The 140,965-nt window shown below is 47.6% G+C and overlaps 5 protein-coding genes and 1 long non-coding RNA gene across 7 annotated transcripts; 3 read left to right on the plus strand and 3 right to left on the minus strand.

Annotated features, from left to right (window-relative positions):
• Positions 1 to 14,650: 14,650 nt before the first annotated feature.
• On the minus strand, positions 14,651 to 22,202 carry LOC127019777 (V-set and immunoglobulin domain-containing protein 4-like). The gene is made up of 8 exons (XM_050902005.1): positions 22,154 to 22,202; positions 19,152 to 19,508; positions 18,194 to 18,475; positions 17,768 to 17,863; positions 16,786 to 16,851; positions 16,196 to 16,309; positions 15,708 to 15,729; positions 14,651 to 14,858 (listed from the first exon to the last, which is right to left on the minus strand). Exons 1-8 carry the CDS (start codon positions 22,173 to 22,175, stop codon positions 14,651 to 14,653), a joined length of 1,167 nt encoding a protein of 388 aa, XP_050757962.1. The 5' UTR covers positions 22,176 to 22,202.
• Positions 22,203 to 28,078: 5,876 nt separating this feature from the next.
• LOC127019724 (V-set and immunoglobulin domain-containing protein 4-like) lies at positions 28,079 to 39,382 on the minus strand. Of its 2 annotated transcripts, XM_050901904.1 has the most exons (10): positions 39,282 to 39,382; positions 38,677 to 38,933; positions 37,296 to 37,652; positions 36,429 to 36,710; positions 35,464 to 35,538; positions 34,707 to 34,784; positions 34,333 to 34,401; positions 33,474 to 33,587; positions 31,445 to 31,466; positions 28,079 to 30,286 (listed from the first exon to the last, which is right to left on the minus strand). In XM_050901904.1, the coding sequence occupies exons 2-10, from the start codon at positions 38,729 to 38,731 to the stop codon at positions 30,088 to 30,090; spliced, it is 1,251 nt and encodes a 416-aa protein (XP_050757861.1). In that variant the 5' UTR covers positions 38,732 to 38,933; positions 39,282 to 39,382; the 3' UTR covers positions 28,079 to 30,087. The 2 variants fall into 2 exon arrangements, with proteins under 2 accessions (XP_050757861.1, XP_050757862.1); XM_050901905.1 differs by lacking the exons at positions 34,333 to 34,401; positions 34,707 to 34,784; positions 35,464 to 35,538.
• Positions 30,386 to 40,238, plus strand: LOC127019727 (uncharacterized). The gene is made up of 3 exons (XR_007766962.1): positions 30,386 to 30,525; positions 32,181 to 32,219; positions 39,863 to 40,238. It is a non-coding gene; the product is annotated as an uncharacterized LOC127019727 (long non-coding RNA).
• A 5,635-nt stretch (positions 40,239 to 45,873) lies between these two features.
• On the minus strand, positions 45,874 to 61,416 carry LOC127019721 (heat shock factor protein 3). Its single transcript, XM_050901900.1, has 13 exons — positions 61,294 to 61,416; positions 59,657 to 59,765; positions 57,835 to 57,962; positions 54,909 to 55,033; positions 53,946 to 54,021; positions 53,150 to 53,211; positions 52,606 to 52,687; positions 52,188 to 52,321; positions 51,096 to 51,341; positions 49,068 to 49,173; positions 48,433 to 48,498; positions 47,198 to 47,264; positions 45,874 to 46,629 (listed from the first exon to the last, which is right to left on the minus strand). Exons 1-13 carry the CDS (start codon positions 61,414 to 61,416, stop codon positions 46,298 to 46,300), a joined length of 1,656 nt encoding a protein of 551 aa, XP_050757857.1. The 3' UTR covers positions 45,874 to 46,297.
• Positions 61,417 to 61,748: 332 nt separating this feature from the next.
• HEPH (hephaestin) lies at positions 61,749 to 89,121 on the plus strand. Its single transcript, XM_050901891.1, is given in 23 exon segments — positions 61,749 to 61,773; positions 62,362 to 62,438; positions 65,608 to 65,804; positions 68,097 to 68,341; positions 69,076 to 69,093; positions 69,096 to 69,287; positions 69,871 to 70,050; positions 70,388 to 70,642; positions 71,237 to 71,405; positions 72,657 to 72,796; positions 75,223 to 75,354; positions 75,938 to 76,149; positions 77,808 to 77,958; positions 78,274 to 78,486; positions 79,294 to 79,504; positions 79,771 to 79,910; positions 80,836 to 80,967; positions 81,952 to 82,058; positions 82,821 to 83,046; positions 84,546 to 84,685; positions 85,070 to 85,232; positions 86,388 to 86,420; positions 88,020 to 89,121. Coding segments are annotated over 21 exon segments (3,468 nt in total). The 5' UTR covers positions 61,749 to 61,773; positions 62,362 to 62,438; positions 65,608 to 65,640; the 3' UTR covers positions 88,265 to 89,121.
• A 25,981-nt stretch (positions 89,122 to 115,102) lies between these two features.
• LOC127019723 (G-protein coupled receptor 83-like) lies at positions 115,103 to 122,560 on the plus strand. Its single transcript, XM_050901902.1, has 4 exons — positions 115,103 to 115,480; positions 117,654 to 117,779; positions 119,934 to 120,067; positions 120,597 to 122,560. The coding sequence occupies exons 1-4, from the start codon at positions 115,103 to 115,105 to the stop codon at positions 121,219 to 121,221; spliced, it is 1,263 nt and encodes a 420-aa protein (XP_050757859.1). The 3' UTR covers positions 121,222 to 122,560.
• The last annotated feature ends 18,405 nt before the right edge of the window (positions 122,561 to 140,965 follow it).

Raw genomic sequence — 140,965 nt, forward strand, 5'->3', positions numbered from 1 at the left:
GCATAAGTAAGTGTTTTCCAGATCAGGGGTTTGGACAGAGCTGCAGGAACATAATAAAATATGCGGCTGCAGCCCAAGCATGCTGATAACGTAACTGAAAACTGCTGGATTAACGCAGGCCCCGGCAGCAAGCACTAGAGGATCTCCATGCGGTTTGGCTGCGGAGCCAGACAGCAGTGGGGAGACTAGGAAAGGAAAACCTGAGAGGCAAAAACTGGAAAGGAAGGGCAGCAGGCAAGTGCTGGGAGTGAGAAAACCAATCCCACGAGAAGGATCCCAAAGCCTCCATTGCACTGGTGTGGCTAGCTGATGGCAAACATGCTTGGGATAATGCAGACAGAGTGACATGTTTTTAATGGGTCCTGACCTTACAAACTAGTTGTGCTAGTTAGCTTGAGCACAGAGAGCTCGTTGGCCTCTGTTTCCAGAGCTGCGTTGACGGGTCTTGCTTGCAGCCAGGTTAGATGAAAATAGCGCTAAGAGATGATGGGGTGCATGCCTTAGAGCACCTCGTATTGCAGGCAGTCCAGGAGAGGACAGGAGGTGAGAAACAGTGGAACTTGGTTTGGTTATAACTCAAAACACTGGTGTTTGCTTTTCTGTGTGGGCACTGTGGATGTGGAGCTGCTCCAGAGACAGGGACCTCGGCTGACGGCGGTGGGTGTGCGGAGGGACTGGCAGCGGCAGGAGCGGAGGACCAGCACCGGCTCTTCCGTCGGGCGCTGCGACTGGGAAAGTGAAGCCTGTCTGCCCACGCGAGTGCTGGGGAACAGAGGCGTTGCAGCCCGCATCCGTGCGTTCGAAAGGGAGATGAGCCCTGCGGGAACCTTTTGGAGCAAAACCGCCTGCAACGGCTGGAGAGTCAGCTCTCCCCTGCGAGCAGAGCCCTGCTTCCCTGCTCACACAGCCGGAGGGGTAAGAGATCCCTCTGGGCAGAGCATGGCCATGAGCCTGTCTCCCGAGCCAAAGCCTTTCTGGCGGTCTCTGCCTCTACAGCCCTCCGCCGCGGCCCTCCCATGCCCTCCCTGTGGGTCCTCCGCAGCCGGGGGCGCAGGGCCTGACTGCTGCGGGCCGGGTGGCCATGAGGTGGCCGGACTTGGGGCAGCCGGCATGGCTGCTCGCACAGCTTCCCCGGCGACCTGCCCGGTGCCGCCTTCAGCTGGGGCGTGAGGAGGGCGGCCGCCAGCTCCGTGCGGCCCAGGCCCACTGAGGTGACATGGTCGCGCGGGGTGAAGGCGCGAGGTGCTTGCCCTCCCCCAGCCGCCTCTCGCCCCGCTCTCAAGCTTTGCGCCCCGGCGGCAGGATGGGGAGAGCTGCTTTCACAACCTGGACGTGTTGTCACTCACATCCAGACATTTCCTGTTATCTAACCTCAGCCTTATCTTCCCCATTCGCAGCTTCCTCTCGAAGGAGGAGCGGCCCCTTCAAAAACGAGCTGTGTGCCTGGGCTGTGCCCCCACCGTGGTCCTCCTGCGCGGCCCCCGGTGCCGCCACACGCCGCCGGCCCTGCTCGCCTCGGGCCAGGCTGGCTCAGCACGGTAGGTGCCCGCTCCCTGTCCTGCCTGGTGGAAGGGGTGGCAGGGGACGGGGGAGGATCGGCCCTTCGGGGATGACCTCCCGCTTCTCCTCCAGGAGGTCCCGAAGGACCACAGGGGTTGGGACACCGGAACCTGGGACACCAGGTTGGTGTCCACGTTCCTGGCAACGCAGAAAGCTGTCCTCCCACCCCACGTTACACCTCGAGCTTTGGGGGTACTGGAGGTTTGGACTGCTTTCCCTCGGCGCTGGGAGTGCGACTGCCTGAGCCGGAAAAGCTTTTTGGTATCTCCCTGCAGGGGAAAAGCAGTGGTGTTGGGCCAGGCGTACTTAGGTAAGGGTAGGCTAGGGGATGCAAACGCTGCCGGTCCCAGCCAGGGAGCGCTGCCCTCCGGACCGTGATTCATTGATGAGGACAAATTACAATTAATAGCGATGTGTACGTAGCCCTGCTTGGTACCAGGATGCACGTGTGCGTGCTCCCCCCAAGCTTGCACGCACGCACATGCTGCATATGAGTTGCTGGCAGTAGGGAGATTTTGATCTAAATTAGTCATAGATGAGACAGCGCACAAAGAGCAGGGGAAGTTGTGGGATGGAGGAGGGTTTTAGCAGGGAGAGACACTGTCCCAGCTGGGCGCAAGCGTGCTCTTCAGCTCCTTTTCTCGCTGTCCCGATGGCTTCAGGACAGCGGACGAAGGTTTACTGCGCACCCCTCTTCCCTCCCCTGGGGCGTCGGGGGCACGAGCAGCCCTGGGGGCAGAGCCCGGCGCGCTGGGGCAGGGGCCGCAGCGCTCAGGTGAGTGCGGGGGCTGCGGGAGGGCGCGCAGCCGGCAGCCTCCCGGTAACGGGGGGTTTATCAGGCCCTTCCCGAGTGCTTTTGGGCAAGCCACGAGGCGCCGGTTGCAGCGTTTCTGATTCCCGGCCTCGCGAGAGCCGTTCCCACCGCCGTCGCCGAAACCCACAACCTTCTCGCTGAAGCGTTTGCCGGCCGTTGGAACGGCACCTTGCGTGCGCAACGGGCTCTGTGCCCCCGGCCGCGGGGCAGCCGGGACCATGGCCGGCGCCTTGCCTTTCCGTCCCGTACAGCCAGCCCAGGCCCGGAGTCTGGATCTGGCTTTTGAAGGTCCCCAGCCTCAGCGGCGTGTCTGCCGCCAGAGTTGGGTCTACCTGCTCCCGGGGGCTCGCCCAGCGGGGCTGGCCCGTCCTAGGGCCCTCCGGTGGGGCAGGTTTTTGCCGCAAGTGGCTGCCAGCCCGGAGGGGACGGTTTGCTGAGGGAGAGTGCTGAATTGCGTTTTTCACTTTTTGGAGCAGACTCGAAGGGGAAGGTGGGACTCGTAGGAGAAGATGGAGTAGAAGTTTATGGTGAAGCAGGGCCAGGCAGAGGGGACATCCAGCTTGGGCTGAGCAAGGAGGGGTTGCTTTTAGTCTTATGACAAAAGCAAGGAAAAAAATGGGCATACACAGGGCTGCAGGGTTGTTGGGGTGACAGGGCAGCACGGATGGCGGTGGTGGGAAGACGTGGCTGGTTTTATGCTTCCCGCAGTTGCTTGGGGACAGTCCTCACTGGAGAACCTCAGGGTCTCTGACACCTAGATCCTCTCCAAAGCTGGGACAACTGCTGTACTCGCCAGATCACGGTTTCCAGGAGCTTTCCTTAGGACGGGGCAGCTACTCACCACACTGCCTGGTAAACTGTAGCCCAAAGACAGCTGGAAGCTGGGGATGAGGTGGTAAGGGACCTCCCAGTTGCTCCAGAGCCAGAGGGAGAGGGCATCACCTCCTGCCTGACACCTCCTGGTTTTAATGAGGGCAGGGACAAGGGTGTCACAAAAGCTGTTGCCCTGCACTGCTGTTGCACAGCTCGTGCTGGGGAACAAGTGATTTGTATGCCACTGAGAAGGCTCCCTCTTTGCCCACATGAGCCCTCTTGGAAAGCGGAGCGTGGCCTCATTGGCAGCAGTAGCATCCTTAGCCTGGAGCTGCTCCCTGCAGCAGAGCAGGCAGCCACGGAGCTGCTTTGGCACCTGCCAGCTAAGGAGCAGGAGTTATTAATTAACTGGCTGCACCATTTGGCCTCTTGCTCTGTTTTTGTATTGTTAGCTGTCTCATCCAAGTCAGCAGATGTGCTAGAGAACTATGCTTGGGTATACGGCCCAGCTTGCCTGCAATGAAGCAAGCCCTTTGAGCTGCAGCTCCAGGCTTTGCTGGAGCCTGCCTGATAGATGAGATCGACCTTGCTGAGCCAAATATTCCAATGTTTGTCAGGCAAAGCTTCCAGCAGTGTCAGCTGCAGGGCTGGGAGCACAGGAAGATTCTATATGGAGCAGGACGGCATCCAGGGGAAGTCTGCCATGAGCAAAGCCTCATTTGAGTTTAACCTTGTTATAACGAAGGCTTCCAGCTCGTGGGAGAAGCACACCCCAAGGTTACCGATGGCCAGGGGTTCAGCAGACTCTGTTGCCCACAGATCTGTGGGGATTCTTGCTTTGAATCCAGGCTGCGATTTGGGTTTCACTAATTGGAAAACAGAGATGACCCTGATTCCAGTTCAGATCCTGCATAAGTGCAAGTCTTGAAATGGCTGCAGCCTGCATCTTGAGGCACTGCTACTCAGCATGTGAAAACCATGCAGCCACACTTTTATGCATGCTGTTATTAGGTTTAGAGTCAAGTCTGTCCAATAACTTTACTTTTCATTTATTTCATCACATTTCATTTATTCTCATCACAAGTTGCAGAGCAGTCTGACAGCCCTGTAAAAATACCTGAGAGATGACATGCAGCTTGGAGGGGGACTTTTTGTGACTTCGATAAGGGACTGACTGAAGAATGCAGGAAGAAGAACTCTTTCTGTTTTCCCCTCAGAGTATGCAGTTGATTGCTTAGTCTGTTTTATAACACTGAGCTTTTACTTGGAAATACCCACTTCAGCTTGAAACTAGAAGCTCCGACAATGACAAATCCATTCAGATCAGATACTATCATTACAGGGTGGGGTAGCAAGCTCCATTCCCATCTGCTGATAGAATTATCTCTACTGTGTACCCTCCTCTTATCTGTTGCTCACAACAACGTTTCAAGTGGGTGTTTTTCCCCTCAGAAAGCCACAATGGGGGATTATTTTAAGCTGCAATTGCAGAAGCAGTGCTGTCTTTTTTTTTTTTTCTTTTTTTTTTCCCTCCCTCTCAAGGCCAGATCTTCCACTGTTAGAAATCAGCAATGAAGTTGAGGGAAGTCTGGTCACTGATACCTGCTGAAGAGCCCACTCAATCTTTCTTCGTGTGGCCTCCCCATCACAGTGATATGGCTGAGAGCCCTTTTGGGGACGACAGGTTCATTTTTCTTTTACCCCTGTGCTTTCATTAGTGTGCGGTGTGTAACTCTCACTGAAAAGTCATTTTCAGGCAGAGAGGCTGCATCCCTGCTTTATTAACATAAGCAACAACTATGTAAACCATTCAGAGCTTGTTAAAAAAACTTTTATTTTTCATGGTACAGCAGAGTTTGATGTGGAAGGAGAGTAATTTGACCAACCGCACTGACAGACAGACTTGCGACAAGGACCCAGGCGTCTTCATGACTGGTCAGTTGCTAAAACCCACAGATCAGAGTATTTTGGGTTAAGAAATGTTAACCCAGAGCCTTGGCTACATTAAAACTTTTGCACAAGGGTGACAAAACGCCGGGAAGGCCCAGGTCCCTGAGGACAGCTTGGCACCCCTCTCCCACGGCTGGTGCCTGGCTGCTTCGTACTGCAGAGAGTATCACTGCAGTGGTGCAAGAGCTTGAGAGGGATAACAGAAATCAGTTTTAATTGTGCTTAAACCAGTGGGTCTTTTGCTAGGCTGATCTTAAATCAGCATATTAACACTGTTTTCTAACGCTCATGAAATACACATGCTTCTTTTATCCATTGCAATATACTTCTTTTATCTACCATGGTTGAAATTCATTCTGAATTAGGAGCCAGAACAAAGAACTGTTCACTATCTATATCTCACCAAAGGCCTAATGTGGAGGGCAGGGGGAATGTAAGAATTGCAAAGCCTTTGTAGTAACCCAGTCTAGAAACTGATTTTATCTTTAAAGCTGTAGCTGTTCCCTTGCTGTTAAATCTTATTTCACTCTCTGCTGGTTTCAGAGCACATATAAAGAATACGTATTTGACATTATCATTTTTTATTTTGTGCTTTCACATGAAAAAAACTTGCCCTTTCTGGGTATGTTTCTATGTGTGTAATATTAGATTGGATCCTATGATCATCTGTATAAAATAGAGTCCCAAAAGTTAGAGATAGAAAAGGGTTAATAAATTGCCCACTGTAAGATGCTATTAATATACTTCAGCTGAATTCTACTTTTGTGTCTTTAATGGTCTACGTTCTAAAATGTAATTAAAGTATACATTTTAGTTTTTCATTTTGATACTAAAAATAGCGCAGCTGCATTCTCACAAACTGGTGCTGCTGGTCTTGTGAAATTAGAACCAGGGGACTGGGAAGGAAGCTAAAAGCACCATGCTTAAAACTCAGCTAAGTCTGGGCCTGGCCGCAGAGAGTATGAATGACATTAAAATAGTGTTATGCAGAATGGCTGTGGTTTAGGAGCCATGATGAATTTTTCTGGAAGAGTTGCATGGTATCAGAATTTCAAATCTGTTTTCAGACTGAAATTCTGAACGGTCGACATCCGAGAGGGACACAGAGCACAGTAATACTTAGCAATATCTTCTCTTGTGTATGTTTTGTTGTTTAATTTTCTTTAAGTGCATTTCTGCATTTAATGCACACTCTTGTTGAAAGAATGGGGGGACCAACGGCATCTTTTGCTCTTTGTGCAAAAGAACAGCGTGTGTGTGTGTGTGGGGATAAGATCACCCTTAAAGGCTGGATTATGTCAGCGTATGGGGGTGGAAAGCTCCATGTATTGCGGGAGAGGCTTTTTCTGTCTGCTGGAAATGAAGCAGAAGGGGGTTAGTTTGACAACGGAAGAGAAAGTTTCACTTCATTCCCAACGAAGTTCATTGTTTCCCTCTGTGGAATTTGGTTTTCATTTAGCATCATGATCTTTACGGTGATTCTGCCTAACAGGGGAGCTTCCTGCCGGCAGGCAGAGATGGGGACTGAAATTTGTGGGGACAAGAGGCTGCTATGGCTGCCTTTTTTTTTTTTTTTTTTTTTTTTTTTTTGCTAAAGCGAATGCATATGGCACTGGACTTTGAGCCAGTGCTGGCGGCTGACCTTGCCTCCAACAGAGTCAATGATGAACGCCTACGTGTATGCCCAGGGGCAGAGTTGTACCTCTTTTTTCAGACAGGCTTGAAGAGGTGCCTCTTCAGATCTTAGGTCTAGGTAAAAAAAATCAATTTTAGCCATCAGTGGTGCAGTAAGAGGTAAAACCCAGAGCCTATTCCTGCCAATAGAAATTCCATCTCTGGCGTGCATGGAGCCCCCAACCTGTGTTAAATACAGAGGCCCCATCCCATGTTCTTTGGGATCTGTCAGACTGGTTACAACTGAAATATTCACATATCTAGAATTAGGCATTTAGCTGAAGTACCTTATGATTACAAGGACACTTGGGCATATGTGACCGCTTAAATGCAAAATTACTACAGGGACCCAAATAGAAGGAATTAAATGCGAGAAGCCTGAACAACTTGTTTAAATTTAGGAGGTTAAAAATGAAAGCTGTGAAAAGTCTGTTAAATTATCATGCCCTTATCTCTGTCCAATGCAAAATTGCTCCCCTGCAATATGTTCTCTGGGTCTTTGTCTAGACTTTGTGTGTCTAGAGAGACATTGGTCTTCATGATGTTGTACCCAAACGGCATGGCTGAGTGTTTGCATGCACATTTTGTCAATATTTCAAGCTACCGATGTAGCTGTATAGCTAAGGCAGAAGGTTAGTCTGGAGGTCTCGGCGTCATTTTCAGCTCCACAGAGCTTCAGCCTTTGAATTAATATAGCGGACATTTTCCTCAGCAGAAGGCAGCGTCTGCTTGTGTGGTTCTCTCTCACTCAAAGAAAAGCATTGGAGGGGGAAATACGGGAGGGATAATGATGTTTTTTGCTAACTGGAAAAAGCCTCTGAAGTTAACAGCAGCTTCAGCCCTTCTTTTCCCTCTCCATTTGCCCAGGACGGCACCCCAGCGAAGACCTCTGCGACACCCACCGAGAGCTGCAGTGCAGCACTGCGTGTATTTGACAAGCTGAGTTCGACACTCAGTGTGCAGAGTGTCAGTTTGTCAAATACCCCAAGTGAGGCATTTGCTGAGCAACGCGGCGGCACGCCGAGGGGACCGGCTCCTTCCTCCCACTCGGGCAGAAGCCTTCCTGTCTGTATTCTGCTCCTCTCCAAAAACCCAGCGAGGTATTGAACGACCCGTCCCATCGTTACTGAACGCTTGACTGATTCTGTGCTGTCAGGTTTCCCTTCCACCCCAATTTCGGAAGCGCCTATCGGGTGGTACTCCTAACAGCAAATCTGTACAGAAGTGATGCTGGTACAGTTCCTCTGCAGTGCGAAGGCAGAGAATTGGGCCCTGGCTCCTTATTCTTTGCAGCCTCCACAGCATTAATTAGCCAGCTGTTATTTAATAATCCTGCTCAGTTGACAAGGATTCTGGCAACTATAATCACAACATCATGGGTAAGGGCAGCATTATCTATAATACAGAATCTTTTCTTTGAACACGTAGGAATCTTTTTTTTTTTTTTTTTATTTGAAGTTGGAGTACAAACTAATGAGGCTGCTGATTAACTTCCCTCTGTCCCATTAGCCAGTGAAAAATGCATGTTTGCTCAATCTGTTTTTAAATTAGGCCGTGGAGTCCATTGCTTCTCCTTGAAGCCTTGTTGTTTGGACAAGGCTCCTTGTTTTCGGACGGTTGTTCCTAGTCAACACTTGCAGCAAGGTTGCATATTGCTTTTCTTGCATTTCTGCTATTTAGTTAAAGTAATTCCCTCCAAATCATCCCACTTGAAGATCTAAAGATTGGTAAGCATTTTTAATAACTGACTTGTAGCATGTCAGATCTGCAGCTTGAGATATCTCGGGGTGGGGGGAATGAGAGAGGGGGAGTGCCCAGCCCAGTTTGGCAGATCAAACTCTCTGAAAGCATTTAACATTGAAACTCAGAAACTAAGAAAAAATCCCAAGAGCCTACTGACTTGTTTTAGGACAGTACCACCAGCAAATTTTGCAATATTTGAGAATATTGATAAACTTTAATACTAAGCTTTTGGGCTTTTTGTTGCAACTATTTCTTGCTAAATATTTTGAAGAAGTTGGAGTTTGTACAAAGCTGGGACCAATGAATGTATATCATTGCCTAAGCAAATTGTGTTCTGCTTTTTGAATAGGTCCTATCAGTAGGGCTTATTGTGCACTTCTGGACAAACATGGTCCTGCTCGTTATGACTCACACTCCCGTGGCCTCTTTCAAGCACCTACTCATGATTCACAGACATCACCCTGATCTTTATCACTGAGGTCAGCTTCAAAAGAGAACGAGGTCTGTTATTTCAGGGTTTGTTTTGTCCCCGGTGGATCCTTAATGTAGCAGGCAGCTGTGTCAACCCCAGCCCTTTCTGCCATCGCAGACCTCAAGGCTTCAACAGGCCTCAGCTCTTCTGCACCACAGCTAGCCAAGTGTTCATTTGTGCTCTTCATCACTGTTTCCTCATGCAGTTCCAGTTTTTGCTTTCAGTAGAGTTTGCCCCTCTGCTTTTTAGATAACTGTCTTCCCCTTCCCCCAGCCATCTAGAAGGAACTGGGGGCTGGGGCGGGAGGAGTTAACCCCTTCCTCTCTTACAAGAACAAATATCAAATTACGGTGGGACAAATTTCACTGAGACCAGCCTTCTCCCTGCTGAGAACGGCAGGTTCAGAAGGGCTCTGGAGGCCAGGGCAAACTAGGCAAGTGTAAAAGCCAATGGGTCCCCTCCGTTGTACGCGCACTTCAGTTGCTCTGAAGCAAGGGGAGCTGCAAGTCTCATGACGCTGGGCACTAGAAATAGTGCGGTTTTTGGAGGCAGTGTAGTTTCAAAGCGGAAGCTGAGGTTTCCCTTCTGTGCTGGAGCAGAGCTGGCGCTCAGCAGATGAGTCATGTCACTGGGTGAGTGACCAGCACAAGGAAAGGAGAAGTTCTCTTGTTTGACGGTGATACAACACAGCAAAGCCCTCAGTGACCATCAGAAGAAAAATGTTCTGTTTCCAACAGGTTTTACTACCAAACATGCCAAAAATATAAATAAAAAAATAATCGCACATTTGCTGCTTAGGGAGAAGCAACAACCTCGGCACTGGAGAGAGGCTGTTTGTGTTTCCACTGTTCTGCTGCTTACGACCAAAGCCGTTTTGCTGCCCAAACTAGAGGCAGTGCCAACATGAGGTACATAGCGTCTGCTCCAGCTGGGGCATCTGCTACCCCATCTTAACTCCTGCTGCCTTCTTCCTCTGCAGCTTCTCCCAGGCTTCAGGTCTTCTGAGGAAGCTGCCCAGACCTCCTCAGAGCAGATCAGCGCTGGGAGGAATCAAAAGTTGGAAAAATCATGGAGTTACACAGTCAATGAGGGAACTTGGAGCTGGGAGCTTATAATGGCAGCAAATCTTGCATAAAACACTAGGCTAATTGAAAATGAATGAGGATGGCACTTGGGGGGAAAAAAGAGCGCGCCATGTCCTGTGTTTTGGGCCTTGATCCGCTGAGGTGAGGATGGGGAAGCTGAGAAGTTTTCAGTTCCCTTCCCACACAGCATCAGCCTCGCACCACACGCTTCTGCCCTGCGTGAGCACGGCCGCAGCTCCCCATTCCCCTCATTTCTTTTGTTCTGCACCACCTCTGAGACCGCTCGCACGAGCTGCTGCCGCTCCAGCCCGGTGCCTCCCAGCTTCTGGGAGCATATGTGCTAACTACAGCAAACATGCTGCTGCGTGGGGTGAATTACCTCACGCCAGGGGCAAAGCACGAGGGACCCTCGCACACATTTCTAATGGTCCCCGCACTTCTTGCTCTTGGTCGGGGCACGGGTCCTCTCCTCTCCAGCTGGGATGGGGGAGCTGGCCAGGTCTGAGAGCTGAGAGACCAGTGCTTGGAGTGGGGCCTGGCACTGCCATAGCCCCTGCAAGGACAGGCAAGCCCTGCCGGCTGCTGCCTGCCTCCCCTGGGAAGCGCAGCAGCCTGACGCTGCAGCACAACCGTCTCTGCACGTCCCTTGCTGTGTTTATGAAACCTTCATAATACAGGCAGGAGACTTTTCTCTCTGATCTTGCCTGATAATCACCTAATGTCCTGAAGAAGTGTCACTGTAATTCAGGTCGCTAAAGGTAAAAGTGAGGCTCTTCTTCCCAGCACTCAGGCCATAAAAAGCTAGCTGAACCTGCTATTAGGCTGCTGACCTGGGAGGGGGAGATCCATGGCAGCAGAGACCAAAGTCATGCGGGTCCAAGTCCGTGCCAAGAAGGAGGGCTTGAGTGACCCAGAGCTCATCTGCTTCCCCGTGCTCCCCCAGCTACACTGACTGATTTAATAAAAGCCAATAACTCTTCCTACAAATTTGCTTTGCTAAAGCCGGGTGGCATCCCCCTCCCTGCCCCTGGTCTTCCTGCCGAGCCTGTACGACAGAGGGACGCTGCCTGGAGGTCTCGGACAGACAGGGAGGGCAGAGCACCGCAGCAGCACCCCAGCACCCCAGTACATGTAAGATGCAAATGATTAATAATGAGGAAGCAAACCAGGCTGTTGAGTAACAGAGCGCATTGCAGGAAACACACTTCAGCTGAAGGCAGGAACAGCTAAGCACGCAGCCTTGCTGCTTTTGTAAAAAGGAACTTTTCTTCTGTTTTATTTTTGCCAGAGCTCCAGGAATGCCCTGGCGTGGGTTTAAGCAGCGGTGACAGACTGCACACCCCACAGCAAAGCCTGCACCCCATTAGCACGGGGCTCACAGTCCTCGTCAGGACTGCACAAAATCCAGGGTTAATGAAAGTCACGGGTTTTGCATTACAGACAGTACAGTTCAGCCCTCCTGCTTGAGATGAAGGCCTTGGAAATGCAAACTATGGCCTCGTAGCTCAGCAACCACCTGGCAAAAAAGGAGAAGCTAAAATGCACATTCCAAGAGGAGTCTTAAACCTAATGTAGGACATGTGAGCGTCTTATTTTTAAGCTGATCTCATGATTTTAGAGCAGTCAGCAGCAGAAGTACAGCTGATCTAGAAGAGACACTGGCCAAACAGCTCCAAAGCCTGCAAGCACCAGAAGAGGAGGAAGATAATGTCTCCCCTCCCCAATGTCTAGAGCACGCATCTGGAGTGCTTCCTCGCTTCTCCTGCCTTACAGAGGGCTCCCTCAGCTTCAGGCACCCTCCTTGAGAGCCAGTGTCTCGCTCTGAGCCCTGATGTGCTTCAGCTGAGCAGAAGTATTTCTTCCTCGCAGGAGCTCCAGTGCCACTAATGGAGCTGGACCCCATCTCTCGCCCCTCTGCCTGCAAAGCAGCCCCATTGCTCCTGGAAGATTAGCCTCCTCCTCTCCCCCCTCTGTAAGGCCACTGGGGTCCCAGCTGTTGCCTCCTGCGGCAGCTTGTAGCCCCCTCTCCTGCCCTCCTGGCCTAAGGCAGGAGCTGCGGTCCTTCAGACGATGTCCAGCAGCAGCAGTACAGTGAACGCGCGTCCAGAGCAGCGTCACAACAGCTCTGCGTCTCCCGCAGAGCAGCCTGGCTGCCTACCCCTTTCGCCCTCCAGAAATGCCAGAGCTTACGTGTGGACTCCGCACAGTCTTCTGCCGGCCCGGAGCTGGGCCGGGTCAGCTGTGCCCCTTCCCCAAGGGCCTCCGGGGTGGTGGTGTGGGGCTGCTCTGCCCTCCTCCCAGCAGTGCTTGTGCATTCGCTGCCATGGCGCTTCCAAAGCCACAGTCACGGTGCTTTGCAGCAACTTCTGCTGGCCTAGCCCTGGCACGGAATACGTGTGTAGGAAACGGTCTCTCAGGAGCGAGTGAATTCCTGTGTCTCACTGTCGATGTCTTCTGCCTTGCTCTGTGTCTTATCCTCCTAGCGTCTCTGTCCTCAAAAAGTGGATAGGAAAAGGTTTTTCAGCACGCAAGAGCTCTCTTTCCTCACCACAGCTCCCAGGGATCAGATTCAGTGGTCGGGGTGTTAATTCACTGGGGTAGCAGCGCACTCGTAAGGCTTCGTGTGCCTCCATCAGCCCTGCGGAGCCCAGACAGCCGTCAGCTTCCCGCGAGGCTGCGACCGCGGCGCGCTCAGCCGTCACCCACGCTGGCCACGGAGCTATTTTCCACTTGGAAGAGAATATTTGATTTGAGACTCCGAGAGCCAATATATAGGGAGCTGCAGAACATTTTTTTTAAATAACTGCTTTTTAGAGCAAACCAATGTGTCGAGCAATGGCATGAAATTAAAGTCAAGGATTTTAACTCCTGAGCTAAATCACAGGCAAGTTTGTAACATCATTTAGAGGACCTCTTTTCTCAGGCTCTTGAGCATACTTTAGCCTTCCACTGGCACTGAAGGAAGACTCAGTATTAAGCATCCCCAGAGTCCTTCTAACCTCTGACAGTGATTTAGCAGCATAACACTTTACACCCTGCTGTGAGTGATAAATTCCTAAAAAAACTAGAACTAGCTGAAGCATCTGGAAGAAAGGTCCTAATGGCAGACCTTCAGCCCTAAATGTGCCCAGCTCAAGCACTGATGCTTCTAACCAACTCACTGAAATGAGAGTTTTTCCATTGACTCCAGGCCTCAGCCTGATGTTGCCATGGTTTGGAGCACTGTGTCTTACTGGGCTCTCACTGCAGTAGTAGGCGGCTGCAGGTTTGTGACTGCACGTGGAGGCAGCACCGTGGCCCTGGCCACTAGCTTTGGGGGCTGTGGCGAGGTGTAGTCATGCGAGGAGTCTGGTGTGGGCTGACTCGATGCCCGCCTCCTGTCCTCTCCTCTTTAAAAGGGAAACCCAAGTCAAACTTCCAAGTCAAACCATGGCCATGACTGTACCCCTGCCTGTTCTGCAGAATGAAATCAGAAGACCGAGAAAAAGCATAAATTTGCAAGCAACAGAAAAATGACAGCACTGGATGGTGAAATACCAAGGAAGTCAGAATTCATACGCTACAAAATCCTTTGAAGCCTTTTGTATTTGCCCTGGGAAAGAAAATACGTTGTGCTAATCAAGCACTTTTCAAGACATTTTACAAACCGGAGCACTCACAGCATCCCGGTAACATAGGTCAGCATTAATATCTCTGTTGTAATCAGACAGATTGAATCGCGTCCCACAAAGTGAATCAGTGTGAGTCTGTTGTGTCCAGGGAGGTCCCTTGCTCAATCATTAATCCAAATGCCTCAAATTTCTCTCTATTTTATTATGCCTCTGGTCCCCACACTGTAAAAATAAAATGCTAGCATTTCCTTCAACACCAGTTCTGCTTTTCCAGGAGAAAACCAGAGGGTGGCAGTTAGGAGGCTCATCACCTACACGGCCATTCCCTCTTCCTCTAAGCAATGAGCTCCAGTCTGACAGCAAAAATGACATTCCTGGGACATCAACCCCCCCTCTGTGGTCCCTTTACCATGCTCTAACAAAAAAGACTCAAGGACAAGCAGGATGTACAACCAGTATTTGTTGAGCTGTAAAAGCCAGAGGACGTCCGTTTCCAGCACAATCCCTGGCTCCTCGCAGTCTGGGATGTCCTAACAGGGGAACAGGCACTTGAGAGTACACCTTGCCAGTGTCACTGGCTAGCAGCACTGCGCCCAGCTACACCTTGATTTGCAGGCTAAAGACATTTGTGTTTCCACTCCTTCCGATCCTCTCTTCCTCACCTTGCTCCTTCAGGCTGCTCAGAAATTATTCGCTCTATGAAAGTAGGTAGATAACCACTTGGCTGAAGGTTTCTGCACTAACGGGCAGGGCCTCATTTGCCAAAGCCCAAGAAGGTTGTGCAGTTCCCCTGGGTTAAAGAAAGCAGTGAGACCGGTATATTTATCAGAGCAGAAGGCAGACAGGAAGAAGAGTTTCCTTTGGTAAAGTCTACCATTCAATATCTGCAGCCCTGCATGGCTGCTTGTGTGGAAAAGCTGGTACTCTACTAAATTCTTTCTATTTCATATTCTGATTCCATTGCATTCACAAGGTTCTCATAGTCCGGATTTTTCCTGATGCATGTGCTGTCACGGCTGTTGTTCATGGTGAAGGTGTCACTGGGTGTTTCAGTCTTAGAATTTGTCTCCTTGTGTAGGCACTTAGCAGGGTCTTCCACATCAGTCTCCAATCTCATGATATCTGCAGTGCTATGGCTGAAACAACAGAGAGACGTGATTGAGAAGGACAACTAAATCGGAAGTCATTTGGTTTACATCTTAGTCAAAGACAAGATCTACCACATAATCTGTGGAACAGCAAAATTCATTTTAATCTAGTGAGGGCCTGGGAGGGTCTGAAGGACACTAGAAAGTAACATTAAAAGAATTACACACACAAAAAGAAGCAATAAAGAGTTCACACTGCTACCATAAACTCTCATGGCATTATCATGTTATACTCAAAAGAGTTACCAGCAGATAGTCTAGCCTTTAGAAAGTAACTACCAGCAATAATTGGGAAAAATGGCAATATGTGAGGCTACAGCTGGCTAAGGTATGTTTCTGAATAGGAAAGTAGTATGAAGGGATTAAAGGTTGAGATTAGGACAGGGCAGAAGATATGTTTGTATAATTGTAAGCAAATAAATAGGAATTGCACAAAATAATACTTGGATAAGCACTGGGATGTGTTTCTTAAAGAGAAAGGCATGTGTAGAAGGAACTTATCTCGAGGGAAGAGCTGAGAATTCCTGTCCTTTGCTTTGTGAAATAGTGGTGGGAATTTACTACAGAGAACAGTTTTCCCATGGCATCTACAAGGCAGAGCGAAGGACCCAGAATATCTTTCTCTCATTCTAACATATTAAAGAACAGACTCTTGCTACCTCCTGCACTAAAATGTTAATGTCGTCATGCTGCTAACTGCCAAGGTATTCAGACCCTCCCCCCCTGCAAGTCAAGGAAACCTTTGGCTTTTCACTGAGCAAAGAGCCTTTTTCGAACAGACATCAATATGATGCCCTCAAAGTCTTCTTAACGTCCCGGGTGAAAACTTGTACTCACAAAGCAACTTCATAGATAGGTTCTGCGAACAAAAGAAGAATCGAAGATGTGCATCAGCGAGTTTTATGTGTCACAGAAAAAAACCCCCAGCTGCTTCCAGGTGTTCCCACCTTCAGGAATAACCCTCCCACCCTGCCTCTCCCTAGAAGGGACCACCTGGGGCTGGGGCCAGGGCTGGGGCCGGCAGCTGGGGATGATGGGGATGATGGGGGTGGGGATGATGGGGATGATGGCGATGGGGATGATGAGGATGGGGATGATGGGGATGGGGATGATGGGGAGGATGGGGATGGGGATGATGAGGATGGGGATGACGCGAATGGGGATGTCGGGGACGGGGATGGAGTCCCGGCGAGCGCCGCGCCGCCCGCCCCGTCCCCTCGGACCAGGGCTGCCCTCTACCGCCCGTCCCGCCCGCGGGCCGCGTTCCTCGCCGCTCCCGGCCCCGCCCCGCCCCGGGCCCCGCCCGGCCCCGCCCCGCCGCTCACCCGCCTTGTTCCGCCGCCGGCGCAGCAGCGCGGCCAGGAGCGCGCCGAGCGCGGCGCAGCCCAGCGCGGCCGGCAGCGCGTAGAGGTGGGGGGGCGGCGCGGCCGGGGGGGGACCTGCGGGGGGAGGCGAGAGCGCTGGGATCAGCGGCGGGGGGGACCGGGGGGGACCCGAGCCGCCGCGCCCGGCCGCCGTTAGCAGAGCCGCGGGGCTGGGGAGCCGCGCAGCGCCGTCAGACCCGCTCCTACAGGGCTTGGACACCGGCGAAGCCTGCGAGTGCAGCCGAGGCCCAGGCCAGCCGCCAAGGCCGGGGCTGAGGGCAGCGTCAGCGTTTTCAGCCCCTTCCAGGCACAAACGCAAAGCAAACTTCAGGCCATGAATGCGCTCCGGCAGGCCTGTGGATGGGTGGCCGGGAGGGCAGCTCCTGCCTGGGGGAAACCCGATGCTTGACAGGCCAGGGATTTATTCCCTGCGGATATTGATCTGCAGCGAAATGCAGCAGCCAGGGTTGGTGTTTGGTCTGCAGACGGCATTCGTCAGCCTGCCCTTGCCAGTGCGAATCCCGTGTTTTCCGGCACGAGACTCCACTCACCTGTGGCAATGGGAGGCCCTTCCGAAACGGCATCCCTCCCGGAGGCCAGCGTTGCTGCGGGCAGATCTGCCAAAGCGTAAGGGTGAATGCATTGTAACGCTCCCCGGAGCTGCCCTGCGGCGTCGGGAGAGCTGGGTTTGCTCTGCAGAGCAGCAGCGGGGTGGGCAGTGATCCCCGCTCGCCGGTGAGCCCGTCTGGCTGCCCAGCGCTGGGCGCTCACCAGCACAGCTCTCCTGGGCTGGACGTAACTGCTGCCCTGAAGCTGCCTGCCCTGTTTTGATGAACACACCGCTTTGGTTCTCTCAGGCTAACACGTCTGAGGTGGACGGAAAGAAAACACCCATTGGACCGGCTCTCGGAGTGACAAGACAGATTTTTCTCTCTGACATGTCATCCTGTGTGTGTTCTGCCAGCAGGCTTGCAGGCAGCGTGTGGTACTCGCATCCCCCCCTCCCCAGCCGTCGCCCCAGGGGTCCCTGGCAGCCCTGGCTGACATGGTACGTCTCTATGCACCAGCACTTGTGGCTGGCTGCACCACAGCCAGGGAATGCTTCGGCTTTGTCCTGATGGGACTCATCCAGGTTTTCACAGGGCTTTCTCACTTCACCTCCCCTACAGTGACTCCCTGGCTGGTCTGGGGTGGTTTGCCATCGGCAGCTGCACCTTAAGGCTCCCTGACGCACTGGAGCCCCAAGCCAGGTTTCTTGCCCCAGGTGACCTCCCGTTGAAGCTGTGCAGCCCCCCGGTTTCCCAGGCCGTGGTCCCTCTCGCACTGGCTCTGCTGCTGTCCCAGGGGGCTCCGACCCAGCTCCCCACAGCTGAGCACCCGCACCCGGGGGACGGGGTGGACCGTTTCTACCCACCTGCAAAGAGGATCTGCAGCGCAAAAGGAGCGTCAAGTGGATTTGTCTCACTCGCCTTCTCCGTCACTCACAGAGCACCAGGGTTTCGCAGCCCTTCCCCTGCGGCCCAGGCCACTTACCTGTGGGCACTCGCTGGGGCGCGTCACCTCGGGGGATGAGCGGGGGTCTGGTGTGCCTGCCGGTCCCAGGGCTGGGCTGCTGTGTGACTGGGGACCCTGCGGGAGAGACTGGTCGTCAGGCCGTTTCCCCCGCTCCCTGTCTGCAGTACAAGCCAGGTAAGAGCAAGATGTGCCAAGGGCAGGACCCAGGCTCCCATCCTGCTCAGTCCTGGTCCCAGAGGGACACAGGGGACATTTTCCTGACCCTTGCCGTGATCAGGCACACTCTGAAGCAGGGAGGATGCCAGCCCTTGTGGTTTCCTCTCTGGGTGGCAATCAAGACACAATTCATATTCAGCGTTACGCATCTGATCCTGCTATGAAAGAGGAAACTCCCTGCCTCAGTCTTGTGCAGCGGAGATGAGGAGCTCTAGGCTGGGCACTCACCTCTCACCGTCAGCTCAACGGCGTCGCTCTGCTGCACAGCCCCGGCCCCAACCCTGTTTTCGGCCTCACAGTAGTACTTCCCGGTGTCGGAGGGCCGCAGGCTGTCCCACGCCAGCTCGGCCTGGCTGCTCAGGAGCAGGGCTTTCCCTCCCGGGGTGCCCCTGAACCAGCGGTAGCTGATGGGGGGGGACCCGCTGGCCACACAGGTCAGGCTGGTCCGGGCTCCTGCCGGGAAAGTCAGCCCCGGCTCGCTGGCCCTGATGACGGGCTTGGTCGCTGCAACTGGAAGAGAAAGCGGATGGGGCCCGGGTCACGCTGGCCCCGGTTGCGGTGGGGAAGGGTCCTCCCCCCCTCACGGCAGCTCTTGCTCCGGCTTGCAGTGCTTTCCCAGGAGGAAGAGGGGCACCGCTCTCACGTCACCTCTCTGCACAGGTTAAGCTCAGTTCACCTGTGCCTGAAGCCAGGTTTATACCAGCTATGCCACCATTGCTACTGCCGTACCACACAGGTCCTGCTCTGTTGAGTGGGTGCCCCCCTTGCAGAAAGACAGTTCTTTCTAGCACACACTGAGGATGCTTGGGAAGGGGAGGAGGCAGATCTGGCTACTACAACACCCGCTTGCTGTCCCACTTGCTAAGGAACCACAGAGATGCTGGCTACCTGCACAAAACCGAAACCAGATCTGGATGTTATCTCAAGCACCACGGGTTCAGGTGGCCCATCGGTAGATCCAGGTTGGGGTGTACACTAACTGGTCCCCCTTCCCCAGCCCATCCCTACAGCTCCACGAGTGGAGAAGAAGGGCTAACACAGCAAGGGAGGAGGATGCCTCAACACCCAGCCTGGACGTGGGTAGACAGTATGGTGTGAAAGACTATTCCCGCCAGCTGCTGCTTCTCCTACATGCTCTGTGCATTAGACTGGCTACACAAGAGCAGGGCTTTTTTGCTGGATTTACCTTTGACAACTTTAACTGTAGTGGTCACCTCCTTTGTTATCAAGCTGTTATTTTTATACCTCCAGATGACTTGACAGGTGTAGAGTCCGTTGTCGGGGATTTCAAGGTTCTCGATTAGGAGTGAGGCATTCCCTGGGCTGTCCTTTGGGACGCTGACCCGGTCTCGGAACTGAGACAACAAGATGTGGTCACCAGAATCGTCCCTCCGAAAGATGGTAGAGGTGCTATAGTCTCGCTCCACGCGCCAGATGAGCGTTTGCTGTGTGAAACCTTCTGAGGGCGTGTAGGTACACGGTAAAGTAGTGGATCTCATCCATGTGCCCTTGACCTGGTGGACGCCAGACAGATCCAGGAGGGCTGCAGGGAGCAACAGTTGAAGGGAAGAAATAAGAATGCAGCAGAAGAGTAGAACATCCTTAGGACAGACAGGAATCACTAGGAGGTGGAAGCCAGCATGCGGCCACGTCTTAGATGTGCTGTAGACCACAGCCAGCTAAACCAGAGCCTGTCCCCACCACACTGAGCACAGGGAAGTGAACAGTTGCTTTGACCTCATGGCTATTTTTATTGTTTCTCTCTGGACACTTGCCAGTTCTCAATTCCTTCTCGGTACAGAGAGGCACAAATCCTGCTCCTGGTGGCAGCATCACAGCTACAGTCTTCACAAAAGACCTTAAGGAGCATCTCTTACTCCTGCTCTCTAGCCCCAGCCTTTACACCCTACTTCTGCTGCTTGGCTTTCTGCTTACACTTGCACATGATGAGTCAAACAGCAACGGCCTCGCCTCACTGACACGGGATGCTCTGACAACACCACTTGCAGTGTTGACTTCTACCTTCTATATGGGAGGAAGGAAGAACAAAGCAAGTTTACTGTTTCACTGCAGTTAGCAATGAACGCAACAAGTCTGCATTCATTAACATCACTATTTTTTGTATGCAACTTCCCTGGTGCTCACAGGACCCCGCAGTACAGCTGCGTGGGGAGAAGCACTTCTCTGTGCAACAGCCTGTCCCAGAGCTAGCAGGAGGTGCCAGTGGGGGGAAGGCAAGCATCTGTGGATGGGTGTGCACGGGGACAGCCGCGGGGACTGCTGGGGCTTAGTGTAGTGGAAGCTTGTTTCTGACATGGAGCTTTGGTTTTCCTTTACCAGAGGACTTTGAGAGGGCAGGCACAGCTCCATTCTTCAAATCGCACATCCCAGTCAAACATAACTCCTTGATGTATCAGTTTTTAAAGGTTTCCATTTCTCTTCCTTTTTTCACAGACTTCCACCAAGAGAAACTAAGAAGGGTAGAAGCTATTTAGGAAACTCCTCAGAGATACCCTCAAGGTATTTGGTGCGCTCAAGTTCAAGTATGTGTGCTATCCTGTGTATTCATCTGGACACAATTTTGTTTAAGAATCTCTCCCACATTGTTTTGCATTGCTGTGTGCCATGAAATAGCTGCCAGCATCCACTGATTCCCTGCGGAGCAGCTGCACTCTGTATATGACCAATTTCAACATTAGCAGGGATGACTCCAAAGGAGGTCTGATTGGAAGGAATGGGAGAAACTCAGCAAAATAAAAATCCCTGAGATAGCATTTTTAAAAGAAGTGTTTCCTCCCAGTGACACTTCTTAAACTGGGATGTAGTCTTCCAGACAAACAATGTGAATTCTCCCACTGGAGGGAAATAGAGCTGGACCAGGCAAAAACCTGGCGGGCTATGTTAGAGATTAGAAGACTGATCAGAGGGATTTGTATTATCTATAATGCATGATAACAGAAAAAAAATTGAACTCTCGTATTCTGGCCCATTTTCTAAAACGATTGAGCATCTTCCTTCCTAGCCTGCCAGCACCAGCTGCCCTGGTGGCATGGAAGCGCCATGCAGGCAGGAGCCTTTAGGGATCTGTTCTGAAGCACTGGACCTGGAACAGGAACGGTGAACCGAACACAATCTTTTTGCTTTAGCCTTAGAGAAGTTCAGATCTGACCTAGATTTCTTGGATCATACCTGCTTCAACCAGATAAGCGCCCTGCCAAGCTCTCGGGTGGGCACAGGAGAAGAGGGGGCGGATTTTGTGGTACCCAGCTCGTTCTCCCAATCTCTCCAGCTGTCTGCCCACTGAGACCACAGCTCCTCTGGGAAGTGCCTCTCATAAGTAGCAAATTACCTGAATTTAGCTGGACTTGGCTCTACCCATACCCCCCTAACCCGCTCCCCCTTTCCCCTCCTCCCCAGAAAGGCACGGGTTATGTTCGGCTGCATTAACTCACAATAAGTCGCTTGAGAGGCAGATCCCAGAAAGCTGCAAAGCTGTTTTTTTATGATGAAGTGGGGAACATACTTACTTCAACCCATTTTTCTAAATGTCAGGAGCAATTCTGTGCTTCTGTATACAACTCATTAAAGCACCTTTCTCCTGTTTCCCAAAACCTTCCTCTGCCGGTGTCAGTGTCATAGGTGCCCTGGGAGTGGCACATATGCCTCATGGGCCTATAAATTGATGCAAAGATTCCAGTATCACCTCTCCTAATGCACCTAGAGAGTCAGCAGATCAGGAGAGACCACGGGGAATCATGTCTGTGCCTGCACCTAGTCTCACAATTACAGCTCTTCTTCCCAGGACCATGCTAGCAGAACAACAGTGAGGCATTATTAAATTCTAGAAGAATGCATATTCCAGCTTCACAAAGACTCTTTTGGAAGCTAACACACCAGAGCAGATCCTCTCCACGGATCCTGAACAATCCTGTTTTGTTCTTGCTTTGGGGCACGGGAGCTGACCTTTTGCCCAAAACTGCCCCGTTGGCTCCACTCTTAAAAGCACCTTTGCTGCATCTGATACCAAAGGAGACTCTTGTGAATTCTCAGGCTCTGTTTTTCATACAAGAAACTAAAGACTTTCCACACTTGACAATTTTTAAAAATTAAGACACTATAATTCAAAAGATTTTCCCTACCCTCTTAGTACTCTGATTTTTGTTCTTATACATTGAAGCATTTACTCACCGTTGCAGCTGATGAAAGCCATCACAAACACCACTATCCGCACAACTTCTCCCATTCTCCCAGAACTGCAGGTCCGTCCTCCTTTCCCTGCACTTTGTGAGAGACCCCCACACTCCTGGGACCAGAATGCAAGTGAAGAACACTTCCCTTTCTTCTGTCCTTTGTCATCTAGGATCCTCTTTCTGAAATATCACGAGTCCATTTCACTGCTGACTTAGGTGAAGGGTAAAGGATGAACAAAGACTACAAGGATCTTTCCAGTTCCATTTCATAGTCCCCTGTCCCCACCCACTTCTCTTACCATTCTCTTGAGTTTTCTTACTAATGCTCTTTTTTATTAATCTTCATAATTGTGTGTTTCCTTTTTTCTTTCTTTTATCCTTTTTTTTCTTTCCTTCCACATTTGCATTCACTTCACAGTGAAAGAGCTTTATGATGACTACACAGTCAAGCACTCGGTAGCAAGGGAAAGCAAACTTGAGGATGCTTGTGAAGCATGAATTCAGTTCCCTCCGACTTGTGTGTGATGATACTGCGCAGCAGAGTGCTCAGCATCTCTCTCCATTGTACCATGAGGGCTCACAACTGGGCGTCCAGAAATGGGAAAGCACAGGTCTGAGTGCACTGACTCACCTAACACCATGCAGGAGCATGAGGCAGAGACCAACTTGTTGATGCTCAATTCCATTTCCTTAGTGTCTTCTCCTGCTGACGGTACTCAGCTCTTCCACCACTTGCATGTACCAACTTCTGCAGCAACAGACTCTCTGAGGGCAACCCCGTTCACCTTCTGAGTGCGTCGGTCTGTGACCTGAGTGAGGGAGACAACCAGCCCTAGTTTCTTTGCCAAACAGTCTGAGCCTTTTAGACCAGAAAACTTAGGATGCCACTTTTACTGTTTTTTTCTAACAGAAAATGTGCAGAGGAGAAGTATTAAAAAAACCAACATCCTGCTCTCTACTACGATAGGAATTTCCCTGCAAAAGCTCCATTTTCTACCACCTGCCCAGAGACGGTGCCCTTTGCAGTGCAGCTACAGATGCAGTTACACCGACCAGGGCCGTGGAGAAGGTGCATGGGGAAAGGAAAGGTTAACAAGCTAGAGTCATCCTCATTTAATGTCACACAAGCTTTTACCATCTACTGGTGATCAGACGGTCGCTGCCTGGTGCTCTCATTTTCACAGCATCACAGACTACCTTGGTGCACATTTCTGCTGCGATAGTCCAGTTCATGGGCAAGAGTCACGTTTCATGCTCTGCAAGCACACGCAGTGTTTTCTAAGGAGGTGACTTATGACTGGCAGCAGAGGGACTTTAATCCAGGAGATGTTCTGGGTATGCTCTGTAGGGCTACCTTTAAAAGTACATCCAAAAGTTATCAATAGGTGTTATGCACAGGATTAATATATGCCTGCTAATTATTACCAAAAGGAGAAGGAATTACAGAAGGTAAGAAACATGTATAAAAGCAAACCTACTGACCTAGCGAATTCTGTTATGGGCTTCTAATCATTCACTAAAGCAACTTTTTGGCATTTATTCAATAGACATGCCTTAGCATATAGTTTTAACAACTGCACCAGGAGAATAGTATCTTTGAGCAGGAGGCAGACGTGTCTGAAATACAGGGAGCCATTTTCTGTTGGAGCTGGGAGGGAAAGGTGATTGGTGTAGTTTTGCCACAGCTACGTCCCATCACGACAGATACCTGTTCGCTTTAGCTGAAGTGTTTACATTGCAGCTGAGCTCAGCCCGTTCTCTGGAAGCGCTGCCGTTTGTCAGTGACGGCTTGTTCCCTCTCTGCACAGGGCAATGAAAACTGGAGACTATCTTCATTTTCCCAAAGTGAGTAAACTGATGAGAACTGTGCAGGTCTCATTTCAGTCTTCGGGCAGAGGCATGTCCACACTCGGATGGCTTGCTGAATGCGATTTCAGCTGAGCTCTGCTTATTGTGGCAGTGAGACTTACCTGTGGCAAGCTTGGGCAGCCTGGAGCAAAAAGCTGAATGTGGTGTGGCAAGACCTGGTGCAACAAATTCATATGAGGTTCCAGGCTAAGAGCTACCATCAGCTGCCATCCTGCCGGGGAAGACAACGGAGGCAGCAGCACCACCCGTTCTTGCAGAGCATAGCCTTGCTGGTGGGTGGAAACTCGATTTTTGCTGCCTTTTCTTCTTGACTTCTTTGCTGAAGCTACCAGTGTGGTACCAGTTCATACTGCCTGTACGTCATCTACCCACCCTGCCACCAAGAAGCCATTAGCTATGTTTGAGTCCTGCCTAAAAGCAAGCAAGCAAACAAACAAAAAAGCACTTGTTAAAATTCATGCAATGTCACTGAAAGAGTGACTATGAGTCCATTTTCAGAGAGACGATTTAAAACTAACCTTTTGCACACCCTGGCCCATGACTAGTGACAGGAGCTTGTCCCAACAAACTATCTCCTATGCAAAAGACTTTAAAAGAAGCTGGATTTTGGGGAACATGCCCTGGAACAAGCTGAAAACCCAAGCTAGAACTGCTGATATGACTACTTTCTGAACCGGACATGCAAGACTTCCTGCAGCTGTAATTATAGAGGATAAAAAATGACTATTTAGCTAAAACAAACACGAAGAACTGTAGTTCCTCAAACATGATGTACATGACATCTTTCTCTCCCTGGGACAGAGATATAGCTGCTAGTTGTCTCCTCCCTGAGTCACGTAGTCAGCCCATTTCTTACCAGAGGGACTCCTCATCATTTTGCATCTGAACACATGAAGAAAAAGCCTGTAATGTCTCAGACATTATGGCTAGTCACCTGGTTTATTATAATGAAGTATATTTATTTCAGTGTCTCTGCTTTGGGTTGAATCCATTGCTTTCTCCCCTGCCGTGCCAGGCGGGTAAGGCACCTGCAGCCTTTCCCCCGGCAGGCACCCGCCTTCCTTCCACACACCGGACACGACACACTTTCAAGCATCATTTCTTCAAGTATCACAGCTCAGGCAAAGTGACCAGTATGACTCTTTGTTCTGCAATTTCTGCTGCTACATCTCAGGCTAATTAGAGGTGGCACAGTGAAGTCCCCGTTTCCCTGGAAATGAGTGCAGATGGGACCTCAGACCCTGCTCATAGGGACCAGCTCTGCAGAGCCTGCATCTTCCTTACACTCATGTTTTGACATAGTCTGCCAGAGGCTAGAGAAGTTTGCTATGATTTTCCTGGTGATGAAATAAGATTTTTAGCCTGCAAGGGGGTGAAATTCATTACCAAGCTTTGAGCAAACCACCAAAAAGCAGGTAACTGAAGAAGAAAGGTCTCAAAGTGCTCTTTTTGAACCATCTTCACTCAGGAAAAAAGGCAATTTTTACTGCGAGACTTGAGACATTCTTATTTGGTCCAGCCATGGCCAGCTCACAGATCTGACTAAACCGACTGTGGTTTACTAAGTACTTTTTGGATGTCCCAGAGAAGCTAATTGTATGAGCCTCTACAGTCATGTAAACTACAATTCTCTCACATATACCAGACAATCATACAGACAGTCATGAAAACATGACCTTGGTTCCACCTAAAGAAACAGAAACTTAGTGTAAATGAGCATCTCCTTCAAGGCCTGTGTGACAGAAACGTGATACAAGTGCTCCTTCTGAAAATTAACTTCCCTTCCCAGGAATTCCCAGGTCAATGACATCAGTTCTGGGTTACCCATTATCTCGGCCAAATACTTGTAAATACTTCCTAGCACTAAGAAAGGGACCCATATATATGATGTCATCTGAGTATTCATTTCCTACTTGGTGCCACAGATGGGCTTCACAGATTCAGCTATTAGAGCAATACAGATTTTACCTTTATCTGCAGTTATCACACGCACTAGCTACTGATGGTTTTGGTAGCCTCACTGCTATCACAATCCTTGCTCTTTGCAAGCTTCCCAGTTCCTCCTTTAGTGGCTCCATGAAGGCTGGTTGAGCTCTGGTTTTGGTAAACACAAGTGCTGGTCCAGGAAGATCTGCCTTAACCTCAGCTTGTCTTCCTGGCATGCCATTGTATGCCATCGATGTGCTGCACAAGATGCACAGCAACTGCCCTTTTTCCCAGAGATATCCCACGCTGAATTAGGATCCAATGCCTGTCTTGCATCGTCCAGCTGTCCAACAGCGCATGCAGACACAAAACACACAGAGAACCTAGTTCATGGATTTCTTTTCAGTTTTGTGAGCTTGCCTTAAAACGGTTTTATTTAACATCACCAGCTCCTGGTCACAGTTGTCCAGCCAGTATAAAACTGCTATTTGTCCGTGTTTGCATGGCTACCTTGCCTGTGGCTTTGCAATGCAACCGGAATGGAATTGGTTTTTGAGTTTGTGGCACAGCTGTGGGATACCTGACAGCCGTCATCCATAGCGTGTCACCAGTGAGAGTGCCTGATATGCTCAGGCCGCACTGGGACCAGCCTGCCCTTCCTTGGAAAGCCCTTCGCCTCCATACCTCTATCTTGTCTTCGTGCTCTCTTCTTCTCGGGCTGGAGCCCTGGCCACATCACACCACCTCAGATGGACAGCACTGCAAGTCACCTCGGGCAGCCAGAGCCAAGGCCCCGTTTGGGTAGCCGTGGCAGTCATGTTGAGGTACTCGGAGTGTATCGAGCATTACCACACTCCCGCCTGAGAAAACACACCTTGCAAACCCTGTGTGCTTACTGACATGCTCGGTGTCTCTGTCCGACAGACGACACTTCGACTTCCCCAGAACCTTTAGGGGCGTTTCATCATCTAGTGCAAAATCCACAATTTCTCTCTGAAAACAAGGATGAAAGGAGAAGGGAAAGCAAGCTAACTCCCGAGAGAGTGGATAGCAGGGCTGACATTGCTTAAAGTAACTGCCTCAGCCTAGCATGGCACAGAGGGTCTTTCCCAGCTAGGTCAAGACCAGCAGTGATGGCAATACAGGCAGGGAGCGAAGAGCTCATGGTGTCGGCCGCGTTGCCATTCTTTTGCTCATACAGAGCTCAGCTCTCTCCCGAAGAGCCAAGTCTACCGGTCTGCATGGCTGTACCCATCACACTTACAGAAAGGACAAGCTCTTTTCTCCTCATTCTCCACGCAGGACATGTCACGTCCACCTCTTTGCTCAGATGTTCACCCTGTTGCTTGACTTCGGAGTACCTCTGCTTTCCAGTTGCTCCATACAGCACTGAAGCCCCGTATTCCCATTGCAGTAAGTTTGTTTCTGGGATGGGGCTCAGACGGGCGGGCTGCTTTCCAGTACCAGTGGCATTCCCTTCCCACCCCCTCCCTACCAAACACATGTACACACACACACTTTTTTTAAAACCCCTTTTTAAAGAACGAGAGCATTACTGCAGGGCTCTAAAAACTGCAACCTCATCTAGAATTGAATGATTAAGAAAACATGACAGTTTCCCAGCAAATTTCAACACTGTTGATTTGTCATCACATTGAGACACTATCCAGTCCTGATTTTTCTGTCGTTCTCTGGAAAACCCTTTTAGTGATAACAGTGTGCCTTGCAATACTATTGCAACAGTTCTCCTCCCCTACTCACCTTCCTGCTTAGGAAGAAAGACTGTCAGACTTCACTGGCTTTTTACACTCTTCATAACAGAACTCATTTTCTTTCACATCCTAAACGTCTCATTTCATTAGCTCTGAACCTCAGATCGGACAGGCAGCAACTCTTGCATCTTCTGTTCCCTAAACTGTGGCTGACTACAGCCTGCAAACATCGCCTGACACAACATCCAGAACATATCCCAAACTCCAGCAGATTCACAATAATTCCTCTGCTTTCAAGTAGAGGGACCTAATATCCTCCTAGGAGCGTAATTCCTGGGCACACACAGACATACACGCACACCTACTTTTATAGGCAAAATAAAGAGAAGTATAACAAAATCTACTGACTTTGCAGTCCTGATGTTTAATGATTTTCATTTGCTTCTCCACATTTGCAATAAGCTGCATGTACATGTTGACAATTTTTTCCAAGAGGTCATCACCAACAAAAGCTGCTGTTTGTTCCCTTTCCATTTTGAAATCAAGGTTTCCCAGCCCTTAATTTTAAGTGCATTCTTAACAAAGAGAAATAAAAGTTGTGGTACAGGAGATTCAGGGAGAAAGTGTAAGGTCACTGATAAGTACCTGTAAAGTGTGCCTGGTGGTTTGTGAATTTTGATGAACTTTTAGATCATTCATTCCTCTAATTTCTCATTGGACCTCTGTGTACTTTGGGTTGTCATAGCACTGGATGAGTAGCATTGCATTCCAAACTTATTTCTGTATTGCATAAAAGAAGTACTTATCCTCTCCCTTTAAATGTCTGCTTCCTTTTCTCTTTGGAGAAACTGTAAACAAATAGCCCCTATTCATCTTCTCCACACTGGTCATGACGAGTACACTTTGCTCATTTTGCCTCCTTCTTCTCTTTTTTCCAAGCTGAGAAGGTATAATGCATTTGCACAGAAGTGGTTTCATGCCACTAATCATCCTTCATTATCATTCTCAGTAACTTTTCTAGCTCTGTTAAACCCTGTCAGGATGAGAGACCTACATGCATACATAAGGTGGAAGTACTCCATGGGTTTTTACAGTATCACAATCCTGTTTTCTATTGCATGGTAATGCCTTCCCTAAAAGCACCTAATACTGTCTTTGAACACCAGTGAATTTTGAGCTGATGCTTGCAGAGAAGTGCAGATGCAGATCTTTCCCGAGTGTGAGCAACAAATCTGGGGGCCCACTAATCCTGTATCTGTGTCACCGATATCCCCCCGGCCCCTCAGATCGCTCGTTTTGTTTTACATCTGTCCGCATGGCTTTTAATCGGACATGGGATTGCCCTGTCATTCATTATAAGAAGATTCTTCCATAACTCTGTGATATCCATGTTATAGATTTACTCAGGGTGGTAGAAATTATGAGTAACAAAGCTTTTCAGCTCCCTACTTACCCTTCAGGCCTTCTAAGCCGGGAGGAAAGTACTTCATGAGTACCTACTGAGGAGCTGTAATTGTGAGTGCTTGCTGGCATTTTAAAGATGAGCCGGTTGTGCAAAAATATTCATAGCAAAATAATTTAGGCATGTGTAAACAATCCTATCCACAACCTTATGGAAAAGTATCTAATTTCTTTCAAATATTAAGCATGCATTAAAAGAGAGAATAGAGAAGGTGAACTCAGAAAGAAAGTGCCTTGTTGCAGTATCGGAATCGCCCGAGCTGTCCAGCGCCACAACTATAGCAAGTGTGTCTGCGCCTTATTGCGAGTGCTGCAGAAAGGCATATTGAGCGCAGCACGACGGGTGCACGGGACATTTCTTCTTTTTGTACTGCTGCTCCTAGTGTGGTAAGGTTCTTGGTTTTATCCTGGCTTTAATCTGTCTTTCAGTGTTTCTTTAAGGGCTGTCTCACATTTAAAAGGACATTCTACCACCTATGCAGCACTTCAGATGGATGGGAGGAGAAACGCGGATTCCCAGGCCTGCCTTGTTCTGGGGATGTTGATGCCAGATGATGCCATCCCCCCAGATGATGGGGATGTTGAGCCGCCCTTGGTGCTGGTTCTGCTCCCACCACAGGAAGGCTGTGAACGCAGATCCTTTTGGTCTTATAAAGCAGTAAGTTTAGTGCAGTGCTGTTGGCCTGGGGTCTGCATACCCTAGCTTTCCAAGGGCTGTCTTCTACAGAGGTGGGGAAAGGGAACCAAGAAAAGCAACATCAGAAGATCTATACAGCAGTCTATGAATTAAGTTCCTAACGAGGTTTGCATTTTCACTGCAGAGATTGTTGCGGCTCCACAAATAGTGGAGGAGCAAAAACTGCTTGTCCAACCTGTTTTTCAGAGGCAAAGGTGAACAGGAAGATAAATTTTGCCTGGATGAAGGTACTCTTCAGGAACGCTACCTGTAGAGCACTGTTGGTTCTCATACAGCGTCCCCTACTTCATATTCAGACTCTTGGGTGTTTCCAATACAGTTATATTCATTCTCTTTCATATTTATTTCTTCAGATCTTTTCTTTTTCACGGGCTCCATCACATAGTTGTTTTCAGTGGCAGAGATGGGTTCCTCATAATAACCTGTACTTTCACACCTTGAAGAAGCTGCTGCTCTCGAGTTATGGCTGAAATCAAAATAAAATATGAAAGAAGGGTTGCAACCAGAGTAGTCAAAGCATCTCCCAACCATCAAGATTTTGAGCAAGATTGTGGTCTGATTCAAACCCATGTAAACCTGGGCCATTGGATTATGACAGTATTCTGAAGGAGAGAATCTTGTCCTTTGCTTCCAGGTGGCAGGAGAACCTTGGACATTACAGCAGCATTGCCTCCAATCCAGGGAGAGGTTCAGAGGCAGCAAAAGGTATGTAAGCAACACAAGGATTACCACCGTTTCTTGGCATGGTACAACCAGACAACTGCTCTTTGCAAGATAAATATATATATATATATATATTAAAAAAAGCAGTGGAGGAATGGTAAATGGTGAACTGAATGCAGCCCACATCCACAATGTGGCCTATGATATCTAATATCTTTAAAATGAAGGTAAATCCTCTGAGGAGAAATGCCATCACACCATTTGTTCAGTTGCTCAGGGTTCAACTGTTACTTAAAATGCTGCTTTATAAACTGCTTGGGAAGCACAGCACGTGGGCAAACACCATTGGCATGTTCTACCATGGCACTCAAGTCATCAGCACTTCAATTTATATCTAGATAAGTGGTTCTCCTTGTATGTTTTGACTGGATTATTAGGCTTTTCAGTACAGCTTCCATAAGTTACAAGTAGATCAGGATGCTGAAACCTGACTTTAGATATAGCTGTAACCTCCTGCCACAGCTATGATTAAAAGAGGCAAGTTCACCCAAGGATATTTCAGGGATAAATCAGAGGATATTCTGTGCATCAGGAGCCTTAGCTCTCTAGAAGGGGAATTCCTGTTCTTTGCATCTGGAAAAAAAAAAACCCTCTGGGAATTTATCCTTGGCAATGATCTTCAATAGGCCTCATTGAGCTGAGGAGTTTATAAACAGCTCTTGCTCGTTTTTATGATTCTAATACTGCAAAGGAAAAGATCTTTCTTCCTACATTGTGTGTTGATGTGGGAAGCCCACAGATCATCAGTCCAATGTACTACTGCGCTAACTTTGAACCTCTTCATTTGTATTGCTTCAGAGGCTTTTCATCCTGACAGCTAAGTAGCACCGTGGGTTTTTTTTCCTGCTCTGATACAGTCCCCAAAGACTCATCAATATGTTAGATAAAGGGTTATACTCACAATTTTACTTCATAGACTTGAGCTGGAAAAGAATAATCAGAAATGTGTGTCAATAATTTGCATTCATAGTCTTAAAAAAGAATTTCTAGATATAAAAAAGTGACCTTTGTCCTTTCTAGATATAAGAAAGTGACCTCTGAAGACAGAATAAAAATAGGAACCTTAGAGATCATGTTAGGTGGGTGACGACTCCCATTCCCAGGATTCAGTCCAAGAAAATGAAAACAACCCATATCCCAGCTGTACCACAACTGGGTCAAAATGACTGGCCCGAGGTCAAAGGTAAAGTTGGGTTTAGAAACTAGAAGCTCCCAGTTCCCCCAGTTTTCCTATTCATTAGAAGTTCAATAAAGAGCATTTTAGAAAAAAGTTATTCTGGATTCCTTTAAAAAGAAAAAAAAGAAAAAGAAAAAATGCAAAAGGAGTATTTGATGATAATTGTTATTAATTGGTGGCATGGAGTTGTAGAAAGCTAATTAAAGAAACAAAGGGACAAGGAGAAAACTACAGCCATCAGTATTCAAAAACCCCAAATCGAAACCCTGATGTGTTTCCTGTACACTGCTGAGTGCTATTAGTGAGAAAGGGGGCTCTGAGAAAGCATTTGGTCGGGAGTTTTCCAGTATTAGTGCAGAAAAACAGAAGCATTCGGTAAATGTATCCTACATCTGAAGACTAGAAAAGAAATGAATCTGTACTGAATAGGGAGAATTAATGATGACCTCTTTTCCTCCAGGTACTAAGGGAAATACAAAGCAGCAGCTGGTGCAAACAGGTATTTTAAAGATTATATATGTTTGATAAATAGCAGGGCAGGATGAACTTGCTACCAGATACCTTAAAAGATCTGATCAACAGGCTCGGTCGAGCAGGGAAGTTTGAGAGCCACGGGGCGTCCGGCAGGACCGGAGGGACATCACCGGCCCCAAGCGACCGGGGCAGAGCGGCGGGCGCGGCGGGATGGCCGGGGGGGCCGACACCGAGACCCCCCGGAACCAGCGTGGGGATCAGCGCTGCAGGGGCCGCTCCGTCCCCGTCCCGGCCCTTCCCGCGGCGGAGCAGCGGGGCTGGGGCCGCCGGCGCGGGCAGGGCGGGCAGCGCGGGCAGGGCGGGCAGCGCCTGCCCCCTGGCCCTTGCTGCCGGCAGCCCGCCGGGCGTCCTCGCCGGCCGGCGCCTGGCAGAGCCTCCCCGACTGCTGCGAGCGGTTTTCCCTGAGGAAAAGGGGCTTCTCTGCCTCTTCAGACCTTCCACCGCCTGTTTTGATCCGTGCACGTTTTGAGCGACTGCCTGTATGATGCAGGTGTATGCTGGTTTGGGCTGGGATAGAGTTAATTTTCTTCACAGTAGCTAGTATGGGGCTGTGTTTTGGATTCGTGCTGGGAACAGTGTGGATAACACCGGGATGATTTCCTTACTGCTGAGCAGTGCTTACACAGCGTCGAGGCCTTTTCTGCTCCTCACCCCAGCCCACCAGCGAGGAGGCTGGGGGGGCACAAGGAGCCGGGAGGGGACACAGCCGGGACAGCTGACCCCAACTGCCCAAAGGGATATTCCAGACCACAGGACGCCATGCTCAGCACAGAAAGCTGGGGGAAGAAGGAGGAAGGGGGGGACATTGGGAGCGATGGCATTTGTCTTCCCAAGCCACCGTTAGGTGTGATGGAGCCCTGCTTTCCTGGCCATGGCTGAACACTGCCTGCCGATGGGAAGTGGGGAATGGATTCCTTGTTTTGCTTGGCTTGCGTGCATGGCTTTTGCTTTCCCTGTTAAACTGTCTTTATCTCAACCCATGAGTTTTCTCACTTTTACCCTTCCGATTCTCTCCCCCATCCCACTGGGGGGGGGGGAGCGAGCGGCTGCGTGGGGCTTAGTTGCCGGCTGGGCAAGGTGCCAGGCAACCACACCAAGGTGCCAGAGCTGCTACCGGTAGCTGCGAGCACAGTACCAGCCCCATCCCCAAAAACCCTCAAAGGCAAAACCAAGCTGGGCATGCAGAACACATTCAAGTTTTCCAGAACATTCTACTCACCTTCTTTGGGCTTTCTAATGCAAATGATAAGAAAGATGACAAGGAAAATCACAGCACCGCAAACCACAGCAATCAGGATGACCACGTACAGGGGCAGGTGAGTCCTCTGGAAATCTAGAACAGTACAGCAGAAGACTTTCAAACAGAGAAGCCCCCCCGGGTCACAGTAGCAGCAGCAGTTACACGATGCTGACCACGTCCCTGAGGACAACAGCAGCCAGCCCTGTCGTGGGCACGCAGGGTTGTACTGTATGTGCCTGTCCCTGCTCGTCCCCATCCTAACAGCACCTTGCTCATGTGGCTCTGAATAGGTGCGATTGTGTGAGCCAGCCAGACTTACACTGCATACATCTCCCTGAGAGACTGCGGCCATAAAGACAGCCGGCAGAGTCTCTTAATGCTGAGGCTAACTGGGGCTGTGAGCTGGCCAGAATAGTTGCACTACACGTCATGAAATAAAGGGTCTCCGCTTTTCATTCAAGCATACTGTTCAGTCGTATTTGGAACACGTTTAAACCTACCACGGCACTGCAATGCTAGAGGAGGTATAGAAGATCTGCTTGAGTTGCACACTGAGGCTTTTCTGCTGTTCCAGCTTTGACACCCAAAGAAAAGATCAAAATGGGCCACTGTTCAGGAACACAGCAACACCTCTGTATGCTCCAACTATGAAAGCTTTCCTCCCCCCCCCCCTAAAAACATCCAGAGTCTTTTAAAGAGTCACCATGGATCACCTAGGTCCCTTGAGAACAGCCATTAATACAATTTGCAGCCAAAAGGCAGAACACTAATTTTGAGGCTGAAGGTACTGACTACTGTCCCTAATCTTGTTCTTAGCTTTGTTTTGCTCTCCACTTACTCTGAGTTGTATAATTCTTTTCTGGATATCCCACACCATTCTCAGAAGTCACTACTGTTATGGGCAGGTCTGCAAAACAGGAGTGAAAGGCTCACAGTGCATTTCCAGTCCTTGTTTTAGCACCAGGAGATCCAGGATTATAGCCGTAGGATCAAAAGAGAGTATCTCCATCACCTTTACAAGGCAGTGAAAATAGGCAAACTCTAGAAATGAGTACTATATATAGACTATAATATATAGAAAGTATATATAGTACTATATATACACACTAGATAGATACTATATATAGTATATATACACTATATATACTATGTATACACAAACTATGTATATACACTAGATATATATGTATCTGTGCATGTCCATACACACACCTGTAATGGTGGTGGAGCCCCATGGAGTCCAAGAGATTACTGAGGTGCCTCTGAACACCAGCTCCGTTTGTTTTTTCTCTGCAAGAATAGTCAACAATTGTCAACATCTTCCCTTAGCTTCTGGTCACTGATGCCGATTCCCACGACCTGCTGTGCAATTGGTGGGGCACTACAAACTCAAATGAAACAGAACCCCAAAATACAGAGTTTCCACAAGCAGACCTACTCTAGCCCAGGTCTGAATTCCCACATCCCACAAAAACAAACTGGAAACCACAAGCCCTCCCTTAAAACAACTGTCCTTGGTAAGGTAGACCGTTTCCAGTCAGGTCTGAAGCAGCTTTTGCATCGCTTGTATCTGACACGAGAGATACTAGCTCTGCCTCCCACTTTAGCAGCTTTCATTCAAGACCAGAAAACAAGCAAAAAAGGCCTTTAAAAAAGAACAGAACCCAGAACATCCTATATGGTCTACAAGTTAGGAAATGGTATTTCTAGCAGCCCTAAGTCACATACAGAGCCTCCCATACAGAGACACAACCTCCCTAAGACCAAGCTGAAAGCCCTCTGCAGACTGGAGACTGAGGAAAGGAGGATGTTCTACATTCAGAAACATCTGGATTAAAAACTGAGGCGTATGGACTAAGATACAATGCTGTCAAGACTGTATTCCCCAGCAACAAAATCCACTGCTAAGCGCGGGTGTCAAAGCCTCCCCCGACTCCTCGTCCTTGCTGCCAGCCAGAACTGCTGTTACCCCGACCTGTGGTTGGGTGGTGTCTCCCCGAGGTTCCCACATCCCTCCGAGAGGCCACTGTTGTTGTGGGCAGATCTGCAAGGTGAACGAGAGAGAGGCTCACACCGGAGTCTGACCGTGTTTGTGATGCTGCTGCAATACAGAACTTCTCCACTGGTGGGGCAGGACCACGAGGAAGCAGCCACCATCCAGCGGACAGGGCGGGGGGCTGTGTGCCAGCAGCGTGGACAAGCGTGGCCATCGTTAATTCCTGTTCCCTTGTTGTACGCTCTTACGTGCAACTGCTATGAAAAACCACGTGTCGTTTCAGCCATAACCTTTGTTCCACAGGGAGCTCAGCAGGCTTTGCCTCTTTCAAAGGTCACCGTGTGGTGCCTGTGCTCGGCTCTGCGATCACAGGCTTCACGGCTCTGATGACCGAGTTACCAGCCAAGGAAAGTAGCAAGTCTTCCCCAAGGAAGGCATCCATCATACACTGTCTTGCAGAGCCTGGACACATCAGAGCACAGAGCGTGTGTAAAGTGCAGTGTGTTTTCCTGAAACACGTAGCAAATCGTAAGGAACAAAGGCCAGTTTGATTTTTTCACCTGAATTACCACTCATATGTTCCTCATACTCAAAATGAAGTCCTGATTCCTGGTCTAAACTTGCTAAACTGCAATAGGCAGCATTACACAGCCAGCAAGAATTTCAAAAAAGCCAAAGAGGAATAGATATGTGTTTTAAACACAAAACCTCTTTTGCATCAGAAAAGAGCAGTTTCTGTAAAGAGGAGGGGGGAAATTGAATACAGGAAATAAAAAAGGATAGAAAGCCAGAGCCAGTGATGAGAAGTGCTTCAGAGTGCAGAAGGCCAAGGCTTTTTGCGTTTTCTTCTGTCAGGGAAGGGAAGTAGGAACGTTGTTCCATTCCAGTATGGAAGGACTCCAGATGTTTTCCATCCAGCTGTGGCTCTGGGCACTCACCTCTCACCGTCAGCTCAACGGCGTCGCTCTGCTGCACAGCCCCGGCCCCGACCCTGTTTTCGGCCTCACAGTAGTACTTCCCGGTGTCGGAGGGCCGCAGGCTGTCCCACGCCAGCTCGGCCTGGCTGCTCAGGAGCAGGGCTTTCCCTCCCGGGGTGCCCCTGAACCAGCGGTAGCTGATGGGGGGGGACCCGCTGGCCACACAGGTCAGGCTGGTCCGGGCTCCTGCCGGGAAAGTCAGCCCCGGCTCGCTGGCCCTGATGACGGGCTTGGTCGCTGCAACTGGAAGAGAAAGCGGATGGGGCCCGGGTCACGCTGGCCCCGGTTGTGGTGGGGAAGGGTCCTCCCCCCCTCACGGCAGCTCTTGCTCCGGCTTTCAGTGCTTTCCCAGGAGGAAGAGGGGCACCGCTCTCACGTCACCTCTCTGCACAGGTTAAGCTTGGCTTAGCTGTGCCTGTACCAGCTATGCCACCCATTGCACCTCCTACACGAAGGCCTGCTCTGCTGGGTTGATGCCATCTCCGTTCCTCTATAAATCACCACTGCCCAGGCAAAGCAATGCAATATCCCAGGGACTTCCCCTCTGGTGCGTGTCCCTTGGAAACACTGAGCCATCGGATGCGGTAGAGCCCGGGACAAATCGGTAAGTGAGAGGCCACAAATCCTCCCCCAGCCCCCGGACCGCAGTATCGTGGGCAGAATTCCTCTCTCTGACCTATTTGCTGCTTCTCGCCGGAGTCTGACACCACTCAGCAAAGCGCTCCTGCATCGGAAGCGGGTGGTCACTGCCTACCCGGTCTGTTCAATTCCTACAAGCCTTCCCGAGCCAAGCCTTCCCCTCCTGCACAGCTTCCTTCTTGGGTTTACCTTTAACAACCTCCACTTTAGTGGTGATCTCTTTTGTTATCAGGCTCTTGTTGCTGGCTCTCCAGGTGACCTGGCAAGTGTAGGTTCCCCTGTCAGAGACCTCCAGGTTCAAGATGTGGAGAGACACGTTCCCTGGGGCGTCCTTCAGGACACTGACCCTGTCCCTGTACTCGGACAGGAGAACGTGGTCGCCAGAGCCATCCCTCCGAAAGATGGTGCCAGAGCTCTGGTCGTGTGCCACAGTCCACATGAGCGTTTGCTGTACGAAGTCCTTCACAGGCACATAGGCACACGGCAAGGTGGTGGATCCCTTCCATACGCCTTTGATCTCACTGGGGCCAGTCAGGTCCAGAAAAGCTGCAGGAAGAGTGGAGAGAGAAATTTAAAAAAAAAAAAAAAAAAAAGCAATCACGGTGAAGGCAGCTCCTGGGGGACGAAGCGGTGGTGAGAGCATCAGCAAGTGGGATCCACCGAATCAAAAGCACGGGCAGTCCGTACAGACGATGCGGGACGGTCTGTTCAGGGATGGGCTAACAAAAAAGCAACGCGGCACGAGGAAGACAGATGGGAGACAGCTGATTGCCGGGACTGATGTGTGCCGCGTGTCCAGTTTGGCTCTCATGCTCTGCCTGGTGCTTACCTGCAAGCAAGTGAACGCCATGCAGAGCATAGGATCAGAATTAGCGGACGGCTTAGACCTGAGGGAAAGAGTTCGTCTCAAGCCCGAGTTGCACAGCTCCCCGGTCACAGCTGGCGTCTGCCCCCGCCACCCAATGTCACTCTCGGGGCTTTCCTGGGAAGCACCACACGTTAACAGCAAACCACAGTTTTTACAGTTTTCTCTCCTCCGCTGCCCGTTTGTTCTTCTGAAAGACACTGCTTTTTTAGACTGAGCTGAATTTAAGCAACTTAAGCAATGGATCAAAGAAGTCTAAAGCTTTGAATTTTCCTATAAAGATGGGGTCCACTGACTTTGTCCCAGTACGTTTTTGTCACTCTTAGGGCTGAACCTATGCTTCCATGGAAAATTCTTTACCCTTTTCTCCTGGTTTCCAAACCTCCCCTTTCCTGGGAACACAAGAACTAACCAGGCCCTTCGTGCTGGACTGCCGGCTGTGCTCCGTGAAATAACTGTCACAACGTATATGGGATCTTTGCACTCTAAGTACGTGGGCAGCGTTTCCATAGCCTTCATGCACCATCGCGCTCCACAGCCACTGGATTGGAAACAACTGAACACGGAGCCAGCAGCATGCAAAGATGTTGGCGTTTTTGCCATATTTCTATTCCCGAAACAGAACCACCCCTGTACAAACGCAGGCAGACACACCAGTGCCAGGGAAGGAACTGCCCCGAGCAGGAGACCTTTCCTTAGACTCACCGTTGCAGAGGAGAAGAGGACTCATAAGCATGGCTGCTCTCACCAGCATTCCCATCCTTCCCAGCGCTGCAGCTTCTCCCCCTCGGGGAGGACAGACCTGCTCTCTCCAAGTCAGGGGGTAAATCAGGAACACGTCCCTTTCTTCGCTCACTTTGTCATCGAGAGCCCAGGAAAGCTGCTGATGGGTTTTCCTTCCTCTTTTTCGGAAAAAAAGTGTCTCAGTGATGACTGTCAGAGGTGTGGACAGAACAGAAGTCCTAAGGGAGGGTGAAAAAGAGGAAAGTTTAAGAATTACTTTTACTCTATTTCGTAGTTCCTGCTGAGTATGTTTTTTTCCTCTTCTGTTTTTTAATTCCACCTCAGAAAAATGTTTCCTTTGTTTCTTTTTATTTCTAAGCACCTCTTTCTTCTTCTTTTCCTCCTTGTATTGCTTTCTAAATTATAAGTTTTAACATGCACGTTACATACAAGAAGATCAGAGACAGTACTCTCAAGGAGCTAAACAACCAAGGTCCTTACTATTCATTTTCTCAGCAGCTTTTCTGTGAAGCTCACCACTATGTTTTAAATTAAGATTCATGAAGCACCCTAAATCTTAACATTACCAGTGTGAGACAGATGATCATTGTAGGTCCCCTCCAACTGAAATATTCTGTTCTATATCATTATGTCCCATTTAAGAGGTAGGGAATTTAGGTACACAAATCTGAGAACAAATAATTTCCAAGAGCTGCAGGCACCTAGCTTGACCATCCCACTCTGTGTCACAGATTGATCCTCCTTTCTCACGTAGCAATTTAGCTGCTTGGTTGAATTGATTAATTGCATTCAATTAAAAACATGGATTAGGGCCATATGCACCTGCATTTCCCTGTAGGCTACTTTGGAAACAGGTAAACAATTATATGCCTAGAGAAAAAAAGGAACTTACCAAAGTAGAAGATCTTTGAGACCATGAAATCATGACTTCTTAACTGTAATGAGATGTGTTATTATTAATTAAAGGTAATATTAGTTATAGTTAATCTGTATGATTAAGTAATTGAGCACTAGACCTGTCTAGGAGATGTATTTGCTCTCTACTGAAACATTGTCTTCAAGAGATTTTACATGCCTTTCTCTGTCTTCTGCAGCTCTTAATTTTTCTTATGCTCTAACGGCAGAAATCTCTTCTGCTTCATTGTAGTCAGCTGAATTGACATGAGCACTTTGCTACTGCTACATCCAAATTCACCATCCAGTCCTCAAATGCAAGTAACCAGGATAATTAAACACAGTCAACAAAATCCTAGACTACGTTCTAAAGTGCAACCCTCCTTCAATGAGAGTGAGACAATGTTTGCATCTGTCGAAGCACAGTACAGGACACCAGAGCAACCAACGCTGCGTACCTGATTCTGCAGTAGCGGCAATGCGGGGGAAAAAATATTTCTTACAGTCTTATATATGGCTTAAAGACAGCTCCACCTACATTGTCATTTGTAGGCAGCTTCATTAGGTTGTTATGTAATTTAACGTTAAAAACAGGAGATTTGTTTATACAGCCCCGGGAGTGTGATATTTTTTTGACTACATGTTAGTAACATTGATCTAATTATGACAACGTTATTGGTATGAGTTCTTTTCAGGTTATAACATTCTGATCTCTGTTTCCCTGAAGCTGGTGATTTTACTACACACAATTTTCATGCCTTTATTTGGTTAGAAAATCTTTATATCCTTGTGGTTGTTTATCAGTCATGGCCTCGAGAATCATCTGTTCAGTAAATTTCTTACCATCTACTACGTTTGCAGTTATACCTGTAATTAAAGAGGACATGTAACCGGCTTAAGGTCTAAATGCTTCTGAAAATACCCTACTTGATAAAGCTGAGAAAAAAGTTCAACAGAGATTCAAGAGATTTGGGACCTGATTTCACATGCTCCTCCCTTGTAGCCCTGTATTCCTCCATCAGAAATTTTCCATGAGATGCAACTGCAATCTGCAGTCACTGGGATGGGGAGAAGCAGGAAAAGCTTGTGTGGGTTGCAGTGTTCACATGCTTCTTGGTTCAAAAAAGGAAGAGAAAAGAACATTTTAAGTTCAAATTAATGAAACTGCTTCCTGGGGAACATGGCTGGCTGGACAGGAGGGCAGAAGCCTAAAGTGCCTCAGACTAAGTCATAAGGGAACCTACCACTACCAGGGTACGTGCCAACTAGGAAGCTAAAACTCAAACTGCTTGACAAAAAAAAGATGCGTATCTATTTATATATTTATTTATATATTTAGATTTAGATTTACCTTTTTGGTTGGGGGGACAGTGGCAGGAGAAATCTCTTGTCCTCCATACGATGCAAGTACAGACACCTGTGCGCTAAGACGACCCTTGGTAGCAATCTCTTGCTTCTGCTTTGGGGAACTACGATACCACGGATACTACTCTTCAGAACGGCAATCTTGTTTTAGGAGACAGCAAAACATTTTGAGCATGGACTGGATGAGGTGGCATCATACAGTCCAGGAGAGACAGATCAAAATAAGTTTTTCCCATATTCTGGAAAGCTCTGTGTTAGCAAGCACACAGCAATATGAGATGAAAAATTGATGGCTAGGCTGACATGGTCTGTGTGGGGAGGGCTAGTCGGCAACAGTATGAAAAATAATTATGAAAGGAGCATGTGAGGGGCACTTTTCACTTTCTCACGCTGTGCTTGCCATGCCTGGGTGTGTTCTGTAAATTCCAGCACGTGGAAGTCAAGGAAAAGCAACCTTTTCTTCCCCAGATACCGGACACTAAAACCAAGAAGTAAAAGCAGCAGCTCTGTGCGTTGATGCTGGAGGAGGAAGGAAACTTGCGTTATAGTGAAGCAACCGTGGTCGTGATTAACACGAACTTGTTACGCATCAAGTTGCAGCGGCACAGTAGTCCTACCAGCAGGCTGTTGTACGTCGAGGGGTTAGTGATCCGCCGGGCCTCTGCTGTGCTGCAGACACCACTTGGCTGCAGGCAGACTTGGCCGGCTCATCGTAACGGAGGAGTCTGTCCGTGGCTCCCAGCGCCACCGCCACTGCCGTGTCCTTGTCCTTATCTTGAAGCAGAGCAGCACGTTTTCGTATAAACAACCTTTTCCTTGGCAGTGGAAATGATGAATAGAGTTCTTTACTTCTAGGAAAATCCTACAAAAACTGTAAAGCCCACAGTGCCAGTTAACCTTGGCACGGGCTCTGCACAGTGTGCCACGCCTGGATCAGAGGTCTGCCTGATGCTAAGGTTATCATCTTTGCTGTTCCCTGTTTCCTTCTCATGTTATATCTCCAGTAAAAGTTTTAATCAATACCTCATGGAGATGAGGGCCGTTTTTACTGGAGTCTATAAAGAACACTTGCGCTGGTGCACGCGCTGGCAGAGCCCCAGTGAGAAATGGCTTTTTGGGAAAGGACGGGGAGGCGAGGACAGGGCGGGTGCCCGGCTGGCCCCGATGCAGGCACGGGGCCACTTGCGCAGTCCTTGGGCTGAGTGACTGCCCCGTGAGTTGGCAAACAGGAAAAGAGTCATCTGGGTGTCCCATCCCAGCTGAAATACTAACTCGTCTCCAAAAGGAAAAGGAAAGGGCGGTAAAAAAAACCCAGAAGAATTTACATTGTAGTTGGTTGTTATTAACACGCTTTCCAAAGAGTGCTGGGAAGTTTTGACCAGGCAGAGAGTTACAAAAGACTGAGCTACAGGAAGAGCTGGCGTGGGTACCCCAGCAACGAGAGGAACTGATGAAAGAGCCGAGAGCTGCTGTGCCCGCGGGGGGGGCAGCCGCGGTCGTGGCAGCAGGTACAAGGCTGAGGCTGGGATCCCGAAGCGTGGGACCACGAGTTACAAACAAGCAACAGGGACCCTGGGCAACCTGTCACGCTGTCTCTGTGTGAGACTACATCCAGGGAGAATTGCAGACCATGGTTGAAACTTACTGGCGAAAAACCAGAGGAGAAACTAGGGCAATGGCTCTAGAATAGAATTGTTGATTTCAGTAATGTTTTTTCTTTTTTAAACAAACACATAAGTAACAGAATGAATCTAGAAATCAGAACAGAAGTAACGTTAAAGGAAGAAGGCATAGATAAGTACTAGACCTGTCTGATAACCAACCTTAACAGCTGTAGTCTAGTGAATGCAAGTTAACCCTGTATGATACATGGTCTTAAGGTGCTAACACCTTCCTTTTAAAGGACAGGAAAGAGAAGATGGTAAGTGTCTATGCATAAATATACCAACTGCTGATTTAAGCTAAAATGTAAAGTTTCTCTGTTTATTGTAGAGAAGATAGGGGGAGATGGAGAAATGGAGCGGGGGGGGAAGGTGAGTGAGTATATTGAGTGCTCCCATGAAGGAAAATACTCCAGCTCTGGGAACAAAGATAACTACTAATGAAAAGCTTTTGTTAATCTTTTTTTCAACAGGTAACAGAGGAACTGAGTATCCCAAAAACTTCTGGACTCTTACCAACTCAATGCCATTTCATCCTCCAGGACTTTCGCACGGAGCCCCACTGACTGCTCTGGATTGTTAGAGGGGACAGATGGTTCCTGCACCTTGGCAGTGCAGCTGAGGGCATCCAGAGTTTTCCATTAACTTTGTCCCAATTGTTTTTGTCCTGTCTTTCATCTTACTTTCCCTTTCACTTCCCATGGATTCACTTCAGTTGATTTGTGTTTACATAGACCTCTTATGTTACTCAGCGGATACCTTTGCTCCTCTGAGTAACAGAAGAGGATTCAAGGATACTTGCTCCTTTGAAACAGCAGTAGCATTTGTTTTGCTGAGCTTGGGGCCCAGTGGTGATCTTTACAACAGCGCTTGTTCGTACAACAGGTTCCTGAAGTTGCCATTTTACAGCACGCGATCCATCGTGACTTTCGGTTGTGAACTGGGGAGCTTTCCACCGCAAGCCCATTTCTCACCAGCACCCAACCCAGTGTTTTGAGCTTTCACATCACCACCTATGAAAAAACAGTATCAGGTCCCCTCACTGCTTAGATGTGAAGGCTGGCTCCCAGCAAGCTACCCACATATAGGCAATGAATAACTGCCCAAAGCCCTACACTGTCACTGGCGGTCAGTCCCATTCCCACAGGCTTTGATTCCATGTTATGTTGAATATGGGTTAATGATAAACATAAGCTTCCTTCTTTCTCAGGCTGACAGCTCTGAACACAGGTGCCAGGCTAACCTTAGCATTTCAGTTATTTTTGAAGCAACAGCAGCTGCATAAGAGATCCCCCGGAGAGCATCAGAGCTGTCCTTTCTAGAAAATTCAGTAAACAGGTTTGGGAAGTATTGGCACACACAGGAACATACACAAAAAGAATGTACAAGAAACACAGTAATGGTTTTGCAATTCTTGAGTTTAATTACTTCAGCATGTGGGTTGTTCTCGCTATTCAGCCTTCCCATTTCCATTGCAATCTTTCTTCGTAAACTTGCATAAAAAACACTTTTCCTAGACCAGTACATAAACCAGACACAGATGCGCACGTTTTTATTTGCAGTTTTCTTAAGCCTTGGTTTCTTAACTTCTTAAGAGAGAAGGTGTATTAAAAAACTACTATGCAATCAGATCAAATATCTGATGGTGAGATGCACTGAGATCAGAGGACTCCATGATGGAAGAACACGACAGTAATCCATAACAGGAACTACACTTTAGTCTAGCCTGTTCAGGAAGCGGAGTTACAGAAGACCAGCCTCTCAAAGAACTTTCTTGTCTGCACTGTGCTGTCAAAACAGCACAGAAGAAAAGTCTGGTTTTTACTGTTTCACTCTTGGCAAAATTGAGGCCTGTGGGAAGAAATTAAAAAAACAAACAAACAAACAAAAAAACAGAACCCAAGACAGATACGCAATTCACTCATTTCCCCCTCTCCCTTTAGCTCACAAAACCTTGAGACTATTCAGCCCTTTGTCTCAAGAAGTAAGCAAAAGAAAGACTAGAAAAGGCTAAAATAAGACGTACTTGACAAAAGGCAATTCAAAAGATACAAACATGAAGGGTTACGAGGTAAAGAACGGTTACAGAAGCATGGGAATAAAATGACACTGTGAAGGCATTACACATATACACACACTCAGTAGCAAGATCCTCCTCTGCAACTCAAAAGATTTGACAATGAAGCACAAATCCAATTAAGGCCAGCATAGATAACATGCATTATCTAGTAGGCTTCAGAATATCAAATTACCTTGGCTTCTTGAATATAAAAGAACTCAAAACTTATTCGTTCAGAAACTTCGGAGAAAACAAAGCCTGTAGGTAGCCTGAATTCCTAAAACTGAAAAGTAATGGCGCTGGTAGGAAATATCACGTGATATCACAACAGGTTTTCTACCTGCCTCCAGGCCTCTTCTAGCCCCAACAGTTTTGTATCGCTGCAGCAAGTTTCAGGTTTGCGTGGGCTAGTGGTCGAGTGCTACAAACTTGGTATTAGTGAAGGAGAACTTGCTATTCCACTGACACCAGGGGCTGATGGCTACATTACAGCTGCTCAAAGAAGTTAGGAAAACAGCGTAGAAAGGAATTTTGGGGAAAGATTTTTTGATTAGGCAGACACTAGTTCTTGTAATTCGCTGTCAAAGGCCTCAAATGCATCTAGTTAATTTAGCTTTAAGATTCCACAAGCAGAAAATGCAGCAAGAAGTCCAGTATTCATATAGGGTCAGGTAAACAAGTAGCTACTGCAAGCAGAAGAGAAATCTTAATGTAATGTCCTATGTCAATGCAAGTTACCCCACGACTCTTTTTTTTTTTTTTTTTTTACCCCTCATTTTAAGGGCAGCTGCTGGACTTTGCTAGACGTGAATCAGTTCTACTCAAAATTTCTGAGGACACATGACCTGTGAGCTAGGTGCAAGTTACCCTAGAAGAACTGCCATGCAATGTGCATGAGAAATCAGCATTACGCAGGGTGGCAAGCACTTCCTACCACAACACCTACAATCCGTGGCAATGGATGTGTGTTAGCATGTTAAAAAGTAATATTCCACAGTTAAAATGTAATTTTCCATAGGAAAAATGTTCCCTGTACCTAGGAGCAAATCTAGGAGTACGAAAGTGATCTAAGCAGATGCAAACAATTGTAGCCACAAACTATCAAAAGAGAAATCTCAAATTAAAAAAAAAATTAAAAAAAAAAAAAAAATCTTAATTCCAAACAGTAGACAAGCCACTTATTGAAACAGGCTCTCAGAAAGAGTAAAACCCATGTTTAAAATTTTACACACCACATTACTATCCAGCTAATAAAAAAAAAGAAAACAACAAAAAAACCCAGCCAAACTTTACAAACAGGATACAAACAGATTTCCTCTTGCAACAAGGATACCAGATAAAAAGTTACGGAATACATTGCGGTATGTTTACAGGGAGGTTGTTCTTCCCCTTCGCCCAGTGCCTTCACTCCCACCAGCTCTTGTTTTGAGCTTGTTTTCAGTTTTTCCAGATGTGCTCTTTGCTTGTAGAAAGAGAACATTCTTTTGTCTATGCAGAGTATGACACCCAGGAGGCAGGTGAGGAGAGAGGTCAAACTTCTCACTGATCCATTTCTTTGTTGTCTATTTCACACCACTAAGCCAGCTACAGATGTTATGTGCGTTCAAGAAGTTTCTATCTCAGAGGCCTCTTCTATGAAGTTAGCAACAGGACTGAGGAGCAAGAGTGGAAACAGTTTATACTCTCCATTCCCGTCTTCCGAGAGGAGAGGTGGATCACCCATGCCTAGAGCATCCAGAGGCTCAGCCTGGCTTGCTGGAGCTGTTAGAGGCAAGGCAGTTCCGCTACCTGACGGCGGATGAAGAGCAGGTTTCTCCTCCGGGGGAGGCAGCAGAAGGTCTCTTGGGTCCTCTGTCCTCCCTGCAGCTTCACTTGAAGGTAGCTCTTCAAATAATGAAAGCAGAGGATTGGCCCTGTACTGTATCAGCTGCATATCTGAGGGAAAACAAACAGTTTAAACTCCAGGCTCCTCTGTCACGTAAGTGAAGGCTCTTATTCAAGACAAGGAAAACTGGAGAGGCTGCTTCAAAACCTGGTTCCCTAAAGAAAACCATACAGCTGAGCTCTGACAGACTACGTCCACAGCTGCAAGAGGGGAGCTAAGGCTCCTGTGTCTGTTCAGATCAGCATCTGAAGCACACTTCAAGCCCCCCTAGTACACGCGGCATGCAATGGCAGCACTGAAGTAGTAAAATGAGTGGCACTGCATTTGTGGGGGTTGCAGCCCATACAGGAGATACTTCCACAAGGACATTTGCAGTTCTGCTCCCTATTGTGACACTGTCACGTACAAGAAAAAGGAAACGGTTAACACCAACATGGGGCATAGGATGGGGCCTCTTGACTGAGGCACAGCTTCATCAAGATCAGTGAAACATTCCAGTCTTCACAAAAATTTTAAGCCCAGACCAAACCATATTACAGGCTACAGAAATTCCCTTTCAACACACGGTTTTGGAAGAGTTTGGAACTGTCACAGCTCTCAGTGTTCCTTCCTGCCCACCTTTGCTTCCTGCTGTTTCTCTCTCACTCGCTCCCAGATCTTCAGTGCTCTCTGCCAAGTTCGCAATCTGAAGCAAAACGGACAGAGACTAAAACACAACGCTTAACAACAACAACAAAATCCAAGTCTTCACTGACTGGTTAACAAAACTAAAGGTGAAAGGAGGAGGGAAGAGAAATGAAACTGTTGACCAATGAGCCCATTGTCACACATGAGGGCCAGGAAACAGGAGCTCTCAGAAGAAGGCACGGTGAAATACAGACAGACTTAACTTACTAAAGCCAAACAAGCTTCTGACTAGCAAATATTTATTTTACCTTCCAAACCAGAAGCTTTATTATAGTCTGCCTTGTTGGAACAACACTGTTAAACATGATTTCATCAATACAATTAAATTTTGCAAGCACTGCTTGAACACAGCTGCATTTTACCTCAGTTGTGGTCTAAGCTCTTATGACTGGGAAGTCCTAGTCTAAATATTATTTCAGGACCACAAAATAAATGACACTTGCAAGTTTTTTTTTTAACATGAGTCGATTTTAGGAACTGGACTAAGAGAAGTAAATTTGCACTGAACTTTTGTATGTCCTCTGAGGAAATTCCATACAGCCACGTTCAGAATAAATACAGTATATTGCATTATATTTCTCATTTAGTACTTTTCCTTCAGTCTTCAGACAGACCGAAGACATACAATCTCATCTGAACTATAACCCCAGACCTAGTTATTACTTGGCTAAAAGACATCATTGGAATCCCTGAGGCTAGGAGAAACGAGCCAAGGAACTGTTCTCACACACTTAGACAAAAAACCCCAAGATTTTCTACCCTCCTCATTCTAAACAGAAGGTACAGAAGCAATAGATAGGAAAAAAAAAAATTCCTCAATACAGACAGCTGATTCAACAGAGACCAGTTTGTTTCCCTCTTCCTTATGTTCTCAGGCGTATTCAGAAAGCAAAGAACATGTTATTCAAAGCAAAGTGACAGTTTAAATCAGCCTACTGAGTGTATTACTGCAGCTAGGAACATAAGACTTGAAATTATCTTGAGAATCCTCTTAAATTCATATATGCCAACAGTGACAACTGAAAACATTAAGTCAGCAGGACTAGATAAAAAGGCAGTTTCATCCTGTGCTACCAATCCAGCCCCTACCCCCAAACTGCCTCACTCAAAATTGCTCTCAACATCGTATTAACCCTCCCCATCATAGAAGCAACTCTTACTCTTACATTTTCCATACCCGGGGAAGTTTCCATCAAGCTCATATCCAGGGCTGGCAGCTCAGGATTAAGTGTCTGAAAATAAAAATAGACTGTATGTCATATAACAACATTCTTAAAACAAAACTTCAGAGAACTCCTGAAAGGACAGCACGATCCAGCACACCGCTCTATACACTAAAGCACAGGGAAGGTGGCTCCTCCACAGGCCTACAGCAATACATTTTCAACCTGTGGCAGTAAACTGAGGTCACAGGAGAAGAAAAGGACCCCATATTTCCCAGTGATTCCAGGTATATGGCTGAGTTTGATTCCACATCAGAATGCATAATCAAACACATAATCAGGATGTGATGATATGTGACAAAGGCTTGAGAAGGAGAAGAGAGTCCAATTTTTTCCTCTTTATCTTCCCCCTTGAGTTATGTGTAACAGAAATACTATATGAACTGAAAAAGGCTTTCGATGTTACCTTGTACATTGTTAGACTCCTAGAACGACTATGTATCATTCTATCCATAACTATTTGCTTTTCAGGATTTTACCTCCTCTTGCCCATTACAACATGGAATAAAACAGTAAAATTTCATGATGGAACCTAATCAGTATTTTTCAGAAATCAGAAAAAATGAAAAGACACTCACATCGCTGAAAGCTTCAGAACCAAAGTTATACTGCTTCCCAGATAACATTGCTTGAAGCTCTTCAAGGCTGGCATCAATGCAATTAAGAAAATCCTGAATTTCTTCTCTAAAAAGACAAAACGATACACTACCGTAAGAAACAGTTGGCAGTTAGGGCCTTCTTTTGCACCACAAGGCAGGAAAAACTCTTAGAAATGACCTGCTAACCTCTCAGTTACTACAGCTGTGGGGCAAGATGAGAGCCAGGCTAGGTTGCTCACAATCCACAACAGCTTGTTGCCAAATGAAAGAAACCGCATTCCTGTATCACTTTTCACGGTCCAACTCTTTGAAGGACAGGTACAAGGAAGACTATCTGACCAGCAAGTATAATAATAGCTACCATATAAAAAAGCAGTTCCTCCTTCCATACCTACTTCCTCCTTCATTTTAGTATCTTTTGAATGTTCTCAGATCCCAGCCTATATACCAATATCTGTTTAAACTAAGGTCTGATGGCTTTCACCCAGGGACAAAAAATGATAAGCAAAGGGCTGGAAATAATCTGATCTGAAGAAACACTACCTATTTTGAAACATCAGATTGTTGCCAAATTGTACATGTTTCCAAGGACAGTGGGCAGGATACGAGGGACAGTGAATGAAGTGGAAAGGAAGCTGTGCACAGGGCGCCAGTACTGAGCTTCTCACTGTGCTGCAAGCTACCTGCTACGCTGGAATACTTAGCTACAAGCAACAGACAGTTCCGAGGCATTGCCCCACATTTTGCAGTGCCAATGAGGCACTCTGCTCTCGTGAGATCCCCGTTGGAGCATCACGTTCAGCTCTGGGGCCCCCAACATAAGAAGGACATGGACCTGTTGGAGCGAGTCCAGAGGAGGGCCATAAAGATGATAAGAAGGCTGGAGCACCTCTCCTACGAAGACAGGCTGAGAGAGTTGGGGTTGTTCAGCCTGGAGAAGAGAAGGCTCCGGGGAGACCTTACTGCAGCCTTCCAATACGTAAAGGGGCCCTGCAAGAAAGCTGGAGAGGGACTTTTTACAAGGGCATGTAGCGATAGGACAAGGGGTAATGGCTTTAAACTGAAAGAGGGTAGGTTTAGATTAGATGTGAGGAAGAAGTTCTTCACTGTGAGGGTGGTGAGGCACTGGCACAGGTTGCCCAGAGAGGCTGTGGATGCCCCATCCCTGGAAGTGCTCAAGGCCAGGCTGGATGGGGCTTTGAGCAGCCTGGTCTAGTGGAAGGTGTCCCTGCCCATGGCAGGGGGGTTGGAATGAGATGATCTTTAAGGTCCCTTCCAACCCAAACCATTCTATGATTCCATGACATTACAGGGCCTTCAGTTTACACTGAGTGCTGTGATACATCATCTCAGTACTTCCTACTTGAAGTTAACCACAGCAGAACAGCCGTCAGGAGAAAGAACTAAAGTTTGTTCCTTGATCCAGCTCACCCTGCAGCCACACAAATGACGGCACTGATAAAGCTCAGGGACCAGTGCAGAGCTGGTGAGTGAAACCACAGCCCCCATGATTGTGATCCCAGGAGTGAGTCTGGTCTGACAATGCACAAGGGAAACGAACCTTTGTGAAAACGAGGGGCAAAGAAAGGAAGCAACAGCGAAACAACATCAGACTACCACTGTACAAATCCATACCCAGTTCTCAGAAACAAAGCAGCACGTGGTGCCCTCCTGAAATCACTACCCTTGATCTGCTGTTTGGCACTGCCAGTAGCTGGCGATACAAGGGCTGATGTGACAGACTGACCTCACCAATCCTCAGACTGACACATCATAAGTCAGGCACACTCATCATCAGAGATGTGACAGATGAACTTGCCCTGCTTTTAGCGTATGATGCTAACACTTGCCTTTTTCAAGACCTGCTAACAAAGGGGCAGAAAATTCAGTTCATCAACGACATTTAAAAAGCGAATTCACTATGTTCTGCTAAACACCTCCTCTAAAACTTTGACAGGACCCCACAAGATGATGACAGCATAACAGTTTCCAGGAACAAGTTAATACCTGTCCAGTAAAGGATCATTTTGGTTTCCAGAGTTGTTCTCATTCAAGATGGAGTCAATCACTGACACGGGGTCTTCTGGAGCACTAGGTTGTGCAGTATGGAGTTCCACAGCAACATTTTCTATTTCACTGGATTTGCTGACATCATTTATATGAACTGGTGGGATAGCCTCTGCACAATTTAACTCATTTGGCTGCGATACTTGACAAATAGGTAAGCCAGGATCCAGAGCTGCCTGTGTCTCTCTAAAATATCACCCAAAGAGAAACAACACACAGGAGAATTCATCAACTGTATTGCTACTCATTTCAAGTTTAATATCTCAAATCTGACCAAAGAAGGTCAAGGCAGTCAAGGGTCCAAACAACCAACTGATCTTTAGAAAAAGAAGAATAGTGCCTTCCTAAAGGCAGATGAAGGATCTCTTTTTACAGCTTATACAGATAGCATGTATCAGAGCAAAACACCCCATTTTGCCAGGCCAAAAGTGGCAAAATAGTATATGGAAATTAGGCAGGAGGGAAACTCCTAACATTGTGTCTCTGGAAAGACAAGATTCCAAATTGGTCCATATTTCACTCTGGATGTTAACAACTAAATGGGTTTTCACAAGAATCTGATGCCACACAAAAGAATGTCTTCCCTTCAGTTATGCTTAGCATAATATTAGCGAGAGTAGTACTGAAACTGGAGATAAAACTATATACATCTTGGTTTGTTTATACCTATATACATTTTGGATTGTTTATTAGTAACCTATATATGCATTCAGGTCCCTGTTCAGTCGAAGTGTTAAGTATGTGCTTATTTGTTGAATAGACAGAAAAGCCTCAGCGAATTAAACTTCAAGTGCCAATCAGCTCGATAGGCCTTCAGGCACTCCTGAAGAGACATGAGCTCTTAAAAAGCTTTGCTGACCACGACCAATGCTACATGCTGTAAAAAAGACAGCCTACAAACAGGCCTCTCGTGCACAAATAGAGTAAAAATTCAGAGAGGCTGTTTCCCAGAATTCATATGGATCAGTTACACTAACATAACTACCTAGATAACAACCAAAGCATAAATACTTGCACATCCTTTAAACATACCTGGCTCTGCCACTTGTGTGTGCCACAGCAAGGAGACCATCGGTGGCATTTTCCAGGGTATCAGTGATATCTCGAATGATGAGACCTGTACCATTTCCATCCTCATCATCTGCATTATGTTCAGAAAAAGCCATCTGCAGGATACAGCAAATAGAATGAGTAAACCAAAAGGTCTGACTTTTTTTTGATGTTGAAGCTCCATTCTTCTTGCAGCTTCTCTTTCCTGTTCAGATTTCATCTTTGACTAGTTGTACTGATTTGCATGATTTTACAGACAGAGCGATGCTTTAAAGCTGCCCATGTCAAAACGGAGTGCATTCGATTATAAGATTAGGGTATTAATAGTTATAAGGAAGACTTCGAGATCATTGTGTATCATCCTGTCCAACCCATTGTCTCTTTCCCCGGGAAGACTTACTGCTTGGCCACTCTCCACGGGTATGCGAACATACTGACGACTGTATTTGGAAGGTGAAGCACCTGCAGCATCCGTTAGAGACCTGAGACAAAATACGGCTTTAGTATATAATTCCGCAGTAAAAAGCTGTAGCAATGCCAAATACGTGCAGTAATGTTAAAAACAGTCATTCTTCCACTTCTAAGAAAACTGCCTTTTGGAAATGTTTTTTTAGTAAGTGTACTGCAGACAGGTTGCATTTCTACACATGCTTTTTGCTTTGAGTAAGTCAGTCACATCTGCACATTTTGAAAGAGTTACCATTTCTGATAACTGTGCCCTTTGAAATTTAAAATGTATAGTATATTCTCCTCCCACCCATTTTTGTAGTGATAAGAGGAAATCTTTATTTCATGCTTCAGTCAACTTCCATCAGCTTTCTCAAGTTTGAATATACAAGCGATAAAAGTATTCTTCATACACTTTAAAAGTATCTTGCTTCTAGAAGCTGATTTATCCCTATGATTCACATCTGTCACTGATTTGTGACCTATCCAGTAATTACCTTTTTCTTTTGACCCCAACAATATAATTTCCTCGCATCAAACTTAGTATAAATTGAAGAATCTAAAAAGGAAAAACAAAAAAAAACAAAAACAAGAGGTCAGCACAGCAATCCTAACATTAAATTATTAATGCAGATTTTACTACAAAATTATGTAGTTACATGATCAAAATTAATAGGTAGATTAAAAATCCATTTGTGTTCATGTCTTAAAAACCAAAATGATAGTTACAAATGGCATTGAAAAATTATCCCGCTTGGACAGTTGGGGTTTTTTTAAATATAATATAACACCGCAAGTCACTAGAGGATTCCAGACCAGAAACAGCTGAGGGATAAACCAGAGAAAATTTGTTCCAGTGCAGAAGCTCCTATAGTTTCTGGGTTCCAGGTTGACTTCTTGACTGGTCTAAGTCTGTCTTGGTCCAAGATCTTTCACAGACTCCATTCCATGTGCCTGCAATCTCTTGTTTTAGGCTCCTGTTACCATGCACTGCCTCCAGCCCCACGTTTACCCCAGGTCAGCTTGATTTACTGATTTCTCTCCAAATAAGATTCACTGAGATTTCAAAGACATTGAAATGCTTTTCACTACGACTTCTCCTTAGTATTTTGCTCGTGGTTCTTTGCTGTGCTACTTCTGGGACACTCAGGAACTGTGAACATTTTCTTTATGCTGTATTAATATAGCCTGTTCAGCTCTGTGTCATTTGTCATTCTACATAAGCAAAGAATGCCGTCAAGTATCACAGAGGCAGGAATAAGGATGGTAGCACTGAAGATGCTGCAATGGTACCTTAGACAGCAGCTTCTGTTGTTGACTGTGCTTCTGCCTTAGAACTGCCACTTCTTTCCACAGGGCCTTATTTTCTCTGCAATGCAGAATAAATCAGAAGACAGAGGATGAACAGAGTTTACTTTATATGCTTTTGTTTTACAGCTTTCAAACTTTCACAGTACCTTGCAGGACCAATGGCAACATTCCTTCTGTGGATAACTAACCGTCAGTTAATCTGATCCACTAGTATAAACTCTGGGCTAAATTAACTCAATTTTCCATCAGGCAGGACCAAACACTTACTAATAAGGACATCCTCATCCTCTGCTGCTCCCCCAATAATCTTGATCTGAGGTATTCCTTCAAAGCCTCTGAGCCTTAGAATAAAGACTTGGTGTTTGGAAACAGGCTGAGTGTAACACAGACCACCTCAGAACAGTTTCAAAGTTTGTGTTTGAGGTGTTTGCTTGTTTATTTGGTTGGGTTTTTTTAAAGGAACAGAGGGAGTGGAGTGAAGGTGTCTCCTGAACTTTGGTTGATACCTGCTTGCATACCAATGATCTGAATGAATTACCAGTGCCTATACAAAAAGGATCTGAGGGAACAGAGACGAGGACGTGCAAAGTCCGCTTCCAATTAGAAAGAAAACCAAAGACCAATTCTCCCTCACTGCATCTAACCCTGTTTTGTGTTTAGAAAAGGAAATGCTTTGATCGTCCTAAAAAACTAGCACAGGTGATGGCAACCAAAATGAAATCTCAAGATAGTCAACGAACTCCCAGTCTTAATCTCTGGTCTGTAAGTGAATTATAAAAACAAACAACATTCAGAATGTTGTGTGGGGTGGAATGGGGACTCTTAGCAAAAAAAAAAATAGCTTCACCTGTTTCCAGTTCAAATGAAACTCACATTTAGAGTCCAGCTCCATTAGATACAAGCAACATTCAATGTATAAGTGCCTCTGAAACAGACGGAGTCTACCTCTTCATGTTAGCCAGTCTGACATCCATGTTGTTCTGCTGCTCTCTCATTTCCTGCACTTCAGAGAGTACTTTGTGCAAATCCTCCGTACAGACCTTGAGATCCTCAGTTCTTACTGCAGATACCTAAAATAGGACCAGGTTACACAGGCTTTACTACGAACAGTGCCTTGCATACTCCTTTCTACAGGAACTACAGTGTAGTTAGTCTGTGGAAGAACAGGTACAATCTCCATTAAAAGATTAGGTAACGCTATAATTCTTACGTATCACAAAACACCGCAGCTGCTGTAGAGGACAGTCCTTAGTACAGTCTACGCTGTATGAAAAAAACAAGCTGTCACTGAAAACATGAGATTAGCACCTTGTACATGTAGACAGTAGATTCACCATTGTAATTCATGATAAAAACCTACCACTGACTGAAAATGGCCTTCCCTAGGGGGTTCTCTCTGACAGATGTGGTGACAGCTTGCCCTCTAGTGTCAAAGAGTAAGACACCAGCCAAAAACAAAACAGAATTGATAGTGGAGTAAGAACAAGATGATCATATTCCTTTTAGGTGTGGGTAAAATCTGCCAGCACAAGAGCAACAAATTTCCATTAAGTTACTGGGGAGGAGGGGGAGAAGAGGGGAGAAGGGTGTCTAATTAGGTGCACCCTACTCAATTTGAAAATTTGTCCCACACCACCTGAATTGCAGATTCCCATAGTGGTGTTTCCTCTGTTACCTCTCTGCTCAGTGACATTCCAAAATTATGGAGACTTGTCTCCAGAGGGTCAGAGTCCAAACTGCTCTTCTGCCCACAGCAAATCCATGAATGCCACCTCTTCAAACGATGGTGGAAGAGTCATCAGAAAGCAACAAGCGCACTCCCTCCTCCCCACACTTCCATATTCAAAAATTTCCAACTCCTTCAGCAACGCTCTCTCTGCGGTGGTGGCATTGATGGCTAACATACAATTCAGGAGTTTGAAAAAGATAGGTCTGGTGCATCGCGCATCTGAATGACACGTCCAGGTTTTGTGGGCATAATTTTAAGCATCATTTAGCCAAATACTGACCATAATTGAACCAAATGGAGTTGCACCAGATAACCACCAGATGTCCCTTCCAACCTACAGCATGCTATGATTTTTCTTATTATTCTACTGAATTCCAAGGGGGAGGTGAAAGCATCTGGGATTGGCCCGCTGAAGCGCTAGATAACTTCCATGCAGGTTGGCTCACAGATCCCTTTTTTTCAAAGGAGAATGGGATGGTCAGAAAGGGACCTACGGTGTTATAAAATAAGATCCCATCGCTTCATGATGAAACAGAACATAATAGTTATGTAATCACTCCACAGAAATACCTAACTACTTTCTTAACATAATCCAGTGTCACAAAGGATGGACTGAATGGCCTGACAGTTCTCCCCGCTGTCTACATTTTTCGATGCTTCGTTATTTGTTGCGGATAATACCTTATGCTAAGGTACACCAGCTGCATCCCAAATGAAATTCATGGCCGTCTGATTTCTCTTCAGCAGACCGCCTCTCCATGGGGAAGACACCCAAAAGATGCAGACAGCAGGTGGAAATTTCAAATGCAGTCAGCCTGCCTCTAAAAAAAAGGGCCAAACTAAAACATTCTGCCCAAGTGCGAGGAATTGCTCTCTTCAGAGTCTCTAACTAGATAAAAAGGGTGTCAAGACTGAAGCACACCAGCAGAGCTAACACTAAAAGGGAGTAAATAAAGGAAGTCCTGCATTCAAACTTGCATTCCTGTTAGAGGCTTGAAATCCAGTTTATAGCAAGTACCGAAATACGACTCCATTCCAGACAGTAAAAGAGCAAGAAAAACTAATGGGCGTTTTGCAAAAAATCACTAACATTTCCTGTGCAACAAAGACTATGTTTCACCAACCCGTTCAATAGTTTCATATGAATGTCCTTGGCACTAACTAGAGCTTTTGTCTTTCCATCTAGAGTACTCCACCCAGTGCAGCACTCCTGGGATACATGGTGCCACACATAACGTCATCAGCTGACTGCCCCAACATACCGGCAAGCAAGGTGTGCAAGCTAAGACAAGCTAGCGATTACAGCATCTGGGAAGAGCGCAGGCCTGAGTCAGAGAAGCAACTGTACAACTATATTTAATCAATTGTGATTCTGAGCAGAGACAGCTCAGGGAAGAATCAATCAAAACACAATTGTGACTCTCAAGCCTACCCTGCGCTTTTATTAACTTGGGCAATGTAGCTACCACATTACGACATTCTAAAGAAAAGATTCTGCAGTTCAAATGTCAACATGATGTATCATGATACTCTCTTTCTCTGACAGCCAGGATATTATGGGCTGTAATGTGCCAACAGAGGATAAATATCTGTGCAGAAACGGGTTAGACAAGGTACAAAAGAAAACTGGAAAGCGCTAATAAAGATGGAGCTTAGTGGCAACATACTTTTGGAGGAACAATGTAATTTATGCAAACTCACCCAAATAAACTGATTACTGATGCCCTTGCTAATTTTCAATGAGCACCAAATGGGAATGTGTTTTCTCTTAATTCTTTCACTTTGTGACTCTTTCCAACTCTGCTATGCTGGCAGAATTGAAGACCATGCTAAGCTGTAATCGGGTATATGAACTCTGTGTGGAAAAAGGGCTCAGGTTTGATAGCTATGAAGAATGCGGTCCTACTCCAGTGCGTTGCTAAACAACAGCAGGGTGTGTTTTGTCTAAGAGCTGGCATGAGGAGGCCAAGCCAAGCATTAGCCTGGCATTCAGGAGGGAGTTACAAAGGCTTGCATCATGATGCACAACCTTGGTTCCCATGGAACTTTTTGGCTGTAAAGTGTTTGAAACCCCCAGACATGCTCTTGATAAGCCACTTTTCATAACAAAAAAAGCGAAGCAAATACATGCTTAGACTGTACCTTGCGCTTGATGTTTTCCAGTAAATGTGCCTTCCCTTGCTTGAAGAAAGGGTGCTGGAACTCAATGACTGAGCTCTTCTCTGCTGTAATCATACCATTCTCCAGAGCAATCACCTTCCTGAAACCATCTGTGGAGAGGTATTAACATAGCCATTTCGTTCAGTGCAAAGCTGACTGTTAGACCACATAGCTAAAGAAAACCCCAAGGCTACCGAAATACCTACAGCACTACAGTTACTGGGAGCAGAAGCTATGAAAAACAGCCAAAGTAGCTTTTGTTTGGTGCTCAGTGATTTGACTGCTCCGATCTTCACAGCTAGAGAACACGTCCACAATACCATCAAACGACCTTGCAGGCTGTACGAACAGCACGCGTGGCAGAGGCCAGCTGGTGTCCGCAGGCAAGACAGTGATGTCCAAATAATCACAGAGGTTAGTTAGAAATGAGATTTATTAGGACATCTTGAATAAAATCTTGTCCCAGTGGAAGCACCGGAATGGTGCACCTTCCCTTTCATGCCTACAAACCCAGACAACTACATATCAAAACAAACGCTGTCATGTACCACCAGGGTCTACAGAATAAAGTAAAGAAGAGAAATGAGTTCTCAGCCTGTGAAATACATGCACGCAGAGTACTTTCTCCAGACCAGACTGCCTGCATGAAGTAAGACATTGCCAGCTCTATTTCCATCACTGCTTTACGTACCACAGGGTAGATGCAAAATACAGTTGACAGACCAATCCATATCTCTCCTCGTTCAAGTTTTTAACATAGTTAATGTATTCCAGTTGCACTGCGCCCCAACAGCGCTATCATTAGAAAACTTTACTCGAAGCTAGGATAGGTCCAGCAGGAAAAGGAGGCTGCCGTCGCATTGCACGTCTTCATAGGAATATTTGCATTTTGGCATTTACCCTTGCTACAAAGCAACCGACAATTGTTTGTTCGCGTTATCCTTTGACACTCACGTGATGGAGTCTCAACACTTGACACAAACAGCAGCATCCACCCTGTGTCAAGAGGCTAAATGTACGCTTTCTCTCTCATGTCCAACAAAATCTAAATAGGCATGAGCTAGAGAGACCAGGCAAACCTACCAGGCAAGGACAGAGAGTTCCTCCCCCTTACTCCAAATGGAAATTCTAAATAAGGCGGCCATCTTCTATGCCGTTTGTACCTTCACTCAGCCCATAAGCTATCTGCTGCAAAACAACTATTTCTGCTGTGCGTTGCAGCCCTGCACATTGTACCATGTCTTTGAATTACCACCTCACTCCAGCTTCTTTGCCTGTACAAGTTGTACATGTGCTATATAATGGATGCTACATGACGCTCACAAGTCGAGCACAGAAAACATAATGAGAAACTTAGTCCGGCTCGACCCATCAGCGTGACTAATCTTGTTTCAACACAGCAATGCAGGCAACGGCATGATCTCAGCAATTTTCTTCATGTACTAGATGCATGGGTGTAGATATGGCCTTTGTTCCTCTAGGTACGCTTAAGTTTGCTGTCACCATTACCATTAACACTACCACTGGGGCCCAGTGAATGCTACCCAAGCTTTAGGCACCAGCACATGAAACAATATTTTTATGGTTGTTGCTCAAAAGAACTCGGAGCTGAAACACAGAAAACAAAGACTCAGCCAAGCTCTACTGTTATTCTCTTCTTTTGCGAAGCAAACTCAAGACCAGAATTCAGGTTTTCAGGGATGAAAGACCTGCCAAGCCAATTGGTTTGTTTAAAGAAATTCAAATCGATGCCAAGTAGGAATGAACTTGGCAGAAAGGATACATAAGAACAGCTGATGCTTACACATGTTAAGCTGTCGTATGAAGCTGGAGATATTGTTGTGCTTGAAGTACTTGGGGAGTAGCTCCTTGGCAAACCTCTGCTCATCCAGAATGCAGAAGTTCTCACCATTCTAGGAAATGAGCAGAAGTAACAGTCAGAGAACAAGCACAGGTTTTCTAAGGTGTTGCTCATAAGTCAAGACCATAAATCGACAGAGACAGTTCCTGCAGCAGGGAAGGGCAAAACACTGAGCGAAGGGAATTGTCCGCGTGAGCACTTCTGAGTACTTGGGACCGTACTAAAAAGTTTGAATCCCAAAAGAGAGTTAGATGGAACACTTCTATTGAATGGCGGGCTTTTTTAAAGCGCTGAAGTTTTGATCTTAATCCAAAGAAAAATTGTTCTAAAACCCCGCATATCTGCTGCCCTCATGGTCCGCAGGACCCATAAATCCCGCCCAAGGACAACGGCATCAATGCCACCAGAGGGCTTTCACCTCCCTCGCTCGGAGCTGCCCATCTCCTGACGGGATTCTTCCATTGTACGCGCTATGTCACCACCAAAAATAACCCAGTAACACCGCAGAGTTACTAAAAGTTCAGACAACACAACCCAGCGGTGAAAAAGGGTAACTGTGGCACAAGCAGTTTCAGGGTTAGCATATTCTCAAATTCAAACTTCCTGAAACCGGGGAGGTCTTTGCATGATTGTTACGATGCACAAAGAGAACATTTTTATGTTCGCAAAGAGAACAAAAAATACTATGTTTCTTTCCATCTTTGCCTCTGTAAAGGCCAAACCTCTGAAAAAAGCGGAGAAAACCCTACGGATTTAGAGATGACAGGGGACACAAACAAACGCCGTGTGCGTGTCAGATGTCTCGCCAGCCTGTGTATGCGCGTAACGTCCCACGCCTGCAGGCACACGGGACCGACAAGGCCCATCCTCCCAAGCTCGGGAAGAAAAAAATTAAAACTTAATTACTTCTCAAAGCGTCTTCTCTACTGAGCGCCACCCCTTCGAGCTAACTGCATGTAATTCCACATTTTAATACTCAGATGTGCTCCGCCGCGCCAGACCACTCCGAGCCGTCACGCGTGGCCACCGGGCCGGCGGCAGGCATCCCCTGCGGCGGGGCCACCGGGGCGCTGCCCGGCTCAGGCGCCCTCCACCCGCGAGCAGACGCGCCTCCACGCGTGCCCGTTTCGCCCACCCTTCGGCCGGTGCCCGCCCGCCGCGGGGCTCTCCCCGCTAAAGGCGGCAGCCCACGCCGTTACCCCCCGCGCCTCCCACGCATGCGAACCAGCGCCTCGGGGGCGCCCGCTGCCCAGGGCCGGGCCGCCGCGACCCGCCGGCTCCCCAGGACAGACAAGGGGCCCTCCCCGCCCGCCGCCCGCGGCCCGCCAGGCCCCGCCGCCCCCGCCCCACGTCCCGCTCCCCGCAGCGGGGCCGCCGCCCCCCGCCCTGCCCGCAGGGCCCCGCAGCCGCGGCCCAGCGCCCCCGCCATCCCCCCCCCGGGACGCCCAGCGCCCTCCGCGGGGGCCTCCCCGGCCCGCCACCCGCTTCGTGCCGCCCCTCACGGCCGGGCACCGGCTTTCCCCCCCCCCCCCGCGGGCGGCGGTGCCCGGCCGGGCCAGGGCCCCGCGGGCCGCCCTCACCCTGCTCCAGCAGATGACATCGTCGCTCTGCGGGTCCTCCACCAGCGCCCAGAGCTTGGCCAGGAAGCCGGGCACCGGGGCGGCGGCGCCGGGGGCGCCGGGCAGCGCCGACCCTTCCCGCATCCTCGGGCCGGGCCGGGCCGCGCTCTCGTGCAACGGGCCGGGGAGGGCGGGGCGGCCAACGGCGGCCGTGACGCTGCGCGGGGCGTTGCCCCCCCCGCCCAGGAGAGCCCGCTCATTGGTGCGTGCCGCCCGGCCCCGCCCTCTCGCCCGCCCGCCCCCCCCCCCCCCCCCCCCCGGCGGCTGCGAGCGTGACTGTTGTTGTGCTCCCGGGGGAGCGCGGCGCGCGGCCCCGTGACGTCACTGGGCGCCTTTAAAGGGGCCGCCCCGCCGCGCCCCGCCCGCTGTGTCCCTGGGGAGGGCCCGCTGGCGGCACCGGGCCAGGCCGCGTCCCGCCCCGCCCCGCGCCCCGCCCGGCAGGTAGGTGCCGGCGCTCAGGTGCCTCAGCTCCGGCTCTGCCCCGTGCCCCCCGCGTTCCCGGGGCTCGCCGCACCGGGGGGGGGGCCGAGGCCCCCCACCCCCCACCCGGCCGGGCCAGGCCGCGGGGCACCGAGCCCGGGGCCGGGCGGGGCGGACAGGTGCGCGCCGCGGGCGGCCGTGGTGAGGCGGCGGTCTGGTGGGGCCCCGCGGCCCGGGCTCCGTGTGCGCGGACCGAGCTCCGCGGAGCGCGGCCGGGCTGCCCGCAGGCAGGGCCCGGGGCGGGGATGGGGATGGGGCGCGGCCCGCAGGTGCGTGGCGGGGAGCGGAGCAGCCGGGCCCCGCGGGCGGGAGGGCGGTGGAGAAGCCGCCGTGGGGGGTGCGGGGTCCCGGGGCGGGGGAGCGGGGTCCGGCGGCGCGGCCCTGGACGGCCGGAGCCCTGCGGGGCGTGCCTGCAGGAGCGGGCGGCGCTGCCGGCCGGGCTGGGGCCGGGGCTGGGGCCGGGCCCGCCCGCGGGAGGCGAGGCGAGGCAGCGCCCTTGTACGGCCCAGACTTTGTTCCCTCTGAGGCCGGTGCATCTTCGCTCCGCAGGCTCCCGCCGCGGGAGATGGCTGCCAGCTGACGCTCCCGCCCGGCCCGCAGAGCCCGCGTCCAGCCCAGCTCCGCAAGTAAGGGATGAAATGGTTTCCTTCGTTCAAATTGCGCTTTTTCCCCCTCTTTTCTTGGGCAATGGTTTCTCTGCAGTCAGGTGTCAGGGAAGAACCCTCCTGTCTGCCTTGATAAAGTGGAAGCTGGTTAGCTACCAAATAGACCGAAATCTAATTTTCCATTCATTCGCAGTTCCTGTACTATTAGTGAATCGGCAAAGGGAAGTCCTGGGAGTAAGGATTCTGCTATAAAGTATCAAGGTTCAGGGATGAATGTAATACAAAGTTTGGGTTGGGTTTTTTTTTCCTTAATCAAGGCATATATTTCAAAGAAAAGTTAACTTTTTTTAAAAGAATATAAGGTTTCCTTCACCTTGCACTAGTAGAGTAGCTAAATGGTGATTAGTCACTGCAAAGAGAGTTTGAGAACAGAATCAATCTAGCCTGCTGAATTTTCATTGAGTGGTGGTGTTTTGCTGTTTCCTAAAATTGCCACAAAGGTATGTGCAATGTCATGATCAAACTCCAGCCTGTGATCCAGACGGGACTTTTGTAAAGCCTCAGTAAGGCTGTCCCAAAGGCTTCGTCCTTGATTTTTTTCAATGCCAGAGCACATTCACAAGGCATTTAGATTGCCGTGACTTCTGGTCACGTCTGATTTATCTGGTAAGTGTCCTGATGCTGCAGTGCGGAGCTTTGATGTGGTAAGCAGGGACTCTGCCACGTAGAAATAGTGGGCTGACGCAGCGGGGATTTGTCTCAGTAGGCAGTTTTCACAACCAACTTTAAGAGTCGCTGTTCGCCCTTGGTGTAAAGTCTAAGCTTTGCCCTTTCCTAGGACTTGATGTTGCTTGCAAAAACCATTAACGTAAGCGGACATAAAGATTAGCCCACACTGACCTACTGGGCTCAGTGGCTCCCAGTCCTCGAGGACGGCCACCCCGCACACTGGGCACGCTTTCCCCGGAAAGCTGCTCCTATGTACTTTGACCCGCGTCGACAAGAAGGCCACTTCTTCGGCTGAGTCAAAAGCATCCCCTTGCCCTTCCCAGCAGGGTGTGTGCCGACAGGATGGGAGGTTTCGGGCTGAGGGCTGGCGCCGCCAGCTTTGTCTTTCCTCGTTGCTGTCACCACTGCCTTTTGCTCGTATGGCGTGAGTGTGAAACAGCACGGGTACGGCTTTCCAAACTCCTTGCTTTGAAACCTCTTTATAGGCACAGAAGGAGTGGGTCAGCGCAGGTATTTCACCTCCCCGCAAACAGCACCGGTTACCGGAGCAGCAGTAGCAGGGAATAAGGTCGGTGAGGTTAGTGGACAGCGCGTAGCAGCGGGATTGAGCAAGTTGCTCTGCTGTCATCCCTGCTCTGCTAGGGCCACGGGGAAGGGGCTGTTCTGTGCCCGCGTTCCTTCAGGCGTGTGACCGGGACCTTCTGAAGGGCTTGCCGCTGGAGCAGAGCTATACTGTGTTGATGGATCAAAAACATCTCTGATTTAGAGAGGTCCCTACAACACCCTTTTGAGAAAGGAGAGAAAGAAAATTTTTCCAACTTGAGAGTTGCTTTCTTTCAGCTTCTCAATTTAATGACTGTTTGGGATCAGTAGTACTTGATTATCATTAGCTTCTGTGGATAGTACAGCATGTTTGGAAATCAGAAATACAGGTTTGGAAGTGATGTGAATAGGTATCTAGTCCATTGCCATGTGCTGTGGTTGCATCCCGTATATTGGGTATCGGATGTGGTAAGAGATTTCACAGCTTCTCTGGGAAAGCTGTTCTAGTGTGATGCTGTGCTAGCTGAAACTTTACAGAATATCCAGCTTTGTTGCAAATAAACCTGATACATTCATGTTGCTATTACCAAAGACACGGGAGAATAAATAATGACAACCTCTTTATAAGAAAACCTGTCTGTGTTTGACATGGTGTTATGTCACCATCCCCTTCTTTTGGAAGTTAAAGAAAACTGATTCCTTTAAGCTTTCTTGCTCGGTCACATTTTTCTAATTCTCTTCCTTTCTGTTTCTCTCTGCTGAACGTTTTCTAAGTTGCTGTTATGTGTCTCAAGAGCTGGACATCTGTTTTAGATGGCAGTTTGATTATTGGTTACATCCAGCTTTGTTAATTATATCACTGGAGGAGATCTTTCTTAAGCATTTTCGTGTGGGTTTTTATTTGGTTTGTCATCCATTTTAACCCTAAGCTATTTTCTTATCCTTTGGTGTAATTCTGCTGCCCCGTATTGCATCAGTTTCTCCTCCATACAGGTAGTTCTTTGAACTTGTATTCACAGAATTGTAATTTGATGATTTCAGACAATTTCTGCAACTTGCCCTGGATCTCTCTTCAGAGTATTTCTGGTGCTTATTCACACCAAGCTCGGTGTCGATTGGAAGTTTTATGAGTAAGCTCCTTCCTTTGTGATCTAAATCATGGGGAAAATATTTAATGGAACTAGACTAAGCAAGAAGCCTTCTGCAGCCCATTTGAGATGCACTCCCTGGATTACAGAGAACCACTCTTTAAGAGCAATCTTTAAAGAAATTAAAATTTAAAATTACTTCATAGTGACTAAACCATACTTCCTCAGGTGGCTTAGTAGAATAGAGAGATCTTGGCAACAGTTTAAAATATAAAGATACTTGCCTGGGATTATTTCCCTGGGCTTTGCATGTGGTCCTGTAAGAGGATTTGGGACATCAGAGGTGGTGAAAAACCAGTCACTTGAAATTCCAGTGCGCGTGGTGCTTTCTGCTCGGGACCCCGCTGCCGTAAGGAAGCAGTTACGCAGCATATAGGATTTACAGGTGCCTCTTCCGCTAACATAGCGCTCGCTGTGAATCTGTTCAGCTCATCTCCTACTGTGTGAAAGCTTACTGAATTAGCAGTATTTTCTCAACACTATGGAACAAAGCATTTGGAAGAGAACTACAGCCAAAAAAAGAGTTAATCAGACTGTTATGAGAGAAGCACGTTTGGTATTGGGGACTGATTAGCAAAGCATAGTCTCCATCCACCTTGTGCATTAATTTTGTTATGGGAGTGATTTCCTTCTTGGATATTTGAATAATGATCCCAGTAGGACTTCTACCTGATTTCTTCATGCCCTCTCAAAATGTCCAGTACCTTCAAACCATGTGGTCATATTCCACTTCTGTTTCATTACCTTTGTTTTTCTTTTCTCCCAAATAGGTGTAACCTCCAAAAGCGCCTTCACTTCAGGCTATGATGGGATTGTTTTGGTTGTTGCTGCTTTACATCCGCATGCTATCACCCACGTTTGCTGGAGGTGTCACCCGAGTCTACTACCTGGGGATCCGCGAGGTGGACTGGAACTATGCTCCGACAGGAAAGAACGTACTCGCTAACCAAAGCATTGCACATAACCTGTATGTTTAGTTCTATAAGAATTTAGTCTGGTACTAGCTTAAAATAGTAATTTTGTGAGTAATTTCATGCAAGTGTTCTGGGGCATCTAAGACAGCAAGAGAGACAATCTGATAGATGTCTGATCTTTGAGCTTAATGTTTAACTTGTGTTATCGTAGGAACATAGAAACCGTATCAGTGGGAAAATGAATGGTCAGTTTAATGGAGCATCCAGCGACCGGTGCCCATACATTAGACGGAAGTACAAACAATAGAACGGATTGTGCATTACTCTGCCCTGGGGCTTCATTTTTCTTAGTTCCAGCTGGTGATCAGCTTGTGTATCCTGAGGCATGATGACTTTTCACCTTGATGTAAATGACTTCACAGAGCCAGCTTGTTTTTGTTTAAATGGAATTTCAAGCCTTAGACTTAATGGAACTTCCTGCGTGAAATTTTAGGGTTTGTGTGAAAAATGTTTTTGTTTTTGTTGCGAAAGTAAATCTGGAAACTGCAATAATTACTTTGAGTCACTACAAAAACAGGTTTTGGTTTTAGTTTTCAAAACACTAAACCTTTTTCTTTGGTGGTTTTTTGTTTGGGTGTGGGTTTTTTTGCGTAGCTTTCCACAGCTTTTTAAAGGCATTTGTGCTCTCCTCCTCCCCCCGCCCTCATTTTCTATGGCAAATAACCTGTATTTCTTGACCTGCTCTCAGTCATTTACCCCTCCATAATAAATAACACTTGGGTTTATACATATCTTTTATAAACAGCACAGCAGGAATAGGAGGGGTTCACAGAAAAACATCAAGGCCTGTCAGTTTAGTGTGGAAAAGTCTCTGTTCTCTGGAGATGCTGAATAGACTTAAATTAGTTCACAGAAAAGGAAACTCCCCAAAATTCAGGATTAATAAAGATGTTATTGCCGACTCCTGCAGTGATAACAAATGCAGAGGGTTTTATTTGCTTTCTCTCATAATATGTGAAGAGAAGGAAATGAAATTCAAGGCCATTAAACTTAAAAGCAATTTAAAAACTGTTCTGTCACTGCAAACAATTAGCTAATGGGACTTACTTGTACCATGATTGCAGAAACCAAATTGCTAGCAATAAGAAAAGGATGTGATATTGATATGAATCATAGAGGTAGTAAAACGCTTGAAGAATTTTTTTTTTGTTGGGAAGAAATGGACTATGTGTGGGGAAAAGAGGCAGATCTGTAAAATGAAGTATGAATTATCTGTAAACTTTTTGCTAATAGTGGCTGCAGGGATGACTTTGCAAAGGGATGAGCTCTAGATTGTATAGCTAGAGCCTAGCCCTTCACAATTTTGAATGACAAGGGCAATGCTTAACGTTTTGGTCTCAACTGTCCATCTTCTGGGGATATGCGTTAGTTTGCCTGTATTTCAGGGCTACTTATATTACTGCACGGTGATTGATACTAAGGGGGAAGTGGGGGGAGTAACCTCAGCTCTCATTTAGGCCTGTCCCACTAATACCTGGATCATGATTCATCTCTTATCTACTAAGAATTAGCCATAAAGAGCAAATATACTCATGAGTTGAACTTTAGTACCTGTATGAGGTTTTTAACTCTGGAAGCTGGTTACGTGCTGGGTACGTACCTGCCTGACTTGTCTGCCATTCTACAAGTAATTCAGAATCTGTTAAGCAGAACATCATCTTTCAGACTGAATTTTGGCTAGAGAGCTCAGGAGATTTTTTTGTTCCCCCCACCCCGCTTCTTGTGATTTAGCTGCAAATGCCATGAAGGCATTGAAGTGAGTTTCTAAAAGCCCAATGAAGGCTGAAGCAGGCATGAGAAGGGCTTCGGTCTTCCCTGTGTCACCCCCATGTGATTGTCAGAGAAGCACCATCCTTCCCATTCCTTGTTTGCACTGCAGAGTTCAGGGGTGCCCTTTGTGTCCGTTCGTGAAGAACTGGGGACGAGGCTGTGGCCATGCGTGGCAGCAGGCGTCTGGCTGTACTGGCAGCTGCGGTCCCAGGCTTGCGAAGCTGTTGACGTCCTGGTGTCCCCTGTTGTGTTTCACATGCTCAGAAAGCAGACAAGTGCTGCCTGTTTCTCAAGCGGGCTGCGCTACCCATGTCACAGCAGTCAGAGGTGCGGGAGGAGGAAGCTCACGGATGCCTTGGAGCATGCCAGGGTAGAGCACAGGCAGTCCTCTGTAATGCCAAAGCTTCGGGCTTACCTGGGAAAGCTGTGTGTCGTCATCGCTTGACTGTGTTATCGACCAGCTGTTTTATATAATGCATGACTCATGGCGCCTTTCCCTTTTCTGTATTTAACAGCAAGGCCTCAACATTCCTCCAGCCTGGCAAAGACAGGGTGGGAAGCACGTACAAGAAATCTGTCTATAAGCAATACACAGACTCCACGTACACCACTGAGATTCCCAAACCTGGCTGGCTGGGGTTCCTTGGGCCCGTCATCCGAGCAGAAGTGGGGGATACCATTAAAGTACACCTAAAAAATTTTGCTAGTCGACCGTATACAATCCATCCTCACGGTGTTTTCTACGAAAAGGACTCTGAAGGTAAATGAGCCACTGCCATAAAGGAGACAGATTTTTCTCACTGGGATCTTAGGAGTACGCACTGAGGAGAGGTGTCTGTAAAGCCACAGACTTGGCTAGCCCAAAGTTGTATTGCTGCTGGAAAGCAACTGCTCTTAGGTGTTTAGTGAAGGCACCTGATTTTGGGTTAGCAGGTTCATGGGTCTGGGAGTAGTTTCCTGACCTGGGCATTACAGTACACAGCCTAGATTTGTTTTCTTGATTTTAGAAGAACCTCCAAAGCTTGCTAGTGGGAGAGTAGTGCAGAAGGAAAAGAACTATATTCATTATTTGAAGTGCTGTAGTATAAGAGTCATGAGTGTGATGAGCTTCAGGGAATACACAAGAATGGGGAAGTATGAGACCAAAGAACTGCTGTTTGAAGCAACCCTAGAGATTGTAGAGAGCCTGACTGTGGCACATTGCAGAGTTGAAGGCAAAGTAGCAATAGGCAGAATGGGAATCATCTTTCTGACTGTGCTGACCCGTTTACTGGGCAAGTTGCCTTACAATGGCTCTGTGCCTCAGTTTCTCTTTGAGAGAATTATGATTAAACAACCTCTTTCAGCCTTGGGATGGTGAGTCTCACTTTGAAGTCTGCTACCCGAGTATATACATGCAGCTCTCTACTGATTGAGAGTGGCTCAGTGTAAGGTTACATGTGTGGACATCTCTGCTCTTCTTGAATGGATGTTGTGATTGCTCAATTGTTCTAGGATCCCTGTATCCCGATATGTCCCCCAGGATCAGAAGAAGGATGATGCTGTTTTCCCAGGAGGGAATTACACCTATACTTGGACTGTCCCTGAAGATCACAGCCCAACTGCGGATGACCCAAACTGCTTGACCTGGATCTACCACTCACATATTGATGCACCAAAGGACATTGCATCTGGATTAATTGGGCCATTACTTACATGCAAAAAAGGTAAAAACTCCGAGAGAAAGCAGCTGAGGGCTGCAGTTTCATACTGCGAAGATTTTGTGGTGACTTGAACAAGGATAGGATGAGAAGATACTCTGGTGGGCAGCTCCGAGCTTCAGGGGAAAATGCAGCATGACTGGAGAAGACAGTACCTGTGTTCTTGCTGGCTTCTGGTCATTATGTTGTCTTTATCCCTTTGTGGCTGGGCGGGTGAGCTTGTAGGCCTCTTGATCTGAGAGCACTATTTGAATCCATGTTAAAAGCAGGAATCTTGTCCAAGACCTAGTTTGTGTATTAAAAAAAAAAGGGGACTGTTTCATTTCAGCAGGAGTAAGAACACTGAAGGTGTTGCAGTTCAGCCATGCAGTGGCAGAGCTGCTTGGGAGTGAGAAACATATTAGCAGGGATATATTAGAGAAGAGTGAGCTTGCTAGAACTCTGCAATGAGCTGTGCTGGGATGGTGGGGAAAGCATCAGTCTCTAATTTGTGTGACAAGAGTTACTCTTCTATTGGTGTTTTAATAGCTTGACTGATGTCAGCTTTTCTGCCTGGGTAGGTATTCATTCATCTTTTCTTCCACCCTAGGAATACTGACTGGCAGTTCTCAAAGACGCCAGGATGTGGACATTGATTTCTTTCTGATGTTCAGTGTGGTGGATGAGAACCTAAGCTGGTACCTGGATGAGAACATAGCGTCGTTCTGCACAGATCCAGGCTTGGTAGACAAAGAAGATGAGGAATTCCAAGAGAGCAACAAAATGCACGGTCAGTGTCACCTTTGTGAAGCCACTGACTCTGCTCAGATGCTCCAGGGCTGTCAGTGCTCTGGTATCTTGAAACGCACTTTCTGCTGTTGTATGTCGGGGTGTGGGTGGAGGGGAGAAGGGAAATAGCAAGCTCTGCGATCATGTGCTAAGCAAACAATATCACAGGGACAGTGGAACAACTCCAGAAAAAAGACCTGTTATTTTGATTTAATCTTTGGCTTGAGTGAGCCTTTGCTAGTTGTTTGGAGATTTTGAATACACTTCAGTTTAGGAATGTGTTGTGGAGCTGGGCTGTCCAGAACAATCTCTGATTTTTGGCTTGCTTGTTTTTGCAGCTATTAATGGTTATGTGTTTGGGAACCTCCCTGAGGTGACGATGTGTGCTGGGGATTACGTTTCATGGCACCTCTTTGGGATGGGCAATGAAATTGATATTCATACAGCCTACTTCCATGGAGAAACGCTCAATATTCGAGGCCATAGGACAGATGTGGCCAGCCTCTTCCCAGCCACTTTTGTTACAGCAGACATGATCCCCAGTAACCCTGGGAGATGGCTACTGAGCTGTCAGATCAATGATCACATACAAGGTAAGGCAGAGGTTGGAATATGTCCTGCACTCTGCAGCTTCCCTTTTTTCTCCCACTGTGGTCCTGTGACATACAGGGGATGTAGGGGACAGTGCGTTGGGCAGCATCCCCACTAAAAACGTCCCTAGGTGGATGGGGTGATTCCTGGTCTTGTATAAATTGCAGTGGATTGATTATTAATGTGCAGGCCAGGCTTACTGGGGATGACTTGTACCACTGCATGATGTTCTATGTTGATCAGCAGTGAAGACAATAAGTTTGGTACAGCTGAAAGCTAAGACAAAGCAGTGCCTTAAGAGCTCTAGTCCCTGTAAGAGGCACTTGCATGGTACATCTGAGGATAGCAGAAGGCTCTATTTGCTCTCTGTCCATACTTCCACAGCATCCAATATCTAAGGTAAGAAGCTCTGCTCACTAACACAAAAAACTCCTTGCTGTGGGAACCACCTAATCGCCTTCTCCCAGCCATGTGCCTTTTGGGACAGTGGAGGAAAAATGGCCAGTTTGTGGTAGGAAGGTGGGACTCTGTTCATTGCCCGGTCAAACTGGCTGGGAGGGGTTAAGCATCTATGTCCTCCACCATGTCTTGGACAGCTGGGATGGGGGCACTCTATGAAGTCCGGCCCTGTTCTCGGCAAGCTCCGGCATCCACCCTGGAAGGGAGAGTTCGGAAATACTACATAGCTGCAAAGGAAGTGCAGTGGGACTATGGACCTTCAGGGCTCGACCAAAGCAGTGGGAAGCGGCTGAGTGAGGCAGGCAGGTAAGCAAGAGGCTGATGGGCTAGGGCAGTGTTTGGGGGTCTCTGGTCTGTGTCAGGGAGGCTGCTAAGGAAAATGTGGAATTTCTTTCTTATCAAAATATATGGCTGCAATTCACGCGGAGAACATTTCCTGGGAAGGCAGATCACCCCATCTGGAAATGTATGCTGCTGTAGCTAGGCTGTACTGAGAGCAGTACTAGGTACCTCAGGGGACTTCACATGGAAGTGTGCTGTGTTTCATAGCCTTACGCACAGACGCCAGGAGTCCAAGCTTATGTAGAATGTGAGCTGGGCTCATCTTTGTCTCTGGGCTTCATGTCTGCTTGCTGTGCCTGACCTAGGAACAGATCCGTATATTTGATGAACTATTAAGAAAGCATATCTTGCAGCAGACACAGGGTGGCAGAGCTAGCCTGCAGATATGCTTCAGTGTAGCCTTGCTGCAGCAAGCAATTTCTAGGAAATCAAATGTAGTGACCTCGATGACAGCCTTCCATCCCACGTCGGGTGGTTGTGATAGCAGTTGGTGAGTGGCTTCCCGTTCAGACTTTGGCTAACTGAAACAAAGACATTCTTCCCCCTCCATTCCCTTCCCTGGGAAGCTGTTGGAGAGGATATATCTCTTTCAGATGGAGAAGTAGAAATGCAGAGTGGTTAATGATTTACCCAAAGCCACGCAGCAACTCTCTTGCAGACCTTAGAACTGAAAGCTCCTTAGACCTGTGAGCTGGCCTTGTAACTAAGCTGTCTCTCCTGCAAGGCATGCTACCGTCTGTCTGTGTGTTTGGAGAGGGTGGTGGCGGAGGAAATAAGTCTCTCTTTACAGCTGTTGTATGGGGGTTTTTTCAGTTATGGTTGCAGTTGTCCCCTGGCCTGTCCCCTGGCCTCTGAAGAACTTGGTGGTTTAGCAATGCCTTTCCATTTACTGCACTGCAGTTTTGTTCGCTGCCCTCTTTTGCACACCTTGTATAGAGATGCTGTTCAGACCTGTGCCATCGAACCCGTCTGTTTCAGCTGGGAGAGGGCTGCGTACCAGAGGTGCTTCCTGAACACAGCAGGTAGATGAGTCTGTAGGACGAAAAAGCTTCACAGAGACAAGCTGTGCTTGTTCCAAACCAGAGATGCTGTCCTTGTCTGAAAAGCTGCTTGATCTGGAGATGCTGCTGGCATTACCAGAGGGGTGTGGGGAAGGAGCAGGGGAACAAGTCTGATTTTCATAGAAATGACCTGACATTTGCTTTTTGCATTTAGCCCCGCTGAACAGTTTTTCAAGCGTAGCCCCTACCGAATTGGGGGAGTCTATTGGAAGGCAAAGTATGTGGAATATACTGATGAGAGCTTCCGTGAGGAAAAGCAGCCATCAGAAGAAGAGAAACACCTTGGGATACTCGGTAGGGATCATCCAGCAACACAAATTCTCTTTCAGTGTCAGTGAGAACAGTGCTGATGTCGGGAGTAGCAGTCATTTCGTGGTGCAGTGAGCGGCACAGCGGAGGTGTTTCACAGCAGTTACATCTAAGGGTGAGGGGACAGACTGAGGATGTGCAGTGGTAGAACAGACAGAATCACTTTTCTGCTGGGGCAGTCTTCAGAGGTTAGCAGTAAGGGCTGAGGGACACACTATAGTATTTGTAACTAGAGCTAAACAAGTCACAGTGATAGCCCCTGGTTATGTGTTTTTGACTGAGCATCTTCAAGGCATGCTACAAACCCCACTTTCTCACAGAAAGCTTCCTCTCCCCAGTGGGCGCTCTCTGTGTTATAGCCAGCTAATGGGGAGGGTGGTGAAGAAAGATGAGAGAAGAAAATAGGGAGTCTGCAGAGGCAAATGAATTGCACGTGAAGGCTGTGACGTACATGGTAGAAGCATGTAGATGTGGTCCAATTCCCTGCATCAGCAGTGACTAATAATCTAACGACACCAGAAATTAGCAACAGCAATCCCAGCAGAGGCCACAGAAGGAGAGAGCACATACAGTAAAATACAGACTGGGAGGCGGGGAGAGAATAGTGGAGAGAGTCAAAAAAGAAGTAGAAGCAGCTGAATAAAAGTTAAATGGTGGAGTTATGCATATGAGAGATGCAGCATAACTGTCAGGAGCTGACAGCGTCTTGCTGGACCTTGGGAACCAGGGGAAAAAAAAAAAAGGATTAGTGTTACCAGCAACAGCCACATTCCTATAGAAAGACAAGTGACTGAGGGAGAGCTCAGATATGACTTTGTAGAAAGAAATTACAGGTATTTTCTACTGGTAAACTAAAAACACTGAAGGATTAATTGATGAAAATCCCTGGTCAGATAAACAAGTGACATCCGCGGAGGGAGTTACATGAACTCATTTGAACTGGCTGATTAAAGCAGACTTGATAAAGTGGTTGGGATGTCTAGAAGAGATACGGGGCCATGAGGGACTGAGCTCCAGAACAGGTAGCTGCTGAATGTGATGTGGTGCAGTATGGACAACCCATGCTGCACGGGCATGCACCGGTGGCTTATGCTGCCTGTTCTTGCCCTAAAATACGGGAAGCTGTACTATGGAGAAGGCTGGGTGGTCGGTTGTTGGCGCTGTTGTTTTTCTTCATGGGGCTGTTAGGCACACCAGCTGTGGGCACCTGACAGTTCCTCACCCCGCAGTGTGCTCCTGCTGCCCTCCACGTGCTTTCCCTCGCAGCAGCTGGCTGTGGTGCTGCCCAAAGTCCCGTCTGCTTACCAGACACTGCGGGTAGCCTATCCAGGTTGCTAACCGCGCAGCAGGCTGCTTGCTTTTTGTTCTGAGTCTGTCTGTTGGTGTTATGGCCTACATCAGTTGCCTGAGACGTTTAATGGACAGCGGGGATGGAGTCTGGGCCATCCAGGAGGGGAGGGATGGGGAAGAGGGAGCCTCCTCGGTGGAAGAGTTGCAGTGGGATTGCCCTGTGGTAGACCAGCATGTTAACGTGGTCCCTCTGAACTGCAAGGAACAGTCTAACCCTAAGTCTTAATTGATGGAGGGGAGAGGGATACAGCTCCGGGCTGGAGAGACAAGCCCTCTCACCCATCAGGAAGGTGAGCGGTGTGTTAACAAAGGGCTCGGCTTGGGGTTCCTCTGAGGAATCGGGCTGCCACCCAAAGGAGATATTGAGCCCCGAGGCAGCGGTTGCTGGGGTGCAGAGCAGGGCCTGGGGAGACCACGGTTACCCGTGGCTTTCAGATGTTCTCTGCTGGGGGACCCGAGCACACGGAGGCACATCGAGATGTGCACATCGAGGCATGGGTCTCTGCCGGTTTTGCTGGGCAGCAGCCTGGCTTTCCGCATCCCTCCCGTGGCTGTCAGGAGCAGTCTGTGGACCCGGGGGCCTGCAGGCCGGTGGCAACTGACAGACATATTAAAGACTCACGGTTCCTTTCTAGCTGGCTGGGGCAGTGGCTCACAGAGACAGCGGTGGGCTTAGAGCGTCTCGCACCCCTCTTTGCACGCCTGCCTGAGGCACACGTCTTAGAAGGCTGAGGGGACCATGTGTAGGTGGGCGAGAGACACGGGCCTTTCCCGAGGGCATTTCAGCACATCTCGCCATTTTGTTACTCCTTCTGTGAAGGTCTGAAGCCTCTCAGAGTTCTGCAGACCCAAAATGCTTTCAGATAATTCTTGTCAGCCCCCTGCTCCTGCTGTCAGGGCTGAACGGCCTTCGGCAGTGCCGATGTGCGGGGGCATCTGCCTCTCTTCTGTATCCTCTGCTCCCCTCAGCCTGGGTGAAAGGTGGCCCTAGCCTCTTCGGTTTGCTTGGTCATCCGGGGAGTTGCTCAGTTGCTGACATGCTCTCTCTGCTATTTGTGTAGGTCCAGTGATCAAAGCTGAAGTTGGAGACACCATCCTGGTGACGTTTGTTAACAAAGCCTCCTGGCCTTTCAGCGTCCAGCCTCACGGAGTGTCCTATGGGAAGGCGTGGGAAGGGATGCGGTACCATGATGGTTTGTGGCTCCCTTTTCTTGAGTATTTCAATGCTAATGCTGGTGGTGGAGCTCCACAGCCTGTACCTCCTCTGTGCTGGGGAGTTTCTGCAGCCAGGAAGGACTGGATGTCTTCTGAGCCTGCCTGAGGCCTCACCAAAGGAGACTTTCCACTGAACTGGTGCCCAAGGAGGGTGCCAGAGGGAGTATGGTTCCAGAGGTGCTATTTTTCAGATGAAAATTGTAAACCAAAGCTCAGACCATTTCTAGCTGTTTGAGACCCCGTGAGCAGAGGAACGTGCCCGGTGCACTCCAGCTTAGATAACCACATGCTTCCAACGTTCATCTTGCCAGATGCAGCTGGATCCGCTTTGTTCTTTCCCATCGCCATGCCCATCTCTGCCATGGCACCGGGGGGAATTTACACAGTGCTGAGAGCAGCTCCCCGTGTGCCTTATAAAGATGCCCACATCACACTTCAGAGATGCTGGGTATTTTAGTGACATGAATGAAGTAAAGCCCAGTATGAATGTAGTTGGTGAGAAGATGTACCCAAGTTTGTACAGGGATCTTGGGAATAACCATGCCAATATCTGTTTTAAAGGTCTGTCGCAGAATGGGGTTTCTGTTGCACCGCTGCACAACTTTACGTACCGCTGGACTGTGCCGAAGCACGTTGGGCCCATGTCCAGCGACCCTCCCTGCCTGACCTGGATGTACAGCTCAGCTGCGAATCCCATCAAAGACCCCAGTTCGGGCTTAGTAGGGCCTCTGGTCATCTGCAAGCCGGGCACTTTGGATGACAACAACAAACAGGTGAAAGCGGTTTTCCTGCCACGCTCTTACCAGGTTCTTTGCTTTCTTGTAGAGAAAGGAAGCATCAGCAAAACAGTAGGGAACATAATGAAAACAAATGTTACAATAGTGTGAGTCCAGGAGAGTCGAATCAACGCCGCGAGGCAGGTTAACATCAGGACAGCTGGTGCCCAGGTCTCACGTGGGAAAGGCTAGCGTTCTGGGCTCACAAGGGCTGCCCTTGAAATGGCTTCTGGGCTCTGCTTTAAAACTCAAAGACAAACTTGGCTGAACAACTGTACCTTGGATGTGACTTTAAAGGTAACTTTTGTCCTGAGGCTCGCATAGCAGGCTGCTTTCAGAAGCGTGTGGAATATTCATTGCAGTCTCAGAAACATTGAAAAGACATTTTCACTTACAGGTGGTTTGCTTGAGTGGTAGAATGCTTTGAGGTTTGAGTGAGCCTCATTTCTTCTGCAAGAACAGTTCATTTTCAAGCAGAGCTAACTACAAAAAAGCATGTCAAAAATCCATGTCAGTCTTTATGCTTTTGATGAAAGAGAGGTGAAATCTGAAGGGCGGCCAGAACTTCCTCTTGGAATTTCACTCAGGGATAGTCTACTCATGGCAGTAAGTCTAGGAAAGGCAGTAAATTAATATACTGGGGAAGTGCAAGACAGATTAGCAGAGCCTTATGGTGAAAAACAGTAGGCGGCAGGAAAACAACCTACTGCCATCCTGCCTACCTTGCGATGTAGATCAGGGAGTGGCTGACAGGCCTGAAAACTGCTGCCACGAGAGCATCCCTGGAGGAGTTTGCTTTTCAGTGGTGGCACGGCGTGGCTAAATTAGGAGTGCAGAAGAGATCAGCATGTTACACAGGGTGGAAATGTGAATCTTCTGAGCAGAGAGGATCATGAACATGTACAGCCCGTTATGTGAAGGAGCTGTGATAATGATAAAACATTTGCAGGTATTGAAAGGGTGTAAACAAAACAGACGGACTTCTTTGTAAAGGTAGGACAGGGAAAAATCACTTGGGGCAGCAATTCTGGCTCCACAATCTTAGGCAACCCTTTAATGAATGCTTAACTGGGAAAGGTGCACAGCCACTCCTCATGCACCCGTGTGCCACAGACTGGGAATCGCTTAGCTCTCTCTGCAGGCTGTCTTCCTGGGTACAGCTGAGGGAGCTGATATCATCAGAGTGAGAATCTGGACAACACTGGGGATGTTCTTTTAGTGGGGAAACACACCATGCTTTGGAATGCATTTCTTAGGAGAATTAACATTTTCAAGGATTTAGGGTAGTAAAAAAATCCCCAATCCAGGCCTGTGGTAGGAGAGAGGAGGGGTGGAACATAGTCATCAGCCTGCCTTGTGGGCTGGGCTCTGATCTCAGGTCTGATTTGGACAGACTACACCTAAACGTAGGGATGGTGGGGGAAGGAGGCAATGACTTCATATCTTTGGCTGAATTTTGATCACTTCACTCACGTGAAATATAATGGAAAATCCACAAGTGGTGCCTCTTGTGGAACAAAAGAGGAACAGCCCTGGCCCTCAATGAGCCAAGTTTTAAGATAAAGGGGAACATGAGAGCCAGGCAAAACAGCTTTAACTGTAAGGATAGTTAATTGGTGCATTTTAAAAATTAACAGCCATTGTTGTAATTATAGAAAGGGATCGACAAAGAATTTTACCTTCTCTTCAGCGTGTTTGACGAGAACCTCAGCTGGTATTTAAATGCAAACATAAAGTACTACTTGAGGATGGAAGAGACTTCTGTGAAAAAAGATGATGGCTTCGAGGAGTCAAACAGGATGCATGGTATGGCCTGATGCTGTTCTGTGTGCAGCAGGAATGAACCTGCAAAACACGGGGCGGTGTTCACCTAAAGACTGAGCTGGGAAGCTGGAGTGGCTGTGTTGTATTGGCCTGAAATCAAGTGAGGCTAGAGGCAGCGGGTGGGACGTGGGACAAGGAGCACGGCTGTCTCGGGAAGCATGTCCTGAGCGTATTCAGGGGTGAATTACAAGCAAGCTACGTTTCCGCTGGCAGGCCTGCCCAGTCAAAGTGTGTGCACAAAGCGAATCTCTTGGCTGATATCTACCTGCAGACAGTTAATTGTTTTCTCCTTTGCAGCCATCAATGGGCTTATGTTTGGTAACTTGCCTGGGCTGAATGTGTGTGAAGGAGACAATGTGTCCTGGCACCTTCTGGGCTTGGGCAGTGAAGCAGATGTACATGGAGCTGTGTTTCAGGGAAACACCCTGCAGATGAATGGGATGCGGAGAGATTCAACCAATCTGTTCCCCCACACATTTGCTACTGCCTTCATGCAACCTGATAACAAGGGTAAGTGCCTGCACTTCTAACTTAGCAGCAGGAAAAGTCTCCCGTTGTAGTATTTGCTCCTGTGGCTGATTCTTTAGCACAGTGTAAACTCTTACAGGGTGAGCTGTGCTTTAGATCCTGTTTGTTCCCGTTTACAAGGCCACAGCTCCTGTCATTGCATCTGATTCTGGAGAACAGGAGATACAGCATCTTGTCCCATATTGTCCCAGACTGATTCTCTAGGCTGCCACTTCCTATTAAATATTTGTAGTAACAGCCCTGGTGGACACTGCTGCCTCTGACCCACAGAAACATGCAAATGTGTCTTTCAGAATAAAGTAGCAGACAGTTGCCAGAGCTGAACCCTCCTGTCCGTGGCTTGTGGAGATTCACGTTTATGACAGACCCCAGTCTTCCCAGTTTGCGGGATAGGCACACAATACTGTGTCTCATTCACACAATGTGATGGCCTCAGCTGCCAGTTGTCTCCTCCCTTTTGGCATTCACAGGCTAGATCTTTTACTTAACCAACATCTCAGCAGTGGTAGCACAGTTATGTCACTTTACTGGTTTCTTCACATCTAATAACTGGTTATTGTGTAAGAAAGCCTCCTGAGATGATTTTTGTGTAGGACTTTGTTGTGCCATTCCTGCTTGGTTTGTCTAACAACCCCTTTTAATCTCGGCCTGTGGCAACCAAGCTCCCTACGCAAACACACAGATACACACATACCGATGTCAGCCACGTCACAAGCTCTGCATGGGAAGCAGCTGTTTCCTGGGATCTGTAAAAGTAGCTGATTTCCTTGTTCGTGCTGCCTCCCTCAGGGATTTTTGAGATCTACTGCCAGACGAGCAATCACTACCAGGCTGGGATGAGGGCACGCTACTTCGTTTCCCAGTGTGGAAAAAGGGATCCTGCTCCTGCCCTTCAGTACAAAGGGGTGCGGACATATTACATCGTGGCAGAGGAGGTGGTGTGGGATTACGCGCCTGACCGAAGCTGGGAGAGGGAACGGCACAACCATTCTGCGGAGAGGTAGAGCCCTTCTTCTGGGGAAGCCTTTGGCAAAGTTTCTCAGTAGACCTTGGTGAAGCCTGTTAGGTATCTTGGCCATCTGGTGACCTGGTGCATATGGCACTGCTGGTGGTGCTGCTGATGGGAGCCGCAGCCCCCTGCGTCACTGCGCCCACCTTTGCAGCCAAAACAGGTCTCTGGGAAACCCATTCAAGCCCCTGCCGCAAGTTAGCTGTTCGTTCCCCGTGAGCTTTTGGGTATCTCAGCACTCATTCTGCATTTCTCAGCTACGCCGATGTATTTTTGAGCAACGAGAATGGACTGCTCGGCTCCAGGTACAAGAAAGCAGTTTACAGGGAGTACACCGATGGGACTTTCCAGACCCCCAAGGCCAGGATAAATGGTGACGAACACCTAGGGATACTAGGTAAGGGTATGTGCAGAGGGTACGTCTTCCACTCACACAGCGGTGGTACTTGGACGCTAGAGCTGCAGTGGCTAAGGGCTGTAATCTGAAGGCCTCCTAGATATTTAGGCATCTGCTGCGTATGGAAGTGAGGAGAAATTCGGACTGTCTCCTATCCACGTCTGCCAGCTTTGGAGAAAGCAGTAAAGAGGGTGCTGAACGCAGCTTGTAGTAAAGACTGGGTTCTCGTGCCTGCCTTTGCGCCAACTTTCTTTCGTGTCTTAGGCAAAGCATTTTTCACACCTGCGTTTCTCTGACTGTAGAACAGAAATAACTACTGACTTCTAGAGAGCAGTCTGAGAGATGTAGGTGAAAATCTGTAGCTGTGAGGGAAATGCTTTTGGAGCAAAAGCAGGCAGGCCTTGGGAAGTGGAGGAGCATGTTACAATGACCGATGGAAGTCTGTGGAGACACAGCTCTGTTACGAACCCAGGACTATAAGTGGTGCCAGAGCAGCAAGGCCGAGGCAGTATATGCCATTCAAAATAGGCTGCAGCTCTGATCTGTGACACTGTCAGGCCAAATCGAATATTACCGCATTTTTTGAAACCAGCGGCAAGGGATGATCAAGATGTTGTGCAATTTAGCATAGCAGTATTCAGAAATCAAGCCTTAGTTGTACTGGGCACAGTTAAAATGCATAACAACCTTCATTTCCCTCATTGTGAAACTCACAGTCTGGTTTTCCAAGACTTACTTGAATTGGGACTGACCTCCAATTCTCTTTTTGGGAGGTAGAGATAAGGTAGAGAAGAGCGAGGGGAAGATAATAAATATTATAAGGGAATATCTCTGGGGAGAAGATGTTGAGAGAGAGGTGGGAATAGTCTCAGGAGATATGTCGACAGTTTTTGCTAGTCTCAGAGTATATTCTTCCTATCTCAAGGTCCTTTTCTGTGGGCGGAAGTGGGAGATATTCTCAACATCGTGTTTAAGAACAACGCCACACGACCCTACTCCATTCATGCACACGGGGTGCTGGAAAAGGAGACAGCACAGCCGCAAGTAGCAAACCCTGGTAAGTCACTGGTCTCCAGCCGTATTCCTGTATGGGCTTACAAGCTAATTTTAGTTTATAGCTAGACTGGTTTCCTTAAGCTGGCTTGGACATACTTGTTTTCTTATAGTAGAGAACTGGAACTGAACAATAACTGGTCTTTCAGGTTCACCACGGTTTTAGTGATACCACTTGTGTGGGAACGGCAGCCCTGGGAATTCATATTCTGCTCTGACTTCTAGGATAAGTGTAGCACAAACTTTTCTGTGTGCAGCCTTATCCCCCGCACTGAGTGTGGTCTGTCTGTAGGAAGGAGAAATGCAATGGCAGTTTGCGGCTCAGTCAGTCCTTGGTGGCCCTGGGCTGACCGCCCATGATGGGGGAAGCCTGCCTGTCGTCTTTGGGACCTACACTTTTTGTGATGTGCACAATAGTATGAAAATAGTATGAAACAGGAGAAATGCACAATTGCTTGGCAGGACACTGAATGAAATCACCAATTTGTTTCACGGTCCAGGTGCCAATTCGTATAGTTTTTGGTCCCCTTCAACTTGCGCAGGCTGTCTAAGCAGCAAACAGATTTTCAGTTGGGCCCTGTCTTTCTAAAATGTATTGCTAATATGCAAAATAGTAGTTTTAAAAATGGATTTGAATGAGCATTGTAAATATACCTCAAAGAGAGGAAAGATAAGCTCCATCTGTACTGAAGAGAGGTGGAATTTCCTTGGTCAGGTCCGGTCTCAAAGGTGGCAGATAAAACAGAGTTGTGCTGATACCAGATAGTGTGTGCATCCTGTGACCCCTCTGCTTTGCTTGTGGGAGGGGAGCTTCCATCCTGCTTTTCAGTGTTTGGGGAAGGAAGATGCAATATGCAACAAAATCAGAATTGAATTTGCACTTTGGAGACAGGATCTTTTTTTTCTTTTGGTTTGCTTTGCATGCTGCTCGGCAAACTGGTGAGTGGGTGTATCACACTGGTGTTAATGGTGCTTCTCTGTCACTCAGGCGACATTGTGACATACCGATGGGAAGTTCCTGAGAGATCTGGTCCAGGGCCAAATGATTCAGCCTGTGTTCCTTGGATCTACTACTCCATGGTGGACCCAGTAAAGGTAAAATAGAAATTAGAACCAGAAAAGCCCAGTTAGGCCAATTTTTCACCCCCTCTAGAAAACAATGTGAGCTGGATACAATTAAGAGATTGGCCCAGCCGAGAGGTAGAACCACCACCTGGTGACACGTCCAGTGTCCTCCTAGGAGAGGAAATCCTCCAGATTTGTCCTGATGTTTGTCCTTATTTTTTCCTAACACAAACCTTCATAAAACAATTCCACAGTCTCCTTGACACTAACCTTCCTTGAGTTGTTTGCAGGATGTGAGAACATCTCCCAGTCAGTCATAGTTTCTGTTGGTGAGAGCCATAGGGCTAATCTAGACAGGCAGAAGTTGTCCAAAATTAGGCCCCATGGATAAAGCAGGAAGATTTGAGCGTTGCCAGGATCAATTGTCATAGCACTGATTTCACCGGGAAACAACCTGGAGGATCCTGCAGTAAACCATCACATTCAGCCCAGAGATCATTGCCTTTTTCTCTCAAGTTGCAGATGTTTTTGCAGTCACAGAGTGGAGAATATTTTGATACCATTCATATTTATGACTTCTGGATTTGCATTCATAAGAGCATGTATAGTCTCTGTTCCTGTGCTTTGGTAGCTGATGTTCACCAATGAGAGTACTTACACTTAGCACCATTTGTTTTAAGTGGGGTGATGCAGGGAACAGAAAATGCGGTTACTGAAAGGCAAAGAACTGCGTACAAAAGGGAGGGTGGGAAGACGCTTGCCTCAGAGGTTTTTCTCCTTCGTTCTGATTAGGATATGTACAGCGGTCTGATTGGACCCCTGAAGATCTGCCGGAGAGGGACACTGCAGTCTGATGGGATCAGGAAGGATGTAAACAGGGAGTTTGCTCTCCTGTTCCTGGTTTTTGATGAAAATCAGTCCTGGTACTTGGAGGAGAATGTGGAACGTTACAGGAAGGGAGATCACAAGGAGATCAACCTGCTGGATGACAAGTTTGTGGAAAGCAATAAAATGCATGGTAATGCCTGTTAGGCACCTGAGTACCCATTACTATCTACGCAAAGTTGATGTTGACTCTGCGACCTCTATAAGTAGTCAGCCACCCAAAACACAAGAGCCTGAATCCTAGTGGATGCCCTCATCCTTTTTAATTCTGTTCATGCCACTGACAATGAAACTGTCTGTTGTTCTCAATATTGCAGCACATATATGGCACAAGTCTTCGATCTACAATGAAGGCCAATCATTATGGCTGTCCCTGTCAGGAGGAATAGCAAGATACGAGCCAGAGAGGTTAATCTCTGATGTGTCTGAGTGGCTCAGAACAGGAAATAAAATCAAATGTGAAATTAACTTGTCAGACTAATTTCATTCTGTTCGTCTCAGGACCATTAGAACATGTTAGATTTCAAATTAATTGACCGAGCTATGTGGCTACAATACATGGCTCAGTAGTTTTAGCTGATTACCAAAAAGCTAGTTCTACCATAATAGGATGAACACATTTTTCTAAATTAACATGTTATTTATGATAGTTTTTCTCCATATTATATCTGGATCGATCTAAAGTGTTCTCAGCAAAACAAGTCCCTTGGCAGTTGTAGAGATAAGAATAGTGAAGAGTAGCGTTATGTGTACTATCATTACTACTGGTTTCGTACAGGTGATATAAAGAATCTCCAAATATATATGTCCATGAAGTTGTAATTGTTAACCCAATATTATAGCTAGCAAAACCAACACACTGAAGTTGGATGCTTGTCTTGGGCTACACAAAGCGCCTATTGCAGATCTGGGAGTAAAACACCGGTGTTCCTGCCCTCAGATCATGTCTCTTTTCGTCTTATTCCCTCCATTGGCATCTGAGCATGAAAGTTTCCATGTGTGTGCCATCACATTAAGCTCACTCATTGTTTCGGTCCCTTTCCTGCATTTGCAGTCAAAGCAGTATTCCTTCTGGCTGTGTTAATTATGAAATAAAGTCCTGCCATGTAGCGATTTTACAAGTGATCAGCATGTAACGTGTGCAGCCAGCATGAGACACAGAATGAGAGGGTTGCCTATTGGCAGGATTTACCTGTTTTCATTGTTCCGCAAGTAAATTTTTCAGAGATTTATGTGTATATAGATACGTACATATTTCCCTATCATTGGGCTAAGAAGGCCGTTTTTATACATCTTGACTTCTAGAAACAACCATCTCTGCTGGATGACTGCAGGTTTTCAGCAAGAGGTAGTTTTTGAGATTTATTTGAGCTGAGCTACAGCATGGCCTTGGATGCAAGTCACTTTACTTTTCCTATCTGTTAAGAGCGGATAAGTAGTTGAGCTGGAGAGAGACTGCCAAACTTTTGGGGGACTGTCATATGGAAGACACTAACTGCTGATGCACTGGTTGCTATATGAGCTTTGTAGCATCTAACTTGCCCTGCATGTTCTCCCTCTGAGATGGTTCAGCATCTTTACCATTTCAATAACAGCCTTTTCTACTCTCTCTGTATGTTATTTACTGCACAGCAATCAATGGGAGGCTTTACGCGAACTTGCCTGGGCTGACCATGTTCCAGGGTGAGTGGGTGAACTGGTACCTGCTGGGAATGGGTCAGGAGATTGATGTCCACACAGTCCATTTTCATGCTGAGACCTTCATATACAAGGTAAGAATATCCTGCTGATGATAAAGCAGAGACTGACCACCGATATCATCACTTTTGCTTGACTCTGATGGACTTGAACTTCTTGAATGACTTCACAGCTACTTCACTCAACTAGGAAAGGGATGTGATTTTATACATCCAAATCTGACTCACTGAGCCCCTGTATTGTGCTGATATGTTTAGCCTAACCCTTCTTAGGATTAGGCATTACCAGATTGTGTTTGCTTTCCCAGCTACAGCCCTGGAGCTGCTCTCTGAAATCTTTTTTGAGCATTTAAAAACTGTAGTAGCACTGAAGTGGTCTCCAGTGACACTAACAGAATTTCCTTTCTGAAAGGATGCACCAGAGCACTGCACGCTAACAGCCTCCCTTCCCTTTGACAGAATGGCAAAAGCTACAGAGCAGATGTTGTGGATCTGTTCCCTGGGACCTTTGAAATGGTGGAGATGTTGGTTGGGAACCCTGGGACGTGGCTGCTTCACTGTCATGTGTCCGATCATGTTCATGCTGGTATGGAGATAGTCTTCACAGTCTTGCCCAGACCAGGTAGGGAGCTATCACAGATTGTTACTGTAAGACATCTAACAGCACTTTCTACTACTGCTGCTAAATTCTGAGTGTTTGCATCACACTTACAACTCTTTTATATACCATAAACAGCCAGTTAATTGAGCAGATAATTACTTAAGTACTCTTAATTTAAGATGTTCCCTTTGAATATGGTAATACCTGCAGCTGGAATTAATAGCAAATTGGTTTCTGGGGTTTACATTGCCTACTATTATTATGAGTTTTATTTTAGCTTGTGTCTGAGAAGCAATGTTCAGCCATCAGCTAGTAATTGTTCTTACTAATATATTACCTGTAATCTAAATGCATGTCCTAAGGGTTCTCATTTCACCAGGAAACACTGGAAGGTGCGCAAAGGTGAGTGACACTCTGTACTGGGTTTGGCTGCGACGGAGTTAATTTTCTTCTGCATTGTAGATTTGTTACCAAAACGGAGTTGATAGCACATGGATGTTTTAGCTATTGCTGAGCAGTGCTTGCACAGTGTGAAGGTCTTCTCTGTTTGTCCTTCAGTAGGTTGGGGTGGGCAAGAGGCAGGGAGGGGACACGGCCAGGACAGCTGACCCAAATTGACCAAGGGATATTCCATGCCGTATCACATCACGCTCAGCAATAAAAATGAGGGGGAGTTTTTCCAAGGTAGCCATTGCTCAGGGACTGGCTGGGCATCGGTCTGCTGGTGGCGAGTGATTGCTTTTGCATCACTTGGCTTTTTTTGGGTTTTGGGGTTTTTTTTTTCCCCCTTCACTTATTAAATTGTCTCTATCTCAACCCACAAGTGTGTTTTTCTTGCTTTTGCCCTTCCGATTCCCTCCCTGATCCCGCTGGGGGGTGAGTGAACGACCCTGCCAGCTGAGGTCAGCCCACCACACGCTCAGAGACTTTGAGTGTGCTTTTCTTTCAAAGGTTGTAAAGGGTTGTGTGGCGGGAGCGGGCCTGCTTTTGAAGCAGGTAATACAAAAACACTCTTGGTGTGATGCGGAGAGGGAAAACATTGACAGGAGTAAAATAAACCTGGAAGCCCTGGAAAACCATGCTGCCTCTGGATCTGATCCTTGCCAAACGTGCCGCGTTCTGACTCTCTGCCTGTTCAGCCCAACACTTTCTCACCCTCTTTTTGTTTCCTTTCAGAGCCGGCGCTTGAAGTCGTAAACTACAGTGCAGGTACGGTATATGTTGCACTGCTAAATACTGTCTGTGTGTGTGAGGCGGAGGAGGGAGGGAGATCCCTGATCAGTACAGATTTAATCTGTATGAGGAGAAGGGAGGAGCATGAACACGCCTTACAGCCTCTCCTCTGTCCGGCTGGCCAGCGTGTTAGTCTGAGGCCTGGCCGCTGATGGATAACAGGGAGGGTTCCACGTTGGTTTGTTTATCTGTCGTCCAAATGTCTGTGCTCGGATGATAAAAATAAGGGAGTTGGGCTTCTTAGGCTTGTTTGACCTTGTTAGGTGAAAAAGTTCAGCGGTCTCACGTCCTGTTGTGCTTGCTATGTATGGATTCATCTTCAGAGAAGAGTGAAAGCTTAGAAACTGGCAGAGACTCAAAGGGCTTTAAAGGAGGGTGTTGCAAAGGAGGTGACTTTTCTTATCCCTCTCAATCAAAACCCGAGGGGCGCCTTAGATTAGTTGTCCTGCCTTCTTCAACTGTCAATGACTCTGTGGTTTAGGGAATTTTCACATTCACCATTACTAGCCGAAAGGACTGAGTCAGCGTGCAAACAAGCACGTCTGCCTTCTGGTCTGTTCTTCCACCAAGAAAAGAGCCTAAGCACGTGCCCTGGGTCTTTCAGGTATTTTAAAGAACAGATGTGAGAAGACATTTGGTTGAGCAGCACCAGGGAGAAGGGGAGTAGTAGATAAGATACCTTTAAAGTTCTCTGGGGTAAAAGTCTGAATAGGCTATGGTGGTCACTTCTTTCCCTGATTTTTCATCTTTTTTCACAACTCTTTCTCAGCTGCTCGAATAAATCAAGCTGAGCTGATTTCAGAGCCAGCTCAGACCAGCTGAAAATACAGCCATCTACCTACAACTCTTCAGTCTTTCTACTGATACTTCAGTCATTTCCTTCCCAACAATGTTTTCCTCACTCAAAATGGGTGTAAAGGAGTAGGAAATGTGTCAGAGCAGTAGTGACAATATTAAATAATTTGGTTTTATACCATACTCAGGCATCAGCCTGTGTATGCTCACCAGGCAAAAACCTTGATCAACAGCCGTTACCTGTGCAAACAGCCAGTTTTCTCAAGAGGTTGCTGCTGCCTCTGCGTGGACGCGTAAGAGAACTCAGGATCTTAAGTGACTCGCCACCGGCATGACTGAGCAAGTGCACTCCGAAAAGTGGTGGTTAGGGCAACAGCCATGTGCATGGGGAGCTTAGAGCAGGGTGGGGAACTCGCAGCAGCCCTGGTCTGGACGCACGTTCTCATCTCCATTCTTCTGTTCCTAGCCCAGCCACTGACTCCCCACACAACCTCAGATCACCTCCCTCATGAGTGGGGACAGCAATGGTTTAGCTGATTGGGCTGAATAGCTGTGAGACACGGTGAGGTCCTGGGATGGAGTGGATTAGGGAAAGAACCATTCATTCTCAAATCTCTGTGTCACCTCAGGGATGAGGGTCTGTTAGATGGATGGCGACTGGGTCTCCTTTGACTTGCTTTGATTGCATTGGGTCTTTCTTTTGCTCCTTTTTTATATTTCTTGGAACCTTTCAGTTGTGGTATTTCTGGCTCTCATTGGAACTATCTTCTTGTCTCTCAGAGTTGCCACCTGAGGATAAGGATGAGTCCCAGAAGATCATGCTTTTTGGAGCTAAGTTGGCTCAAGGGCAGATAGAGGCCACAGTCATCACTCTAGCCGTTGCAGGAATCGTGCTCTTCCTGGTCGCCTGCTTCCTCCTGGGAGTGGTCATCTATCTCGAGAGACAAAAGAGATTAAGACGCAATCGGAGGTCCATCCTGGATGACGGATTCAAACTCATGTCTAAAAAGAATTTGGAGCTATAAAAGCCATGTACAAACTTCGGGCTGTGTGCTTGGAGCAGAGGCTGGATTGTTGTCCATAGCAAAGATTTTGGGGCATCATTTCAATCGTACACTGTACTTCTAGAAGCTAAGGAGGGAAAGCTGGAGCCCTGACCTCTTCTTACATCCTCCTCAGCAGTCTGTAAAGAAGTCCATCCAGGAGAGATCTGAGGACCCTTTGAACTGACTGAAGAGTAAAAAGGTCCTTCTAAAATACTCCTCTTCCCCAAGAAAGAGAGGAGACATTTCCCCTGTTTTCTTCTCTCCAGAACAACTCCAGTTGGTCTTTCTCAGCAGACCAGATTCCAGTCTTGTTCCAGTGCCAGAGCTGAGTTGGGAATTGTCTCCCAAGAAACTGTGAGCCTTTAAAGTAATTAATCTGAAGGGGGAAGATAATCTTTTCATTTTTGTGAATCAATTAAGAATACAGAAGAGAAAACATTAATTTAGATTTGGATTGCTGTTTTTTTGATGAGTAATTGGACAAATGCAAATTCAGGGCAGTACATGTGATGGCATGAGAGAGCTCCATCAAGGACCATGACAACAGCTATGCCTCACCATCAGCCTTGCTGTGACACATCCTTCTGCTCTCGGCACCCCAGGCAATGTCCTTTGATATCGGGCATCCTGTGCCTTGTGCTGGGAGAAGCAGCTTTTCCAAGTGCTGCAGAGCGTCCTGGTGACTTCCCCGCGTTGCTGTTCTGTCAGGCTGTGCGCATGAAGGGCTGTACCTCCCTGTGCAGCTCCCTGTGCACAGTCAAGGATGCTGTGATGTTCTGTGATGTGGTTTGCTCTTTCTTTCAAATACATTTTACTGAAGTTATCTCCAGAGTTGAGCTGTTGCTGCGTTACTGCTGTGAGCCAAGCCAAAGACTCAGTCCTGTGTGAGCTGGAGTTTATGGTTGGGACAGGAAAAGTCAGGGAGTGCTTCCCCCATCGTGGTGCAATGGCAGTTTTGTCCAGGCAAATGTGGCAACAGTGAAGGAGGAGAGAGCTAGAGTGCCGGTGGAATTTAGCAGTGTGGAGCAAATAAGCTGCAGTCTGTGGAGCGTGAGGTAGTGTGGCCCGAGATAAGGGAATGCTTGCCGTAACAAGGGGTTGTACTAAGGGGACCCTTGCCTTTTAGATAGCACAGAATCGCAGCTGTTAGAGATGGAGAGGCCTGTCCTGATAAATAACTGCTCGTGGAGCGTTGCTGTCTCCCGAGCCCTCTGTGGCTAATGACAGTCCCCATGGGGAGAGGAGCTGGGTGCTGGGGGCAGCCTGCTTGGAGCCAGGAGGGGACGGGGACACGGTGCCTCCCCTCCGGCCCCGGGGGTGCCTGTGGGTTGGGGTCGGGCTCTCTCTGCTGCAGCTGCCTACCAGGAGCCAAGCTGTGGGCTGGGTGGTGTAGCCTGTGATTAACCTCAGAGCTCTGTAGCCCACCCCGCGGGCTGTGGTAGCCGTCCTCCAGCAGCAGCCATGCCCACACACATCACAGTCGCATCACCCTGCGTGTCAAGTACCAAGCAGTTACCTATAAAATATCTATCTTCCTGGCTCACCCACCGAATCCCCATTATCTAAATGGATGCAGGTTAGTGCTTACATATTTCTGTTCCTGGTTTTAAATTGGAAGGGGCGTAAAAGAAATCCTTTCTGGGTGGCTTTCAGAGGCAATTAAAGCAGAGCCAGCTAAATGGCTGTAATGACAAGGGACTGCTGTAGGCTATTTAGGTATAACAGCACCATTTTATTCAGAACAATGGTTATAACATACTTAATCATGCTCAATTCATATTGGGTCCCTGCATATTTCCAGCTGCCCTTTGCTTTGGCAATGGGGACAAAGCTCATTAATTTCCTTTCATTACACTTCATTAGGCCTGCTGAGGAGCTGGAGGGCTGTTGAATGCTGTGAACATGGGTACTCTTCGCTCATTGTCATAGAATCATAGAATGGTTTGGGTTGGAAGGGACCTTAAAGACCATCTCGCTCCAACCCCCCTGCCATGGGCAGGGACACCTTCCACTAGACCAGGTTGCTCAAAGCCCCCTCCAGCCTGGCCTTGAGCACTTCCAGGGATGGGGCATCCACAGCCTCTCTGGGCAGCCTGTTCCAGTGCCTCACCGCCCTCACAGTGAAGAACTTCTTCCTCACATCTAGTCTAAACCTACCCTCTTTCAGTTTAAAGCCATTACCCCTTGTCCTATCGCTACAGGCCCTTGTAAAAAGTCCCTCTCCAGCTTTCTTGTAGGCCCCTTTGGGTACCCTGGTTCAGCTGCTGTTGCAAACCAGAGGTTTACTAGCCCACTGGTCCTGGGTGAATTTTAGAAGCCATGTCATCAGAAGTAAGAACCAAGCAGGAAACCTTTGGGTTTTTTTTTTTTTCTTTCCTCCTTGGCTTATGAAAAAATAGATCAAAAAATGTTTTCAGCCCACACTGAGACAAAGGAGTTATCGTAAATGTATTTACTTTCTTCAAGAAAGCAGAAAGAGGGAAGTCGCCCTTTCTTCATTCTTCAGCCGGTAGCCAGGGCACTAAGCTGGATGACAGCGGACTTGGGTTTCAGCGCTGGCTCCGAAGCAGGGCAGCACAGGGACTGGAGCTGGCTCTCCAGATTTGCACGCATTCCTTAAACAGCAGGCTGCCAAAATTCCTCCAATGTAATGTTTTTTGGGCCAAGTGGAGCATCAGTGGCGGAGGTCTCTTCTCCAGCGATGGTAGTTAGGACACTCTTGAGCCCACACCCTAGAGGAGGTCTCAGCTGAGTGGCTGCTTTGGAGAGGACTGTGTCCTCTGATAAGCAATTCCACCCCAGACTGAGAAAACTCAAGGGAAAGCTTTGGACAAAACAGATCATTTTGTTAAAGCTTTCTGTTGCAACAAACCGTGATGGAGAACAGTTTGTCAGCAACTTCACAACTGCCTCTAATCAGAAGTTGGCTCTCCGAGCCGGTGGGCGTATGAGGAGGAGGAGGAGAGATGTTTCACAGTTCTGGTGACTCTGAGCTGGAGCCTGCGAACAAATGTGTGTTCGCTTTGGCAGCAAGCCTTCTGTCTGAGCATCCTACAGTGTCTTGTTTGTGCTTATCCCTGATGCACGTATGGCTACCAAGGAGCCCACCTTGCTGTCGTCTTGAGAAGGTGACGGGATCGGAGTCTCAGCGCTGCTGCTCCACAGGGAGACACTGGGATGGCAATAGCTCCCACGCTGAGCTGAGGCAGTAGATCATGTGAGTGCCTCTGCTTCTTTTGCCAGTGCAAAATAAACTAGCTAAGGTAAAACTCTCTTCTGTAGTGGTTCAAGGTAAATGGTTCACAATAATACACACTGAAAAGGATTAGAAGTGCTCAGGTAATCCATTAGCATGGCTGAGCTCTAGGGACAGAAGGATAGAAATACATGTATACATGCTTTTAGATAGTTTGGTATAGGAAACTTAAAAAAAGCTCCACAAAAAAACCCACCTCACTTTAATACACGCTGCCAGTATGAGTCCAGAACAGGTTTATCTTCATGGAAGAACTGGTCTCTCAGGTTTTGTATGGGATAAACATAAGAAGCAGCTACTATTTCCTATTGTATTCCTTTAGGTAGTGCTTTTTGTCTGCAGTTCTAATGTTATCCTTCCTAGGCCCCAACTTTTCAGAAGTTTAGCTAGATGACCGCTCACCTATTTAAAGTTACCCACACTCTTCCAGGCTGTCTTAGGTGACTGCAAAGCTGAGGTACTCATTTATATGGCAGCAGCTGGATGTTTGCAGCAGGGCTGAGATGAAAATCCCTTTATTAGTGCTGTCATCTTGCTCGGTAATGGGCACAATCACCATGACATTACTTTAGCAGGCAGACAATTGCATCCTTACTCCATGTCAGTGCTGAGCCAGTGTTCAGCTGATGTTCCTTTATACTCCCACTCATGCTATGGATGTGAGAGATGTGCGAGTCAAAAGCAGGGTGCCTTTTGGATGTGCACGTGGAAGTATAAAATGCTGTCTTGATTTTTTTTTTTCTCAAAACACAAAAGTTAATGTCAAATTAACCTGAGGCACACCATAAAAAAAGACTAACACTGGTAATTGTCAGCGAAAGGATTTGAATGTCTTTCAGGTGTAATGCAGTCTTTGGTTCTGAATTAAATGTGTGGCTTAACATGCAGCTTGCTTTGTAATATATAATTGCCATGTGGATTGTTTACGATGGTTATAATTTTGTTGGCACAGCAAATTATAGGAGTGATTGTAAGTCCAGAACTATGTGCAAATATACTGCCTGGGGAAAGGAATTCAAGCACAATAGCTGCCAAAACAAGGGGATCTGCAAGATCACAATCAGAGGATGGATCTGAGTAGAAGTAAAAGCTGGCCTCTAGCTTATTCCTGTATGGAATATAGGAAGAAGGCAATATGCATGCACAAGGTACCAAACTTGCCAAAGCATTATTCTCAGAAGCAATTGATGAATTTAGTCACAGACTATTCTGGCGATGTGAGAACAGCAGGACTGGGCATGTGATTGATGAAACAGCTATTACTGGAAATCAGTATTTATGGTGTTAAAATTCAAAGACAGCCTGTCTTGGAAATCAATTTATTTGTTAATTTGCTCCTATTTTGGGGAAAGTAAATCTATTACTCAGCAGGTGTTCTTTATAAACCTCATATCCTTTGGTGTTCTTGAGAGACTGGTTTTATTCTGCATTCTTAAACCATGGGAAGGACAGGAAAGATAAGTCACCTATCCCCGATGAGCCCTAGAGGAAGAGTAAGGGAGTAATTCAGTCTATTGGGACAAGGTACGGGCAAAAATCCTGCTGCGTAAGGGATAGTTAAATAGGTATGATGCTGCTGCTGCTGCTGGCAGCGTGTCTGGTGGGTGCAGGAGAGAAAAGTTCTCTCTGTTATTCAGTGTCATCAAGAATAACAAAGAAATTATGTCTTAGCTTTGTGTACAGAAGGATGTTGATGTAGCGGGAAGTTTTGGAATCTGTCACTGTAAGGAGCTTGCAGAGAACCCTGCGTGTAGGACCTTCCTATCAGATCCTTATTTTTCATATTTGGGGATTATTTTCTTCAAATTGAAAGCTTTCACTTTAGAGGTAGGCAGAGAACAGCCATCTGCTTTCGGTCAGGCTGACTTGCTTTGTGAGAAACAAACAAGCAGAAAACAAAGCTCGGGATGCCAAGAGAGCACGGCGCATCCCTGCCTGCCGTGGGCTCCTTTCTCCGGAGGCTGTGTCCCAAACGGCAGTTGCCGTGCCGCAGGAAGGAGGTTCAGGTCGTCAGTGAGGAGGTTCCTTCTCTGCTTGTCCGTGCAAAATACGGAAAAGTCCTAAGCCGAACATAACGTGCGGAAGAGGCCGCTGGTGTGGGCCCCCTCTTGTAGCTTCAGTCACTCCAGGTTTGGTGTTTACCCATCAGTCATTTTACAGATCTCTGCCGTCGCCACGGCTGGGAGACAGTGGGCTGCAGGATTTACGGTTAGATTTGGGTGGGCTTTTCGAAACCTAAGCTGTTGAGCAAGACTGAGCATAAGGATTGTGACTACTCCAATTTACAGACTCAATTTTTTAAACATCAAAAAAGCCCAAAGCGTAACAGCAACGTGGGTTTTGAAACAGGCGGCTCATTAGCTGGATTGCATTTAACTGAAAGCTCTGCAGTGCTCCGGCTCGTCTAGAGGAACTCATTAGTGGTGCATTGAGCTGAAATATTCTTCAACCTTCTTTCATCAATACTTTGTGAATATACAATTCAGTAGGTTACAACTGGGATGTGACCCCAGAAAACTTCCTTTCTGCTTCCTTTTTTCAGTGCAAAAGAAATAATTCTTTTTGGGGAGAGCGCTGTTGTTGCATTTAATCTGCACTTTGGCCTGGGTGTTCAACAGCATGTCTGTAAACCTGTGTACAGATGCTTATGGACACACGCCCATTTTTGCAGGGGCCCAATGCGCAACATCTTACTGGAACGGTTGTACAGCCACACGGGAGGTCCTCATCGTCCTCTGCCAGCCCTGTGGCCGGTGGGGAATCTCCCGTCCTGCACGAAGGTCTTGCCATGCTCTTACACGCGCAGCTCCGTGTACAGCTGAGCAGGCGTGACCGTTTTCCATTTCTCAAGGCATGTCATGCTTTTAAGTTGTAATCTCTTTTTGTTTCACAAAAAAAGCCAGCGCACGTTTCCTGACTGAAAGGTTTTGCTTCAATAAAACTGAAACAGGCATTCCAGCTCTGATTTCTAAAAACCCGAGGGAGAGTTATGTCAAAACTATGAACTCTTTCAAAAGGTGTTCACAATGGAAAATTGAAATTATCCCTTCAGTTTACAAAGATGTTTTGATGCTACTGGAATGTTTCATTTGATTTTACAAGGTATGACTGAAACTGAGACTATTAAAAAAAAATAGATATCAATAAAGTCTTGACACAAGTTCTTCCCACCATCTCTTACCTTTTTGCATTTCAGGAGATTTGCCCAATCCCTCCTGTCAGCTGAAACTTAGAGAGTAAGTGTATCTATTATTAAAAATGCTAGCCATCTAAGTAAACTGTACAGCAGGAGAAAGACAGTTGTCTGTTTTCATACCTGAAAATTATTTAAGGAACAAATACCTGACTTGCTCAAGGTCAAAGAGGCAGTAAACTGGTTAGGCTAGGACTAGGGCCTACAGCGACTCAATTTTGAGTTTGTCCCTTTCTGCAGCCGTTGGCAGAAAACCAAGGCAGCCTCCTGGGATGTGCCAAGGAACATCTTGAAGCAAAGCTGTCACCTCCCTGTCCATCCACACTCTGTCTAACGATTCGGCTGCGAGTCTTGTGTCAGAATAGCTCGTGGCTCTTGGTTTTCTCTCTGCAGCCTTTAGAGATCCTCAGCTTGGAGGTGTTTCATGAATTAGGCTGGAAGAACCAGCCAGGATCCCTTGGCGTTGCCAATTGCCGAAAAGCCCAGCGTGTGATGAACCACCGCTGGGTATTGTAGTCATGACTTTTACGCTTTTGTTAATATTCCAGATGCATAGCTCAGAAATGGCTTCCTCATGGGTGCTGTTCTCTTCCTAGAATGAATGGGACCCGCAGGCTGGAGGGTTCGCTGTGAAATTGCAAATTGTAGATGTAATAAATACCAGGTTTACTGTTGCTTTATAAGGAACCTTCTGGGAAATCTGCTGCTGGTGTCATGGCTGAATTATGTGATTTCCCTGGGGTGAAGCTGCACAAAGGTTTGATAAAACTGATTGCAGTGTTTCATTAGCCAGCAAATTCCCAAAAGGCTGATCATCCATCATAGCGTCCAGTTGCTGTCAGCAATGGTTCGGGATGTGAGACAAGGCCACATCTTTTACCTCTTTGAGAAACTCAGATAAATCACTGTCAAGGTAAGTTGTCGTGTTCAGTCGTGTTAAAAGCCTGAAGACTGGTTACGAGGCTCACAACAGAAGCGGAGGGGTTGTGGGGAAAGGAGTCTTGAATGGTTCAGCTCAGCCACGGTAATGCAACGGGTGGAAATGCCCGGGGGCACCAGTTTAGTTAAAATAATGGTTAATGCCTATATGCTGTAACCTAAGGGCCTATAAGGAAGCAGCTGGCATCTTGAGAGCTTACACAAGGCTTCAGGAATAAATTGCTGCTAGCTTCTTTATTTTCTAAGAATTTAAATAGAAATAGGTGATGTTGGCATTTCATGTTGTGTTACAGACAGCAATTTCATTCTCACCCAGGGGAACGGCAGTATTGCCGATATGAAATCCTTATCATAATTTGGTGGATTTTGAATAGTCAGGTGAAATGGAACCAAGATTTAAAATTCTTCTCATTCCATTTTGCCCAAATAGAACCTGATCAAACCAAAGACCTTCTCAGATTTTGCCTGTATTCAATCAGTCTTGCAAACAATAATTCAGTAATCATCAAATACCTGTGTCCCGAGCCATACAGCCGCTGCGGTTGGTCTGTGATCTCTGTCAGCTCTGCAGTTATGCAAGCACGGTCCATTATGACTTTCCTGTTAATCCTTTTCTCTTAGGCTGCTTTCTGCTGCTTTATTTCACCGACTCTCTATAACCTCACTGCCTCGGTACTGCTTCGTGACGGCGGCTGCTTTATGGGTTCCATCCCCGCGTACCCACCAGGATCTGTCTCACCGACTGCCTCTCCCAGGGTCCCCTGATGCTCTACACGCTCCCGTTGAACTGGTTCTTTGGGTCATTTGTAATGTCAAGCTTTACTGCCTCTTCTCTCTAAATTGTGAATCTTAGAAAAATAGCGTGTTTGTTTTAAAAGTGTGTTGCCATGACAATGCCACATTTGGATCTTGTAAATATTTGGGAAGTGTATATTGTTAATCAGGGGAAAATGAGACTCACCTCAATTACGCATTAGGTGCCTATTTGTAACTGCACACCTTCGTGTAACTGAGGGAGTCTGGAGTCGGCAGAGCGGATGGTGATTTTGATGGAACAGGGCATGCACGTGTGCTCTCATGGTGTCCAGTAAGTTATTAAAGCACATGTTCAGAGAAACCAGAGTTGGTGATTTATGCCGTGAATATTGCCCAGCTCTTGAGGAATCAAGTAAATTCTGTAAAAAAGAACCACTTTCCGCCTACAAGACTAACTCCTCTAACAGCTCTGGAACAATTGCTGATATGGATTCTCTCTCCCATGTCTGAAAAGGAGATAATTTGTTGCCTCTTGATGGCTAAGCTCTCAGACCTTATCTAGCTGTCAGTTAAATGGAAAGTTTTAAACCTAGATTGGATTGATGAAGCCCCGGGTTCATTCACACACCCATTTTTTTATCTCTATCCCACAGTACAGTGTGGATAATCAGGCATTTTTCTCACATGTTCCTCGCAGCTTTGCAAACACAGTGAGAGTTTGTTGGCTCACCTGGAAGCCATACATATTTATTCTGGCACTTGCTTTTAGATTACTTGCACTTCATGCAGAAACCGGTGTCATTTACAAACGTTCAGAGAAGCCTGGGAACCTGCAGTTTGTTCTCAGCCATTTCAGCCCACGGGTGGCTCTGCGAATGAGCACGTCAAGAGCTATGCAACAAGCTATGAGCTTTCTTTGCTGTTAAGAAGTCTTTTAGAAGTTCAAAAAGCAATGGCTTCTGAGGCTCTCTCCCGCCTGCTCAGCCCATGCCGTTTCCAGGCGCTGCCGCGGTGTTGCTGTGTAATTGGGCTGTGATTGCAAAGCACTTTCTAACAAGCACTACACAGGCTTCCAGGATCTGGCAGCGGCTGAGATTTCATGCTGCTTGACAGTAAGACTGTAAGTGTACAAAATACTTGCTACCAAAAAGGTAACCATGGAGTTGGAGTTTTCTGTTCCATTACATGAAAAACTATCCTAATGCTAAAGCCTACCCAGACACATCTTGCTTGCACAAACCAGCCTGTGCGCACCTCCTAGGAAATCAGCGATGGACCTGAATGCTCTACCCAAAATAATGATTGAAAGCTCACTCAGGAGGTTATGCTTTGAGATATGGCTGGGTGAACAGTTCAGGGGAGATGGAAATAAGGCATTTTGAAGTCTGATGAACCCCACCTGAGGGTTTACATATGTTCCCTTGCACCTTTCTGGGGTCTATCCTTAGACTGCAAGATGAAGGTGATTGCCCAGCTTTCTGTAGGCTAAAGATATATAAATTACTAAACCAAACAGAGGAGAGTCAGCAGATTCCTGTATGCTTTGTCTTAAGGTAATGGAAAATCAGTTTCACCCTGTGGAATGGAAGGGCAATAAACTTTAACTGGGTTTGTTGCACTGGGCCGCCCAGCACAACAAGCTCCCTACCGTGGGGCACGATCCCACGAGTTTCAGAGCTCAGCTGGGCTTCTGTGAGATTCTTGTTGGCTTCACATGATAAAAAAAAAATCTTTTCAGTAGGTTGTCTGCCTGTTGCATTTGGCATTTTGATGCTAACACACTGTGAAGATACAGAAATAATTTCATTACTGCTGAGTAAGCTCCTCCCTGCCATTCCCAAGTTACATATTACAGCAATAGTCAGTTGGCTGTGGCAAAACATGATTAGCTCAGTCTGCAAAGCACAGTTCAGAGAGGCAGAATGTAGAGAATTAATCGAGGGGAAGTCTGCAGGGGCTTTGGAAGGGAAGCAGGCTCCCAGAGGAGCCTTAGTCAGAAATATGAATTGCAGTTTGTCCGCGTGGCTTCCAAGTAGACTTCTCTTAAGGAGTGATTTTAATTTATCTTGTGCCTCCATGAGAGACCTATGTGATGAGGTGCTCCATTGTCTGCTGGCAAGATGTTGTGAGCTACCAGATGCAAGTACCCAAAACTTCTAACAAACCATGTGCGGAGAAAGGCAAGGATTCCCCTTCAAAACATAAAGACTCCTAGAAAGTGATCAGACACCAGCGAATGGCTTGGGAAAGCCAGGTTCCTCACCTACCATCATGGCTTGGTGTTTGACCTACTCCTGAGGAGTCTTCTAGGTCGGGGCAGGGGATAACAACTGATTCCTTACACTTATTAAGAGTAGATTGCTGCTAGTTAAGGAAGATCATGTTTTAAGAGAGAAGAACTTACAGAGTTTTGCAGCTAGTCAAAACACGCCATCAGTTTACAAATATATGTTTTGTTTCTAGTTATCAAGGAAGAGAATAAAATTTAGCATCATATTAACTAAAATATTGAGGAGTGTGCTCTAGAAAAATTGCTTTATCCCTTTTCTGGGCTGCAGGCAGCTGTGTCAGAGCAGAGATAAGGGAGACTGCTGAACTCCCAGACATGCGTTTCTTACGGCACCGAGTGAAACCCAAGCACCGATTCCCCATGTCATGATGGGTGGCAGTATCTTGACAAAGATCACTCAAGAAGCAAAAACATAGCTTAGATAAGGTCTAAACCTTATGACATACCCCACAGTCTTACAGAGTGCTGTCTTATCTCCTTCCTACATATATTTTCTAACTTCTCTAATATTTAAATAAAAATCAAGGCAGGCAGAGATAAGATGTCTCATATGGGCAAGTGCAAGATATTTGCTGGCAAGCATGTGTTATTAGGCACAATCGTGTATTGGTGAGGCGGTAGCTCAGCTGCAGGAGGGCAGGTTTGGAAAGGAAAGATCTCCATGCCAAATGAACCTGGATAGTATTAATTTGTTGTTTCCAGTGAAGTGTTTCTCATTTCTAGCGTGCTTTAAAGAACAGGAGAGCTGGCAATGTCCATGTCAGCTCTTGTTTTCTGCAGCATTCCCCTCACTCACGTTCCCAGCGTGGACGCAGCTCCCCACTGACCCCTGACCGGTGCTGGAGGTGGCAGCTCTCTTCTGGGGACCTGTGCCGGGACTGGCCTGATGCCGGGGGAGGCAGGGACAGGGCTGAGGTCTTGGCCGAAGCCGCAGCCGCCTGACAGAGCGGGTCCCCACTGCTGCCCGGGGAGCCGGGCTCAGCCCTGCTCCTGCCAGGGCTTGCTGTCTCCCCACGGGTTGTCATCAGCCCCGTCTTCTCCGCAAGTGTCTGGTGCTGGGGCTGTTCCCCAGGCGTGCTCGGTGCTTACAGCTGCGGCCTGAGACGATGAGCGCTGGCTGCGCTTCATACGCAGCGACAAATGCCCCAGAAAAGCCCACAAGGCCGGTAACTTCAGAGCTGGAATAGCATGAGCACCATTCTCTGAGCACCATCAAATAAAAGCCCTGACTTTCTAGGCTGGGCAGTTTTCTTTTAATGCAGGTTTTGTTTCGTAAGCATATAAACATCATAACCATTATTTTACTCAAGCAGGCAGAAGGGAAAAGCAGACTGCAGTTCACCGCAGACGTTCAGCCGGATAGCATAATGTTTATACTCATTACTAACCCTCCAGCTAACACTTAGGGAAAGTCATCCAAAGGCATCTGTAACAGATGACTCTGGTCCGTGCCACAACTCTGCCAGGTAGAGCCCACCCTGCGCAGGAGGAGCCACCGCTCCCTGGCACAGCCCCCTCCACAAAAGCTCTTCCACGGCTGCTCGCCCCTGACTGCCTGCACCCCGAGCCAGCGGCTGCCGGCCTGGAAGCATCAACCTCCTCTCTCTCTGTCTGAAGTTTGTGGCAGATCACCTCAGCCTGGTGCTACGGGTGCCAGTCCCGGGTAACCCTTCTCCATACCTTTCCGATAGGCGATCAAAACGTCTCGGTTTGCGCTGGTATTCCTCACTAACACTCCGAGACACGTTTTTCATTGCTGTCAAAGCATTTAGCACAGACATCAGCACACCTTCTGAGTCCTGCGTTTCAGCTCTGAGAAGCTGGCTGCGCAGAAAACAGAAAAAAAATAATTATATTCCGAGATGCTAATTAGTAACAGACTGACCAAGGTGGAGGCCAGAAGTTCAGGACCAGTTTTGTCTTCACTTGGCCTGCTTTTTCTATAGCAAAAAGGCACTCAAATAAAAATCCTAACCCAAATTTTTATGCAGAAGTACTTTCTTCGATTTTTCTTTCACATGCATAGGGATCTTTTCAGTGTTCTTGAAAATTTGGCCAGCTGCTTATGACTGTTACTGCTTTACCTTCCCGCAGTTCTAGCTGCTCAGCATTTGCTCCAGAAGTGTACTGCCCAACACATGTCAAGGCACAGCCATGGATCATGGGATAAAAAGGCATCCTTTGTTTGCAGGGCTTGTTGTTTTGCTTCTCGTTGACTCACAGCAAATGTTCCAATATGACTCAGAAAGAGCCAATATTTAATTATGGAGACATTCTGTACTAGCATCTGAGGTTCAGCAACTTAAGATGCTGTTGCTGATAATAATAACTTTGCACTAATAGCCACTTCCATTCAAGACTCTCAAGGCTGTTTGAGCATTATCCTGTTAAGTTGGCTGAAGGGGTTTAAAAAACTGCCAGGCGCAGAACCCTCTGCCCAGCTTGGGAGAAGTTTGGATGTAACCCAGGGCTACTTTGCTTCAGATTGTCTATAATTTAAAATTCATCATACCTTCTGGAGGTAAGATTTATGTGCAAATCAGATACACCCTGGTGGCGAGCCACATAAAACCTTTTTTGGCCAGCGTTAGAGGTGCTGTTGTTTTGAGCGTGTGAAACAAGACATCCTGTTCCCAACCAGATTATTACTTTTGATCTTTCATGGGGCTAAATTCTGGGAAATTTTAGGAAAACACAAACAATAAGAATGCCATTAATGCCAAAGGGATCAGGATTAGAGCTAAAGACAGGAATAACAGTTTTCACCTCTAAGCTACTTTTGTGAAGTTAGGGGCATCTCTCTGTATTTTGGCTTAGTCTTTGGTCAGCTTCTTTTGAGCTGCTGGGATATCATTTAAACTAGACTTGTGCTTCCAAACAGTCTTCAATTCGGCTGAGCTAAGGGAAAGCAATACAGGACAGCAAGTACGTAAATCACCTTCCTCCAGGTGATCCTCCTCCTCCTCCTTCTAGTCACCACCTCCTTGGTGCCAGCAGCGGCGGAGCATTAAAGCAGTGCACCCCGAAAGCCCGGATGCCCACCTCCGCAGTCGCATCCTGACAGCGCCCGGCGAGGCAGAGCCACGGCCAGCCGGATGAGCGGCTCCAAGGCTGAGGGCAGAGTGCCGTGCTTTTCAAACCCCACCTTTTTGGTGCTAGGACTGCCACTGAGGCTGTCCTTAATGCAGTCACAGCTGTTCTCAGCCTAAGACATTAAAGAAAGTCCCAGGTGCCCCTTTCATGGAGATGAGTAATTAACTGGCAATTTTATAAAAGAAGCCTTGCTTGAAAGCAAGCAGTTCCTCAAGTGCCCAGGCTGCAGGAGAGCTCTCTCAGAATAAAATCATGTGGTTCCTGTTTGTTTGAAAGCAAATTCTTCTCTCTTCCATGAGCTTGAAGAGATCTGGAGCCTGGGAGCTTCTTTGGAAGGTGAGTGGCTTGTGACTTTGGCCAGCTCTGCTCTTGTTCCTCCCTTATTCCCCTCGCGTACCAACTCCAAAGTCACCGCAGACCTGCAAAGCAAGTACTTTAAGCTGTCCCATGACAGTAATGCAATCTCAAACTTTATTTCTTTCTCTTCTGCCGGTCCCTCCTTTCAAGCATTTCTTCCAAGCTGAGAGCCTCCTGAATTCCTAGACACAATTGTAGTCTTTGTAGGAAATTAGTTACGATGATGACTGCAGCAGTGACATTGTTCCTGTTTAAAATTCACCAGTATTAAAAAAATGAATGATACTATCTTAAAAAATGTTTTCTGGAGGCATATGAGGTCTTGTCAGACTGCATCATAAAGCAAAACCTTTAGGATAGTTTGACTTGCTCACTTTTTTCTTTCCCTAATGTGCTTCCCTGCACCAATGGACTCCTGTTTTCAGTGACTCAATCCTTAGTCTTTTAAAACAGCCCAATAAAGAAAAAGAATGGCTTTATCTTTCAGAACGTTTTTGCCTTTATCATTACCTTAGTTACTTCCAGGACAGCGAATAGTTTGGAGCTTGCTAATGGGTCTTGCTGAGCTGTCTCCCTTCTGATTCATAGGGAACACAACATGAAAATGTTCTTCTCGTCCCTTACTTATTTTAGCTGGACAAAGTACAAGGGAGCCTCTTGGAATTTTTTTTTTGCACTCACTCCTGTAGATCAAGTTGCAGAGAAATAGGCAAGCACAGATGCTTACCTGTTATTCTTTCACTCAGTTCCAAGTAACTCTTCTCGAATACTTGTGTGCTAGGGAGAAAAAGAAGGCCAAATAACTTCTACTCTGCTGATCACTAGTAATTTACAGTATTGCCAAGAACTTTAAAATACACGTTACTTGGAATTAAAAAAGAGTTTCAAGAAAGGTTTTAAAGGGGAAAGTGATTTACTGGGGAAAAGTCTGAGATAGATGGAGGTGATGGTGGAGGGACTGCAGAAGTGACTGGCGGATACAGACCCGCCTGGTGCTATCACTGACCCAAAGGCAGAGCAGTGCTGGACGTGGGGGTGTCCAGTTATTAAACTGTTCTTATCTCAACTTGTGAGTTTTACTTTTCCAATTCTCCTCCCCATCCTGCTGGGAGCGGGGAGGAGCGAGCGAGCGGCTGCGTGGTGCTTGGTTGCTGGCTGGGCTTAAACCACAACAGGGGCTGATGCTTGGGAGTCGCAGCATGGAGACAGGGCGCTGATTTTGTGGTCAGGCTTCCCCTGTGCTACAGGATGGGTCAGGTAAGCCCCATTCCTTGAAAGCATTTTGGTGCCTACAGCCCATTGAATGCAGTGGGTGGAGAATTCAGCCCGGGGTGTCCCAAGCTCCCCTGGATGCTCAGAGCCAGCCCGGGGCAGGAGATGGGCACAAGGCTCGGTGCATTACAGCAGGCACAGCTAACCGCCCCGGCACTGGCTCGCTCCGGAGTGCCTGCTCACCCTTGTGTCCCTGTGGGCTTCTGGCCCCAAATCGAGACCCCCGCTGTGGCTCGGTTGTGCCGGGAAGGTAACGCTGCTCCTGCTTTCTGTGGGCAGTGTGGCCGGAGAGCAGACCGGGGGCCGTGCTGTGGGGGAGAGGGCTCGTTCCTCTCTGTGCTGACACCTCCCGTGCTTAACGGGCTGCCTGGCTCCAGGCTGCTGCAGCAGCCCTGCCTGGATCCCCCGCTGCGGTGCAGGCATCCCGTGGGGTCCAGCACATGGCAACCGCGAGTCCGACTGCTCAGGGATCCGTGCTGTTAAGCCCAGCACCGCTGTGTCGGGAAAAATGAACTCACCTGTCGGCAAAGAGATGAGCACAAGGGGTAGAATTTGTTTTCCTGATGGTGTGTTTAAAGCCGTTGGCAACACACCAGCCCATTATCTAAAGAAAATATCCAGGTAGCTCTTTGGCAAAGGGACAATTTCCCAAATGTGCAGTGGGCTGGCAGAAATACCCTAAGGGGTGAAACTGAGGGAAGGCTTCCACCCATGTGGAACCAGCACAACGGGGAGCTGGTTGCTGGAAGCAACTCTTCTCTTGAAAATACTTTTATGCAGTAATTTTTATAAAACCACGCTGTATTCACCCTGTAATCATGCCTGCGCCAAGTCACCACATCAAATTAGTGGTGGTGCTTTGAAAAAGAGAGCTGTTCCTCCATTTTGGCTAGCAGGGACGTGCACATCTGCGGTGTCAGGGCTCCAGCCTTGCTTCTCCTGCAGTAACCCTGCCTGCAGCCAAGCAGCCGCTGTTCGGTTTGGCCGCCGGGCCCCAGGTCCGCAGGAAAGGCGTGCTGGTAGGAGCAGAGCCGCTGACTGCACAGGCCAGGGCACGGCTGCTCCTTAGGGGTGAAGGCGGAGGAGCTGCCGCAGGCGGCTCTTGTAGGTCTGTGCATTGCTCCGTCTGCTCGGTGTCCTGCCCGTGGCATTTCTGCTCTCGCCCCGGGGGCAGGAAAAGCGGACTCAAGGCTGGCTGTGAATGTTGGTCTGCCTGTGAAGTTCCTCCTACAGCATGAGTCGCTGCTTACCCAGCCCTTCTGCTTGAGCTCCCCTGTTTGGGGCAGCAGCGAAGCATCTCCTGCCTTTGGTGGGAAGGATGGGACTGCTGTGTTCAGAACTTCAGGCTCCACCTTAAAGTAATCGGTGATGAATAGAGAGGATAATTTATCCCAATGCACTTAATAAGTTATCACTTAGCATTTAATCGAGATTATTGAAAACAGTAATGAAATCATCACAGCCCAGTTAATCAGAACTGACACTGCTAATGAGCTGTAAGTCACCTCCCTCCTGCTGCTCCCCAGGTGACAGAGCTGCTCTTGGGGGGTCTCGGACCCTGGCCCCTCTCAGCACGGGAGGGAAGATGCTGGCAGCACCGGGTTTGGTTTGTCCTGCCTGTGTGAGCTGGCTCTGGGGATGAGGGAGTGAGGAGGGCTGCTGGAATAACTTGCCCATTGAAGAGCAGGGACTGCAGCTAAGAAAATCTCTGTCTGAAGAGAAACTCCTGGAGGTCACTTATGTGAAACCAATTTGGTCAGGGGAACCCAAGGTGAAAGACTTCACAGCTTTGTGCATGCTCGGAAAATATTCCTCTTTTTAAGAACTGCCTTAGCTCAGTCAATACCCTTGAAAATCCACTCGATCAGTTTTGAGCGAACTCCAGCTTTGGCCTTCCCTTTCCCCTGCAGGCAGGACCAGGGGGGGCTGCCACCGGGGCTGTCCCGGGCCAGGGGACAGTGCCGCAGCCCCGTGTCCTGGTGCCACGCACCAGACCTCTACGGCAGGAGACAGACCGAGAAAAGAAACCCGAGTCTGGAAAGGAAAAATTGTACTTTGAGAGGGTTTTGTGGTTTTTCTAACATCTTTTGATCTTTAGGACTAGCTAAATCAAACACCTTTTCCTGGACACCCACTCTGCTGCTTTTTTTCCCCAATTTTCTTTCAAATCCAAGTTTCACCTGGAGTCCCCTAAGACAAATGCTTGCTGCCACCTGCGCTTTGCTGCAGAGCACAAGGAGCCTGCGGTGACTCCTGGGCAGGGGTATCGCTCCAGGGAAGCCCAGATGGTTTGGGATGGGAGCTGTGGGACAAGCCCGGTGCCGCGGGGCAGGGGGGCTGTTGGCTCCTGTCCCCCGAGACGTGTGGGAAATACCTCCTCCCTGCCCTCACCCAGGGAGAACTGCTCTGAAAACGCCTCCTGCCATACTCCTGAAAGCCAAAACCAATTAAATGCGTTTTAGGCTCTGCATTTTAGCTTTTCTCAACTCGCTCAGTTTCTCTGAGCTAACTGCTAATGCCACCCACCTGCCTTTCCCCCAGAATGAGGAAAAACAGGCAGCAGGCTCCCAGAGGCAAAGAGGAGGAAAGCTAGGATATTGTAGAGAGAAGGTAGCAGCTGTGTAATTTTACATAAAGCAATTTTGGGAGGTTTCAGCTCATTCTTGTACTATAGTAACGTCTTTTCTGTGCGGCTGATGCAGCTACAGTTGGGCTGCACTCTGAAATGGATCGGCAAGAGAAATGGGTTGTTAAAACCATAAACCTTTGATCAGGTGCAGAGGCGAAGCCGTGGGTCATATTTTGATTCCTGCAGTGGGCTTACATCTCCATAAAGAGATGCCTAGGCACAGGGTGGCAGGTGGTAAAAGCTAAAGCTGGGAGATGGTCAGGAACCCCTTAAAACCAGCTGCCCGCCCGGCAGCCCCCCAGACACCCCTGTGCTCCCCGCTGCAGGGGTGGGCAGGAGGGCGCTTACGGAGACGTCCCACCAATCTTTTCTCCAGCTAACGGGTCCTATTTTGGTGCTCGGTTTTTGAGCACCGAAGTAAAACACACGGATGTAAAGCTTGCGGCTCGCTGACGAGCCGTTTGGAGCACGGGGAGTCGGAGACGGCTCTCGGGAAAGGGCTCTTCCTGCCGACGGTGCCCTCATCTCCGTACCGCAGTTTGCACAAGAGTGACGTTTGCCTTCTGGAGTGTGTGGTGTCTCTATCCCTGAATTTTTAGATGTTGGAAAGAGATGTGGGGGTTCATAGATCATTCAGGAATGTGAATGCAGCATCTAGCATTTAAAGGAAATAGATGTGAATTTTTTTTTTCTTGAAAGCCAGGAATTTTAGTGAGTGCAGCTGGGGATGTGGCAATCATGTTAAGGAGAGAAAATAAAGCATTGGCTAATTCTGCTTTTCTTGGAGCAGAGTTGAATGAAGTGCAGTTGAAAAGAGAGAAGGGACCGAATGCAAGAAATGTTTTTCGTAATGCGAATGCAAACTAATCCAAGCTGGAATAGTCATCAGTGTTTCAAAAACTTAGCCCCTGAAACACTGAGATATTTGAAGAAATGGAAAAAACCAAACAAACAAACCCCCAAAACCCCAACCAACCAAACCCCAAACCATCCCAGAATGAGTAAGAGCCATTGAAAGAGACTGTGAAAATTATGAGGACAAAAGAATCCAGTGAGAGACGCCTGAGCTAGAAGGGATGTGAAAGGATGCTGTAGAGGAGGTGGGTGCTGGTGAGGTGGAGGTAAGGGATGCTGTCTCAGGGTGAGCTGCTTCCAGGGCTAACTTCCACATCCCTGAGACGAGGCCACTTTCTGCTTCTCACTGTTATTCTGCCGTGACTTTCCTCCCTGAAAGATGTGCTCCCCACACAGGGCTGTGTCCTCCGAAGTCGTTTGCCTTCTCCAGCTCCATAGCAAGACCCTCGCAAGTTGGCAGCACCCAAACTCGGTCACGGTAGTCTGGCTTGAGAGACTGAAGTTGAAAATTTTGTTTCTGTAAAGAAATATTTGCTTCCTAATTAAAAAAAACCCCTTGTTTTCCTTATTTCTTAAAATTTATTGTCCATAGCTAAAATTTCAGATTGGCATTCATTACATTTATGTCCTGGCTTTCATTCAGATTTTCAGTGAAAAAACAACATTGTCAGAACACAAATGTAACCTGCAGAACACCACCTATTCTCTGGTCGCTTTCTGAAAAAGAAAGCTGCCATTCATGGCTGGGTTTTGGAACTGTATCTCAGGGCTCATGTCATCCCTGTCTCCAGGGAGTCTTCAGAAGCGTTTCAAGGCTTCTTTATTTCACTTTTCCTTTCAAATAATATTTTACCTTCTGCATCACTTATTAAAGGAACAGGGCTCTCAGTTCCCATTTGAACATTTGTAGCTGCTAGTAAAATCAGACTAGGGGTTGGTTTTGGTTATTTTTCAGAAACTTCAGAGCAGTTTTTAGTCTAGTCCATCTTCCCATGCTCCCAGAGGAGTTTTCTTCAAACTAAGGGGAAAAAAAAGCACGACAGAAGCTTCTACAGCAACTCGCCTACCTCTGCCAATGGGACTTGGCTCCAGAACAGCCTGTCTGGCTCTTTCTCCTGGTATTGAATCCTCTGCGAAGGGGAAAAACCACAATGTTACCTGAACCTGGCAGTGCTCATTTCCACCTCCTAATGGACTATGGTCATAGTCCATAGCTGCCGCATCGCCGATGATGGCCACCTCTGCATGTCTTGTCTCTGCTATATCAATTAAATCTTCCTTGTCAAGAGCAAATCTTCTGGATTAGCATACGTCAAATTTCATGTCCTGAACCGATAGCGTGTCCCTTGGTTACTTTGCCTTGTTTTTACTTTACAGCCATTTGATAGTCACCAGAAATAGGAAATAACATGAAATTTTAGACTATAATTTTGTACTTTCTCACTGCTTAGAATTATGGGCATATAATCCACTCGAGTGTTTTGCTGTGGATGACCTATATGTACTACAGCTGATCTCTGCTGTGTGGCTGGCACACTGAATTAGAAATAATTGCAGATACATTAGAGAAGTCACAGAAAACCTGTCAGGTACATTGGTACCAAGCTTTATAAAAGCGATTGGCCAGAGCTGGCTCCCACTCTTGATTTGGGAAGTTCTCCCTCTCCAGGCAAGGGACTCACATCTAACCAAGACTGCTCTCTAGGAAAGGAGGAGAAGAGGGTCCCTCGGAGCTGAGTTCCCTCTCAGAAATGGTGCTGGCTATCTAGCGCAACAGTGCTTATTTGGCAATGAAGTGTGACAACTTATACCCATCCCCTTCCCCAAAGACCCTGGAATAAGTGAGCTGGTACCGACAAACGTGAACTCCTCTGAGAAGAAATTCAATGAGGAGACCTTTGCTTTCACAAATAGTCCTGCTGAGATGAGGAAGGCTGCAAGTGACTGAGATGAACGGTGGCTGACGGGTTCAGCCTCCCTCGGTCCCTCTGGGGATGGAGAGCAGCCGTGGTCCAGCTCCGACCGTCCGCAGGGAATCCGCTCGCGGAGAGGCTCTGGGTGACCAAGGGTCACGCTCCTCTTAGATGACAAAGGGTCGTGCTGAATTAAATTGCCGTTGCAAAAAGAAAGCAGCAAACATACTCGAATGTCTCAGCACAAAATATTAGAAAGATTTGCACTGGTTCCAGGCTGTGGAACTGGGTATTTTAGGTGTTTCAGGATAAACCTACGGGGTGCTGTGCATGGCTCTTTTTAGTTACCTTTGCAAAATCTGGTCCAGGATAATACAGCATTTGGATCACAAGGTCATGTAGTTCCTCACCAAGCATCAGTTCACTGCGGATATTTTTACAGGTTGCTTATATGTCGGTCTTCACTATGGAAAGGCTGGTCCAGCGTATCCAAAGAAGTAATTTTCAGGTCCTAACTCAAGCATCAGTGTCCTGGGTAATCCCACACAGGTCCTCTGATCATCTATCCCTTTCCTCTGTCTGCAAAATGGGAATTGTATTTCACTGCCTCCCAGGAAAGCTGTGAGAATAAAAGCTCAAATACTGTTTCAGGGGGATTTAAGTAATTTGGCAGATAGACAGTCTGTGCCCAGCACCTACCTTCCACATTTTTCCCCACAAAGAGGATTTTTTTTTCTCTGTGGAAAAAAAGATACTGAAACTGTACAGTGTCTGTTTACCTCGGGGGCAATCTATTCTGCTAAAAAGAAAGCACAGCACTTCAAGGAGGACCTGAAAGTAATTAGTGAGTTTACTTTGGCGTAACTAAATAAACTGCGCTCCACCCACTCCCTATTCAGCTGAGCATCTTCTCGTTACACGATTCATTTCTCTCTCTGTTTACTGATGCCGCTTCTCCGCAGAAGTGAGCAGGTATAAAGGGCTCTTACGGAAGCCCTGCCTTGCAGCCTTGCTCTAGCAGAAGGGCTGCAGGTGCCGGTGCAGCAGCCGCATCGCCGCGAGGGCAGCCGCATCGCCGCGGTGCCGGCTGAGCGAGGGCGGCCGCCTGCCCCCAGCCCGCCCCGAACGCCAAGCAAACCACCCGTGCTGAAGGCACCAGCTGTGGTCCCAGCAGAGCTGGCAGCCTCCATCACGCCTCCGGTTTGGACCAAAGGGAAAATGATGATCTCTCCAAGCGACACGCAGGATTTGTAGGCTGAAATTGGCCCTTGGGCGCAGTTAGGACCCTTCGGAGCTTTACGCGTTGTAATTCTTAGCAACGTGGAGGCAAAACCTGGTGGGAGAGCAGATGCAAATGAATATGAAAGGAGCGCTTCATCATCTCTGGGAGCTCAGCCTGAGCACGTTCAGCTGGGTGCAGGCGAGGACATAACACCCGGCTCTGCTCGGCTCGTTGTTTGCAGAAGCAGAATCCCGATTCAATTCAAGATAATTGCCTGGAATAGGTTTGCCTTTCCTTCGGAGCTTGTCCCATGTAATGTGTTCTCTTAATAGTGGACTCTTCCCCATCTAATACCATCGACAAACCTGGCAATAGAAGGAACCGGCAATTTCACATGCATTTAAAGGTAGTGCAGAGAAATTCATCCGTCTCCCCGTCAGCCCTATTAGCTGGGAAGAAAGTTGTGCAGCAGATTTGCAGTGACTTGGCGTGAGCTCTTGGATAAGGGTGTTCTGCAATGAGTCCCCACCTTGGAGGGTCGTTTTCCTGAGTGGTCTGCTGGGTCTCCCAGAGGGAGTAAACTGGCATAAGGATTTCGGGAAAGGAGTTTGTGCACTCACATGCTGAGCTAGGATTTCGCTTCTCCTGTTCAAGAATCCTATAATAGGAAGAGTAGGTTACTGGGAGAGATACAGGGCTTAACCTCCTACTAGCTGCCTCAGAAGTGGAGGCCCAAACAGCTCAACTGCCTTAAATAATTTTCCTCGATTTTGCAGACATCCAAACTTTGAGCCGTAGGCCCGTACCGATGGACTGTCCCTGCATACGAACTTCTTGTGTCATGCCGAAGGCAGCAGAGTGACCCTGAGCGGACGAGAGTGACAAGGCAAGTAGGAGGACAGAACCATAGCCATTTATTTCCGCGTATTTAAGGGCGAATTAATAAAACCAATGACTAAAACACACCTTTCACTCTGAGAGTGGGGGCTGAAAGAACCTGAAAAAAAGAAGAAATACTGTAAGGCATTGTCTACCAAAAGCCTCTATTCTTTACTGCAGATTGCTGAGATGGAGAACAAAGTCTTTCATGCTGCGACACTTATGTGATCCTGAGCAGGTCCTTGATGGTGCTGGATGTAACACTGGCAATGGGTAACGGTATGTTACCACAGGCAACAGCAGCCCTGAAGCTAAACACTCTCCATTCTCCTCTGTAGTTAGTACCCTTTCCCTTCTCAGAGCACCTCTCCACCAGATTTTCTGACGTTGCTTATTAGGCTGCCCTTCTCCGGAGTAGTGTTCCTCTGCCTGGAGAGGATGCGGCTCTGCGGTTCAGGGCCCATCTCCTCCACGGCCCCCAGCTCCAGACTGCCTGTCTGTGGTCCTGAAAGCCAGAGACATTGCCAGCAGCTCCCTTGGCTGACGCTAAATGATTGAAGAGCTTTAGTTCAGTGTCCACAGAATTAAACACGGCATTAATTGGATGCTGAGACAGATTGGCAGACGTCAGGTAGGATGTGCAGTCATTTGCAGGTCACACCTGCAGGGATCCTGCCTGGGTCTGAATTGGATCACTTTGACAAGAGATATGGAGTGCTGCACTTAGCAGAAGGGGCTCCCGTCTTTGGGATGCACTGAATCATTTAAGTGTTCACAACGTGAAGATCAAACTGCGGACTTACTAGACTCCCTAAATAAACCTTATCTGCACCAAACACACCCATCAATTTTTTTGCCATCAAGCAGATACAGAAGGAATTAGTTGTCAGGGAATGCTTCTAATTTAAATGTTAGCAGCTGTTATTGTTTCAGAGTGGCAAATTTTGTGATTTTTGCCTAAAAGTCTGCTCTCACTAAATGAAAACGTTTTGTAAAAGCTGGATTATACCTGCAATGGCTCTCATATCGAGAGGGGAATGCAAGAGAAAGCCTATGGTGAATAATGTTAGTGGGGATGAAGGAACCCACAGATAAAACTTGTGTTGCCAAGTGCTGTGGGCTGAGCAGATCTTTTCCTCCCCGGAAGCCAAACCTTGGCGTACCCGCACAGAAAAGCGTTCCCCAAAGCGCTCGGGGTCCTCACGCCCCAGAACGCCCTCACGGCATAAAAGGGCTCTGAACGCCTTTTAAAGTAAATGCAGTTTGGGTCCTGTGGTCGCAGTTGCAGCAACGCCAGCGGGGCTGGTCGGGGCGAGCAGAGGCGAGGCAGGGTGCTGGCTCTCGGCAGGGTGCTGGCTCTCGGCAGGCTGCGGTCCCTCCCCGACCCGGGCACCATGGCAGGACGCTGCTGCTCGGCGGGTCTGGACGTGCCAAAGCTCGCCTGCCTTTCCCTGTCTTCAGACGCAGTCTACTGTAGGCTTTACTACTGCCATGACATTAAGCTGTTCTGCACAGTAAACAGCCCTTAAGTTAAATATATTTGTGATTTTGAATTGTTAGCATCTGTCTGAATTACAGAGCTGCTTTATTTAATTAGTTACTGGGGTATTCACTCCATTATTGCTAAACATGGTTTATTTATTAGGTCTTCTTATCAAATCCATGAAACGTCCTGCAAGATTTCTGCGCCTGTTCATCCCACATTTTCTGAGTCACATAAAGCAGTACTAGTCATTGCAAATGAAGAGGAATACAGTGTCCTCAGTGCATTAAAGCAAATCTAAAAAAAGAAAAAGTTCCCACATCATGGTTTTCAAGGACTGTCCAAACTCTTATTTACAACACACTTTTTGAGTGAAAGAAAAAAATCTAGGCGTTGATATATAGCTCTCATTGTTTCTGTTATTTATCAAACTTGTATTTAAAACAGAAGAGTGTAAACTATTGGCTTCTCTAGGGAACAGGAATCTTTCAAAAAGCTGCCTGATGCAACAGGCGCATTGAATGAATTTTTCCTCATTTTGACTTGGGAATTTTAGCTGTTGAATTTTCTCCCTCTGGACAAGGCTCAAGCACTGAAACTTCCCGTCTGCTCCAGCTGCTTTCAACTCTGAATGGCAAAGCAGAGACATTTTCTTTTTCAAGCCTTGTTTTCGGTTTTGACATAATTTGCGCGCTCCCTCCTCTCTGCAGTGCGGTCCCCTGGGGACCCTTGCCCGGGAGGACAGAGGATGCTCTTGGAGGCATGGCCGGTTGCTCTGTGGATCTCCTTTGCGTATTCTGAAGCAGAAATGGCTCAAAAGTGGGAGCAGCTTCAAGCAGCAGCTTTTTCTTGAGCAGCTCTTGCCACCTTTCCCCGCCGGCGCGGGAGGCCCGTGCTCGGCACCAGCAACGGAGCTCCGAGAAGGACAGACAGAGACACAGACAAGAAGCTGAAAAATGTACCTTTGGAGCGCGATGGGAACTTTTGCATTAGGAAAATGTTTAATGTAGTGGCCTTGTATTCTCAGTATTTCTCTTATGCTCTCTTATGACGTCTTTATATCCCTCATAAATATGAAATATAACAATCTGCAGGGACCTGCAGGGACAATTTTATTCGGCTTTGCAAGCTCAATACTCCAGTAATGAAAGCATTTTCTTTACATCTTCATGGGAGCAGACAGGGACAAACATTTTAATACATGTACCTACTAAGACTGTGGTAACGCAGCCTGGGCAGACGGACTCCCTTTCTATCATGATTTGGCTCATCGTTAAGTACTGTCCAGTAATGAAGATGAATCATGTCTTTAGAAGCCAATATCTTTAAAATTAGCTTAAATTAAGGTGCAAGAGTGAGCAGCCTGTATGCAAACCTGCCTGTTCCCCGCTCAGCCCATCTCCCTGCCCCGCGGCCCGGTGCTGCCAGATGCCCCCCACCCCGGGGCGCGGGGGGGCCCGCTGCGGGAAGGCAGCACAGAAAGGCTCTTTGCATCTGAGTTTCTGAGCTTGGAGCCTGAGGCTGCTCTGCAAATGACTGTGTCGGCAAAGAAAGGGAAGGAGAAGAGAAGGCATTTCCACCCATATTGCTGCCCTTTGCTGCTGCTCCCCCTCTCTCCAGGCTCGGCGCACAGAGGGCTGAGCTGCGGCAGGAGTCTCCCTGGGCACCCAGCAGCACCCTGAAATGTCCGTTCTCATTTTCAGGTTGCGTTTCACTTTTTACGCTGTCCTTCCCTCCACAGGAGAGCGAGAAGGGGACAGTGCCAGGCACAAAGCTGGGAGCTCTCTGGAGGCAGAAATCCTCGGGTGTTCTCCGTCTGCTAAAACTCTGGAACGGAGAGAAAGAAAGATGCTGCAAATTAGGAAAGATGCTTCACCCCATGTAGCTGTTGTGCTGGGTACCCAGAAAGGAGGAGAGAGGAGACAGGGAAGATCAGGGCACATCCACTCTCTCTGTATTCTGCTGCTCTGCTAGATCTGCACGTCAGACTCTCCCATCGTCTCTGTGTGGGGTTGCAGCACACCTCGGGATAAGCTAGGAAGAGATACGCTATTGGCTATTTGATCTGCGGTGTGTCATCTGGCAGGCTGTATATATCGCAGGGAAAGCAGGGACCACTCAGCCTCTGAGCGAAGCTGCTTCACTGTATAGCTCAGAGATACTTTGAGGATGGAAAGAAAAGGGAAAGGCAGCCCTTGCTTTTTTTGATTCTGACAAGCTCTGAAAACTCTCAGGAAACAGAGACCTGACGGATGGAGGACTATGTGGAAAACCAATAAAGCAGATTTCCAAGGAGAAGTTGCGGGAGAGAAGCAGAACAGTGCCCGAAAGGAAATATTCACTAGGATTTCTTCCTAGGTGCAGAGAGAAAGTGTTTGGGGATCTCTGATATTTCAGCATCTGAATCAGCTTCTGTATGTAGGACATACGGGACTGAAAACGGACAGCAGCTGGAGAGTCCCTGGAGCAAAGCTCACGTGTGATCAGCGCAGGAAGAAGGACCCATTTACCAACTCTTTTATGTAGTTTGCAACCACGGGGCAGATTTTTAAAATGCAGGCGTGTGTGTTCCCTCCTGCAGCCACTGACTTTGGCCCCTGAGCTGCCAGGAAGGAGGGCAGAGAGGAACGTGCAGCCTGCCCGGGGACACGGGCAGCGCTGGAGCTTCGCTTCCCAAGCCATGAGCAGGCACACGTGGTTCCCTTTGCAGTACATCTCCAAGCCCTTCTGGAGAGCGGAGAATCACAACACGACCAACTTCTTCTCTGCACTGTACGGCTTCCCTAACCAATCCTTCTTCCACAGTGATTTGGACCTGGAGGACCTGGGGGACTTCGACAGCGGGACCAAGTATGAGGGCGAGTCCCAGAGCCGGACGGTGAAGGCGCTGCTGATAGTAGCCTACTCTGTGATCATCTGCATCTCGCTCTTTGGCAACACCCTGGTGTGCCACGTGGTGATCAAGAACAAGAGGATGCACTCCGCCACCAGCCTCTTCATCGTCAACCTGGCCGTTGCCGACGTGATGATCACCATTTTGAACACCCCCTTCACGCTGGTGAGCATCCCGCTTGTCTGTGTTTTGCTGGTGTCCGTGTGTGCCTGTCAGCTGTGTGCACGTGTATTGAACGGGCCAGCAACAGGCTAATGTGCGGAGTTTCTTCTTGGCTCCCCATCCCTCTCCTTTTGCCCCCCGGACAAGCTGCGGCGGTGCCCCTCCTCTCCCCGACAGCCCCTCGCGTGCAGGCAGGGCTCGGTGAGCGGAGCCGGGGCACTCGTGCCCCCACCTCGCGATCCCCTCGGGAGGCGTCGCTCCTCTGCGGCTTTCCTCCCTCTTCCAGGACGGTGGCAAGGCACGGATGGCGAAGCCCTAGTTGTCTTTTGATGGGGAAGGAAGCGGGGACAAGTTTGACACTAGGGAGTCCAATTAACTGCCAGTTTCCTACAGAAACGGTGCAAACGAGGTCAGTCCTTGCGAAGGTGATTGCAGGGGAAACTGCTAGGTCTGTGCTGAGCCATGTCAGCTTGGCATGCCTCTCACTTGGGCACTACAAACTGTGCTTCTTGGATGGCTGATTGTCCTTTGTTTATTTTCAGTTACTAACTAATATAAGACATAAAAAAAATATTAAAAGAATGAGGTGGGAAGAATTAAATGGATTCATTTCTTGCCCCACTGTCACAATCTATAAACAACGTGTAAGCAGGACTCTGTAGCCGAATTTGACACAGCCCTCTGGTTCGAAAGCATCCCAAATATTCCCGGTTCAGTCCTTGCCCAGAGCTGTCCATAGTGTTCTTCTGCCTTCCAAAAGCAGGTCCCGAATTATCAGTTTGAATTCACCTTTTCTTAAATTGATCCTGTGTCTTGGTGGGATTTCTCTGCCTTGCTTTGATGGGATTTGCATCCCGTAATCTGTTCAGGGAAAGGATAGTGCCCTCTTGTGTGTTTGCACAACAGTCACACAGTAGGCACAAGTAATTAAATAACTGTAATCTCTCTTAGGAAAGAGCTTTACATCAACTTCAAAGAAACAGCACATTGCTACACGCTCAGTGACAGAGCCATTACTACTAGAGTTGTCTCTATAGGGAAATTAATTAGATTAATTGAAAACAGATTAGCTCGTCTTGACTAATTTTCTGTGTGGACAGATGTTTTGTAGTAAATGTGCTTTATTTCAAATTAGCTTAATCTGCTTCCAGAATGAGTTACATTAATTTGGAATAAATATTGCGCAGTCAGGAGAAGCAAGGGAGGGAGACAACAACTGTTATTTGGAATAATCTCCTCTGCAGGAAAGCCACAATAAGACCTCTCTGGGAGCTCATAAGAAATGCCATGCCGCCCTTGCCACCGCGGTCTCAGGGAGGCTTTAAACTCCCGCTGCCCCCCTCCCCTCCCGTGAGATCCCCGGCTGGATCTGCTGCCCGGGCGGGGATGGCTCCGGTACCTGCAGAGGTCAGATCAGCGAGGGAGGCGACCCAGCGTGTGAAGTGTGAGTTGCCTTTTCAGCTGGAGGGTAAAATTTTCCTCTCTGTTTGAGTAACTTATTTGACACCTCTGAAATTGCTCTTGATGCATCTCACACAACGTGGTACGAGGAGAGTCGGGCTCAGAGATCAGCGTGCGAGCAAGACCCTGCCACCAAGCTCCACGTCCTGTTTCTGAGCGTGGCTGGTAGCTGCAGACCCCAGGAGGAGTACAGACACAGGGCAGGGATGCTCCACAGACTGGCAGTCCCTAACTCAGAAGCGTTGCCTTGCTATTTCAATGCCCTCAATGATTTTTCCTTCCACAAATTTACCTCACTAAGTTTTGAACCTGTGCAACTTTCAGCATCCACAAATTCAAATGTGCAACTGTTTTTAAGGAGGCAAGCTGCTGTTTTTCCCTGCAGAGCCTCACCAAGGAATTGAGCTAAGATTTCTTTACCTTTTCCAGAAGGGCCATGTCACATGCACGTGTGTACACATGCACGCATGTACACGCAAACACACATACACAGAGCACTACTCAAGTGGCTTTGTTTGCGCAGAATAATAAATCTCACCTCTGTTTCAGAGCCTCTTGCATAGTCACTGTTTCCCCAGAAAAACTGAACATAATGCATCTACAAAGCATAAGGAAACTATATTAAAGCATTTCTTCCTTACCATACTCCTGGGAAGCCTATTCGCCACTCTTCAGATAATGCACACTTTTTAATCCAGTTTTGTCTGTTCTTCAGGTGCGGTTTGTAAGCAGTACCTGGGTTTTTGGAAAGCTGATGTGTCACATAAGCCGGTTTGTTCAGTACTGCTCCGTTCACGTGTCTGTGCTGACCCTTGCTGCCATCGCTCTGGATCGGCACCAGGTACGTGATATACATCACCCCTATGTTTGCTAGAAAATAAGGTGCTAAATACATATTTCTTTTCCCCTTCAAACCCCAGCACTTGGAAACCTGCATCGTCTCGGGAATCAAAGAACGGAGGGGAGAACTCTGGCTTTCATGGCGGTGGACAAAAACCCCATGGTTTTTTTTACAGCGAGGGTGATCAAACACAGGAACAGGCTGCCCAGAGAGGCTGTGGAGTCTCTGAGCTTGGAGATATTCAAAACCCAAGCAGAAACAGTCCTGGGCAGCCTGCTCGAGCTGACCCTGCTTTGCACAGGGCGCTGCACTCATGATCTCCGGGGGTCCCTGCCCACCTCAGCCGCTCTGTGGAGTACAGCCTGACAGCATGGCGGGAATATATTCTGCAGTTCAAACACCAGCAAGCCAATGCATTATCTCAGCATGTATTTATGAAGAGTCTTACGGTTTTTAGGCTTGCCCCATTATTCTGGGATGCCTAAGACTGTAAGCAGTGAGAACTATGTTAGCACGTTCAGTTCAAGGCGAGAAATTCTCCTCTCCTCCCCCCGCCCTGATACTTTTTGGCACGTACCAACCAGGAGAACCTTACAGGCCAAGCAATGAGTGCAAACCGAAGGGTTTCCTTGAAGTATAATACAGTTTGTAATTTTTGCTTAAGCTGATCAATGCTGTGCACTGGGAGAGCAGATCCTGCAAGGTGCACTCTCAGGCAGACTGTATTTTTCTTGCAGTGCTGGAGTCACTGAAAAGGTTGTTACTGAAAAGCAATTTCAGATGACAAATAACATGGCTAGATGAAGTTCAAAACAATAATGGATTCCACTCTGATTGTCTGGGATGTGCTCCATCTGGCGTCAGAAAATTGCAGTGACTGCCAGAGTATAGATCATCCATTTCTGTCTTTTTTTACCACAAAAAGTTTAGTAGTCTGCCCATTCTATGTGCAACATTGCAGCTCCTGAAAGCAAAGCATTTTGATAATGATTCATTTTAATCAGTAGATTCTGGGTTGATTGCAAGGTTCAAGGCTAGGTATCAAGAAGTGTTTGTTTAATTAAGGGCAAACGCAATACCTGCCTTTAAATCCAGCGGAGTAGGTTCCTCAGAACTGGAATTAGCTACTATGGCCCAAGGAGATAAAAATAGAAGTAAGGAGATGTCGCTGAGCAAAGAGAAATCAACACTTGCCTCTAAAAATACTGCTAGTCCTGAGAGGTACCAGAGCAGACAGATGCTCCAGGGGAGTTGTAGAAGCTTGATTAAGTAGATATTTATAATGAGACTGGAAAAGACATGCATAAAACACCAAAGACTTCATCAGCCAAGAGATCATTTGGATGACACGATAGGTCTATTTTTAATTATTGTTTCATTGCCTAATATAATCATCCATAGTGCATGTAGCTCAGCAGATATCTAACCATCGTGATCTCTGAAGTCAAGCTGAGGGGTGACACTGAGCGTGTTTCTCTGCTCAGGGCACTGGGCCAGCAGTAACACTTAATACTTGCACGACTCCTTGCATTTTCCAGCCCTGATACTCTCCGAAGTCCTGTAAAATGAGTCTCTCCTTTCTGCCTGTTAACACTGGAGGGATGCAGAGCTGCTGCAGCGCTTTGAACTGCAACGTGAGGCTCAAAGAGTGACCAAGACGTTGTGAGATAAAGTAGCCCTCCTCAGCAGCAAGCACACATGGAGTGTACTGCACGGGGTGAACTGTGAATACAAAAGAGACCAGCCTTCAAGTTTGTCAGTGCTATGTTGGCCAAAGATTACATTCAGCCGTGGTTCTTGAGCATCCTGTCACTCTGTCTTGCGAGTCCACCAAATGCCAAATGTTTTGAGCCCTGTGGTTGCCATCTGTATTGGAGACCTTGTCTGTAGTAACTGGGAGACTTTTTGCACTGCCTGTAGTACAAGCCAGAACAGCCTCTTGGCTTTCAACTTGTGCCCCACTGAATGTCCCTGCTGAGCATTCCTTGCTGTCCTGGCAAGCACACATGCTGTTTGCTTCTTAGTGAGCAGTGTGAAATGCTTGCTCCTGGACGTGGATAAAGCAAAGATGCCTTCTTTTTTTTTCTAAAGCTTGCAGCTTTTTTTTATCAATCAAAGACATTGTAAATCCTCAGGATTGGTTGTTCTCTGCAGGTTATCATGCACCCTCTCAAGCCGCGCATGTCCATGGTGAAAGGAGGGATTTGCATCATTATCATCTGGGTTATGGCCAGCTGCTTCTCCCTGCCTCATGCCATTTATCAGACTTTGACAAGATTTTATATCGGGTAAGACATGTACATGGTGCTTTTTTTTATATGACATATGCAGCTTAATCAAAGCACCGCAGATTCTAAGGCACACATCTCTCTGTTATTCAGAAATAAAGTATGGTGGAACAGAGAAGTCTTCCTTCTCTTTGACTAGGCTGTGTGTTTCTCTCAAAAGGACAATGAAAATCAATGGAATTGCTTTCAGGCTTGTTTGTTAGTTGATTTTGGCTCAGAGATTCAGCCCTGTAATTTGAGGCAGGCACGGAAGAGAGGTGCTCTTTGTCATTAGAGGGCACAGATGTCAATATAGATTTTTTTTTTTTCTTTCTTTTCCTGGGGTTGTGTTTAAAATATCTTCAGTGGGGCCAAAGGTCAAGCTTAAAGCAAAATTTTCCATTGAAAGTGGCACTTGCCCGTGTTACTGAATGAGCGCTGCTATCTGTACCCGTACTGAAACTTGCAAGAACGCCTGAGATGTTTGTCCTCCAGGCGCTGGGGGCATCTGGTAGTGGACTTGACAGTTCTTTCTCTCTTTGATCTTCAGAAACAGAACAATACGAATGGTCTGCCTCCCCAGCTTCCCTCCTCCTGCTGATCTTTTCTGGAAGTATTTGGACTTGACTACTTTTGTTCTCTTGTATGTCCTACCCTTGCTTGTGATCTCCATCACGTACACCATGGTGGCCAAGAAGCTCTGGCTGAGAAATGCCATCGGGGACCTCACCATGGAGCAATACTATGCCCATCAACGGAAAAAGAAGATGACGCTGAAGATGCTGATGGTGGTGGTGATTGTGTTTGCAGTATGCTGGTTCCCCCTGAACTGCTACGTGGTGTTGATCTCCTGTAGGGCCATCCACAGCAGCAACGCTCTGTACTTCGCTTTTCACTGGTTTGCCATGAGCAGCACTTGCTACAACCCCTTCATTTACTGTTGGCTGAATGAGAGCTTCAGATCTGAGTTGAAGTCCTTGCTGTGTGTGTGCCAGCGAAGGAGCGCAGCCCAGAGCCACGCTCTGCAGTGCATCTCCCCCCCTTTCAGGCACGCCTGGGTTGAGAACTGCCATTATAAAAGAGGCAGCGCCTGCCAGAAGGCAAGGGCATCCTCCCAGAGGAACTCTGCAAAGACAGACATATCCAGTGTTCAGCCAATTGTGGCAGAAAGCTAAACCCTGCATCTGACGGCCAGGCAGCATCGCGTTGTAATTACAGAATCACAGGAAAAACGGAGTTGGAAAGGACTGCTGGAGACCATCTAGTCCAACCTTCTGCCCAAAGCAAGCTAACTTCAACGCTCAATTGGGTTGTTCAGGACCTTGTCCAGTCAGGTTTTCAAAAATCTCCAGGGATGGACTGCCCACATGTGGGCTCCAGAATGAGGGGCGTCGAGTGAACTTTTCATCAGAACAGTCAGCACAAATTAAGAGAATTCTTTAACAGCACACAAAACCTTTCATAGCCTAAGCAAGTAAGGGGACCCTACACTGGCTATACACAAGCCAACTGACGCACGCTGTTTTAAAGTAGATGGCTGTTTATGCATATAGAAACACTGTATTGATTCCTTCTTTTTATTTATTTGTAATTTGTTCAAGATGAATAACATTTATAGCCATTCTCAAATTTATACCCGCAACATCTCAGCCGCTTACCCTGCTGTTATACAAACGCCGCAGCTCTGCCCGTCCGCCTCGCTGCGACCCCGGCGTGTTCCTTGCAGCACGGTGGGCAGCCGTGCCTGCCGGTGGAGGGGGAAATGTCTCAAAAATCACAATGGGAACACAGCCTAGAAGCAGGACAGCAAAAACTCATTCCATTTTCACAGGTGTTCTTCTTTCAGTGGCTTGTTTTGTTCTGTAAGGATTACTAGTAGTCACCGTAAAACGCCGCTTAGACTGCAGTCTGTGGTCAAGAAAGAAATTATGCAAGTGAGCTTATTCTGAAGCACTCGCTAGCTGAGGAACCAACCCTTTCTTAGAACATACACCACCTGCCATTTTGCGAAGGACTGAACTAATGCCCGCTCACCAAACACCACCAGCCACCCAATAAACAGAAATGGTTCCAGAGGAATTTTTCATTTTTGCATTTTCTACCATGTTTCTTTTCCGATGTATATCTATTATCTACGTAGGAGATATTAAATTGGAAGTCAAATGTCGACAGTCAAAATCATTTTATGGAGCTTGTACCAGCGGAGACACCAGTTTGAGTCTAACAGTGTGACAGTTGTGTCCACTGGTCCCAGCAAGTTAAGCTGGTTGATGTCAGGGCAGCTCCCCAGGCTGGATGACAATGGCCGGTGGGGTACATTCGGAGGAGGCCCTCAGGGACTGACGGACTTCGGAGACCAACCTCCCTCCCTCACCCTCCAAATGAGGGTCGGTCAGTTGGCAGGCCAGGGCTGGGAACTGGGCTGTGACCAGTTTCTCTAGCACTGGGAGCGCAGGCTCACTGTAGGCAGGCAAACTGGGGGTCTCGCTCCGCGTGTGAGGGAGGGTGGACAGCAGACTCACGTAAGAGCTGGAAGGTCCACGCAAATATGCTACGGAAACACGGCTCTTTACCTATTCCATGAAAAACTTCATGGTTAAGAATAAAAACTGTATGCAAGCACTCAGAGGTGGTGAAATCTGAATTGCTTCGCCAGGATGTATATGGAGACAGAGAGGGGTGTTGGCCGGTAGGTACCTGTTCTGCTGATACACGTACGGCTTTGTTATAGTCTCTAGGCTTTCCCTCAAGAATGTCTCACATCGTTATATTTCCTAAGAAAACTGTATATTGCCATGTTTTAACATTGTTAATCAACGTTTCCTTAGAGTAAAGTCTAAATTATTTTCAGTTTCAATAATATTTTATTTTTTACCAGTCCTCAAGAACTGTGTCCTTCGTGGCTTTGTTGTCAGACTGGCAGCCCTTTCCTGGCGTGTCAGCCTGTCTGTCTGTCCTGGCGTCAACCTGCCGGGCAGCAGCGATAACTGCTTGGCTGCTGCTGAACAGGGCACCCTGCTTTGCCTGAGGTGGAACCTGCATTGGAACTCGAAGAACAGATCTGCAGTTCTTAAAACCAAACGGCAGGAGACAGGAAAAGTTGGCACTAGATAAAGGAGTTCATTTGTAAACCTTTATACACTCCCCCGCTCAATAAAACTGAGCGTCTGATAATGTGCCACAGCAATTGCCTCAAATACTGATACTTGCATTCCTGCTGCTCTTGGTGGTGACCGAGTGCTTTCAGCCGCGTTTATCCTGTTTCCAGCAGCGGCTGCCCATACGTAACGAAATAGCTGAGATTCCTCGGCACGTGGGCAAGCGGGCCTGCGGTGCCTGGACAGCCGGTGCAGGCAGCTGCCGGTCTGACGGGTCACGGTGGGAGCCAGCCCTGGCATTTCAGAGCTGGATTTGGGTCAGCAGTGAGGAAAATACCAAGTGGGAGCATGTGGCCAGCTTCAAACCAATGGCTGTGAAAATTCACCGAAGTTGCATTTTTCTCTTCCTCGGAAAGAATGATCAGTTTCTTTACTTGTGTCCGTTTGGTGCTGGCTCGGCCTTCGTGATTGCAAAGGATTTAGCCTCAAAAGACAGTGAAAGGAAAATGAGTTTCATCCTCCCTATGCAAAATAATACTAACTACACTTCTACAGCTTGGCGTTTCCACTGAACACTGGCAGTTCGCTACAGCTGCAAGGCTGAGTGAAAGACTGTTTAAATTTGGAAATCAAGATGCTTTGATAGGTACAAAAATGCTGACGTGTGACCTGAGAATGTATTTGCATCTAAAAAAGAAACTGTGACGCTGAGGAAAGAGTAAGAGTAAGACAAATCTTGCTTCTTCCTAAGATAATTGCGGGAAGGGGAGAGGACAGAAGCACACCAGACAAGGAACAGAGACCTCACGTGGCTTGAGATACTGCAAAACACACCGGCATTTCCAATGCTAGTGCTTCAAGTAAATGCTCCCCTCTTACAAACGGTGATCGCTCGTCCCTACCGCAGCTCTGCAGGAATTACTCTGCAGAACAATGCGCTTAGAGGAGAAAACTGAATTAGAAAAATCTCTTCAGAGAACAAGCACCCAAGACTCAGATATCTTCTCTGATTCACCTACAAGAAATATGTTTAACAGACTTTCTCCTGTGGGCTTTACCGTGTGACCTTTTATTTTGTTTACAGTAATAAAGAAGCGTAAGTGGAGATCTGAATGGAGCTGGCACAGTGGAGGCAGGCATCCGAGTCTTTAATTTTATGTTACAAGTAAATAACAGCGTAAACCTGATATTACTACTAAGTTGGGTTTTTTACCGTCTGGAAAACTTGGAATTCATACCTCTGCAAATGGCATTTCCATAATGTAACTGTCTGGAGGGTTTCTATAAACAAGACCTCTCTTGTTAAAAAAACAAACAAACCACAAACCCAAATACAACATTGTTAAGGTGAGTAATTCAATGAAACATCTTCTCATTCAAATGCTCTTGTTTTTACGTTGGAAAAATTCAATGAAATTAAATAATGCAGTTTGCATGTATATCCCAACGCACTCCCAGAGAACTGCTAGAACTCTTTACTCTGGAACAAATAAAACAAACAGAGCCTGTTCTTGCTGCTCATCTTTTTAGCAGGACAGCAAGCTGGGTCCGGCTTCCTTCAGCCTTTGCACGGAGGGATGCATGGTGTACACCAAGGTCAAATCCACGGTCTGCCTGCGTGACAGCGGCGGGCGTGCGGAGACGTCCCTCCCCTGGCAAGGTTTCTCTAAGGGACAGTTTGCTCCCAGATGGAAAACTGGCGCTGGTTTCCTAACGGCACATCCTACGCCGATCCTTACACAAGCAGCGCTTTCTTCAGTAAGAATCTGCAGTCTGGCAATGTTGAGCTGCCTTAGAAAAATATTATTTCCTTGAGGTGATTGTCAAAAGCTTACGTTTTTGTAAAAGTCTGGCAAACTTCGCCATCGTTATATGCAACCTTCCGCTGGATGCTCTTGCTTTAATATAAGCTCTGTTAAAATTCCTGTATGGTTGTAATACAACAAGATTTGATTCACCAATGTTTTTTGGGGGCTGATAACAGCCAAATAAAAGATCTGGTTTAGGACCCTCTCTCTCCTGTGGGTTTTGTGTAACTCTTAAGTTTTGAAAGGGAGATATTCCCTCTTACAAGAGGATTAACAAGAAAGCATAGGCTGCTGCTCCTGACAGTCTCAAAACATCGACCAGACCTTATGTCTGCATGTGTTTTGACATCTTTCAGCATGAAAAGCCCTTTGTAAAAAGCAGAGCTATGATTACCCAGATGAGGAGTCAGCCATGGACATGTGACGACTATAAATGCCATTTCATTCCCATGCATTTAATTGCAGCTCCATGCAGTAAATAGTTGGTCTCGGCAGCACTTCTCTTCGCCTGGGTGCCTCAGTCCAGACAGGAGCATGGGCACATCTAACTTGAATTTAATTCTTATTCTCCAATAAACGCTTCCATGAGTGGACGCACAGCTCGATTTCTTGTGCATTTCTCCCAAGTGCTCCTGCCGGGATCCTCAGCCACCTCGTGGGTCCCCTTCCCTTTGCTGGGGACCTCGCTCTCTCCCTCACCTGCCAGCAAGCAAATAGGGTAGGAAACGTGCACTGCTGAGGCTGCTACATCTCTGCAACACTTCTTTGAAACTGGTTAATGGAGTCATGTTTGTTTCAAAGGAACCGCTCGGTGTCAACACATGCAGCGTGATCGTGCAAGAGCTGGTCTCTTTGAACAAAGCTGGAAGTATGATAGCGAAGTCTCAGACAGGTAGCCTGGTTACTGAAGTTGCTACATCAATTTCCAGCTCCACACCTACTGGAAAGAAGCAATATGCCAACTACAGAGAGCCCTACATCTACATTAAAATAACCCTTTAGTGTTCAAAGTGTTTGTCATGGTTTAACCCCAGCCGGCAACAAAGCCCCGCGCAGCCGCTCGCTCACTTCCCCCTCGGTGGGATGGCGGAGAGAATCGGAAGGGTAAAAGTGAGAAAACTGGTGGGTTGAGATAAAGACAGTTTAACAGGGAAAGCAAAAGCCATGCACGCAAGCCAGGCAAAACAAGGAACCCATTCCCCGCTTCCCATCGGCAGGCAGTGTTCAGCCATGGCCAGGAAAGCAGGGCTCCATCACGCCTAACGGTGGCTTGGGAAGACAAACGCCATCGCTCCCAACGTCCCCCCCTTCCTCCTCCGTCCCCCAGCTTTCTGTGCTGAGCATGGCGTCCTATGGTCTGGAATATCCCTTTGGGCAGCTGGGGTCAGCTGTCCCGGCTGTGTCCCCTCCCGGCTCCTTGTGCCCCCCCAGCCTCCTCGCTGGTGGGCTGGGGTGAGGAGCAGAAAAGGCCTCGACGCTGTGTAAGCACTGCTCAGCAGTAAGGAAATCATCCCGGTGTTATCCACGCTGTTCCCAGCACGAATCCAAAACACAGCCCCATACCAGCTACTGTAAAGAAAATTAACTCTATCCCAGCCCAAACCAGCACAGTGTTAAAATTAGGTAGCTATACCAAAAGAAAAGAATATTTTACTGTCATCTCTGAAGAGTCATTTCTTATCTCTCCTTTTGAAGAAACTTTACAAACAGAATAATGAACTTGCAGCTGCGAATCATTTAACCAGCTCTGACCAGCTTCGTGCAGCTCCAGAAGGGTCGCAAGACTCCCTTTCTTGAGAGGGGTCTGAGGTGTGTAAGTATTTTAAGTCACTGAACACAGTGACGTGAGTATAGACACCAAACACACGAGGCTAAGTACCACGCCGTATCGCAGCCAAGGCGTTTTGTCCGGTTGTTTGCACTAGAAGGTGGTTCAGGCAGAATAAAGATCGGTCCCTTTCTGTACGACCTCGGTGCAAAGCCCTTGGAGAAAGAGTTGAGGGAGCCCAGAGCCGGGAAGGTCCCCAGGAGACACAAGGCAGCACAGCTCGCCTCCCCGCTCCGCCCCACGTCCCCCGGCACGGAGGGTGCCAGCCACACAAGGAGCTGAGCACGAGAGCGGTGAGAGCACCCAGCCCCAGGGTCCTGCAGCCCAGGCTGCCCGTGCCTGCAGCCAGGGCTGGGTAGAGAACACGGGAGCCAGCTTTCCAACGCCTGCCCTCCCCTCCGCTCAGGCGAAGCTGGTGCAGCAGGGAAAGAGGCAGATATCTTTGTTTTATGCCGAAAGTAACGGCTGCCGTCCTGGATGCCTGGGTTGTGGCTCAATATTTTATAGCATCTGACAGAGGCTTAATAGCATACGATGGGGTGAAATGTGCTGTGAAAGCAGAGAAAGACCTCTGTAAAAGAGGTTCCGTGAAAATGATTTTTTTTCTTGCTTGGAAATAAAAGGTACGCTCTTAGGAGCACAGCTCAGTGAACAATGATGTTGTCATGCGGCATGACAGAAACACTCGTCATTCTGTGTAACGTAGGTAAAGCAAGTTTGGCACTAAATAACTTCTTTTAATATGGAACCATCTTTTTTATGTGCAAATAGTCTGTGCCATACCACATAACGCTGCAGGAACCACCTTATTTCTTTTCTATTTAATACTTGAAAAAATAAACCAGAGGTCTAAAAATGACATTGCTTCACATGGATGTTTTTTCCTCCTCTAGCAAAAGCTAAAAGCAGCAAAAGCCGCTTCTTTTCCTTCCTCCGTAACCTGACTCAAAGGTCCAGGCAGGTCTGCATTGAGCATCTGGCACAGAAGACAACGAGTTTGCTCTGTGACTTGCCCCCAGCATCGGAGGGAAAGGCGGAGTAAGTGTCCTCACACTCTCCTGGTGCAGGAGGCAACGCCACAGGCTAGGGGGGAATTAGTCACATCCTGAGCTATTAGAACTGCGCCAGTTAATTGGGTTCACTTCACAGCACCATTAAATCGCAAAGCATTGTGGCTCTCTCCTAATCGAGACCAAATGCCTTTATTTTGAAAAACAGGGAGATGTAGAAAGAGAGAGGTATGTGTAAGCGAGAGGAATGGGGAAATATATCCATCCACAGAGGGTCATTCTCGTTTCGTCTTTAACTGCGATAAGAAGAAATCTGAAGATTTGCTGGTAAGGCTCTCTACCTCCCAAACACGTTACTAAAACATGTGAGACTGGTAGCCTAAATTTAGACTCAGTTTAGGATTATTGCTATTACTAAATAATCCAGTGCTAATTGTGCAGGAGATAAGCTTGCCAGTGGAGTAATTATTAGCTAACTGTGTAATTATTAAGCTGGTAAAACTAATAGCAACTTTACTTCTACTGGGAACTTTGTCCATTTTTAAAATTTTTGATCACTGACTCAGATTCAGAATTGCTCCTTGTTGATGATTTTTTCTTTACAAGAAAGGCATTAACTCTCACGATGCCATTATTTGCACAGCCACTGGTGTCCGGTAAGGTGAGGAAGAGTGGACCCATTATTTTATACCACAAAATGAGAAGTCATTCTTTTTTTCCCAGGAGAACAAAATTCTCAGCTTTATCAAGTGGGAAATCCTCATCTGTGGCATCTGCGCGGACCCTTAAACTGTCCCTAGTTCATTTCCATTTTTAATATTCTCCTGACAAGAAGTGGACAAGAGTAAATGGGATTTGTATTGACATTCATCTCGCAGAAATCTGGTGTAAAGCTGTCCCTTTGATCGCTTAAAATCCCACAGGCTGTTTATTGGCAAGGTGCTGTTCCTGGGTGTGCCACCAGACAGACAGACGTGAAAGCACGTCTTCAAAAACGGAGACGCTGCAAGGAGAGGCACGATGGAGAGCCAGGAGGGCACTGAGCCGCTGGCAACTCATGAAAGGTCTGAGGACCCGGAGGGCGGCACACAACACGTGCTACGTTAGGTCTCGTCTCTCCCCCACCGTAAATCCAAAGGCCTGGAAGATCGGAGTCTATTTTTCAGCTGGAATGTGTCCCACCGAGGTCCTGGCATTATTGAAGGTCTTGTAATTCTTTGTAAGATTAGCATTACCAACACTGCTCACTTATTTTACTTCTACAACAGCACTTCACTGTTTCAGCTGACACCTTTGTTCCTTTGCTAAAATGCAGTGGTTTATTTCTCTTGTGGTTTGCTTTGCTTTATTCCAGAGTATGTCGATGAGGTATGGAACAGACTTTCTAAGTGAGAAAAACCGATTGCCCCGATCACTGCAAATTCAAACGTTACTGACTGACCTGCAGTAACTTGGAAGTAACTTCTGTAGGTTTTGCCTTGCTGATTCAAAGCTCACTTAGCATCTTATTTCCCAAAGGAAGTTTTACATTAAATAAGCATGAAAATACAGCAGGTCTCATCTACAAAAGAGCTTCCATGAAACCCAGAGCTGAGATACTAATAATTAATGCCTGGTTCCGAATCAGAGCCACCGAGAAGCACAACAGCCAGCATCTTTAAACAGAATAACGAGTTTCAGGATGTTCCCGGTAATACTCCTGTACATTTACTGGAGTACTCCTACTAAAGAACCATATTAATAAAGTTTTCTTGTAGCATGTTGAGAGAGAAAGAAGCTGTTTTCTTCTTTTTCCATTATCCCTACTTCAGACAAAAGTTTGTGTTACAGTTTAACTTTTCATCTTGGTCCAAATGTTCTATTTGTTTTTAGGGTGGAGAAAAATCCCTGGAGCGTCCCGGGGCTGTGCGTGACTCAGCAGGGAAGAGTGCGGGTCCCTCTCGGTGTCCGGCTTCGCGCGTGGCACCCACCCACTGTCGCGCTGAGTGCGTCAGAGCGGTGTGGCAATGAGAAAAAGCAAAAGGCGTCAGAGGCAAGGAGGTAACAAAAATGTTGTTCCATGAAATCATATTTGTGTTTAAAGCGCATGGAGTCCAAAGGGGAGGACAAAATGCTGCGAGGATCAGATCAAAGTGGCTTTGAGAACTCACTGTTAATGAAAAAGCATCCAAGATTCTTGTTACTCCTGCAGCTTCCTGCTCGGGTTCAGGCCTTTCGTAGTGAATCCCACTTGCTGCTCTTCCAGAAGCAAAGGGAATCGCTGCCCAGCCTTGGAAGTTTTCACGGCGTGAGCGTGAGCGGCTGCCTGCAGGACAGGGCGTTGTGGTTCCCCCCCTGCGTTCCCCGCGTCGGGGAGGTCTCGGCTGGTCTTCTCCTGGCTGGGGGGGGCATTTCACAGCCTGCACCTATCCCACCTTCCAGCATCTGCGGACACTGAGCCACAACTACGGGCTAGGGTGAAAGAGGTTTTTTAGACAGAAGAGCAAGGCCTGGAATAACGTTTACACCTCCAGCTCTGCTGCAGCCGCTGGAAGTGCTCCCAGTGACAGGGAGGTGAGGACCCAACCAACCATCAGCACTTGCTTGCCTCTGCTCTCTCCCCACAGATGCCGAAAGGGTGGGCGGCGGGCTCCAGCATCGCCCTGGAGCTGCTGGGGTTCACAGCGCGCGTGTTGAAGCACTGCAGTAACGTGAAGGCTCCGACTCCTGCCTTGCCTGCCACCGGCATCGGCGGGAGGAACTTCTGAGTCGTGCAAGTGCAGAGCTGGGAGGCACTGGGATGGCTGGCGAGAAGAAACAAGGAGGATGGATGAGAAGAGTTTCCTCGGGTAAAGAATAAATACATCAGGGGAAAATAGCTTGCCTGGATTTCCACAGTATGAGGGGCCGATTTCTGGTAATTTTATCAACAAGTTTAGAATTAGCTCTGATCCCACCACAGGATGAAATTAAACTGTGGGCCATCTGGTCTCTGTTCCAGTGCGTTGCTCTGAGAGGTATGTTGTTGCAAGAGCCGCACGTAAACCGACCGCGTTCCCCTTCGTCAGCCCGCACCGCCGGCCGTCACTCCTCTGCCTCTCCGAGAGAGGAAAGAGCGAGCGGCAAAGCCCACAACACGTGCACACAGAAACAAGACGAGCAAGTGGGGTGCAGCGTCCCTGCCCTGCGTCAGCCCCCGCCTTCCCAAAGCACCCCCGAAAACGAGCTTTACATCCTCCACCTGGCAGCAGGCTATGGGACCACTGAGATGTTCACGTAGTTGACCGGGTGCTACCCCCACCTAGGAGGAATGGTCCCATTGCTGCCTTCCTCCAAGGTGTCTGGTACAAGAGCAGAAATAGCCAGCAAGGGATGTCATACACTGGAAACAAGCCTGTCCTCCAAATCGTGTCCCGAGACGGGCAACTTTATTAATTTTCAAGCTGCTTTGGCAATGGAAAGTAGGATGAAGGCTATCATACACGCAGCCTGGTGTACAGTAGTGCTCTAGCGGTATGAGTGAAAAGGGATTTCTCAGAGAATTTGACAAATCATATCAAAATATGATTCAAGACTTGAGAAATACAATACGAACTTGGGTACCTGTTTGGAGCATTTTAGTCATCTACGATAGGAGATGAGGCTATTGATATACGATAAGAGATTATTTGTGCGTGTGCGTGCATGTCCCTGGAAGTTCACCTGCAATTCAAGAAACCCAAGGTCCTGATAAGCCAGAGAACCATCCTTTTTCAGGGATGTGCCTCAGTTTAAATCACTCGGTGCTAATGCCAGTGATGTAATTCTGGAGCTTTGCCTACTGCCTTGGCAGAGGTCCCTTGGGCCTCAGACATAATACACATCTGAGGAGTTCTGTATCTAAGTTAAAAGAACACATTAAAATAAATAAGATAAGGCAGCCTGACCTCGAGTTCCTAGTGCAGCCCAGCTGGATAACTACACCGAGCCCTGAGTTCCCAGAAGCGATAGCACAGATCGGCAAAGGAAGTGGAGCAATTACGTTGAAAACACTTCACTGACAGATCTTAACCAGCCAGCCTGGCAGAGAGGACTTTGGCAGAGGCTTTTGTGCTCACAACCACAGAAAACAATCAATAGAAAAGCTTAACTTCCTGGACCTATGCTGAATACTAAGTTAGCGAAAGAGTACCTCATTATTATACTACTTTTTACAAGGAAGCCGTGGGCAGAGGAAATGTGACTCACTACAAACACTGGGATAAAAAGGCACTGTGCGAAGGAACAAATAAAGCACTTGCAAGTAAGCTCCGCTGAGTGCCACTGTCACATTCTTGTTGAGTCTCAGGGCATTTCAGGATCCACTCCAAAAGTTTTTCATTATTCATATGACTAAAAATAGGTCTTGACGGCTAAATTGCAATGGTCAGCCAAAGCAGAGAGTAGCCAAATACCACTGATACACTGAACTTAAAACTTTGGACTCTTCCAAAAAAGACGAGGCAGGTGACAAATTTCCGGTGAAGTAGAACCAAATGTTGACGGTATCAGTTTTCATCCTCTGACATAACATCTGTCCTTTCCAGCTTATGATTTGTTAGTAATAATACTGCACCTAAACATACACAAAAGCCCACGACTGGAAAACACTTGCCCTGGGGAAGTTAAAACAAACATATGAATCCCACAGATATTTTTCCTTGTCATTAACATGTCTCCCAGAGTTTCATTGCTGCTCTGACGGCTGTTTTGAACAACGTGCTATCTTTTTTATCCATTTCTTCTCATGAGTGGGCATCCTGTCTTTTGTCCACTCTTCTCCTGAGTCCTCTACATTAGTCTCAAAATCACAAGACTTGGTATTTTTTATATGGAAAGCACAATGTACGCAAGGTTTGTTTCCATCAGCTGACAGAAGAAAGGATGCTAAGATCATAGTGCTATGCAGAAAGTATCAGAAAAGGAGGTGTTGGCTTAGTCTTGTGAGAATAATTTAAAAAGTGACAACTTTAGAAAGTCTGTGGAGGAATAAAAAAGTAATGTCCCTCTTTGTGATAGGGGCGAATGAACGATGCTGAGATACGGAGGTTGGACTAATTCGGGAGGACCAGAATGAAGAGAAAGGGCATGTGGCTGTGAGGGGCCGCAGGAGAAAGAGGCTCGTGTGCCTTGTTCCAGCTTTTCTCCCAGCACTCGGGGTGGCCGAGCCACGCCGTTAACGCCTGTGAAGAGAGGGGAAATGAAGGCAGCGAGACTTGCCCGCTGCGGCACAAAGGCAGCTGGCACCGAGGCCACCGTCGCGGTGGGCTCAGCCTGCTCTGGAGCAACTGCCCTCACCCCAGGGGCCCGCAGCGGCTTCAGCGAGGCACCCCACACAGGCTGCTTCACTTCAAAAAAGTCTTGAGAAAGCAAGGAAGACTTCTCACCTCACTACAACAAGTCTGACAGAAAACCGGCCAGGGGACGTGTCCGAAATCCCTGGCGGGATTTTCAGCGCCTCCGACAGACTTGCTCTTCTGTGGCTTTCACAGGCGCTGGCGCGCACGTCTCTGCGGTTCTGCGCTCTCCTGGCACGGGGGTTTGTTCGCATCACCTACCTGAATGCTGCCTCGAGAGAGGAGGAATGTGGTTCAGTGATGCTAAACCTGAACGTGTAGGGGACGCAGCCTCACGTCTCTAGGCTGAAATTGCTTTTCCCAAAGCTCATTGCCCTGCATGCTTCTGGAAAACTGTTCCACCCCAGGGTGAGCGGTGAGGTGCAACTGGTGCAGCCATCAAATCTCACAGCTGAAAAAAAATCTTGACAAGGTCCTGAATCCTCCCGAGCTTTGAGATCTTAAAAGGGAGCACCTCAAAAACAGTATCAGGGCCCTGCACGGCCCTGGGCAAAGCTCTGTTTGAAGAAAAACCAGACCAAGGTGCTTTTTAAAAGAGTAACGACTCCAAAGAGACGTAGCAGAAATAAAAGGAGTCACAGATCTTTTCTGCCTGGTGTGTCGTGGCAGGTACTGGGCTGCAGTCCAGCAATCTCCTGCCACGCTGCAGTTAACTTCACACCATCTCTTAGGAAAACGCTTTCTTCTTCCCTATGCTTCTACAGCCCGGACCGTGCCAGCTCCCTGGACTTACTCCCAGGACGGCTGCCTGGGCGCAACTGGCCCACCACTCACTCGGATTTATTTTGGAAAAAATAAGCGTGAGCACAGGATGGGGGAAGGAGCGGAAGGCAAGATCTCCCGTAAGTCTCTGCACAGGTCACAGTAGAGAGAGGGAAACTGAGGCACTGGGGAAGGACGGGGCCCAGCCGCTGCCGGGAGCTGGGCTCGGCTCTCCCCGTGCATCGGCCCCATGGCACACTGCAAGGGAAGCGGTGCCGGCTCCCACGCTAAAACTTGGCTCGCTTCCTCACCTCACTCATTTGCCTTACCACATCAATCAAAATCCCATTTTCTCACCCCTGTTTTAGCATCTGAAAGCTGAAGACATAAACTTCAGTCAGCTCTTTGGAATTAAAGTCTTGGTAAAGGTTTTCTGAAGGAGTAGGGTAGAGCTGAAACCTGCACCTCACTAACACCTACTCACCTTCAATATTGTGAGTAATTACTTAATATTTGCAACAGTTCTGTGAATGCTGTAAGGGATGAATACTGCTATTACTTGCCATTAACTTTTCTTTGTCCTCTTTCTTCTACCTAAACCTCCTGCTGTGTTTAGCGACAAGGGTCAGATTCAACCACTCACTCCCAGGCAGTGAGTACCTCAACACAAAAGCCCTGCATGGGGAACAAGGCATGGCTCGGTGTGTACAGAAAGGTGGCAGAATCAGACCATAAATAAATTACTATAAATCACTGCTTGTTTCCACAGCTCTCAGGAAAGGAACAAAACATTTCCTTGGCTCTGCCACTGAATTAATAGAGCCTTTGCTGTAGCCTGTTGTACCACAGCTAAACACCGGTCACAGCAAGGTTTTCTGGAGATGCACCCGAGCCTGCCGTGCAGCAGATCAGCCTGATGGGACCTGGCACCCGAGCACCCAGCCAGCCTGCCTGTCAGCTGCTGCTGTGACCCGCCGCTCACGGGCATCACCTCTGCCCCTCGGCTGCCCGAGGATGAGAGACCTACAGGGGAAAACCTTCTAGCCCAGTCTCGCAGAACATCATGTATTGAATACCAATGGTCCTGGACTAAAGGTTATTGGCTGCGTTATTACCTGCAGCATATTACCCTCGTTTATGTGCCTCCTGGGTATTTTTGAGTCTCCAGACGTGGGATCAGGTCTTTCTGTTAACCTTTTGGGAGAGTGCTTCCTTCTTGTTACATGAACACAAGTGGGAAAAGGTTTCATCATTTCATTTTGTATGAAAAGCTACAAAGCTTTCAAGTAAAGTGTATTGTAAAAGCAAAACACACAATTCTCATTATGTGTTTCTTCTTTTTTTCTCCTTCTTTCTTTTAGATAGAAATAACAATCAGAAGCATCATTAAAAATGCTTTGAATCTGCCATCATCTCGAGTTGGAATGACACTCCTGACAGCTGCTTTCGCACGTTGCCAGCTCCTGCTTTCAAGAGTTATATAATTTACAATGTTTTTACTTACTCGGGAAGGTCATCAAAAAGTTAAAAGTTGATAAATTCAGGAAAATATCAGCCAAACGAGATCAGTCCCAGCCACTTACCCAGGCTGCACTCCTTGTGTTTGGAGAGATGCTTCAGGGCTCGGAGGCTAAAGCCAGGGCTTTGCAGGAAGGAACAACTTTGCCCAAATCCCCGAATTGTTCCTCTTCTCCTCTCTCCAACACACTCCAGAGTTAAAGTGGACTTCTGGTGAGAGGCCACCCCCGAAGATTTTTATCCGGTGTGAGATGACGCTGATGAGAGTGCCCTATATGTTGCTTAAACACACAGAAAACCTTCCTGGGGTTTAGCAGGCTTAACCGTGCATATAGCCTGGGGAAAGCACAGCATCATTACTGTCAGGATGGATGACAATGGATGAGATGGCTAATTAGGGCTCCCCGCTTTAAAAAATCAGGACTTTTTTTTCAAAGTATGTACACGCTTTTAGGTTACAAAACGCTGGCAGCTGACTGGGATGCCACAGGAGATTGTGGATGCTGTTGAGTAATGTGAGGAAAGGAATCAAAGCTTATTGAAGACAATGACCCTGCCAGGTGTGATGGCGGCGGTCCCCATCAGGTGTGGGCTGTGGGTGGCCCCCGAGCAAGCTGCAGCCCATCACCTTATCACCCAGGGCTTATTTCTAGGAGCCCGCTCCCCACAGCTCCTTTGGCTCTGGTTCCTCAGCACCCTGTTCTCCTCCCGCTGCTCCCAGCAGGCGACTGGATCCATCACATCCAGCTCCCAGAGAAGGGTGAGCTCATTGCCATGAAGTGGCTTATTCTGTTTTGTTTTCATGCCTCTTCTCCAATTTCTGGAGTTGGTGTCCTGCCCTGCGGGACAGATAATGATGAGCTTGCCTTAAGAAACTTAAGAGAATAGATATTAAGCCAGATTCCTCTATGTCTTGTTGTCATGGTATGTACAAAAGGTGTTTTGGGGAAACAGCCTTAATTTGGAGAGAGCCAGGCACTGTGAAGTGTAAGTCCAGGTACAGCTGGGTAACAGAAATTCAAGGACCATTTGCCTTCCCCTGTGTCTCCAAGAACGGGTTTCAGAGGTGTTCTGGGGGACCTCTTCTTGGGATTAGAGGTGTGCTTTGGTTTCTTGCTCTCTCTGCTGAGAAGAGCTGGCTTCTACCCTGGGGCTCACTGCTAGGGCTGGAAGTTCACATGATAATTTTGCTTCAATTGTGGTTCCTCTTTTGAACAGAAAAAGCCTCAAACCTTGCCCCAGAATGTCTGTTCTCTCCTGGAAGCTTTTTTCAGTCTATATTTTAGCCTTTGCTGTTTTGCATCCTGACTGTGAACTTGTTCATCACTGTGATTAAATATGATTTTGCCTTTCTTTAATTTGCTGAAGATGACTGGGCTTCCAGGCAGCAGTTCCCAAAGCAAGGTACCTAGCAACATGCAGTCTGTGATATTTTCAGTCTAGGAAACTCATATGATGTGCTAATGTCCCTGGTAATTAGTGTGTGTGTGTATAAATGTCGGTTCAATTTTCTTTGTGGCCTGAGATTTTCAGATGAACTAAATTGTCTTGTTCTTTCCTATGATAACAAATGTCTGTCTACTAGAACACTTTTTGTCCTCATTACCATGGTGCCTTTGTGCCTACCTGAGGAGACAAACACCCCTGGTGTCCTTCTGGCCTTTCCACTCAGGTTCTGCACAGCAGGGGATTCCTGTTTCCCTGTAAATCCCCGTCAGGGGTGTGTTAGGCTCTTCATACGCACTGCTTGCCTGAAGTCCTCAAACCATTGTGCTTGCTGGGGTGCTGTTATCAGTGTTGTGCAGCTAAATAAACTTAGGGCTTTACCCTGCCCAGGGCTCTGGGCATGTCTGGGGAGCGGGGGAGCAATCCTGACCTCGGTGCTTTGCCGTAGGTCAGGTACCAGGAGGAGCTTGTCCTGATCCCCTGCCCTGTGCCTCTGCTGATGCGGATGCCATCATCGCCCCACTCGCTCTTCCCCTGGGGCTGTCGCTGATGTCCAGCTGGCATGTCTCACCCTGGACTGCTGGACACTTTAAAATCTGGCGTTTAAAATGCAAAAAGCTCTATTTTTGTTCCCTGTATGAAAAAGTTGTTTGGTTTTTTTAAAAAAAGTTAGAGAAGTAAAACTTTGGCATTTATGTTTAAAGAAAGCGTAAATCACTTCAAATCTGAATCATGAAAGCTTTCCTCTTTTTTCTGAAAGCGTGCACAGTTTTCTCAAGCAACTGTTTCTGCTATTTCTAGAAATATTAAGTGAAAAACAAACTTCTGCCTCTGGATAAAGAAAAATTCTAACTATAAAATTTTTCTGTGAATTCTTTACCTGCCTTAAAACCAAGCCAACGCACAGCAACAGAGAAAAGCCCGCAAAGGCACTGTTTTTAAAGGAAAGCCTTTGCGTGTGCCCTTTAGCAGACTCTTACTTTCATCTTTTGGCTTGGAGATCAGAGGCCATTGGGTGTGTAATAGCCTGCCAGGGCTCAGGCCAGGAGGGGACGGCAGAGAGTGGTCGGGGTGATGGAGCACTTGGGGGGTCCCTGGCCGTGTCCTGCCGGGCTCGCAAAGCTTCACCAGCGCTTTCCACGCAGCAAAGACCTCAGGCACTTGATGTGGGATCCACCTCGCTAACGTGCTGGAGGCGGCACCGCACCCCGCCACCGGCCGGTACCTCTGCGGGTGCCTTTGCACAACGGCGACTGGACCCGTCCGTGCTGCTTGTGGACCTGGTGGTTTCAGCATCCTCTGCTAGGGGTGAAGATCACCATCTGTGACCACTGCACCCAGCAAAAGAAGGGATCCCAGGGGTTTCTGCTGCTCCTCTGCTGGAGGCTTTTTGCCAGTTTCCCCCAAATCCCTGGGATAGTTCAGAGACACAGTGAGTTAAGGAAGGAGCTGAAGGGGATAAGAGAGAAGAGTACGTGAAGCCAGGATGACAGCTGTCAGTCACACAAGGCTTTCAAAATGTTTTATGAAAAAGACTAGTTTCACAGGAGATCTGGCCAGCAAAAGGAGTTGCCAATTGCCATGGAAAAATAAAATTTTTTTAGCTTAAAATACAAACTAGCACTATCAATCTTAAACTGAAAAAAATCTTGCGTGAAAAATATTTTCCAGCACCAACTTAATAATTCTTATTTTATAATATTTTCCTATTGCAGACAACTGACTTTCTGCTTGAAAATTTTTTGTATAGGAATCTTCTGCTGTTCTTGGCAAAGAGCTTACTTGTGTATTTCTTTCATTAGGACACAGACATCAAAGAGGGTGAACAAAAATGAGCCATTACTTTTCCTTCTTGTCCCCGCTCTGACTACCTGTGCTTAGGCTTCCTTCCAGGTCTCTGTGGTTTGGACCACCTGTAGGCTCATGTCCCCAACCTCATCAATCTTAGTTTAAAGGTTTCCTCATGAAGTTAGCAAGTCTGTGATGAAAGAAACTCTTCCCCCTGCTTCGGATGGACCTTGTTCCTGCTCAGCAGTTCTCTTCCCCTGGAAAATCTTTTCCTCCGGGGCTGCCTGTGCAACCAGGCAGGTGCTTGCCCCGTTTTCCTCTGTAGCCTATACAATTTTAAAGGCTTTGGATACACTGCAATTTGGCTTTATTAATTTTAAAACATTCAAACTTTATTTTAATGCCTTTGCTAATGAGCGTGCCAGCCTAATAACAGTGTGATCTCCTTTTACTTCTTCAGTGAGCATTTGGTAATACAATGCGGGCCACAGAAAAAAGAAGGATCTGGAAGGTGAAATGCAGAAACAATGGGAAGAAAGAATTGTAAGACTGTAAGAATGGTGGTGTTTTTCTAGGCCCGGTGAAGTTCTTGGTAGGATTCCCATGGCCTTTTATTACTTGATTGTTAAAGCCTATTGAAACAAATCTCAATGAGCTCTGATCAGGGCCTTAAAAATCCTTCCAAAACTTTTCCCGGGGCTATGGGATCAGGGAAGAGGATTCACCTTCCCATGAGTGTCAGTAGGCGTCAGATGCTTCATTTTCAGCAAGGCATGCTAGAGTAATTCCCTTGGTGAACGTGCTCTGGGGCCTTTTCAGGGAGAGATGCTGCAGCAGTATCTCACCATCATGTAAGGTTTATAACTGAAATCCTTTCTCTGCTGATAGTGGTGGAACATAAGCCAAGGGAAGATTTACTTTCTCTTGTCAATATATTTTACCAATTTGCCAATCATTAAATTCTAGTATGAAGTCAATGGTTTGAAGCAACAGTAAGTGGTGCCAGGAGCAGTGTTGTCCATGGGATCCTCAAACTTCTGAGCAAATGGGCAAGTCTACAAGATCAGCACTGACTGTGACTCTCTTAAACCTGGCCTAGCTCCTCAAATGACTAATCTCCAAACAAGACTCCAGTATAGGAATGGGTATCACTAGAGGAGAATGGGTTCAAGAAGTTTGGAGAGCCTCCTGGGAAGGCAGAAAAAGGGGTTTCCAGAAAGATGGATTTCACCTGGAATAGTTAAGAGTTTAAAAAACTGTTCCAGATAAGCATATGCTTTAGCTTGTCTGAGCTGAGCCAACATTAGGGTGGCATGAAGCCTGTGAGGAATAAATAGAAATGATGCTGTGAGCACGCAATCAGCTACAAGCCATGAGCATTCCTCTGCTACCGCATCATAACAGGAGCAGAGCATCTGGGCAGCGTCGTTCTTGAAAAGGCCTAGCATCTGCCAGAACGGGCAAAAAAATCGCTTCATGAATCCTTTTAAACCAGGAGTGAATCCCTCCCTGTGCTCTGAATCAAATGTGAAGCAACATCAGTCTCTAGTTCCACAGTGTCAGAGAGTGTGGTTCCCCCTTCACCCTTGAAAATGTGTGTATATATATGTATGTATATGTACGCAAATATACAAGCTTTATTTGAAATGTAATCCCCTTCATAGATACTGAATGTGAAGGGCAGACCTTTTCTATCTTCACAGAAACTAGTGGAATTAGACCACAAATAAATTTGGTCTGAGATCTTAGGAGATTGGATCACCTCTTGGCAGTTGTTGCAGCCACCACCCTTCCATGATGCCTTGCAAGGCAGAATAAACATTCACTGCACTGGTATTTCTGGGATGGTTTTTTCTGCTCAGTCAGAACCAGAGGCTCTTTGCTGGTATCACCACGTTTACTTTAGGGATAATCACAGATTCTCTCAGTTTCTAGAAACTGAGATACAAAATCCAAACCATGTGCAAGGAACTTGTTTCTTAGCAGCTTCGTCTACTGTCGTGGTCTGTTCACTGATGTTCCTCCTCAGTAAATCACAGCTTGCAGAGAACAATAGAGGCACAGACTCATGGCCAAACTGAGGAGCTCATTTAAGTAGTGGAGGAGTTAAATACTGGTGAGACAGCGACAGTAAATGGAAATAAGCATAGCTCATATAAAAACTTAACGGTTGCATGGCAATCGGGAAGATGCTGTCAGATGAGGCAGCCGGAGCCTGCTCTACCCAGGCTCTGAACCGCTCACGTTTTGGCACAGGACCTTTCCCACTCCTTTTTCCCAAGCCAGGCAAAACTTTGACAGGCATAAGTTTAGTTGTTTTCTAATATTTTTAGGTCTGGAAGCCTTGCAAGCTACTTCCCATCACTT

The sequence above is a fragment of the Gymnogyps californianus genome, chromosome 9, assembly GCF_018139145.2.
Source record: "Gymnogyps californianus isolate 813 chromosome 9, ASM1813914v2, whole genome shotgun sequence".
Taxonomy (NCBI): Eukaryota; Metazoa; Chordata; class Aves; order Accipitriformes; family Cathartidae; genus Gymnogyps; species Gymnogyps californianus.

Excerpts from the sequence above, each read along its gene's own strand:
- LOC127019777 (XM_050902005.1), bottom strand. The coding sequence starts at position 22,175 with ATGGCTTTCATCAGCTGCAACG. Across the intron at positions 18,476-19,151 it reads TACAGTTAAAGTTGTCAAAG|TTGCAGCGACCAAGCCCGTC; the intron begins GTAAATCCAGCA and ends TTTCTCTTCCAG. Across the intron at positions 17,864-18,193 it reads CGTTGAGCTGACGGTGAGAG|GGTCCCCAGTCACACAGCAG; the intron begins GTGAGTGCCCAG and ends TCTCTCCCGCAG.
- LOC127019724 (XM_050901904.1), bottom strand. The coding sequence starts at position 38,731 with ATGGGAATGCTGGTGAGAGCAGCCATGCTTATGAGTCCTCTTCTCCTC. Across the intron at positions 34,785-35,463 it reads CCACCCAACCACAGGTCGGG|AGAAAAAACAAACGGAGCTG; the intron begins GTAACAGCAGTT and ends CTATTCTTGCAG. Across the intron at positions 30,287-31,444 it reads CAAGTCTATGAAGTAAAATT|CCATAACTCGAGAGCAGCAG; the intron begins GTGAGTATAACC and ends TTTTGATTTCAG.
- LOC127019721 (XM_050901900.1), bottom strand. The coding sequence starts at position 61,416 with ATGCGGGAAGGGTCGGCGCTGCCCGGCGCCCCCGGCGCCGCCGCCCCG. Across the intron at positions 55,034-57,834 it reads TGGAAAACATCAAGCGCAAG|GTATCTGCAGTAAGAACTGA; the intron begins GTACAGTCTAAG and ends GTCCTATTTTAG. Across the intron at positions 54,022-54,908 it reads AGACTGGCTAACATGAAGAG|AGAAAATAAGGCCCTGTGGA; the intron begins GTAGACTCCGTC and ends TCTGCATTGCAG.
- LOC127019723 (XM_050901902.1), top strand. The coding sequence starts at position 115,103 with ATGAGCAGGCACACGTGGTTCCCTTTGCAGTACATCTCCAAGCCCTTC. Across the intron at positions 117,780-119,933 it reads TCGCTCTGGATCGGCACCAG|GTTATCATGCACCCTCTCAA; the intron begins GTACGTGATATA and ends TGTTCTCTGCAG. Across the intron at positions 120,068-120,596 it reads TTGACAAGATTTTATATCGG|AAACAGAACAATACGAATGG; the intron begins GTAAGACATGTA and ends TTTGATCTTCAG.